This window comes from Pyrus communis, chromosome 17 (assembly GCF_041283825.1).
Source record: "Pyrus communis isolate YQ-2024b chromosome 17, ASM4128382v1, whole genome shotgun sequence".
NCBI lineage: Eukaryota > Viridiplantae > Streptophyta > Magnoliopsida > Rosales > Rosaceae > Pyrus > Pyrus communis.
In genome coordinates this window covers 8,145,929-8,286,525 of record NC_142581.1, presented here as the reverse complement: position 1 = coordinate 8,286,525, position 140,597 = coordinate 8,145,929, and the positions used below count along the sequence as shown (strand labels likewise).

Sequence of the window (140,597 nt, the reverse complement as noted above, 5' to 3'; positions counted from 1 at the left end):
AAGATAAAAAGTAAAGCATGCGTGATCACCTCCATTAATGTACGCAGTGATGACTTCGGTTCATGGGTACCTTTCAACAGGTTAACTTGCAGTTGCAGACGAGGATTCTATCATTTTCTAATCTATCTTATCTTTCTTATCTACCTACATGATATATTATATTGATATTTTATAAAAATAATAAGATAAAAAGTAAAGTATGAGAGAAAGAAGGGAAATGAAATGAAAATAGGAGGAGAGAGAATCGTACTTGTTCGTGCCAAAATTTGTACTAATTCAATATACCATGATTAACCTAAACGAGAAATTTTTTTAGTATGACAGGTATACAGGGTGGTACATCATGTGTTACTACAAAAAAGTTAATAACTTAAAAAATAAAATTTTCCATCATTTACATAAAAACACGTAGTATATTACTCATATTCTCGTCATAATGAAATATTTCTCAAGATGATCCCAGAAGGAAGGAAGTAGATACCATTATCAATGGAAAGAGATCATCTCCAGATCTTTTTTACTAAGGTCACTAGATTAAGTGATCCAAACCTTTGAAATTTTATCCAACGGATTATCTGTTTTGATCCCTTAAAAGCTATAATAATTTTTTATTATTGGATAAAATTTCAAAGGTTCAGATCACTTGATTCGGTAATCTTAGTGGAAGAGATCCGGAAATGACCACTTTTCATTATTAATTTGTAATTTTCTCTTATTTCCAACTTGTTTGACCTTTTCAACTTTTTTTTTAATAAACAACAAAGTCAAATTATATATACTAAAACGCAATGAGAAAAACACTGTTTCTAAGCACAGTTCAACAGGTTCACTTGCAGACGATGATTCTCTCATTTTCTAATTTATCTTATCTTTCCTATATTCCTACATGATATCTTATATTGATATTTTATATAAACAATATGACAAAAAGCAAAGTATGAGAGAAAGAAAGGGAATGAAATGACAATAGGAGGAGAGAAAATATTACTTCTTCGTGCCAAAATTTGTACTAATTCAATATGTTGTGATTGACCTGAACGAGAGATTTTTTAGTATGATCGGTATACGGGGTGGTACACCATGTGTTACTATAAAAAAGTTAATAACTTAAAAAATAAAAATTTCCATCATTTACATAAAAACACGTAGTGTATCACCCATATTCTCGTCACAATGAAAAACTTCTCAACCTGAACACATCACTATCCATAGATGATCCCAGAAGGAAGGAAGTAGATACCATTATTAATGGAAGGAGATCATCTCCAGATCTTTTCCACCAAGGCCACTAGATCAAGTGATCTGAGCCTTTGAAATTTTATCTAACGGCTCATCTGTTTTGATCTCTTAAAAGTTATAATAATTTTTTACTATTGGATAAAATTTCAAAGGTTTGAATCACTTGATTTAGTAGTCTTAGTGGAAGATATTTCCATTATTAATTTGTAATTTCCTCTTATTTCCAACTTGTTTGACCTTTTCAACTTTTTTTTTTAATAAACAACAAAGTCAAATTATATATACAAATGAGAAGAACATTGTTCCTAAGCACAGTGTAAATACTAAGATACCTCCATTCAATTTGTCTTTTCCTTCCTATACTTCATGCTGCTACAGTAAAAAGACGAAAAGCCATGTTGCACACGTGGTGTGCTAGCGAGATTTCTCTCCCCCACCGCTTCCTTCCTCTGCAGTCTGCATCGCTTGCTTTTTACTCCAATTCAAATCGAAACCGAAAAAGCTCATCTAAACGTTCACACCATCAAGACAAGAAATTTCACCGTCATATTTCTCTAGATCCTTCCAAACCCAAATCCCTATTTGCTCATCCAGATCAATTCACCACCAAATTCCTCCACATCATTTCAATCTTCAGCAAACCCAAAACTCACTCACTCACTCACTTTGTCAGTTATGCTATCACTCTGTCAACATGTTTTGTGGCCATTAGAAGCCGCAAAACCCCTTGACCGGAACTCAGTTTGCCCATCCAGAAGCTACGGGAGGAAGAATGGAATTTTTTTTTTTTTAACACCCTAAGCCTAAACGACGATGTCTTGCTCCCTTGCCCTGCTGTTATTTCCTTATGTCGTCTCTTCCACAATAATAGTATTTTCATAGTTATACTATCCTGAAATTTTATGATCTAAGTCGACATTTTAGGTATGAAATTGAGAAGATTTGAAAAACATTTGTGTTTGAGAAAGAAGCTGCAAAGAAATTGACCAACAGAAAGGGGAAAAAAAATTAGAAAGCATTGATCATAAAAAGTGATAACAATAAGTCGCGTAGGGTATTGATTTAAATTTGGTTTAATTATGAAGTATAGTAGTATGTTCTAATTTTTAAGGGTATATGTTCTACAAAATATGTTGGCAAGTCTTGCATGTTGCCCACCCAAGATAAAATTTATGGAACCGCCATGTATATATTTGCTATTAGTGCTCAGATTTTCACTTGATCTTTCTTCTTTTTTATTATTAATTTGTGGACCAATTTTAGTTGCTAATCATTGTTATAAACCCGTTGCATCGCGCGGGTTTTTTTTCTTGTTCATTCTAACATGCTATTATGGAAAGACATGCATAAATTTATTAAAAAGAATAAAAGTACAAACAAAGAGTGGAAGGGCAAGTACCTTACCCCTCAAAGAAAGCCAAACGTCAAGCACCAAAACTAGCAAAACCTAAAATTAGGCTTGGGGAACTTAGTTGTGTGTCAATCAACACATAACAAGAAATTTTGATAGAATTATGATGTGGCCACATTGATTTGCGACATTAATCGATCTTCAATTTCAATAACCATTTGTGTTAACAGCCCTTTTATTTATTTTTGTCATGTTTTGTTTGTGTAATTGTAAACAAAATTTATTTCAACCAGCTGCATACTTGAATTTACAAAATGACTTGCATGAAACAAGTGCATAGTTGCGTTCTGCACAAGCTATGTGACATTGTTATTGGAGATATGTCCTAAAAGTCATTCTCAAAACTAAGCCTTTCAGAATAATGTTTCAATGTTGAATTATGTCTAATGTAACAAATTGGGTAAAGTCACTTATTAAGACTATCTCAATTAAACGATATACATAAATGAATATATGAAAAATGAAATAATCCAAAAGAAGTTAGACTACATATACTTTCTTCATTGGCGATCACAATTCATGGCCTGCCCTTGGGTCGTCCCTGATCCCATTCTAATTAAATGGTAAAGGGTTTCATGTTCCAACAGCCTCATAGGCATGAAACTTTTTCCAAGCATTTTCCATTCTCAAAGCCCTCTTTTCACTATCTGTTCACTGAGAAGATTTTGTTGAGTCCATAAACACCCAAGATTCTTATTTTCATCTTTAAAAGTCGGGAATTTTATCATATATGATGTCATGTACCAAATTTTTGAAAATTTATTCACTAACTTACTATAAATATATATACACACAATTTATTAAGTTCTAATTTGGGACTACTTAACTTTTTTTGTAAGTAGGGGTAAAAAAAGTTAGACTCCAATTTGTGTTTGGTAACTCGAGCAAACTTTGTTTTTTTATTTTTTTTATATTTTATTTTTTATTTTTTTAAATCATGACACTTCAAAGCAGAAATCAGAAGCAGTAAAAAAATAGTTTTTGGACAAACACCGCCGAATAGTAGCCGTTTATGAATTTTCAATATGCCTATCCTATTCTCCCTCTTCATCGTTCATTTTTGCGCATCAAACATTTTTTTCATCTCTTAGTTTGATCTATCACTCTTTTCTCTTCCACACAAAAGTTCTGGATTCAACTTAACTATTAGTTCTAAAACAACAAAAACAACTACATTTCGAGTCGAATCGTGCAAAGCATGAGCAACATATATATATATATATATATATATATATATATATATATATATATATATTACATTTACATGACAATCGAGGAGACCTTTTTTTCCAGTCAATCAAGTTGTGTGCTATACAGTGCTTGTTAGTTGATACTTATTAAATTTAACGTGATCATTTTGCAATTTGCCAGCATCCTTAAACAGATTCACGAGCAATTTTTCGGTTTACCATAAACACGGTCACGTGACATTACTATTTGACTCAAATTATAACATATTTATGGATGCAAATTTCCGCCATCTATTCCTTTGACGAAAATGCACCTGCAAAATAATAACACATTTGATTAAGGCCAAAAGCCTCATGCACCCATGATGAATGGGGAGGCTTTGGCCAAATAATCTCCAATGCCAAAGTTAGAATTATGAAAAGAATGTGTTTAGGAGTTTTTGGGTAGTAAATGACTTAGCATTTTAGTAGGATAAGAGGGGTATTTATAGGAGAATGGCCAGCCCTTTGGGTGGAGATTGTGGTATAATATCTCGCAATTAATATAGCAATTACTCCTAATTTAAACAAGAAGTATTGAGAGTTACCTTTTGAATAAAATCAATATGGGATTGATGAGGAGTGATAAGAGGAATATGAAATAAAGTCCATATTGATCACCTTTTACTCTTCCTTGATTGAGCCGTTATTATCCATTGCATTAGCGTGGGAATTCTAGTGTGCCAAGGGTAATCTCGTCCTTATTGTCCAAAAATCCACGTGTCACTTCCATGATTTTTAGGACTATTTTTGGCTCTACAAATGCTCCCACACATGCTAGGCTGCTCGCAGGAAATGGCAGTAGGTGTAGAGATCCCCAACTTTGATGTAGATTCCCACTTGGACTTGGAATTAGATTCTTCTAGGAAAAGGAAATAAATCGTTACCAAAGCTTATGTAAGCCTACCTTAAGTAGGGGATTAAATCAACTTCAGAGGGCAATCATTTATCCCTACAAGAAAGTGAGAAAACTAGAAGATATTTGTGAGTATTAAAAGTGTTAACATACCAATAATCAAGCTCATGGGACTTAATTTAACTTCGGTTGGTGCCCCAACCAAGACTAGAACACCAGCAGTCTTCAGCAGAGACATATACAAATCAAATGGATGATCACCAGATGCTGTGTCGATGATGAAGTCAAGCGACTTAGCCAGGGCCTGCATAAACAGCAAAAATTGTCGATATAACAAAATCAGATGAATAAAAATTCGTATGCTAAGTGTCGCGAAAGACTGGAATGGGAAACAAAACAGAATGTACACACAAAACTAAATTGCACGAATAATTTGCCGTAAACAATTATATCAACTTGAGAAATTTTACCGTCATTTCCTCTTGGTTGGATGAGACAACGAAATTGTCTGCACCAAGCAGACTTAGAGCTTCCTCCTTCTTTGATAAGCTTGTGCTGAAAACTGTCACGTTTAGTCCAAAAGCCTTCCCAAATTTCACTGCCAAGTGTCCGAGACCACCAAGGCCAATCACACCTAGTGATTTACCGTCCTGGTTCATTTTATGGCGGATCATTGGAGAGTAAACAGTAATGGGCACAAAGCAGAGGTGCTGCAGAAGCCAAGGGGTAGCCCTCTGGTATCTTGAAGCAGTACCTATAATAATTTCAAGAACAAACTTAACGTCCTCATCTATGACAGTTTCGTACTATTTCCGAATTTCTTAAGCATTAAGCAATTAATTATGTAGACACTATAAATCTAGGCACTCGCATTGCAGTTATTGCAAATACGCAGGGTCGACACTCGACAGTCACAAAATCTAAAACCATAAATTTAACATATCATACTGTTTCTGGATAGATTCGTACTGTTTCTGGATTTCTTGAGCATTAAGACACAATAAGTCTAGGCACTCGCATTACATATTGCAAATACGCAGGGTCGATGGTCACAAAATCTAAAACCATAAACTAAACATATCCTAATAGATGATGATACAGAAGTACAGGTTGACACATTACATTTGACATGGAGAATACTAACCTTTCATGGGCAACAATGTAACTGGAAAACCCTCCTTTTGTAATCGTGCCATCAGCATCAACATGGTTATAAGTCAAAATTGCTCCCTTTCCACAGCAACTCTCTATGCCATCTCTACAATAGTCGCAATCTCTACAAGAATTAACAAAAGTTCCCACTCCAACATGATCACCAACTTTGAAGCCGTGAACATTTGGACCAACCTCTTCAACAATGCCAGCAATCTCATGTCTGTTGTACAATCAATCATAGACAAAATAGGTCAGTTCAAGGAAATATATGTAATAACAATCATATATGTAACATAATAAATCATTCGACCTACCCAGGCACCATTGGATACATGGCGTTGCCATGCTTGTTCCTTGGAAAAACCACATCAGCATAACAAATTCCGCAGTGCGTAATTCTTATCGAAACATCATCGTTTTGAAGATTCCTGAATACATTAACTCAACCTTCGTTTAATTAAAACTATCAATATTACATATATAGCATGTAAATTCAATATAGTAGTCATTTAGTGTACTTTAGATAATTGTATCCGGATTTCAATTCGTGATCTAGCTGCATCGAACTTTATTAGGCCTAAGGTTTATTTCTTAATTATTTTCCATCAATATTTTATATTAGTTCAAAGATTACATTGCCACTAACTTTGGGGAAGATATCACAAGCTGCATATCAGTATAACAAATTAAGGGCGTTGTGTTTATAAAAAGGAATGGCACTATACTTCTTTCTACTTCTAGCAGATCACTTCAAAGGAGTGAATGCCACTAAAGTTTTGGTATCAACCAGGTGAAATCAAGCAAAGAAAAAAAAAAAAATATATATATATATATATATATATGTAGATACACACTCCTACTAGTCGTTGACATAATGGTAGTTGTCTCTAGTTAATACAAGAACAATATGTATTTTATGTGAGTTGTATGCCTAATTATGGCTAGTCTTGCAAGTTATGCTTATCTAGCCATCCAATAACGTACATATATAACTCAGTTCACAGCAAAAAAAAAAAAAAAAACAATACATATATATATATATATATATATGTATGTTGATACACACTCCTACTAGTCATTGACGTAATGGTAGTTGTGTCTAACTAACAAGAACAATATGTATTTTATGTGAGTTGTATGTCTAATTATGGCTAGTCTTGCAAGTTACGCTTATCTAGCCATCCAATAACGTACATATATAACTCAGTTCACAGTCACTTAATATTACAGTCTGATGGTATTTCTCTTCACTAGGAAGTGAGAAATCTTAAGTTCGAATCTCATAGATAATGAATTCAATACCAAATTAAGCTACCCACTTTGTGGCTTAGGCCAAACTTCCCCTATTCTTAGTTCTTAGTGTAAAAATATCGATATACTTCACAAAAAAATAAAAATAAAAAATAAAAAATCCAGTTCATATTTTTCCGTTTCTGTTTTGTTAAAACTGATACAAATTTAGTTACCTTCGGGTAAACTTGTACGGCGAGAGAACTCCAGATTCATCAGTTGCAGCCCATCCCAAGCAGTTTCCATTGACACTACTCGTCTGTGAGCTCATGCTTAATAATTGGGACCCTTAATAATTTGTTGTAAATATGGAGAGGGCTCCCCACAAATTGGGAAGAAATTAAAGAGATTGTTGAGAAAAAAGTCGTTTTGCTCTAGGTTTTTGGGTTTTTTATCTTGGTGAACAGTTGAAGTTTTTGGGTTTTGGTTGTCATAGGAGATGCTATTTCACTATTTATAGACTTACGTGCAGGTTTTTGGGTGACGCAAGAGCATGCGTGATCACCTCCATTAACGTACGCAGTGATGACTTCGGTACCTGGGTACCTGGGTACATGTTCACTTGGGGACGGGGATTCTTTCATTTTCTAATCTATCTTATCTTTCCTATTTTTCTACATGATATTTTATATTGATATTCTATATTAATATTTTATAGAAATAATAAGGCAAAAAAACAAAGTATGAGAGAAAGAAAGGGAAGGAAATGAAAATAGAAGTAGAGAGAATCTTACTTCTTCATGCCAAAATTTGTACTAATTCAATATGCCGTGATTGACCTGAACGAGAGATTTTTTAGTATGACCGGTATACGGGGTGGTACACCATGTGTTACTATAAAAAAGTTAATAACTTAAAAAATAAAATTTTTCATCATTTGGATAAAAACATGTATTGTATCACCTATATTCTCGTTATAATGAAAAATTTCTCAACTTGAACACATCATTATCCATAGATGATCCTAGAAGGAAGCAAGTAGATACCATTATTAATGGAAAGAGATCCTCTCCAAATCTTTTCTACCAAGACTACCAGATCAAGTGATCCGAATCTTTGAAATTTTATCTAACGACTCACCTGTTTTGATCACTTAAAAGCTATAATAATTATTTACTGTTAGATAAAATTTCAAATGTTCAGATCACTTGATCCGGTAGTCTTAGTGAAAGAAATCCAGTAAGGATCTCTTTCCATTGTTAATTTGTAATTTCCTCTTATTTCCAACTTGTTTGACCTTTTCAACTTTTTTTTTAATAAACAACAAAGTCAAATTATATATACTAAAGCGCAATGAGAAAAACACTGTTCCTAAGCACAATTCAACAGGTTCACTTGCGGACGAGGATTCTCTCATTTTCTAATCTATCTTATCTTTCCTATCTTCCTACATGATATCTTATATTGATATTTTATATTGATATTTTATAGAAACAATGAGACAAAAAGCAAAGTATGAGAGGCAGAAAGGGAAGAAAATGAAAATTGAAGAAGAGAAAATCTTACTTCTTCATGCCAAAATTTGTACTAATTCAATATGCCTTGATTGACCTGAACAAGAGATTTTTCAATATGATCGGTATACGGGGTGGTACACCACGTGTTACTATAAAAAAGTTAACAACTTAAAAAATAAAATTTCTTATCATTTACATAAAAACACATAATGTACTATTCATATTCTCGTTACAATGAAAAATTTCTCAACCTGAACACATCACTATCCATAGATGACCCCATAAGGAAGGAAGTAGATATCATTATTAATGGAAAGAGATCATCTCCAGATGTTTTCCACTAAAGCCACCAGATCAAGTGATCCAAACCTTTGAAATTTTATCTAACAGTTCACCTGTTTTGATTCCTTAAAAGCTATAATAATTTTTTATCGTTGGATAAAATTTTAAAGATCCAAATCACTTGATCTGGTAGTCTTAGTGGAAGAGATCCAAATAGAATCTGTTTCCATTATTAATTTGTAATTTCCTCTTATTTCCAATTTGTTTGACCTTTTCAACTTTTTTTTTTTAATAAACAACAAAGTCAAATTCATTCTAACATGCTATAATGGAAAGACGGGAATAAATTTATTAAATAGAATAAAAGTACAAACAAAGAGTGAAAGGGCAAGTACCTTACCCCTGAAAGAAAGCAAAACGACAAGCACCAAAACTAGCAAAACCTAAAATTAGGCTTGTTGGTACTTAGTTATGTGTCAAATCAGCACATAACTAAAAAAGTTTGATAGAATTATGACGTGACCACATTGATTTGCGACATTAATCGATCTTCAATTTCAATGACCATTTGTGTTAACAACCCTTTTATTTATTTTTCTCATGTTTTGTTTGTGTAATTGTAAACAAAATTTATATCAACCAGCTGCATACTTGAATCTACAAAATGACTTGCATGAAACAAGTGCATAGTTGTGTTCCGCAGAAGCTATATGACATTGTTATTGGAGATATGTCCTAAAAGTCAATCTTGAAAATAAGCCTTTCAGGATAATGACACATCCCAACCGAAAATCAAGGCGTGTTGGCCGTCAAGTGAAGGTGACGTAGCCATGTGCACAGTGGAAAAACAAAAGATAATAATAAAAGTACGAATAAATAAAAACCAAACTACTAAATAAACTAATTAAAGTAATACACTAGTGTGAGGCTAAGTGTGATAAACATAATCAGAGCATAGAAAACCTAAGTGCAGTCCAAAAGAACGAATACTAAATACATAACACCCAAAGGTGATCCTACATTTGTGATGTTCTATCAGAACCACCGTCAAGTTCTCGTGTACCACCAAAGCTACTTCTAACCAGAACCTGGAAGGGTGCAAAATAGAAAGTGTGAGTGGGCAAAAACAAAGCTTTTCAAAATCATTTCATTATCAAAAATTCTAACCCCTCGCCGTAAAACCTGTATAGTTTCCTAGAAAATAGAATATACACATATATCAAAAACATGTTTAGAAATATGCCAAGTCGAATGCCTCCACATAAAATGTAAGTAACCCAGGTAATTTTAATCAATGCAAGTAATATGTCAGCCGGAGTTACCTAACGTGACCTGTACGGTTGAATCTAGAGCTCAAATCCCCAACTCACTAACTATACCTACACACGAGTCGGAACCACCTAAAGTGGTATGTACGACAGGATTGGGTGTAAATAAATACGCTCAAGTTCTACGATCACGTGAAGACTGGGCGAATAATCACGGGTCACCTACAAGTCGGAACCACCTATAGTGGTCTGTACGATAGGACTGTGCACCTAACTTGGATCCAAGATGAGCGTGTGGTGCAGGAGGTGAACATCACGTGAAAGACTGTGCCTTACTCTGGACGAGAACACTAACACTGGGGGTGCAGGTTATGAGCTCTCAATGCATCTCACATAACCACTAATTCACAATCATAAACCATAAACTTACCTGGCACTTACCTGTGCGTCCGCAGCACTAAACATACATATATGCAACTACTAATGCATAAATAAATAGGCAAACGCTATGCATGGCATTTAAAACATATAAATATTCCATTTCATTTTCTGGGAAAAACCATAAGTATGTAGGTATTTAAGGAAAACCAAAAGCCCACTCGTATGTGGAAGGGTCGTAGCCCCCAAGGCTTGAGTAACTGCGCTCGTCCTCAGGATAGATCTCAACTATATGCGAAACAACTATAAAATCGTCAATTTAAAGCACATAACCAAAACTAGGTAATAACTTCTCATACAATGCTCAAATGGGATGTTTGGATACACCAACATGATCTACTCAACCTCACGAACATCCCCATATTTTTAAAATAATTTTTCGAGGCTCCACGAGTCGCAAGGGCACAGCCCTATGCACCCCCACGCACGGCCAAAACTGACGGATTCCCTAACCGCCGTTAGGGAATATTCCGTGAAAACTAACAGATTTTGTTAAAACTAACCTGACGCCATTAAGAATATTCTGTTAACTTAACGGAATATTCCCTTGTCTTCTCCGGCACCCTTTCGGTACCGTTGTCGTCGTCGGAAAACTGGAAAATTTTCAAATCTTAATATCTTACTCGTTTTTCAACTAAATTTCAAGAAACCAGTATCAAATTGAAGCTCTTAACTTGTAGAACATTTCCTTACCTATTTAAAGCCCCAAAGATCACGAGATGTCGTCAGAGAAATTCAAGAAAAATCGGCCAAACTTACAACTCACGATCCCGATGTCCAATTCCACCAAACGAACCACCCCGAGCTTTCTAAGGACCTCACTAAGCTTCCTAAAAGCTTCAAATTCCCTAAAAGTCAATAATTCACGTGTGCATGAACAGTGACCAAATCGAAGATTCCTGGTTCGACGTGAAATCGAAGGATTCCTTACCTGAAATTGGTATGGTTAAACTTGTATGATCCTCACGAACACAAGGTACCATTTTCCACCTTGATCCATCACGTTTGCAAGGGTTTTGAGTCTCGTCCGTACAAGTGAGAAGGAGAGAGAGAGAGGGAGAGTTCGAGACATAAAGAGATACACGGGGGAAGGAGATGATGTGGATGTGGGTGAGTGTGTGGTCCAGATGCAACCAACAAAACCACAAAACAATCACCCTAAAATGACAAATAACTACCAAGGGCAGAATCATCATTTCACACCTACGGTACAAATAATTTGGGACGGGCTGTCACAATAATGTTTCAATGTTTAATTATGTCTAATATAACAAATTAGGTAAAGTTACTTATTAGGACTATCTCAATTAAACGATATACGTACATGAATATATGAAAAATGAAATAATGGAAGAAATAATCTGAAAGAAGTTAGACTACATATACCTTTTTCATTGCCGGTCGCAATTCGTGGCCTGGCCTTGGGCTGTCCCAGATCCCATTTTAATTAAATGGTAGAGGGTTTCATTTTCCAACAACCTCATAGCCATGAAACTTTTTCCAAGCATTTTCCATTCTCAAAGCCCTCTTTTCACTGTCTATTCACTGAGAAGAGAAGTTTTGTTGAGTCCATAAACACCCAAGCTTCTTATTTTCATCTTTAAAAGTCGGAAATTTTATCATATATGATGTCATGTATGAAATCAAATCTCGAGGTCGATATAAAAGTGATTAAAAAATAGAAAGCTCAAATATAAGAACGAATGTGATACATGAGTATATTATTGGCATGACCGTTGCACGTGATGGTACTAATTCATTCAATGAACAAGAATTTATCATGATATATGATTTAACTCATTATTTATTTTTATTAGATTCCCTGAAGTTCAAACTCACTCACATACTATTAAAAATCATATATATAGGAAGACATTAAGGGAAGAGATCTCCATTTAAAAAAAAAAATAGGGACACCCTCTTGACCGTTAGATTTGACTTAATGAAATTCTGTGGTTGATATTATGTGGCCTGTGATTTAACCACAACCCTTCTTAGCAAAAACAGAAACTGAAAATTAACCACAACCCTGTTACACACCTTCTTCATCCTCGTATCAATTCTCAATGAATTCGAAGCGAAATATCAATTTATGTCGATGATGAAGTCAAGTGACTTAGCCAGGGCCTGCATAATTAAATAGTAAAAACCCTATATATAACAATATCAGATGAACAAAAGTTCGTATGCTAAGCACAATTTTGTATACACGAAACTAAATTCCACGAAACATTTTGTCGTAAAGAGTTGTATCAGCTTTGTGAAATTTTACCGTCTTTTTCTCTTGGTTGGATGAGACAACGAAATTGTCTGCACCAAGCAGAGTTAGAGCTTCCTCTTTCTTTGATAAGCTTGTGCTGAAAACTCTCACGTTTAGTCCGAACGCCTTCCCAAATTTCACTGCCAAGTGTCCGAGACCACCAAGGCCAATCACACCCAGTGAATTTCCGGCCTGGTTCATTTTATGGCGGATCATTGGAGCATAAACAGTAATGCCGGCGCAAAGCAGAGGTGCTGCAGAAGCCAAGGGGTAGCTCTCTGGTATCTTGAAGCAGTACCTATAATAATTTCAAGAACAAAGTTAACATCCTCATTTGTGATAGATTCGTACTGTTTCCGGATTTCTTGAGCATTAAGACACTGTAAGTCTAGGCACTCGCGTTGCAGTTATTGCAAATACGCAGGGTGGATGGTCACAAAATCTAAAACAATAAACTAAACATATCCTAATAGATGATGATACAGAAGTACGGGTTGACACATTACATTTGACATGGAGAATACTAAGGTTGGGTTTGGTAATTCCCGTGTCTCTTCCCAGGAGTTGAGAAATGTAAGATTCTTTACCCGCCTTTGGTAATTACCCGTACCATTTTCTTTTTTTTCCCATATTTCGTATGTGTAAATTGAAAACAAAATTTGTTTCATTTCCAGTTGCATACTTGAATTTACAAAATGACTTGCTTGAAACAAGTGCAGTGTTATCGTGAAGCCCCGCACAAGCAATGTAACATTGTATGATTAGTTCATGACACCATGATATCGGTCTACCCATTCACACAAAAGCCCAAATTTCAAATTCTAAATATGCAATTAATAGGGGCATTGATCATAAGAAAAACGTAGTTATTGTTTGCCATCCCATCTAGGGCTGGTTATGGCTAATTAAGGATCCTAGGGCGAAAGCTAAGTTAGGCCCTTGGCAATACAAAATTTTCATAAATACTCAAATGTGACGCAATCATTGCCAATTACTACTACGGTCTAGCAGTATTTCCCTTCACTTGTAAGTGAAAGGTCATAGTTTCGATTCTTGCCAAAAGGGAATTTGAACCACATTATTATAACTAACCCCAGTGTGAGGAGTAGCCCACTACCCCACTCCCGTAGCATATTATTATTTGTTCAAAAAAAAAATGTGATGCAGCCATTATTTCAGTCTGTCCTTTTTTTGTCTACCCTCTCACCTTCACACCTGAAGATGGTTATTTTCCAACCACCAGGCTGATGCACAATCATGCAATAGAAGAGAAAATTGAGGCTATTGTTATCTAATATGATTGGATCATTGATTACTCATATTTCTCAACGCATACATGTTTGGGCCTTAAATATTAGGTTTGGGCAAAAGAGAGATGACTGGGTTAAAAGGTTGTGGTTCTCTGCCCAATATTGATTTCTCAAGTCAGGTGATGTTCAGCCATGGAAGGAATGATTCAATCGAGTTCTAATTAAATTGAAATTGCTAAGGATCATGGTAGATATTGATAAGATTCGAATTATTACAAGAGTCAAGACTTGTGACTGATCAAATAACAAGTGAATTTAATCCAGAACACGGCTAGGTTCAGAATCCTAGTTCAAGTCGAAGTGGCCGAGACCATGTGTGGATTGGTTTTGTTTAGTGAAGGGATAATATCATAGATATCTAGAAAAGCACCGAAGAAATATAGTTCTATTAGGATTCTACTTCAGCTAGCTTGGTCACCACGAAATCCTACCTTATAAATAGAAGTGGTTCTTCAACTCAACACACAAATGCCATGCGCAAAACCTCGCTCTATGCTAATCCTTCTCGTACTCTGAGATGTCACTAACTCACCTAACTCCTTCGTCAACTTCAGGTTGGAGTAACAACACTATGTTGACAACTGACAACATCTTCAATTTGGATTAACAACGTTGGAGCTGTAGAATCAGGGGACTGAGAAATTCCTTCAGTTTAGATTAATAGCACTACTTTGAGTTTGGCTAGTTACTTATCCAAGTCTCTGCCATCGAGGAGCCATTGGTTTTCTTAGTGAAAGAGATCATCTCACTACCCTCTTGGTGATGAGGTGTTACCAGATTTCTCAGTGTTCAGCACATTTAAAGTTGAACCTTATTGAACTTCACAGTGACTAGCAACCTTGTATTTAGGTTCTAAAACCCAAGGCCAAGACATGTTCCTTCCTCGCCCATGATCGCTTGAATACAAAAGTCAGCGACGCATTCGACACCACCACCACATATATTCTACTCACTTGATCGAACTCAGTCTCAAGTTGACACCCCCACATCCACTAAAAAAATGTAGTTAGCTCTTCATTATTCGGTCTACATGACAATTTGATAGTTTAAAGCCAATTGTCAAGCTTTAAATAATTAGAGGGCTAAGGAAGAATTGAAAGTCAAACAAAAAGAAAATTGTATGAGGCATATTTATAATTTCAACTTTGGCGCTTAGTTACAAACAGGAGGATTACAGGACATATCAGCCCAAATGCCCGTTTTCCTAACATGGACTGCTTATCCTCTACTTGAAGAACAGTTGCTTAATTGGGCTTCTGAAATTTCCTCTAATTAATCCATGGACCGAAAGCAAAATGAAATCAAATCTCAAGGTAAATTTTAAAGTGATAAAAAAAATGGAAAACTCAATGTAATACATGAGTACGTTGTTGGCGTGGGCGATACACGTAGTGGTGCCAATCTATTCAAGCTAAAAACAAGAATTTATTGTGATTTATGGCTAAACTCATTTATTTATTTCATATAATTCTTTAAAGTTCTAACTCACTTACATCACATGTTACTTAAAAATTGAGTACAAACACTTCCACGTATAACAAATATCAAAGTAGGACAACATTCGCTTCTTAGCAAAAAAAAAAAAAAAAAAAAAAACTGAAAAATTTAACCGCAACCCTGTTGCATACCAACTTCTTCATCCTCATACCAAGTTCTCAATGAATTCAAAGAGAAATATCGATTCCTCATCATTTTAGGGAGTTTTCCACATCTATAACAAAACGGTACTTCACATCCCTCTTGATCAGCCTCTCAAGAGCTTCATTCACATACTGAATTGGAACTATTTCTATGTTTGGATAAATTTTGTGAGCAGCACAAAAGTCTAACATTTCCTGCGTCTGTTTTGTACCTCCCGTTGCGCTACCAGAAATTGACTTCATACCTGACAAATAGTCAATATATTTTGTAAAACGATCTATAATTCTTGTCTTAAAAAAGAAAGTTGTGAGTATTAAAAGTGTTAACATACCAATAATCAAGCTCATGGGACTTAATTTAACTTCGGTTGGTGCCCCAACCAAGACTAGAACACCAGCAGTCTTCAGCAGAGACATGTACAAATCAAATGGATGATCACCAGATGCTGTGTCGATGATGAAGTCAAGCGACTTAGCCAGGGCCTGCATAAACAGTAAAAATCGTCGATATAACAAAATCAGATGAATAAAAATTCGTATGCTAAGTGTCGCGAAAGACTGGAATGGGAAACAAAACGGAATGTACACACAAAACTAAATTGCACGAATCAATTTGCCGTAAACAATTATATCAACTTGTGAAATTTTACCGTCATTTCCTCTTGGTTGGATGAGACAACGAAATTGTCTGCACCAAGCAGACTTAGAGCTTCCTCCTTCTTTGATAAGCTTGTGCTGAAAACTGTCACGTTTAGTCCAAAAGCCTTCCCAAATTTCACTGCCAAGTGTCCGAGACCACCAAGGCCAATCACACCTAGTGATTTACCGTCCTGGTTCATTTTATGGCGGATCATTGGAGAGTAAACAGTAATGCCGGCACAAAGCAGAGGTGCTGCAGAAGCCAAGGGGTAGCCCTCTGGTATCTTGAAGCAGTACCTATAATAATTTCAAGAACAAAGTTAACGTCCTCATCTATGACAGAGTCGTACTATTTCCGAATTTCTTAAGCATTAAGCAATTAATTATGTAGACACTATAAATATAGGCACTTGCATTGCAGTTATTGCAAATACGCAGGGTCGACACTCGACAGTCAAAAAATCTAAAACCATAAATTTAACATATCATACTGTTTCCGGATAGATTCGTACTGTTTCCGGATTTCTTGAGCATTAAGACACTATAAGTCTAGGCAGTCGCATTGCAGTTATTGCAAATACGCAGGGTCGATGGTCACAAAATCTAAAACCATAAACTGAACATATCCTAATAGATGATGATACAGAAGTACAGGTTGACACATTACATTTGACATGGAGAATACTAACCTTTCATGAGCAACAATGTAACTGGAAAACCCTCCTTTTGTAATCGTGCCGTCAGCATCAACATGGTTATAAGTTAAAATTGCTCCCTTTTCACAGGAAATCTCTAGGCCATCTCTACAATAGTCGCAATCTCTACATGAATTAACAAAAGTTCCCACTCCAACATGATCACCAACTTTGAAGCCGTGAACGTTTGGACCAACCTCTTGAACAATGCCAGCAATCTCATGTCTGTTGTACAATCAATCATAGACAAAATAGGTCAGTTCAAGGAAATATATGTAATAACAGTCATATATGTAACATAATAAATCAAGACATACCCAGGCACCATTGGATACATGGCGTTGCCAGCCTTGTTCCTTGGAAAACCCACATCAGCATAACAAATTCCGCAGTGCGTAATTCTTATCGAAACATCATCGTTTTGAAGATTCCTGAATACATTAACTCAACCTTCGTTTAATTAAAACTATCAATATTACATATATAGCATGTAAATTCAATATAGTAGTCATTTAGTGTACTTTAGATAATTGTATCCGGATTTCAATTCGTGATCTAGCTGCATCGAACTTTATTAGGCCTAAGGTGTATTTCTTAATTATTTTCCATCAATATTTTATATTAGTTCAAAGACTGCATTGCCACTAACTTTGGGGAAGATATCACAAGCTGCATATCAGTATAACAAATTAAGGGCGTTGTGTTTATAAAAAGGAATGGCACTATACTTCTTTCTACTTCTAGCAGATCACTTCAAAGGAGTGAATGCCACTAAAGTTTTGGTATCAACCAGGTGAAATCAAGCAAAGAAAAAAAAATATATATATATATATATGTAGATACACACTTCTACTAGTCGTTGACGTAATGGTAGTTGTCTCTAGTTAATACAAGAACAATATGTATTTTATGTGAGTTGTATGCCTAATTATGGCTAGTCTTGCAAGTTATGCTTATCTAGCCGTCCAATAACGTACATATATAACTCAGTTCCCCGCAAAAAAAATAAAAAAAATACATACATATATATATATATATGTAGATACACACTCCTACTAGTCATTGACGTAATGGTAGTTGTCTCTAGTTAATACAAGAACAATATGTATTTTATGTGAGTTGTATGCCTAATTATGGCTAGTCTTGCAAGTTACGCTTATCTAGCCATCCAATAACGTACATATATAACTCAGTTCACAGCCATTTAGTATTACAGTTGGTATTTCTCTTCACTAGAAAGTGAGAGATCTTAAGTTCGAATTTCGTAAATAATGAATTCAATACCAAATTAAGCTACCCACTTTGTGGCTTAGGCCAAACTTCCCATCTTCTTAGTTCTTAGTGTAAAAATATCGATGTACTTCACAAAAAATAAAAATAAAAAATAAAAAATCCAGTTCACATTTTTCCGTTTCTGTTTTGTTAAAACTGATACAAATTTAGTTACCTTCGGGTAAACTTGTACGGCGAGAGAACTCCAGATTCATCAGTTGCAGCCCATCCCAAGCAGTTTCCATTGACACTACTCGTCTGTGAGCTCATGCTTAATAATTGGGACCCTTAATAATTTGTTGTAAATATGCAGAGGGCTCCCCAGAAATTGGGAAGAAATTAAAGAGATTGTTGAGAAAAAAGTCGTTTTGCTCTAGGTTTTTGGGTTTTTTATCTTGGTGAACAGTTGAAGCTTTTGGGTTTTGGTTGTCATAGGAGATGCTATTTCACTATTTATAGACTTACGTGCAGGTTTTTGGGTGACGCAAGAGCATGCGTGATCACCTCCAGTAACGTACGCAGTGATGACTTCGGTACCCGGGTACCTGGGTACCTGGGTACATGTTCACTTGGGGACAAGGATTCTTTCATTTTCTAATCTATCTTATCTTTCCTATCTTCCTGCATGATATTTTATATTGATATTCTATATTAATATTTTATAAAACTAATACGACAAAAAACAAAATATGAGAGAAAGAAAGAGAAAGAAATGAAAATAGGAGTAGAGAGAATCTTACTTCTTCATGCCAAAATTTGTACTAATTCAATATGCCGTGATTAACCTGAACGAGAGATTTTTTAGTATAACCAGTATACGGGGTGATATACCATGTGTTACTATAAAAAAGTTAATAACTTAAAAAATAAAAATTTTCATCATTTGGATAAAAACACGTAGTGTATCACCTATATTCTCGTCACAATGAAAATTTTCTCAACCTCAACACATCATTATCCATAGATGATCCTAGAAGGAAGGAAGTAGATACCATTATTAATGGAAAGAGATCCTCTCCAAATCTTTTCAACCAAGACCACCAGATCAAGTGATCTGAACATTTGAAATTTTATCTAATAGCTCACCTGTTTTGATCCTTTAAAAGCTATAATAATTTTTTACTGTTAGATAAAATTTCAAATGTTCAGATCACTTGATCCGGTAGTCTTAGTGAAAGAAATCTGGTAAGGATCTCTTTCCATTGCTAATTTGTAATTTCCTCTTATTTCCAACTTGTTTGACTTTTTCAACTTTTTTTTTAATAAACAACAAAGTCAAATTATATATACTAAAGCGCAATGAGAAAAACACTGTTCCTAAGCACAGTTCAACAGGTTCACTTGCGGACGAGGATTCTCTCATTTTCTAATCTATCTTATCTTTCCTGAACACATCACTATCCATAGATGTCCCCATAAGGAAGGAAGTAGATATCATTATTAATGGAAAGAGATCATCTCCAGATGTTTTCCACTAAAGCCACCAGATCAAGTGATCCAAACCTTTGAAATTTTATCTAACAGTTCACCTGTTTTGATTCCTTAAAAGCTATAATAATTTTTTATCGTTGGATAAAATTTTAAAGATCCAAATCACTTGATCTGGTAGTCTTAGTGGAAGAGATCCAAATAGAATCTGTTTCCATTATTAATTTGTAATTTCCTCTTATTTCCAATTTGTTTGACCTTTTCAACTTTTTTTTTTTAATAAACAACAAAGTCAAATTCATTCTAACATGCTATAATGGAAAGACGGGAATAAATTTATTAAATAGAATAAAAGTACAAACAAAGAGTGAAAGGGCAAGTACCTTACCCCTGAAAGAAAGCAAAACGACAAGCACCAAAACTAGCAAAACCTAAAATTAGGCTTGTTGGTACTTAGTTATGTGTCAAATCAGCACATAACTAAAAAAGTTTGATAGAATTATGACGTGACCACATTGATTTGCGACATTAATCGATCTTCAATTTCAATGACCATTTGTGTTAACAACCCTTTTATTTATTTTTCTCATGTTTTGTTTGTGTAATTGTAAACAAAATTTATATCAACCAGCTGCATACTTGAATCTACAAAATGACTTGCATGAAACAAGTGCATAGTTGTGTTCCGCAGAAGCTATATGACATTGTTATTGGAGATATGTCCTAAAAGTCAATCTTGAAAATAAGCCTTTCAGGATAATGACACACCCCAACCGAAAATCAAGGCGTGCTGGCCGTCAAGTGAAGGTGACGTAGCCATATGCACAGTGGAAAAACAAAAGATAATAATAAAAGTACGAATAAATAAAAACCAAACTACTAAATAAACTAATTAAAGTAATACACTAGTGTGAGACTAAGTGTGATAAACATAATCAGAGCATAGAAAACCTAAGTGCAGTCCAGAAGAACGAATACTAAATACACAACACCCAAAGGTGATCCTACATTTGTGATGTTCTGTCAGAACCACCGTCAAGTTCTTGTGAACCACCAAAGCTGCTTCTAACTAGAACCTGGAAGGGCGCAAAACAGAAAGTGTGAGTGGGCAAAAACAAAGCTTTTGAAAATCATTTCATTATAAAAAATTCTAACCCCTCGCCGTAAAACCTGTATAGTTTCCTAGAAAATAGAATATACACATATATCAAAAACATGTTTAGAAATATGCCAAGTCGAATGCCTCCACATAAAATGTAAGTAACCCAGGTAATGTTAATCAATGCAAGTAATATGTCAGCCGGAGTTACCTAACGTGACCTGTACGGTTGAATCTAGAGCTCAAATCCCCAACTCACTAACTATACCTGCACACGAGTCAGAACCACCTAAAGTGGTATGTACGACAGGACTGGGTGTAAATAAATACGCTCAAGTGCTACGATCACGTGAAGACTGGGCGAATAATCGCGGGTCACCTACAAGTCAGAACCACCTATAGTGGTCTGTACGATAGGACTGTGCACCTAACTTGGATCCAAGATGAGCGTGTGGTGTGGGAGGTGAACATCACGTGAAGGACTGTGTCTTACTCTGGGCGGGAGCACTAACACTGGGGGTGCAAGTTATGAGCTCTCAATGCATCTCACATAACCACTAATTCACAATCATAAACCATAAACTTACCTGGCACTTACATGTGCGTCCGCAGCACTAAACATACATATATGCAACTACTAATGCATAAATAAATAGGCAAACGCTATGCATGGCATTTAAAACATATAAATATTCCATTTCATTTTCTGGGAAAAACCACAAGTATATAGGTATTTAAGGAAAACCAAAAGCCCACTCGTATGTGGAAGGGTCGTAGCCCCCAAGGCTCGAGTAATTGCGCTTGTCCTCAGGATAGGTCTCAACTATATGCGAAACAACTATAAAATCGTCAATTTAAAGCACATAACCAAAACTAGGTAATAACTTCTCATACAATGCTCAAATGGGATGTTTGGATACACTAACATGATCGACTCAACCTCACAAACATCCCCATATTTTTAAAATAATTTTTCGAGGCTCCACGCATCGCGAGGGCACGGCCCTACGCACCCCCACGCACGGCCAAAACTGACGGATTCCCTAACCGCCATTAGGGAATATTCCGTGAAAACTAACAGATTCTGTTAAAACTAACCTGACACCGTTAAGAATATTCTGTTAACTTAACGGAATATTCCCTTGTCTTCTTCGGCACCCTTCCGGTACCGTTGTCGTCGCCGGAAAACTGGAAAATTTTCAAATCTTAATATCTTGCTCGTTTTTCAACCAAATTTCAAGAAACCAGTACCAAATTGAAGCTCTTAACTTGTAGAACATTTCCTTACCTGTTTAAAGCCCCAAAGATCACGAGATGTCGTCAGAGAAATTCAAGAAAAATCGGCCAAACTTGCAACTCACGATCCCAATGTCCAATTCCACTAAACGAACCACCCCAAACTTCCTAAGGACCTCACTAAGCTTCCTAAAAGCTTCAAATTCCCTGAAAGTCAATAATTCACGTGTGCATGAACAGTGACCAAATCGGAGATTCCTGGTTCGACGTGAAATCGAAGGATTCCTTACCTGAAATTGGTATGGTTAAACTCGTATGATCCTCACGAACACAAGGCACGATTTTCCACCTTGATCCATCACGTTTGCAAGGGTTTTGAGTCTCGTCCGTACAAGTGAGAAGGAGAGAGAGAGAAAGATACACAGGGGGAAGGAGATGATGTGGATGTGGGTGAGTGTGTGGTCTAGATGCAACCAACAAAACCACAAAACAATCACCCCAAAATGACAAATAACTACCAAGGGCAAAATCGTCATTTCACACATACGGTACAAATAATTCAGGACGGGCTGTCACAATAATGTTTCAATGTTTAATTATGTCTAATATAACAAATTGGGTAATGTCACTTATTAGGACTATCTCAATTAAACGATATACGTACATGAATATATGAAAAATGAAATAATGGAAGAAATAATCTGAAAGAAGTTAGACTACATATACCTTCTTCATTGGCGGTCGCAATTCGTGGCCTGCCCTTAGGCTATCCCTGATCCCATTTTAATTAAATGGTAAAGGGTTTCATTTTCCAACAGCCTCATAGCCATGAAACTTTTTCCAAGCATTTTCCGTTCTCAAAGCCCTTTTTTCACTGTCTATTCACTTAGAAGAGAAGTTTTGTTGAGTCCATAAACACCCAAGCTTCTTATTTTCATCTTTAAAAGTCGGAAATTTTATCATATATGATGTCATGTACCAAATTTTGAAAATTTATTCACTAACTTACTATAAAAAAAAATATAAAACTTATTAAGTACTGATTTGGGACTGCTTAACTTTTTTTGTAAGTAAGGGTAAAAAAAAGTTAACTCCAATTTGTGTTTGGTAACTCGAGCAAACTTTTTGTGTGTGTGTGTGTGTGTGTTTTTTTTTAATTTAAATCATGACAATTCAAAGCAGAAATTGGAAGCAGTAAAAAAAAATAGCTTTTGCACAAACACCGCCGAACAATAGTCGTTAATGAATTTTCAATATGACTATCCTATCCTCCCTCTTCATCGTTCCTTTTTGCGTATCAAACATTTTTTCCATCTCTTAGTTTGATCTCTCCCTCTCTTGTCTTCCACACATAAGTTCTGGATTCAACTTAACTATTAGTTCTAAAACAACAAAAACAACTACATTTCGAGTCGAATCGTGCAAAGCATGAGCAACATATATATTACATTTACATAACAATATAGGAGACCTTTTTTTCCAGTCAATCAAGTTGTGTGCTACACAATGCTTGTTAGTTGATACTTATTAAATTTAACGTGATCATTTTGCAATTTGCCAGCATCCTTAAACAGATTCACGAGCAATTTTTCAGTTTACCATAAACACAGTCACATGACATTACCATTTGACTCAAATTAGAACATATTTGTGGATGTAAATTTCTGTCATCTATTCCTTTGACGAAAATGCACCTGCAAAATAATAACACATTTGATTAAGGCCAAAAGCCTCACGCACCCATGATGAATTTTGGGGGGAGGGGGGTGAGGGGGGTTTGGCCAAAGAATCTCCGATGCCAAAGTTAGAATTATGAAAAGAATGTGTTTAGGAGTTTTCGGGTAGTAAATGACTTAGCATTTTAGTGGGATAAGAGGGGTATTATTAGGAGAATGGTTGGCCCTTTGGGTGGAGAGTGTAGTATAATATCTTGCAATTAACATAGCAATTACTCCTAATTTAAACAAGAAGTATTGGGAGTTACCTTTTGAATAAAATCAATATGGGATTGATGAGGAGTGATGAGAGGAATATGAAATAAATTCCATATTGATCACCTTTTACTTTTCCTTGATTGAGCCGTTATTATCCATTGCATGCGCATGGGAATTCTGGTGTGCCAAAGGTAATTTCGTCATTCTTGTCCAAAAATTCCACGTGTCACTTCCACTATTTTTGGGATTATTTTTGGCTCTACAAATGCCCCCACACATGCTAGGTTGCTCGCAGGAAAGGGCAGTAGGTGTAAAGATCCCCAACTTTGATGCATATACTTGGACTTGGAATTAGATGTTTCTAGGAAAGGGAAATAAATCGTCACCAAAGCCTATTTAAGCCTACCTCAAGTAGGGGATTAAATCAACTTCAGAGGGCAATCATTTATCACTACAAGAAAGAGAGAAAGCTAGAGGATATTTGTTCCCCCTCCCCTAGTATTTTTCTTCGCTTGCCCATGTAAAGAACCGTCTTCTGTTGATTTCTTTGTCTTCTCTGTGTCGCACCAAGGTAAGAAAAACTTAATTTTCTTTGTCTTCTTCTTGGGTGGTGCTGTCGCGGGGCAACCTTTGAGGTGGTGCTGTCGCGGGGCAACCTTTGAGGTGGTGCTGTCGCGGGGTAACCTTTGGGATGGTGCGGCACGTTGGCTGGCAGGGGCAAAGAGTCAGCTCGGCGTGGGCCAATGAGGTGGTGTGGCAAGGGCCACAGATTGGCTGGAGCCAAGGGATGGCTCAGCATGGGTCGAGGAAGTAGCATGGCACGAGCCACGGTTTAAGCTGCTCAGCTTGGTTGAAGTGTCTTACAAAACTTTTAGCCATAAAACCGTCTATTGGGCACGCTGCTTCAAAAAAGGCTAATGAACCCACAAAGTCACTATGGTCGTGAATTTTGGCTTCTTGGGGCATTGAGATGTTGAGTTCGTCATCGGCTGCTACCCCCCTGACCATTTGCTGCTTAGCTGGTATTCGAGTATTTGATCATTTGAGCTGTGTCGCCTACATCACAACATGATAAAGATCTGTGGAATATGAAAATCGTTAACTAATCACATCAAAATAAGTAGTAGTGTGGGAATTCATGGCCAGTTTGTCCCTTTCTAGTGAAGAGTAGACCTAGGTGGGTGTCGGAGAATTAGTTTATCCTTTTACACCGGAGAGCTTACCCAGATGGGTGTTAGGGAATTGGTTTACCCTCTTGCACTGGAGAGCTTACCCAGATGGGTATTGAGGAACTGGTTTATCCTCTCGCACTGGAGAGCAGACTCAGTTGGGTGTTGGGGAATTGGTTTATCCTCTCGTTCTGGAGAGCAGACCCAGATGGTTATTAGAGAATTAGTTTACCCTCTTGCACTGAAGAGTTTACCCAGATGGATGTCTAATTAGTTTACCCTCTCGCGCTTAAGAGCAATTAGTTAACCCTTTTGCACTAGAGAGCTTACCTAGATAGGTGTCGGGGGGATTGGCTTACCATCTCTCACTGGAGAGCTTACCCAAATGGGTGTTGAGGAATTAGTTTACCCTCTTGCACTGGGAGCAATTAGTTTACCCTTTCGCACTGAAGAGTTTACCCATATAGGTGTCGAGGGATTGGTTTACCCTTTCGCAATGAAGAGCAACTAGTTTACCCTCTTGCGCTGAAAAGCTTACCCAGATGGGTGTCGGGGAATTAATTTACCCTCTCGCGTTTGAGAGCAATTAGTTTACCCTATTGCACTGTAGAGCATATAAGTCATTGTTGTGAGCACAGCTGAGGAAAACTGGACCGCTAGACAACTGAAATAATCCTCAGCCTATGAGATCTTGTTCGGCGATCTATTTTCTGCCCAAATTATGTTTTTCACAGGATCATTATTGTGTTTATAGATAATATATCAATAAGAATATACTACAAACATTACGAATTACACTTCATGTTGTTTATGGCCCATATGCTCATGTATAAGTAGTCAACCATCGTTACATCCAATAGCACCTTGTTTTGACTCTATTTGATGAGGTCCCGAGTTCAAATTAATTTGTTGACGAAAGTTGTTGAATGGAAAATAATTCATCTATAAAATTAACTGGAAACTGGCCAAAGTAACAAATAGACTAATTTCATGTCCTTGTAGTCTTGAATTATGCACCTCACCCTTATAAGAGAGATGCGATCAACAATGTAGTGATGACAAAATTATATTAATGAAAATTGGATGGTCCATTGTAGAAAAGTCCTATTAGATTGAATCATGAATTTAATATGTGTCATACCTTCCATCTCCAAGGATCAAACTCAAGAGCACTTGCATGAAGAGAAGGGTCTAAATGAGCTCCACAAAAATGGTAAAACTTTCCAGCCAGATGGAATTAAATAATCTGCAGAAAGTTGCACAAAAAAACCACATATTTTTTTGTTTAATTAATTAACAGATCGATCGTCACACACTGCAAATGACCTGCAAATGACATACATGTAAATGCTTGCATTCTTCAATTGGGGGTGGACTCATTCTCCCACTTACTTATAACATATTTTTACTATAAAAGTTTTCTAACCGGGACAGTTCACTCTTCTAATCGTCATTTGAAAATTATCTCTACAAAAATTATAAATCAACGGTTTCTTCATGAATATGCTACTTGGTACCTACACCGTTAATTTATTTGATACATTTAGATGAGTGAACGATATCCAATTCGCATGATTTTTTTATAGAGATGATCTTCAAATGAAGGTTAAGAGATTTAACATGCCAATTATGAAATTTCAACTATAAAGATACATTATTTGTAAGTGGGGAATGAGATCATCCCCTGTGAGAGGGATGCAAGTATTATAAAAAAAAAAAATTGTGCAAATTAAATCTCTGACAAAGAATAAAGCTTGAACAATTATATAATAAAATACTAAAAAAATTAATGAGATTTTTTGTCTTACATTTTGGGTGAATTCCATTTTTTTTATAGTCTTCCCAGGTCAGATACTCATCTTTCTGCTTCACTCTTCTAATGTTCTGATCCTCTACCTGTATATCAAAAAATAAAATATTAAAAAATTAATATCATTTTGTCTAAGCCAAAAACGAGAAATTAATTATAAATAATTGATATATTAAAGAAAGTTAATCAAATGTAACTTAGTAATTAAGCTTTGTATGAAAGAGGAGATAAGTGTTTTGGGTAATTAATTACCTTTAATCGTTGTAAAGCAGATGGTGATTGGGCTAGAAAATAAACTACCATGGCCATCAAGAGAGAGGTGGTTTCATAGCCACCCAATGGAGAATCCAAGACAAAACTCACTTTCTCATCTTCAGATAAGGTCTCAACTTCCAGAAGTATCTCAAGGAAATAACTTCTTTTAGTACAATAATTAGTGCTCCCATCTGCATTTCTTCTTCTTTCCTCTATGATTGCTTTCACAGTTGAAGATATCCTCCTTCTAGCCTGTAAAGAGAAATAATAATTGTCACACTACATGCCTAGCTACTTTTTTGTAATCAACAAGAAGAGAGCCCATACACGTAGCTGGTTTTGTATTAAAAAGATATAGAGATTTTTATCTTGGAGGAAAATGTTCTCTTGTCAGACTATCTAACAATATATATAAACATACTTACAATCATTAATTATGTTGATTTTTATTTAAATTTATGATTCTGATTCACAGTTTGGCAAAATAAACATTGTTTTGCAAAACAAGTTTGCGTAAAACATTATTCGTATATTAGGTACCTTAACAGCTCTTGCATATGGAGTTCCAGGAATATAGAGAGGAAGAGAAATGAGCCCTCTCATGAAAGTCAGGAAATCTTCAAGAATTTGTGTAGTCTGTGGCCCATCTGGGGTTAAGCCTAGCACTTGCTTCACTGTTACATTAAATGTGAACTGCATGCACGTGGAACCAAAAATAATTAATATTTGTGTAATTAAACCATATGATCAACATAAAAGAAAGAGAGAAAAATATATACTAATCCATGATAATATATAACTCAAAAATACCTTTCTGGCTTCCTCACAGAAGATGACTTGTGATTTATCTTTCCAAGAGTGAAGTATGCCAATGGCTGTGGCTTCAATGTCACTAAGAAACTCAGGCTTGGTCTTGGTGATGGTGACCAAGGAGACAGCCACATTTCTGAGCCTCTTGTGAGTGTCACCCACAGCCACAAGCATGGAGGATTTTCCAAGGATGCCAAGGATAGGCTTTGGATAGCTGCATTCAAATAACTTACCTTCATTCTGAAGTATGATGTAGTTCAGCTCTTGCACATGACACAATTGTGGGAGACAAGAACAAATGGGATTTGAAAACTTTCCCATACCTGAATTAAAACATAACTAACCATATTTAACTCTAACCCTTTAATTAGTTATGTGTATAAACTAAACAAATAATTTTTAAACATATATGAATTAAAGAATATTGATGTTCGATTACCTAGAACAATGGTGTTTAAGGAAGGCACCAAGAGAATTAGAAGGATGAGGCTTCAAGAAGCTAAGAGTTTCTCCCAACAGAGGCCCCACCCAAAAGAGCCCCTAGGTGGACCAGTACCATTAAGCCTTAACAACGTTAAGGGCAAGAACTGGTTTAGAATTAGACCCAAAAGAAAGCCAAAAAAGCCAATTAGAAGAACAAGCCGAAAAGTGCTTCCTGCCATGAACAAAGTTGTAAGCTCGAGCGACTGGGGTTTGATTCTTGTTCAGTATACAGTGAACTAAGATGGTGATGGGTGTCCAACTCTACACTACGCGGATAATATATATGGAGAGGAAAGAGAGAGGGTATTATATACTACATATGTTACACGTCTATATACCATAGATTATTACTGTCGGTTGAATCAACTTTGTCAGAGAGGTAAGCTGGTCTAGGATCTAGACCCACAGTCTAGGGATACAGAGGAGAGGAGAGAAGAGGGAGAGATTGTAATCCCATCAACTTTGTTACAACAACGATTATTGTATTAATAAGGTAAAAAGGAATTAGAGCATTTCGCAATTTATATTCTTATATTTGCGTTTTAAAAAGGTCGTCGCTTTTGGTTTTCATCTCCAATTCAAAATCTTATATTTAGTTATATGTTTTTAATGCATTATTATCTGACGAGTGTATATAGTTATGTGAATATATATACATATATATATATATATACATATATATATATATATATATATATTTGATACAATGGTCATTTTATTATCGAGATAGTGATTATAAAAAATATATATAATATTTATAAGGCAATATCCAATTTTAGACCTATTCTTATATTTTGAGTTCTAAATTTCAGTTTTAACCATTTGGGTATGCACATTTGAAATGGTTGGAATCAAAATTCAATCTTATTTCGCTAGAAATTCAAATATGAGTCCTAACTTTTAAGTATTCCGTGCATTGGAGATGTTTTACTTTATATTTGGAGTTCTAAATCTCCAATACATTAGAGATGCTTTTATGATTATGGGTTCAAGCATATGTTAAGGAAAGTAATTTCAGCACATAATTTATTTTCCTTTTACACATATTTGTTTATTCTTGATTTTTAAATTGAATAAACAAAAAAGTTAAGGGACATAAATAAATATGTGCAAAAAGAAGAAATTGAGTGCATATATCATTTTCTTATGTTAGAGGTCTAGTTCGATTTTCCATGGATTTGAAATCTGACAAAACGTTGCACACTTGTTCTTCAAAAAAAAAAAAAAAAAAAACGTTGCACACTTTAATACATAAAAGAGAATGCCAACTAGAGACTCAAAAGTCACTTCACAATTTAACATTAATTTTTGTGTCCATCTTACAAATATTTATAAGGCAGTATCCAATTTTAGACCTATTCTTATATTTTGAGTTCTAAATTTCAGTTTTAACCATTTGGGTATGCACATTTGAAGTGGTTGGAATCAAAATTCAATCTTATTTCGCTAGAAATTCAAATATGAGTCCTAACTTTTAAGTATTCCGTGCATTGGAGATGTTTTACTTTATATTTGGAGTTCTAAATCTCCAATACATTAGAGATGCTTTTATGATTATGGGTTCAAGCATATGTTAAGGAAAGTAATTTCAGCACATAATTTATTTTCCTTTTACACATATTTGTTTATTCTTGATTTTTAAATTGAATAAACAAAAAAGTTAAGGGACATAAATAAATATGTGCAAAAAGAAGACATTGAGTGCATATATCATTTTCTTATGTTAGAGGTCTAGTTCGATTTTCCATGGATTTGAAATCTGACAAAACGTTGCACACTTGTTCTTCAAAAAAAAAAAAAAAAAACGTTGCACACTTTAATACATAAAAGAGAATGCCAACTAGAGACTCAAAAGTCATTTCACAATTTAACATTAATTTTTGTGTCCATCTAACAAATATTTTGATAAAAAAATATGAAATTACAGAGAGTCGAGAATCCAATTTTTAAAAGAACCTTATTAACAATTCTCTACATAAAATTAAAAAGTTTACTTAACTGCCAAATCAATGTTCCCGACATACATGCTTACGCATGCTCTCTGTTACATTTTTTTTTCATAGTTACATACAAACACCAGTCACACCACCCAAATTTCTGTCACACAAAAGCTTCGAGTCTTTGTTTGCGATGTAAAATTTTTCGAAGTGTTAGATATTTAAGCAGGTACTTCACGTATCATAAAATAAATGAAGGAACAAAAAAATATATTATTTTTTTCACGTGTATTATAACATGTGAAATAATGTTTAAACACTCAATGCTTAAATCTATGATTTTCTCCACAAGTATTATAACATGTAGAAGGTGCTTAAATCTCTCGTCTGCGACATACCTACCCACCTGCTGGGCAGGAGAGAAGGAGCTTCGCATATTTAATAGGGCGACAATTAGGCTTATACCTAAGCACATAAAGAAAGCTATATTAATCAAAGTCATTGCATGATAACACAAGTCACAGTATCTTTCAAGGATCAAGGTCGGCTAATCCACGTTTCTACTTTGACTTATCATATTGTATCAAGGATCAAGGTCGACTAAAATTCAAAGCCCCCGTAGATTATTTGTGAAGTTTGTTAGCTACACTGATTAAGAGCATATGCTTATTTTATATATTTAGTACTTATAAAAATGCCTAATTACAAACACATGGATGTAAAAAGACAAACAGATCTTCATATAACGTCAGTTTAGCATTCCAAACAAAAGCACTGGGGAGGAGAAGAGCTAATCATCATATATATATATATATATATATATATATATATATATATATATATATATATATATATATATATATATGGTTGGTAATTGCATTAGCATCTATCTAATCTGTTCATTGCTATTCACATACTTGTATCTTATCTGCATTTCTTAATCGTCGGTCCTCAGTTCTTCTTTCTTCCAGCCAAACAGTAAGACGTGGTCCAAACAATAAGTCCCAGGAGAGGCATGAGCGGAGCGCATGAGCGGGGGAAGAGTCTAGACATACGAGGAAGGTGAATCTTTTAAGTCTTGCATATAGTATACTTGTTTTGTGCATTTCATGAGTAGATTATTTAGATCTAGTTCAATGGCCAGCACTAGCTCTAGATCCACCTTAGGAACTATACCTGACATTGTCAATGAAGAACAAAAACTGGATTTTCAAACAGACGAAAGTATTGATTTTTCCGACTGGAACATTCCAAAAGTTTCAACCCAAAATATTTACAAGAAAAAATGGTCTTTGACCTCTTTTAAATCCGAACATCACGTCAAAACAGTTGAGAAGGCTTATGCTCTTAGCAAAGAACATGAGACTTGTCAATTATTTTCTCCAGAACAAATCAAAGCGCATCGCAAAAACGGTCATAACTATCTTCACATTGGTTTAGTTCAAATCGCTGTTAAACCTTTAACACGAAAAGGTCTTAATACGTCTATTCTTTTATGTCTTCGTGACGCCCGATTTACTGATTTTAACGATAGTATTCTTGGAATGATTGAATCAAGTCTTTATAACGGACCTATCCATTTTGATTGTTTTCCAGATCTCACAATAAGTCTTTCAGACCCACATGTTTTGAAAGCTCTTACTCTTAATATCAAAACCTCCGGGTACCAAGTCCTGGAAGGAACACAACCTTTGGCACTTATTTTTAGAGTTTATTACAAAGTCACTGGCACAAACATGAATTTTCAAGCTTTGAACAAAAGTCCTCGCGACCACACTCTTTTAATCCAAACAACCCAAGAAAGCGCAAACATTAGAGTACCAAGAACCATTAGGTGGTCAGACATCAGTCTCCCCTCAGATTGGTGTTTAATTAATGAAAGTAAGCCGGTTTCCGTCCAAAACAGCCTCGTTAATCTTGACAACATTGAACAATATTTTGATGGCACAGTTAAAATCAATTTTGATCGTCCAGCAAGAAAATCTTGTGAATCAGTTTTGTCACACAAATCTTTTACTCCTAGCAGACAGTCTTTTTCTGGATCCACGTCAACCGATAGACTGGGTCGAGATCAAGATTTGATCAAATCTTTAGTAAACAAAAAGTTAAAAGAGCAGGAAGCTGCACAACAAGATCTAGTCAATGATTTACTCAAATTAAAGTCTGTCGACACTTCTTCACAAGTTGCACATCCTGTTTATCATCCTCCAAACCATGAAGAACCCACTTCTCCAACTCCTTCTGATTTTGAAACAACATCGGTGAATCACCAATTACTTGTTTTAAACAAACCACATAAAATCCGATGGAGGAAGCTTAAAGCTGACATCGCTTCTGAGGAAAATATTCCCAGAAGAAATATTTTTAGAGAAAAGTATTGTGATGAAGAAAAGCTAGCCATATATGCCGAATGGAAAGCTTTTGTAGAACAATACCAATTTGAAATATCTTTCTTTGATTTTATTGAAAAACATTTTGAAACAAAAAATAAAGTTACGGTTGTTACCAAAGAAAATTGGGTTAAGGAAGACAAAACTTTGATTTCCTCCAGTCATCCTCCCAAAGAAACTATTTTGATTTCCACTGGTAATACCAACATCCCCGCAACCCCTTTCAAAATTCCAAAAGAAGATTCTGGTTTTAAACCTGTCATTGAACAGAACAATTTTACAAACCAAAGTCTTCATACTATTGGAAAACAGTTAGACAAAATCGAAACCAAAATCGACAAATTGTCTCAACCAATTTCTTCTCCAAAAGAAAAACCTTTAGTAAATTTTACTGATACTGCTTCAAGTTCCACTGCTTTAAAATCCATGACTACTTTACAAAAAATTGATCATATGCTCACTGAGCTCAAAAAAGAGAAAGTTGTTAATGTTTTGCAAAACAATGATGTTTCTGTCGAAGAAGAAAATACTTCTGATTCTTCTCAGGACACGGAAACTAGTTCTGCTATCCAAAATATTGAAAATATTTTTCAAAACATTGATCTTCAACCAACTTTTGATTTAAAACGTATTCGTACTCATCCGGTCAACCCTACTTCTCTCACAAAAAACTGGTATCCCAGGCCAACTCCTCCTGACCTTCAATTTGAAGAACGAAATATTCAAAATCAATTTTCAGTTTCAGCCGACAAACTTTATGAGTGGAACATAGATGGCTTATCCGAACAAGAACTTTTGAACAAACTTCAACACATGTCCATGGTTGCTAATAGCTACATTTCAAATCACAATTTTACACAAACACAAATCGTTGATCTTCTCGTCACTGGTTTCACTGGAATGCTTCATTCTTGGTGGGAGAAGCACTTAACTTCTCAGTCCAGAGATGAAATACGCTTTGCGGTCAAAAAAGATGAGGAAGGATTTCCCATTTTTGACGAAACGATAGGACAGGGAATACCCGACGGAGTAAATACTTTACTTTATACGATTATAGAACACTTTATAGGAACACCCAGCAACGTTACTACGCGTATTCACGACCAACTGAGTAATTTAAGGTGTCCAACCTTAAGTGATTTCAGATGGTATAAAGATGTTTTCATATCCAGAGTTATGCTTCGGGAAGATAGTAATCAACCTTTTTGGAAAGAAAAATTTATCAATGGTTTACCCAATCTTTTTGCTCACAAAATTCGAAATGTTTTAGTAAATGAAGAAGGTGTCATACCTTATCATACCCTTACTTATGGTAACATAGTTAATGTTATTCAAAAGGAAGGATTGAAAATGTGTATCGACATGAAGATTTCAAAACAAGTTCATAAAGATAAATCTATTGCTAAATACGAACTTGGAACATTTTGTGAACAATACGGTTTACCTCCAATCGCTCCTTCGAGTAAAAAGAAAAAAGCCCAACAAACCAGCAAGTTTTCTAAACATCAATCCAGATTTTATAAAAACAAAAGACCTTCCAACAAACCTTTTCAGACAAATAAATTTTATGAAAAACCATCTTCAAACAAAAAACCTTTTAGAAAGTCTAAAAAGGATTTTCAAAATAAAAAGGGAAAGTGTTACAAGTGTGGTAAATTTGGTCATTATGCAAATGAATGCAAGGTTAAAAATGTTATTAACCAGCTACAAATCTCTGAAGAAGAGAAGGTTCAACTTATTCAGGCTTTAGAAATTAGAAATACCGACTCTAGTCAATCTGACAAAAATCCCGATTTTTCCGTCTCCGATTCTAGCAGTTCTAGCGACGTCTCCTCGCCAAACATTAAGTTTGGATGCACGGACACTTGTTGTAACAAAATTTCAGTGCTTAATAAGCAAGAAGAACAAGAAGAGTTTTTAATGGAATTAATTAGTAAAGTCGATGATCCTGATTTAAAATCTTTTTATTTGAAAAAACTCAAAAATTTGATTTCTTCTCATGAACCTGGCACTAGTCAAATTTCTTCTCAAAAGATTTCTCTCAGTACCACTTTGGAACGTTTTAATAAATCCAAAAAGGAGATCACCCTCAAAGATTTGCAAAAAGAAGTTAATCAAATCAAATCGGAAATTAAGTTTTTAAAATCCGAAAATACCGACATTCGTTCACAACTCAGTAGAGTACGTACGCAAGAACTCGTCCAAGAACAAAATGGTTCTTCCTCAAATTCCGATTCCGACGCTCACTCGACTAAATCTTCTTCTTCAAAAGAACTTGTTTTAAGTCTTTTAGATAAAATAAGAATTCGAAAATGGTATTCTAAAGTTACGATAGTAATCGAAGATTTTCATTTAGAAACCATCGCTTTAATTGATTCAGGTGCAGATTTAAATTGCATTCAAGAAGGATTAATACCTACTAAATATTTTCACAAGTCTACGGAAATACTTAGCGCTGCAAATCAATCCCCGATGAAATTAAAATATGAAATTCCCAAAGCCCATGTTTGTCAACAAAATATTTGTTTTAAAACTCCATTTGTTTTAATCAAAAATATTTCTGATCCAGTTATTTTGGGACTCCCTTTCATTGCATTAATTTATCCTTTCAAAGTTCATCATAACTGTATTTCTACCAAGGTTTTTGGCCAAAAAATTACTTTTGAATTTTGCATGGAAACAGATCTTAAAAAGTTAAAACAACTTCAAAAAGATAATGTTTCGAAAACTCTCAACCAGATTACTGCAAAATCCCAACAAATTGCTTTTTTACAGGAAGAAATTCTTCACAAAAGAATTGAAGAACAATTAACAAACAAATCTTTATTAGATTCTATTCGCCAGTTTTCCGATAAGCTTACTAAAGAAATTTGTTCCGATCTTCCAAATGCTTTTTGGCACAGAAAACAACATATTGTTAAACTACCTTATGTTAAAGATTTTATTGAGTCAAAAATCCCCACAAAAGCACGACCAATTCAAATGAATCAAGAAGTTTTAGAGTTTTGTAAAACTGAAATTAATCAACTTTTAGAAAAAGGAATTATCCGTAAAAGCAAATCTCCATGGTCATGCCCTGCTTTTTATGTCCAGAAAAACGCAGAATTAGAACGCGGTGCTCCACGACTGGTTATCAACTACAAACCATTGAATGATGTTTTAGAATGGATCCGATATCCAATTCCTAACAAAAGAGACTTGATAAAGAGACTTTCTCAGGCAACTGTTTTTTCTAAATTTGATATGAAATCAGGTTTTTGGCAAATTCAAATTCATGAATCTGATAAATACAAAACTGCTTTTGTAACTCCTTTCGGACATTACGAGTGGAATGTAATGCCTTTCGGCTTGAAAAATGCACCAAGTGAATTTCAAAATATCATGAATGAAATTTTTAATCAATACAGCCATTTTTCAATTGTTTATATTGATGATGTATTAATTTTCTCAAAATCAATAGAAGAGCATTGGAAGCATTTGCATGCATTTGTTAGGATCATTAGGTCCAATGGGTTAGTTGTTTCGGCATCTAAGATTAAGTTATTTCAAACCAAAGTTAGATTTTTAGGTTACCATATTTACAGGTCTACCATTCAACCAATAGATCGAGTCATCCAGTTTGCTGATAAATTTCCAGATCAAATTATTGATAAAACCCAGCTTCAAAGATTCCTTGGATCTCTCAATTATGTTTCAGAATTTTATCCTCATCTGCGTCAACAATGTAAGCCCTTGTTTGATCGTCTCAAGGAAAATCCTCCATCATGGTCACAAAATCATACTTCCATTGTTAAACAGATCAAAAATCATGTCAAGACTTTGCCTTGCCTTGGCATTCCAACTCCCGGCTCTCTCAAAATAGTCGAAACCGACGCATCTGAAATCGGTTATGGAGGTATCCTTAAACAAAAAATTTCTTCCGAAGCTCCTGAACAAATTGTTCGTTTCCATTCAGGAGTTTGGAATTCTGCTCAAGCTAATTATAGTACTATTAAAAAAGAAATTTTATCTATTGTATTATGTATTAGCAAATTCCAAGATGATTTATTAAATCAAAAATTTTTAGTTCGTGTTGATTGCAAATCTGCAAAACATGTTTTACAAAAAGATGTTCAAAATATTGCATCAAAACAAATTTTTGCACGCTGGCAAGCCATATTAAGTATTTTTGATTTTGATATTGAATACATTAAAGGCAGCCAGAATTGCATCCCAGATTTTCTAACCAGAGAATTTTTGCAGGGGAAGAATGGGTACTAATCCTACTCAGCAACGAAGGCTCCCAGCCACCCTTACCCAAACCCCAGCACCAGTAAAACAAGAGTCTATTCCCGACTCTTCATCGGCCCTCGCCATTACAAACAGATTTACTCCCTTAGGATCAACAGTAGGAAATATCTGACCAAATTACCAAACGGCCTTAGCCACCCCTTATGATCCTTACTCATCAGTTCGTTCTCCAGCTCCCTCACAACCAAAAACACCTAGCTATGCTAAAACATCACCATATGTCCAGAACCCTCATTCTGAAAAGCTTTTTAACATTCATCTTCATATTGACAAAAACCAACCCCCAGAGCGCATTGCCAAATTACTCCTTCCACCAAATTTTCATTTCTTACCAACTGAATCCTATAAAAGCCTAAAATATTACCAGGCTATCCTTTCAGAAACAGAAAGCATTGCTATTAAGCCAATTTACAGTACCACTCACCAAAACAAAATATTGTATCATTCACTCCATATTGGAAAATTCCTTACCGAACTCGAATGGGGAATTCCCCTTTTTCACACAAAACCCCTTCATACTCAGCATGTTCTCATCCCAAACAATCATTACAATTACTATGATTATATCCAAGCATGGACCAACATTTTTCTCCACCAGACAGAAGACTTTAGTCATTCATGGTTCATAACTTTTGATAAGAATTTCAGATTGCGGTTTCCTGCATGGTTTCCAGATTGGTGGGCTTCCCATGGCCCAAGCTCTTCCATCATTCCAGATGACCTTCGTCATGTTCTCACAAACAACTTCCAGCCCAGTTTCGACAGAAGTCGTTTCGACAACAGAGTTACTATTTTTTCACTGCTCATGGCCAAGTACAAGATCCCATGGATTCTCAAATGGAACTTTGAAATGGACACCGGTGGTATTTACAGAACCAGATGGGTAAAATGGTGGGATAAATTCAACCACCAAAAAATTATTGATCTTGTGAAAGTGGAATTTCCCCAGGCATCTTTTCAGGCACTGCCAATCAAAGTTTCATCTTCGTCCTCACAAGCTTTGCCAGTTCATCAGCAATTTCCTGAATTACCAAAAGCTCAGGAACCAGTTCAGTCCTTATCAGACATTAGTCCATCTTCCTCTCTCAAAGGAATTTCCAAGTCAGCCAAGTCCTCCAGTTCAAAGAAAGAAAAAACTACCCAACTGCTGGATATGGCTCATCTGCTAATGGCGGAAGCAGCATTGCTGCAAAAGAAAAAAGGTTCAGACTCAGATTCAGATAATTCTGATGCCTCGTCTCAGCTTCCCGCCAAATGGGCTGATCAAGCAGATTTTCAAGATGCCCAGGACCCATTTGATATCTGAAAAGCAATATTTGCCCATGTGATTATGTCAGCCCAGCAACATCATCAGCAGTAGCTGCTTTCATATCTTCCGCAAAAACCAAAGCATTATTCTCCAATAGTGAAAAACAAAAAAGTCACTATTCACAATAGTGAAAACAAAAATGTCACTATTCACAATAGTGAAAAACAAAAAGGTCACTATTCATTTAACTTTTGTAAAAGAATCAAAGCATCTTCACTATTCTTTTACCCAGCTTTAGCAGACAGCGGGATTCCCGGATCATTTGGACAAGTCTTTCACCCTCGCTCTATATAATGAGGATTCATCTTCAGAAGAAGGATATAAGTTTTTAACTTCAAAAGCTCAGTTCAATATTATCTCTCTGAGATTATTCAAACACTTGTAATACAAATATATTATTCAGGATGCCTGCGAGCTCCATCTATTTGTTTACTTGTTTCATCTGCCATTAGGCAATACCTGTTTGTTATCTGCATTGCAGTAAGTTTTCAATAAAACTTATTTTCCAAATATACTTGCATCATTACGTTTAATTCATTATTTTGATATGCTACTCTGTCTTAATATGTTTTATTTCTGCACTTTAAATTATATGGACGGCTATGCCTCCTGCTGCTATTTTATGATTTACTTCCGCACTTTATATTCTATGGCTGGCTTTGCCGCCTGTTGTTAGATATATATATATATATATATATATATATATATATATATATATATATTCTTGCAAAAACGAAGAATTAAATTGAAACTTGAAATCTGATACCAGTATTTTTAGGGCACTGCTATTTCCACTCCCAAAAAGCTTCTTGCCCTTCTCTGAAAAGTGTTAAAAAACATATTATTTATACGTATACTACTTCCAAAGAGGCATGAAGTTTTCTGAAAATTGCAAATAACGCTCCCCTTTAATCTGATATAGTCATCTCTTTTCTTTTTTGCCTCCTTTTGCTGCACATGACCGGGAAGGGAGAGATTCACATGTATCATATATGTTAGTGCGGCGTTTAGGCCCTAATACAAAAGTCTTTAACATATGCATGTGATTAGAATTAAGCCACATCAACGATGTTTAATTATAAAACGTTATCTTTAATTGTTGTTCAATGTGTTTATAATTAAATGGGTGTGGATTTGTGGTACTATTTTTTTACACAATTTTTGAAACATTTTTGTGGGGTCACTGTTGCGTAATGTATTTCAACGATCTGAATCGTCCATCTTTTGGAGCATTGTTCATAGATCATCATTGCTAAAAATTAGACAAATCTCAAATTATGAAGATATTCATTTGTAGTGAAGAAAATTGACGAATACGATTCTACAAAGAAACCCTAAACTCTTAATTCAACGGTCATATAGTTTCAAATTTGGATGATTTTTTGTGCACTAGTAAAAAAACATGTTTGCGCGACCGAATTTTGCGCGACGGATCAACTTTCGTCGCGCAAAGTATGTTTGCGCGACCAAAAACACACAACGTCGCGCAAAAGGACTTTGCGCGACGGAATTTTGCGCGACCAAGGATGGCGTCGCTCAAAAGAGCTTTGCGCGACGCATCAGATCCTGCGTCGCGCAAAGGTGTTTTGCGCAGCGCCATATGTAGTCGCGCAAAGGTTCGTCGCGCAAAGTCCTTTTTTTTTTCTTTTTTGGCCTTTTCCTTTTCTTTTGGTTTTCTTGCATTGCCTTTTTCTTTTGTAGTATCCACTTGTGTAAATGTTTTAAATTGACGATCGAATCAGTTCATTGTATTCATATAGGGTTAAACAGTGCAGCTGTAAAAAATCATCAAAATCGGAGTTAATATAACCGTTAAATCGTAATTTTTCGTTTATAGCCGTCGAAAATGTTTGTCCCGTTGTTTAATCTCTACACGCTTGTTTTTTACAATTTTTGGCGTATGCGATCTCAAAGCATATACAAACAAGTTTGACGGTTGGATCGTTGAAACTAGTTTTGTACAATGCGTATCCCATCAAAACATTAGATTCACTAACACTTGGAATTTATTTAAACTTTCATTAAGTATAACATAATATTTTGTTGTATCCACTTGTGTAAATATTTTAAATGGACGATCGAATCAGTTTATTGTATTCATATAGAGTCAATGATTGTAGCTGTAAAAAATCAACAAAATCGGAGCTAATATAACCGTTAAATCATGATTTTTCATTTATAGCCGTCGAAAAGGTTTGTCCCGTTGTTTGATCTCTACATGTTTGTTTTTTACAATTTTTGGCGTATGGGATCTCAAAGCATATATAAACAAATTTGACGGTTGGATCGTTGAAACTAGTTTCGTACAATGCGTATCCCATGAAAACATTAGATTCACTAACACTTGGAGTTTATTTATACTTTCATTAAGTATAACATAATATTTTGTAGTATCCACTTTTGCAAATATTTTAAATTGAAGATCGAATCAATTTGTTGTATTCATATAGGGTCAATGAGTGTAGTTGTAAAAAATCATCAAAATCGGAGTTAATATAACCGTTAAATCGTGATTTTTCATTTATAGCCGTCGAAATGGTTTGTCCCGTTGTTTGATCTCTACACTTTTGTTTATTACAATTTTTGGTGTATACGATCTCAAAGCATATACAAACAAGTTTGACGGTTGGATTGTTGAAACTAGTTTTGTACAATGCGTATCCCATGAAAACATTAGATTCACTAACACTTGGAGTTTATTTATACTTTCATTAAGTATAACATAATATTTTGTAGTATCCACTTTTGTAAATATTTTAAATTGAAGATCGAATCAGTTTGTTGTATTTATACAGAATCAATGAGTGTTGTTGTAAAACATCATCAAAATCAGAGTTAATATAACCGTTAAATCGTGATTTTTTGTTTATAGTCGTCGAAAAGGTTTGTCCTGTTACTTAATCTCTGCATGTTTTTTTTTTTTGATTTTTGGCGTATGGGATCTCCAAGTATATACAAACAAGTTTGACGGTTGGATTTTTGAAATTAGTTTGGTACAATGAATTTCCTATCAAATTCAATGGTATATGTATTTACTAAGTAGATTTTAATTAATTTATTTTGTACTCATAAGCAAAACGGGTAAAAAAAAAAAAAAAAACAGAGGACTTTGCGCGACGTAGGTACAACTGCGTCGCGCAAAATAGGCTTGCGCGCGTAATTGTACCTACGTCGCGCAAAGTCCTCTGTTTTTTTTTTTTTGCCTTTTCCTTTTCTTTTGGGGTTCTTGCATTGCCTTTTTCTTTTGTGGTATCCACTTGTGTAAATGTTTTAAATTGACGATCGAATCAGTTCATTATATTCATATAGGGTTAAACAATGTAGCTATAAAAAATCATCAAAATCGGAGTTAATATAACCGTTAAATCATAATTTTTCGTTTATAGCCGTCGAAAAGGTTTGTCCCGTTGTTTAATCTCTACACGTTTGTTTTTTACAATTTTTGGCGTATGAGATCTCAAAGCATATACAAACAAGTTTGACGGTTGGATCGTTGAAACTAGTTTTGTACAATGTGTATCCCATCAAAACATTAGATTCACTAACACTTGGAATTTATTTAAACTTTCATTAAGTATAACATAATATTTTGTGGTATCCACTTGTGTAAATATTTTAAATGGACGATCGAATCAGTTTATTGTATTCATATAGGGTCAATGATTGTAGTTGTAAAAAATCATCAAAATCGGAGTTAATATAACCGTTAAATCGTGATTTTTCATTTATAGCCGTCGAAAAGGTTTGTCCCGTTGTTTGATCTCTACATGTTTGTTTTTTACAATTTTTGGCGTATGGGATCTCAAAGCATATATAAACAAATTTGACGGTTGGATCGTTGAAACTAATTTCGTACAATGCGTATCCCATGAAAACATTAGATTCACTAACACTTGGAGTTTATTTATAGTTTCATTAAGTATAACATAATATTTTGTAGTATCCACTTTTGCAAATATTTTAAATTGAAGAACGAATCAATTTGTTGTATTCATATAGGGTCAATGAGTGTAGTTGTAAAAAATCATCAAAATCGGAGTTAATATAACCGTTAAATCGTGATTTTTCATTTATAGCCGTCGAAATGGTTTGTCCCGTTGTTTGATCTCTACACGTTTGTTTATTACAATTTTTGGCGTATACGATCTCAAAGCATATACAAACAAGTTTGACGGTTTGATTGTTGAAACTAGTTTTGTACAATGCGTATCCCATGAAAACATTAGATTCACTAACACTTGGAGTTTATTTATACTTACATTAAGTATAACATAATATTTTGTAGTATCCACTTTTGTAAATATTTTAAATTGAAGATCGAATCAGTTTGTTGTATTTATACAGAATCAATGAGTGTTGTTGTAAAACATCATCAAAATCAGAGTTAATATAACCGTTAAATCGTGATTTTTTGTTTATAGCCGTCGAAAAGGTTTGTCCTATTACTTAATCTCTGCATGTTTTTTTTTTTTGATTTTTGGCGTATGGGATCTCCAAGTATATACAAACAAGTTTGACGGTTGGATTTTTGAAATTAGTTTGGTACAATGAATTTCCTATCAAATTCAATGGTATATGTATTTACTAAGTAGATTTTAATTAATTTATTTTGTACTCATAAGCAAAACGGGTAAAAAAAAAAAAAAAAAACAGAGGACTTTGCGCGACGTAGGTACAACTGCGTCGCGCAAAATAGGCTTGCGCGACGTAATTGTACCTACGTCGCGCAAAGTCCTCTGTTTTTTTTTTTTGCCTTTTCCTTTTCTTTTGGGGTTCTTGCATTGCCTTTTTCTTTTGTGGTATCCACTTGTGTAAATGTTTTAAATTGACGATCGAATCAGTTCATTATATTCATGTAGGGTTAAACAATGTAGCTATAAAAAATCATCAAAATCGGAGTTAATATAACCGTTAAATCATAATTTTTCGTTTATAGCCGTCGAAAAGGTTTGTCCCGTTGTTTAATCTCTACATGTTTGTTTTTTACAATTTTTGGCGTATACGATCTCAAAGCATATACAAACAAGTTTGACGGTTGGATCGTTGAAACTAGTTTCGTACAATGCGTATCCCATGAAAACATTAGATTCACTAACACTTGGAGTTTATTTATACTTTCATTAAGTATAACATAATATTTTGTAGTATCCACTTTTGCAAATATTTTAAATTGAAGATCGAATCAATTTGTTGTATTCATATAGGATCAATGAGTGTAGTTGTAAAAAATCATCAAAATCGGAGTTAATATAACCGTTAAATCGTGATTTTTCATTTATAGCCGTCGAAATGGTTTGTCCCGTTGTTTGATCTCTACACGTTTGTTTATTACAATTTTTGGCGTATACGATCTCAAAGCATATACAAACAAGTTTGACGGTTGGATTGTTGAAACTAGTTTTGTACAATGCGTATCCCATGAAAACATTAGATTCACTAACACTTGGAGTTTTTTTTTTTTGCCTTTTCCTTTTCTTTTGGGGTTCTTGCATTGCCTTTTTCTTTTGTGGTATCCACTTGTATAAATGTTTTAAATTGACGATCGAATCAGTTCATTATATTCATATAGGGTTAAACAATGTAGCTGTAAAAAATCATCAAAATCGGAGTTAATATAACCGTTAAATCATAATTTTTCGTTTATAGCCGTCGAAAAGGTTTGTCCCGTTGTTTAATCTCTACACGTTTGTTTTTTACAATTTTTGGCGTATGCGATCTCAAAGTATATACAAACAAGTTTGACGGTTGGATCGTTGAAACTAGTTTCGTACAATGCGTATCCCATCAAAACATTAGATTCACTAACACTTGGAGTTTATTTATACTTTCATTAAGTATAACATAATATTTTGTAGTATCCACTTTTGTAAATATTTTAAATTGAAGATCGAATCAGTTTGTTGTATTCATATAGGGTCAATGAGTGTAGTTGTAAAAAATCATCAAAATCGGAGTTAATATAACCGTTAAATCGTGATTTTGTGTTTATAGCCGTCGAAAAGGTTTGTCTCATTACTTAATCTCTGCATGTTTGTTTTTTGTGATATTTGGCGTATGGGATCTCCAAGTATATACAAACAAGTTTGACGATTGGATCATTGAAACTAATTTCGGATAATGTGTTTCCTATCAAATTCAATGGTATATGTATTTACTAAGTAGATTTTAATTTATTTATTTTGTACTTATAAGCAAAACGGTAAAAAAAAAAAAAAAAAAAGGGACTTTGCGCGACCTAGGTTTAAGTGCGTCGCGCAAACCTGTTTTACGCGACGTAGGTATGCGTCGCGCAAGATTTGCCGCCAAACTATGGAGGTTTTACCGCTTTTTTCCAACTTTGCGCGACGCAGGTTCACTACGTCGCGCAAAGTGAACACGAAAATGTCCCTTTTTGTCTTTCTTTCCAGTGTTCTAACTCAAGTCAAAAGATCCATAGCTGCCTTCCCCTCTTCCTCACCTGCAGACCTCCGTAGCCACCTGATCACACTCAGGTGATTTAAAAACATCTATGTTATTCATCCATTTTTTTTTATATATATGATTGTATTGAAATTTTTGTTAATATTACCAAATATATTGAAAATTTTGATCTTTTTTGTTCTTACCATGCATATATGATTGAGGGTAAATACTCAGTTTGGTAAATTCCCAATATATTGAAAATTTTGATCTCCTATTGATGATGGCAGTGTAGCACAAGGGCAATGCAAAAGAAAGCAAAAGGAAGAGGAAAAAAAAAAAAAAAAAAAAAAGACCGCTTTGCGCGACGTGAAATTGTATATCTACGTCACGCAAAAAAGGATAATTTTGGCGGTACCATAACAAAAAATAGGCGCTTGTTTTAAAATTTTCAAGAGTTTCCCGTAAACCTCACATCCCTATTTCCACCCTCTTTCCCGTACAACTCTCAATTCCCATAGATGACCTCTCTATTTCCCATATATCTCTCTTCCCTCTCACAAGCTTTCCCGTAGATAACCTCTCACTTCCCTATTTCCCATAGACCTTTCTTCCCTCTTGCGTGCTCATCTCTCCCTCTCCATTTCCCGTAGATCTCTCTTCCTTCTCACAAGCTTTTGTCTTCACAATCTCGAATCCAACGCGAATCTCGAAGCCGACGCGAATCAAGTCCCAAAATCAAGGTAAGGGTTTCTGATTTTCAATGGGTTTTTGTTATTTAGGCTCAAATTGCATGCTATTTAGGATTTCTGATAAAATTAGATGTTGGTTCTAGTTTGCAGAGGGGTTGATGGGTTGCAGGTAGAGAGAGGGATCTACGGGAGGGAAGAGAAGTCTTGCAGCTTCATCGTAGGCTCGGGCGGCGGCCTCCGCCGTGTCAAATGTGCCAAGCCAGACTCTTGCAGCTTTGTGTGGATCGCGTTTTTCAGCTGCCCATTTTCCCCACGGCCTCTGTCTAACTCCCCTGTATCTTCTCTTCCTCTCACCAGTTTCTTCAAATGAAACAGATTCTGTACTTGATGGTGTGGTTGGTACCGCTGTGGTGACCGAGACGGTGGACCTCATTTTGTGCGCGCTAATTTGCCCTCGTAGGTCGCTGGACCAATCTGGGTCGGAGTTATCTAATCGAGAGGTATTAATTTGGAATGGGTATTTTCCATTTGTGTAATTAATTAAGAATTAGTTAATCTTCTTGTTTGCATAATAATTATGCGTAAATGCGTAGTTGGTTAAATTAGGTGGGTTTTTGTTTGTTTGTTTGTTTAGGACTTTGATGGGTTTGTCAAGAAGGGCGATCTTCCCGGTTATGCTGTAAGTCTCTTAATACTGCCATCTTTCTATTTGGTGTCACATTGCATAAACCTGCAATTTTCGACTTCTAGAATTAACGTAGCGGGGTGGTTGTGGACCTTGTGGTGTTGGTGCGGCTGTTAAATTTGTTATGCAGGAAAGTTTATCAATAAACTTCTTTTCTCGGAATGTATCTGGGTTGGGAAAATTTAACAATTAGGATTGCTGCACCCGGTTTCCTTCGGTGTTATTTCATTCCTGGTCTCTCTGCTGATGTTTTATTTTTAGAGTGTAAGTCACCTATCTGCTTTTCCACAATTGTAGTTATTCACTTTCTTTCTTCTCCCCCTTCCCTGTGTATTTTGTAGATTCTAAATACACCAAAAGGTCCGATCACAGTGGAACTTTTCAAGGATGGTTCTCCAGAGGTTGTGGATAGATTTATTGACTTATGGTGAGTATTCGACATCACATGTATCTTGCATACATACTTGCTGTAGTAATATTAAATCATGTCTATTTGAAGCTATTTCTCTACAGGGTAAGAGAATAAAGTTAAAATTATGGGACGGGGTGACTTTGTACATAGCTGTTAGTAAAATTGCTCGCATCCAAGGGGTGTATTATTTAATATTTTTATCATCTTATAAGCCAAGGGGTATATTTTGTCGTAACTCCTTTGTAAATTATCAAATACACAACAACAGGTTAAAGGTTCATATAGCCTTGGTGATATGGATGCCTAGTTGACTTATATCGAGGCTAAATGTAAATAAAATTAGAACTTGGACGATTAGAAATCATTTCAATATTCTGAGTAGCAGTAGCATCCAGAAGTAGACTTGCTTGGTTTTTGTTGGTTGTAAGGGCAATAGTGTGTTATGCCCTCATGGCACTTCTAAGGCATTAGTTTTGCAGTCAAAAGGGACACTTCAAGGGGATGTCGTTCAGTCACGTGATCAAGCACTATATAACCAAAGGGGGTGGTTCCCAAGGACTTGGAGCAGCTGAAGATTGGATATCAAAAGGGAAGCTTCGTAGTCAACTTGTTACGAGGTTTGTTTCATAGATAAAACTTTTATATTGGTTGTGTGGCCTGTTGGTCCTGTGTTGCAAAGCTGATAGCTTATTCTTGCCTGTGTGAACCTGTAGTTCGAAGCATGAAGCTTTTATGCTTGGAACTACGAAGGCTAGACCAGACAACAAAGAATTTGAGCTTGTTATCACAACTGCACCAATACCAGATTTAAATGATAAGCTAATTGTATTCGGACGGGTCATCAAAGGAGAGGAAGTGGTACATGTATAAAATTTTGTGCAGTTTGGGTAACTTATTATCATGCCTAGACTTGGATAATACCTGATGTATAATGCTTTGCATACGGTCTTCCATTCAGGCAACTAAATCCTAAAAATAGTCCCAGTTTTCCATTAGTTTACGAATTCAATGAAGATATGTTAGGGCTGCATGCTTTTGTGTCATTCTCAAGCACAACCACTTCAACAGATTTCCCTTTACTTCTTTAACCCATTCGATCATTTTTTGAGTTATGTACCTGTCCTTTTGTAAAAAAAATTCCCACCTCCGTACAGAGTAAATTTGGAGAAGCACAAGCCAAAAAGCAAAGCAGTGCTGCATATAAATCCAAATTTGATAGAAGTAGGAGACAGAGTTATCACCAAAGAAAAACCAAAGGATCCAATTCCAGAAATCAAGTGGGGGTAAGTAGATTGCCTTTTCATTTGTTGTGGCATGTGTCTAGTTGAATGACTTGTATGAAGTAAATTGTTTTTGTACGGTACTTTGATCATTTAGTCTAATGAAGTTTTGATACCTTTGATTGATTACAATGTTTGGTAATCCTAGTGTCATATTACCCTTTTTTTTTTGTTTCACTTGATGCACTTTTTTTTTGTTGGCTATGAAAATGGATAAGTAGTTTCCTCATGTTTTGAAATTAAGAATGTTGGTAACCTACTTACTTACTACTTTGGCTGCTAATTGATTAGTTTCAAATGCAAGAAAGGATTAGTTTCTAATGTTATAATTTTATGGTTCAAAAAGTGTATAGATGTCGCGGTTGATCACTCGTCGTTAGAGTGTGACCAATGAGCCTCCTGCATTATCAACATCTACTGCTCCAGGCGTGAGTGCTCCATTGATTGAACAAATGAGGGCCCGGGACGAGCAGATTAAGGCCCAGGGCGAGCAGGTGAAGGCCTATGCCGGACAGATGAGAGACCTTGTACGAGCCATACAGATGTCTGGCCTCCAAATCTCACTACCAGTACTTGATCTTCCTACACCTTCGACTTCTGAGCCACTTTGCCCTACCGATACCTAGTAGCTTGATGTATAAAACCTAAAAGACTACTTGCAGTTTTTTCTTATTTTTTTGTTTGGACATTTTGTATGTATATTTTCATATATTTATAACTAAATACTTTTTGTTGGTTAATTAATTATCGTTTAGAGTTTAATTAAGATATTTATTAAAAATTAAAAAAATATTTTTTTTACCAAAACAAAAAAAAAGAGGTTTGCGCGACGTAGGTAGAATCTTCGTCGCGCCAACCTCTTTGCGCGACACAAGACTCTACGTCACGCAAAGTGGCTTTGCGCGACGCACGACCCTAGGTCGCGCAAAGCCGCGCAACGTAAAATCGTGCGTCGCGCAAAGAGGTTGGCGCGACGTAGGTAGAATCTTCGTCACACAAAGTGTTTGCGCGACGTATAGAACGTCGCGCGAAGCCACTTTGAGCGACGCATCCCTACGTCGCGCAAAGCCATTTCGCGCGACGCATCCCATACGTCGCGCAAAGCCACTTTGCGCGACGTAGGGAGAATCTTCGTCGCGCAAACCCCTTCTGTCACTGCCTTGCCGCGACGGTTAGTGCGCGACGAAGGTGCGTTGAGCTAAGTTTTGCGCGACGGTTTTCGACTTTGCGCGACGAAGGACCTGCGTCGCGCAAAGTGTTTTTTGTACTAGTGGTGATATTTGAGCGAAGACCTAAAAGATAGACGATTCGAACCATTAAAATACATTACAAAGTAGAGCCCACAAAACTAAATATAAAAATTTGTGTAAAAAAATAGTGTTACAGATCCGCCATAATATATAAATTACTACTTATCATCGAGGTCACAGACGTGCAAACCCAACCTTTATATTTGGTGCTCTTTCATTTATTTCTTCTTCTTTTCTTTTCTTTTCTTTTTATAACCAATACATGGATGAACCTAGCTAGCTAGATTGAGCAGCACATGGACACCCTATTGGAAGAACCTGTATTGATGTTGCAAGTTCTAAGTTTTATCCTTTTTCAACCAAAAACAAAATAAAATTAAAAGTTTTACCTTTTGTAATAAATTATATATTAAGATGCAATTATTGTGATGTTAACAAAAACAAAATGTACAAGTAGAAAAATTAATCCTATATATTCCTAGCCACAAAAGTACAACAATTAACAAAGTAAAATATGATGGATTGTCTTTGATTTCTTCTTCCTAAGTCTGTTGGGATTAGAGTAGTACATAAAAAGTCATCCACAACACTAGAAAAGATTGTGTAGTATTGTGGAAGAAGCTGATCTTTAGTATATTTGTAACTTTTTTGCCTACCAAACAATTTTTATATTTTACTTTTGGAGGAAAAAAAAAAAGTATTCGTTCACGTACCAAAAGCTCTATCTTATTTGCACGTAACTATAAATGCACCAACAAAATTAAAAGTTTCAATTTAGTTATGGAAATGAAGTCTATGCCAACAAGCAAGATGGCATTTAAGTTTCAGCTCAAACCATGTCGATAATGCACTGGCTCAAATTCAGGGATTTTTATCAAGATTGGTCCCTGAAATTAAAAATAAAAAATTTATCAATTTCATTTGTAAGCTCTCACAAATCAATTTGGTATTTTTGTTAACTTGCTATTAATTTTTTTCGCTAGTGTATTGATGTGGCACACAAGCAAGGACCGATCTACTTGGGACAAGGTGGGTCAGCTGACCCTGCCCCCCCCCCCCCCCCCCCCCCCCCCCCCCCCCCCTTTCCCCCAACTTAGAAATTCTGGATAGAAGAGTTGGGTGTTGCCTTTGAGAATCTGAGATGCCCTTGAAAGTTGCCCACTACCTGCTCGGCGAACTGCCTTTATGGGCATTGGGTAGGGTAGGGTAGTTGCAAACCTCATGCTTTTGTATGCATTGCTATCACATCTTTCAATAGGCTCACTGGCATGTGTTGGCATTTTTCGACATGCTCTCTCAAAAACTATTGACATCAGTCGACATGCTTGTTCGAAAGTTGTTGGCATATGTCGTCAAGCCTACAGTATGACTTAGCAAATGACCTCAACCTACCAAAACTCAATGAAATGCTATTTTGTCCAATAAAAATTTGTGTGATGTGCGCCCTTGTCTGATTGACCAAATATATCCTGGATCCGGCATTGCCTCACATCTAAAGCTTGGTGGGTTTAGGCGCTGAACCAGCGGAGATCACCTGTGTCATCGTGATAGTCTTGGGGCTGAGGAAGCTGAGGGTGTGAGACAACGGCTGAGAAACTTGCTGCTAGTGGTAGTTTTCCCAGGGGAATTGGGGTTCTTGTGATTGGATCTGAATGCGGGGTTGCTGACTTGCTGGTGGTGTTTTCTTGTTTTTGTTTTCAGTTTTTTATTTTTGTTTTGTGTATTTTAGTTTTAAAATATTAATAAAATTGATTTTTATGATTAATTAATGTGGTGTCATATGATTGGTTACTTGAAATTTATTTGGTTGCCACATTACCATACTAATAGAAAATTTAAAGATTATTTTGATTGAAAGGTACAATTTTAGAGATCAAATGTAATAAAATATATATTTGAGTTTTCACTCTAATATTTTCTTCTTAATGACATATAAACTTCAATTTGCCCCAAACACAAGAACAAAACTAAAAACCTGCGTCCGCTACGTACTTAGTTGCTGTGATACATATGGGATTCGAGCATTGCATACAAATGCAGTAAACTAACACAAGGTACGTAATAAAAAAATTAAAAAAATAAACTAGTTGCAGAAGAAGGAATTTACTTCGATTGTGTAGGAAAAGTTTCAAATAAAATAGTGGACCACGTACGCAAGCCGTGGCTCAACTTGCTTTTGGCATGCAATTGGCATGGATCCAAAGAGGAAAGAAACAATTTCAGGCCAAAGAACAAGAAGATTTTTAATCTTTTTTTTTTTGTTCAAAGATTTGTAATCTAGTTTGTAGTATTGTTGGGGTGATTCCACTGAGTCAAAGCACAGATTGCAATATATGCTTCTTGGGTTCCTCAATTGTATTATTTCTTATATACAGGGACCATTTTCGATGTTTCTTTCTACATCATTTAACTCGTGGGCACCAAAAGATCTGAGGCATAATCCCCAAATAATGTTCGACTGTTTTCCCAGAGATGGCATTGCACAGATTAATGATATTGATGACGTCCTCTTAATTTTCATTTATTTTCTTGTCAAATTACGTACATTAATATAGGTAGGTTAACAAACAAAATTAAATTTGAATCATCTTCTAATGATACTGGATAAATCCTTGATGTGATTCCAAATTTGTCTAGAACAAAGTCGTTTTTATTAAATTTGATATTTTTATATTGATCACTGTTCCATAAGCATTATACGCATTACTTTTTGGAAAGTCATTTTTGTACAGTTTCTTTTTTATGTTCTACGTATTACCTCTTCAATCTTGATTGTATCATTTAGCTATCTTTTGTTTTGTTCAATCTAATGATGTAAAATATTGAACTGAGTACATTCATAGAATAAATTCCTTTACAAGCCTTGGCTTTTAATGATTAGTATTTCTGTAACTCACTAATACTATTGTTTAGAAAAGAAAAAAACAACTAATTTACATTCAATTAGCATACTTGTGAAACAAGAAATCCTCACAAGGATTTAATTCATCAATATTATGCTTGAAAAACACATGCAAATCGATTAAGTAGAGAGCTTTTTTAATTTTCACATATATTTGTAATTGCCATCTTCTCTCTCTCTCTCTCTCTCTCTCTCTCTCCACGATACTCGAGATGGCACGAAGGCATTTCAGTTGAACCAAGGATCATCAAGTGCAGAAGCATCATGAAGTATGCACTTGTTTTCATCTTTTCTTGTTTGTTTGAAATATTTTGACTCCATTCTACTTGTGTTGTGCCCACGTCTGCCTTCCTTTCTGTCTGATTCTTGACTCTTGACTAGAAAAGATGGAAAGAATTTTGCACGTAGAGCCAACATTAATCCGGAAAATGAGTCACGGTTAGTGACTAAAACCAATTGGCAACTAGTGAAAAAAATCAACGATTTTTTGTTTATCAGACGGCCTACATGGTTGGACCATTGATTCAACCAGCGGTTCAAATTCAATTTTTTTAGAAAAATCAAATTTATCAATGATGGAGATTGAATATTAGCAAATCTAATAGTAAAGAAAAGATCTAATAACCCAAAGTTAAGTTCAATGGCAAAAACAATTAAAAACATTATATAAATCATAAATCACTCAGAAACTCTATAAATACCTATGTATTTGTTCAAACATCCACACAAAATTCACTTTCGTCAAACAATTCTTCTTCTTTTTCTTTCTACCCACCTATGTATTTGTGTTTAAGAATGGGTAGGTTGTGTATTTGTCCATGTTATTTCATGTGGCAAATAACATGGACAAATGTGAAAGAATGAGGTAGGTTTAGTGATTTTTTATTATTTATTATAATCTAAATATTTTTGGGACAAAATGTCTATAAAAATAAATTAGGATAATCTACATAAATTTTATTTTTAAAAAAGTTACAAAAAAGGATAAAAATCATCCTTTAATAACTTCGGATTCTTATTTAAATAATAAAAAAAATTTAAAAAAAAACTGTTTCTAAGCTACAATCTAAATTTTTTAGGCTAAAAATTTAAATTTTTACTTCAATCATTGGAGTTGGTCTTATAGATAATATGTATATGTATGTCTTATACACTAACAAGTAACACCAACATCATCTTTTCATTCAAACTTTAGATTATCTTGCCCCATCTGTTCCTGATGAAATAAAGCTACAGATGATCAAATTTTATATAGAGGAGATAAAAATCTCTCTCACGCGTACATCAAATCAATATCATGTCATAGATATCTATACAGCATTATCCTCCTTGCAATCTTGTGATTGTGACTATATAACTCAAAGAATCCAATCATATATTAATAAGAAGTTATCCCTTTCCCTACTAAGACAGAGTACAAAATTGTCATACAATTGTCTTGTGGAATCTGCCTCTTTATGAGAGACTTTCATATGTTACCCGAAGATAAATTCCAAACTACGGGTAAATATTTTTCACTTTTTTCTGATTTTCAGACAAGTACATTGATTGATTAAACACTTCGTACATCAAAATAACCTTTGTTACATGAAGTTCAAAAGCCTGGAGGTGACATTTAAATATTTAGGTAACCCTAATTGGTGTAGCTTCTTATTCTCTACCTCAATAAACCCTAATTAAAAGAGTCGAAACCACATTTAGGATTTATGTGCCAGCACTGGAAGTACTTAGGACCATATGCATGCATACTACTAGAACCTGCTAAACCATGTATGTGCTCCCCAAGCTAAGGTGTTAGCAGATACTTCCCCCATGCATGTACCATATTGAAGAAAATAAATGCTAATAAATCTCAAGTTAACTTCAAGGTGCGCCCTTCAAGGAATGGAGCTTTGATGTCTCATCCAGATAATATATGTCTTGATATCATATTTAGTCCCACTATTGAACGACTGTCAATATTAATACCATCAATTATGTTTTGATATCAAATATATGTCTTGATATCATATTTGACAACAAACTTGCCAACATGTTCGATAATTTCTGATAATGTTAACATAGATAGTTTAGGGCTTGTTTAATAACTATTTTGTTTATATTTTTTATTTGCATCTTCTATGTGTTGAAAAATGTTAATTAGTTAGCAATTTAGTTTATTGTAGTGTAAGGGAATTTTCGTTTTCAAATCTTAGGGTTTTTTTGTGACCCATAAGTATTTGTATTTCTTGTCTATTAAACTTTAGGGTTAGTTTTTTACAAATGAATATTTGTGACTTAAGTTTAACAAAATGTAGTTTATTTGGGTTATGTAACATTATTGGTAATGTTTTAGTGTTCTTTTTGTTGGAAAGTGCTATTCACACGCATGTTTTTACCTTTCACACATCCTTGTTAATTTTTTACCATTGATCTTTTTCAATTCATTCGATCTCATGGCCAGATTTTAAGAGAGGTGTGAGAGGAGTAAAAATGGGTGTATGGATATGACTACTCTTTTTGTTTTGTTTTGGTAAAGTTAGTAGCATTAAAGTTTTTCATTTAATTGCTAAGGGAAGAAGTATTAAGAAAGAATGAAAACAAAACTTAAAAAGTGAAAACAACTTTAAAATTGTTTTTGAGTTTCTTTAATAGAGGAGGTATTGCACAACATATTAGTGTTGGACTAATCTCTCGATACCATATGAGTCGACATCATATTTTTATCCTCTGGCTCAAACGGTACGCCGCCAAAGCAAAGTCAGTGGCACCAAAGAATGCATCCCTAGAGTTTGAACTTGAGTTAGAAGTTCTAACCTATAGTCGCTTTTCACTATATCAACCCCTTGACTTTTTTTCTATCCAATTTGTGTAATGCTAGGGAGACCAAATTTCTAAACCAAATTTTGTAAACCAAATAATGTGGATGTTGATGATTGGATTGTTACTTAAATGTCGATTAACGTGCTTATTTCTTATTGGTGACATGTGATTTGGTTTGCAAATTTGATTTAAAAATTTAGTTTCCCTAACATTATCCTTTTTTTTTTTTCAAATATTTCATCTATCATTAGCTAGCACAAAGATTAAAAACGAAAAATAAGAAACAAAATAATTATCGATTGAACACTTACACTATGTTTGGATGAAGAAATTTAAGATTACTAAGGTATTTTAAAATGAGAGAAATTGAAATGACGAGATTTTATTTTCTAGAATTTGTGAATTTTCTTATTTGGTTAACCTAAAAGAACAATGAATTGAATACGAAATTTGGTATTTTAAACTCTCAGTCATAAAAATTGAGAAATGACGCCTATTTACATATAATTTAAACTTGGAAATTGGAGGTTCCAAACTCCAAGTTTTTTTTCCACGCTGAAATTCTAAATTTCTATGTTTATGAATCCAGACAAGGGAATTGATGCATGTCAATTTATAAATTCTAACTTTTACTCAAATTCTAAGTTTATTTCCCTCATTCAAACATAATATTAATTTGTGACAGCGACTAGAAGTAATGAAGTCAGTGATTGCACGTGCAATCCTTGTGGTCCCAGAAAGATGAGAGAATCATTACCCGTGGGCAAAACTACTATAAAGGAAATTTTATGCAGGTCACACCCGTGCGTGTATGGTGGACAATGGTCTTTATCCAGGGGTTGCCAGGATGGGGTTGAACAACAAAAAGAGATAAGGGGTTGGGGTTGGGGTTGGATTGAAATCAAAATAGGCAGAAGCTGGTACCCTATACTTCTAAACAAAATAGTTTCGAATTATTTTCTGCTTTAAAAGGGAAAAGTTTAGGGATGCAACATGACCTTGAATCTTCAGATTTGTTCTCTCTACTTTCAATTTGGTTATGACAATTACTAATCTTTTAGAATGTGCCAATTTGCTTTATACTGCTAAATTTTTTTCATCAAATTAAGAGTTATTTTTGTTCATTCAAGTGGAGAGAACAAATAAAAAATATGATAGTGGTTTGGGGCCAATCGGTACGCGTTAAATAATTAGAGGGCTAAGCACGAAATGAAAGTCGAACAAGCAAATCGAAAGAAAATTGTAAGTTCATGAAGCATTTCTAATTTCAACTTTCTTAAATAAGTAATGTGTGGAGGGCTTCAGATACAAGTAGGAGGATTATAGGACACATCACCCCAAATGCCTATTTCCCAAACATGGACTGCTTATCCTCTACCTTATGAACCATTGCTGAACTGGGCTTCTGAAATTTCATGTAATTAATTCCTGGACCGAAGCCGAAAATGAAATCAAATCTCGAGGTCGATATAAAAATGATTAAAAAATGGAAAGCTCAAATATAAGAACGAATCTGATACATGAGTATATTATTAGCATGATTGTTACACGTGGCGTTACTAATTTATTCAATGAACAAGAATTTATCGTGATATACGACTAAACACATTATTTATTTTTATTAGATTCTCTGAAGTTCTAACTCACTCACATACTATTAAAAATCATATATATATATATATATATATATATATATAAGTACGGCGACACTCCCTTCTTATCAAAAACAGAAACTGAAAATTAACCACAACCCTGTTACACACCTTCAACCTCGTATCAATTCTCAATGAATTTGAAGCGAAATATCGATTTCCTCATCACTTAAGGGAGTTTTCAACATCTATAACAAACCGATACCTCACATCCCTCTTGATCAGCCTCTCAAGAGCTTCATTGACATACTGAATTGGAACTATTTCTATGTTTGGATATATTTTGTGAGCAGCACAGAAGTCTAGCATTTCCTGCGTCTGTTTTGTACCTCCTGTTGCGCTACCAGAAATCGACTTCATACCTGACAAATAGTCAATATATTTTGTACAAACGATCTATAATTCTTGTCTTAAAAAAGAAAGTTGTGAGTATTAAAAGTGTTAACATACCAATAATCAAGCTCAAGGGACTTAATTTAACTTCACTTGGTACCCCAACCAAGACTAGAACACCAGCAGTCTTCAGCAGAGACATATATGAATCGACTGGATGATCACCAGATGCTGTGTCGATGATGAAGTCAAGTGACTTAGCCAGGGCCTGCATAAATAGTAAAAACCTTAGATATAACAATATCAGATGAACAAAAGTTCGTATGCTAAGAACAATTTTGTATACACGAAACTAAATTCCACGAAACATTTTGTCGTAAAGAGTTGTATCAGCTTTGTGAAATTTTACCGTCATTTTCTCTTGGTTGGATGAGACAACGAAATTGTCTGCACCTATCAGAGTTAGAGCTTCCTCTTTCTTTGATAAGCTTGTGCTGAAAACTGTCACGGTTAGTCCGAACGCCTTCCCAAATTTCACTGCCAAGTGACCGAGACCACCAAGGCCAATCACACCCAGTGATTTTCGGGCCTGGTTCATTTTATGGCGGATCATTGGAGCATAAACAGTAATGCCGGCGCAAAGCAGAGGTGCTGCAGAAGCCAAGGGGTAGCCCTCTGGTATCTTGAAGCAGTACCTATAATAATTTCAAGAACAAAGTTAACATCCTCATTTGTGATAGATTCGTACTGTTTCCGGATTTCTTGAGCATTAAGACACTAAAAGTCTAGGCACTCGCGTTGCAGTTATTGCAAATACGCAGGGTCGATGGTCACAAAATCTAAAACCATAAACTAAACATATCCTAATAGATGATGATACAGAAGTACAGGTTGACACATTACATTTGACATGGAGAATACTAACCTTTCATGAGCAACAATGTAACTGGAAAACCCTCCTTTTGTAATCATGCCATCGGTATCAACACGGTTATAACTGCCAACAGTTCCCTTTTCACAGGAAATCTCTTGGCCATCTCTACAATAGTCGCAATCTCTGCAAGAATTAACAAAAGTTCCCACTCCAACATGATCACCAACTTTGAAGCCGTGAACATTTGGACCAACCTCTTGAACAATGCCAGCGATCTCGTGTCTGTTGTACAAACAATCATAGACAGAATAGGTCAGTTTAAGGAAATATATATATATGTGTAAGAACAATCATATATACATGACATGATAACATACCCAGGCACCATTGGATACTTGGCGTTGCCAAGCTCGTTCCTTGGAAAAACCACATCAGCATAACAAATTCCGCAGTGCGTAATCCTTATCGACACATCATCGTTTCGAAGATCCCTGGATACATTGATTAAACCTATGTTTAATTAGAACTGTCAATACATACATAGCATGTAAATTCAATGTTTTATATTCAATTATACAAGTCATTTGGTGCACTTTGGATCATTTTCTCCAGATTTCAACTCGTCATGATCTAGCTGCATTATCGGACTTTGTTAGGCCTAAGGATGAAAGATTTATTTCTTAATTATTTCCAATCAAAATTTAATATTTATTTCAGACTGCAAAATAAATTTGCCCCTAACTTTGTGGAAGATATCACAAGCTGCATATCAGTATAACTTTGTGGAAGATATCACAAGCTACATATATTACTCAGTTCACATGTTTCCATTTCTGTTTTCTGAATTAAAAACACAGTAAACTGATACAAATTTAGTTACCTTCGGGTAAACTTGTACGGCGATAGAACTCCCGATTCGTCTGTTGCGGCCCATCCCAAGCAGTTTCCATTTTCACTACTCGTCTGTGAGTTCATGATTGATAACTTGTTGCAAATATGCAGAGGGATCCCCAGAAGTTGGGAAGAAATTAAAGAGATATTTTACTTTGCGAGAGTAATAATATCTTGAAGGAAAATACCGAAGATTGTTGAAAAATGTCGTTTTGCTCGTTTTTGGGTTTTGGTTTCTAAGAAAAACGCCTATTAATTTTAAGGAAAACTAATGAAAAAGATTTGAAAACTTTGAATTTTAATGATAAGGACAAAATAAAGAGTAAAGTAAATAGTATCAGAATTGACTTTTTAATGTAAAAATGTGATTTTGCATTAAAATAAACAGTACCCCGCGAGCTTTTCGTTAAAACTCTCCTAATTTTACCGTTTATATACAGCTACGTACAGTGAGTATAGAAAAACGGTGACGAGAGAGCATGCGCGATCACCTCCATTAACGGACGTACGCAGTGACGACTCCTCCTTACTATCCCACTACATAGGTAATCAATCAATAATATTTGTTACATAACACCTCCACTAGCGTAATTCTTCTCATGAATTATTTGTCATTTTTAACGGGTGTGTAGGACCCTAGTAATTGCATGTACGCATAGGTTACCCATCAGCGATTGCACTAAGAAAAATAAAATATAGTAATTATAATTTTTGACTTTTAAGACTTTGTAAACCTCCTTTTCATTTTTCGTCATTGAACTGTATGTGTCTGTGTGAATTAAAAACAAGGCACGAAAGGAAGAAAGTTCAGTGTTCCACTTAAAAATGCATGGACACATATTAAGTGACGCGAAGCACATAAAAGTTAGGTTTTATACATGGATGTAACCTTACGTGTAAACACTTAAGTCAAACAAGTGGACAACACTTATTAAATGATGAGAGCATGTAGAGTTGTTGGGCTTCTTACAGAGACTAACATACTCTGATACTATACAAAAAGTTATGTGTTCACTCTAAATCAATTGACGATAGAGTGAGTAATCTAATTGCTTAGAAGAACATGCAATATCCCTTTTTAACTTTTTGATGTGTGACAACACCCTAATCTTCATAGAAGCAAAAAATATAGATATATGCGTAAGAACAAAAACGATAAGGTTGGGTTTGTTTTTTGTCAAATAGAAAATTTATTGCCAACACATCATAATTATAAAAGAAGAGGCCCAATTGCATGAAAGGCACGCAAAAAGATATGGACCCCAGAACAAAGCACAAAACAAAGTTTCGAGCCCAGAAACGGAAAAATCCTACAATCCTACCTGAGCTGCCGTCGCGGAAGCATCGTCCAGAAATAGAGGTTCAGCCAAATCCGCATAAATGATGGAATCGACGACTCCAACAACTTTCAGAAAACACCAATAGAAGAGGACAGCAATCACAAACAAAAGAAAGCTAGTGAGATATGAACCACCGGCAACAAGGTCACAGAAGGGAATAAAAGCCACTGAGGACAAATCAAGGGGAGGTGGTGGTGTGAACACCTGCGTAGGAGCTCTACGCACTTCCCTAGAGAATCGCATCAAAACGCGTTGAAGGAGAGTGACCGCAGATTCGTACATTTGTGGGGTGGAACAAAGCCGGAGCCAGATGGGAAGGATAGGAAAGGGAAGGAGTAAAATTATGGAGATAGAGGATGGGAAAGGGGAATTGAAATTGATGATAAAGATTTGGATTGATGGGAAAGGAAAACAGAGAATGGGGAAGGGGAATCAAATTTGATGGCTGAGGTTTCGAAATTCAAAGCACAGGGGAGATTGCCAGCGGAAAAACACAGGGAAAGAAGCTAACAACTAGAAAAAGAAAAGGAAACAGGGGAAAAAGAGAGCCACCAACCCTAGCCTTAACTAGGGCCAGCAGCTGAGGAGGATGGAGGACTGGGAAACTACTGCACACACATGTGCGAAGGAACGAAGAGCCAGCAGCTGAGGAGGATGAAGGACTAGGAAACTACTGCGCACACAGGCGAGAAGGAACTCTCACAGGAAATGAGAGAATATCGAATTTTTGTCGAGTTTCGTGCCTCGCTATAAGGTTGGGTTTGGTACGAGTAAAAAGGAATTCCCGTGTCTCTTCCCAGGAGTTGAGAAATGTAAGATTCTTTACCTGCCCTTGGTAATTACCCGTATCATTTTCTTTTCTTTCCCATATTTCGTATGTGTAAATTGAAAACAAAATTTGTTTCATTTCCAGATGCATACTTGAATTTACAAAATGACTTGCTTGAAACAAGTGCTTTGTTATCGTGACGTCCCGCATAAGCTATGTGACATTGTATGATTAGTTCATAACACCATGGTATAGATCTACCCATTCACACAAAAGCCCAATTTTCAAATTCTAAATAAGTGTTTGCCATCCCATCTAGGGCTGGTTGTGGCTAATTAAGGATCCTAGGGCAAAAACTAAGTTAGGCCCTTGGCAATACAAAATTTTCATAAACACTCAAATGTGACGCAGTCATTGCCAGTTACTACTACAGTCTAGTGGTATTTACCTTCACTTGTAAGTGAAAGGTCTTAGTTTCAATTCTTGCCAAAAATCAAATTTGAACCATATTATTATGACTAGCCCCAATGTGAGGATTAGCCCACTCCCTCACTCCCATAGCATATTATCGTTTGTTAAAAATAAAAATAAAAGATATGATGCAACCATTATTTCAGTCTATCCTTTTTTTGTCTCCGCTCTCACCTTCACACCTAAAGATGGTTATTTTCCAACCACCAGGCTGATGCACTATCATGCAATAGAAGAGAAAAATGAGGCTATTGTTATATAATATGATTGGATCATAGATTATTCATATTTCTCGGCGCATACCTGTTTGGGCCTTAAATATTAGGTTTGGACAAAAGAGAGATGACTGGGTTAAAAGGTTGTGGTTCTCGGCCCAATACTGATTTCTCAAGTCAGGTGATGTTCAGCCATGGAAGGAATGATTCGATCGAGTTCTAATTAAATTGAAATTGCTAAGGATCATCGTAGATATTGATAAGATTCGAATTATTACAAGAATCAAGACTTGTGACTGATCAAATAACAAGTGAATTTAATGCATAAGACGGCTAGGTTCAGAATCCTAGTTCAAGTCGAATTGGCAGAGATCATGTGTAGATTGGTTTTGTTTAGTGAAAGGATAATATCATAGATATCTAGAAAAGAACCGAAGAAATATAGTTCTATTAGGATTCTACTTCAGCTAGCTTGGTCACCACAAAATCCTACCTTATAAATAGAAGTGATTCTTCAACTCAACACACAAACGCCATGCGCAAAACCTCGCTCTACGCTAATCCTTCTCATCCTCTGAGAAGTCACTAACTCACCTAACTCCTTCGTCAACTTCAAGTTGGAGTAACAGCACTATGTTGACAACTGACGACATCTTCAATTTGGATTAACAACACTAGAGTCGTAGAATCAGGCGACTGAGAAATTCCTTCAGTTTAGATTAATAGCACTACTTTGAGTTTGGCTAGTTACTTATCCAAGTCTCTGCCATCAAGGAGCCATTGGTTTTCTTAGTGAAAGAGATCATCTCAAAACCCTCTTGGTGATGAGGTGTTACTAGATTTCTCAGTGTTCGGCACATTTAAAGTTGAACCTTATTTGAACTTCACAGCGACTAGCAACCTTGTATTCAGGTTCTAAAACCCAAGGCTAAGACATGCTCCTTCCTCGCCCGTGATCGCTTGAGTACAAAAGTCAGCAACGCATTCGACACCACCACCACATCTATTCTACTCACTCGACCAAACTCAGTCTCAAGTTGACATGCCCGCATTCACTAAAAAAACGTAGTTAGCTCTTCATTATTCGATCTGCATGACAATTTGATGGTTTAAAGCCAATTGTCACACTTTAAATAATTAGAGGGCTAAGGAAGAATTGAAAGTCGAACAAAAAGAAAATTGTATGAGGCATATTTATAATTTCAACTATGGCGCTCAGTTACAAACAGAAGGATTACACGACATATCTGCCCAAATGTCCGTTTCCCCAACATGGACTGCTTATCCTCTACTCGAAGAACAGTTGCTTAACTGGGCTTCTAAAATTTCCTCTAATTAATCTATGGACCGAAAGCAAAATGAAATCAAATCTCAAGGTAGATTTTGAAGTGATAAAAAATGGAAAGCTCAAATATAAGAATGAATGTGATACATGAGTACATTTGTTGGCGTGGGTGATACACGTAGTGGTGCCAATCTATTCAAGCTAAAAACAAGAATTTATTGTGATATATGACTAAACTTATTTATTTATGGGAGTTTTAATGAAAAGTCCGCGATAATGTTCACTTTAACAAAAAACCAAATTTTTACACTAAAAAGTCAAACCTGATACTATTCACTCTACCTTTTATTTTATCCTTATCGTTAAAACTTAAAACTTTAAATTTTCAAGCCCTTTTCATTAGTTTTCTTTTTATTTATTTCATATAATCCTTTAAAGTTCTAACTCACTCACATGGTACTTAAAAATCGTGTACAAACACTTCCACTTCTAACAAATATCAAAGTAGGGCAACATTCCCTTCTTAGGAACCAAAAAAAAAAAAAAAAAAAAACTGTAAAATTAACCGCAACCCTGTTACATACCAACTTCTTCATCCTCATACCAAGTTCTCAATGAATTCAAAGAGAAATATCGATTCCTCATCATTTTAGGGAGTTTTCGATATCTATAACAAAACGGTACTTCACATCCCTCTTGATCATCCTCTCAAGAGCTTCATTCACATACTGAATTGGAACTATTTCTATGTTTGGATATATTTTGTGAGCAGCACAAAAGTCTAACATTTCCTGCGTCTGTTTTGTACCTCCCGCTGCGCTACCAGAAATTGACTTCATACCTGACAAATAGTCAATATATGTTGTAAAAAAATCTATAATTCTTGTCTTAAAAGTGAAAACTGTGAGTATTAAAAGTGTTAAAATACCACTAATCAAGCTCATGGGACTTAATTTAACTTCGGTTGGTGCCCCAACCAAGACTAGAACACCAGCAGTCTTCAGCAGAGACATATACAAATCAAATGGATGATCACCAGATGCTGTGTCGATGATGAAGTCAAGCGACTTAGCCAGGGCCTGCATAAACAGTAAATATTGTCGATATAACAAAATCAGATGAATAAAAGTTCGTATGCTAAGTGTCGCGAAAGACTGGAATGGGAAACTTAACGGAATGTACACACAAAACTAAATTGCACGAATCATTTTGCCGTAAACAATTATATCAACTTGTGAAATTTTACCGTCATTTCCTCTTGGTTGGATGAGACAACGAAATTGTCTGCACCAAGCAGACTTAGAGCTTCCTCCTTCTTTGATAAGCTTGTGCTGAAAACTGTCACGTTTAGTCCAAAAGCCTTCCCAAATTTCACTGCCAAGTGTCCGAGACCACCAAGGCCAATCACACCTAGTGATTTACCGTCCTGGTTCATTTTATGGCGGATCATTGGAGAGTAAACAGTAATGCCGGCACAAAGCAGAGGTGCTGCAGAAGCCAAGGGGTAGCCCTCTGGTATCTTGAAGCAGTACCTATAACAATTTCAAGAACAAAGTTAACGTCCTCATCTATGACAGATTCGTACTATTTCTGAATTTCTTAAGCATTAAGCAATTAATTATGTAGACACTATAAATCTAGGCACTCGCATTGCAGTTATTGCAAATACGCAGGGTCAACACTCGACAGTCACAAAATCTAAAACCATAAATTTAACATATCATACTGTTTCCGGATAGATTCGTACTGTTTCCGGATTTCTTGAGCATTAAGACACTATAAGTCTAGGCACTCACATTGCAGTTATTGCAAATACGCAGGGTCGATGGTCACAAAATCTAAAACCATAAACTAAACATATCCTAATAGATGATGATACAGAAGTACAGGTTGACACATTACATTTGACATGGAGAATACTAACCTTTCATGAGCAACAATGTAACTGGAAAACCCTCCTTTTGTAATCGTGCCATCGGTATCAACACGGTTATAACTGCCAACAGTTCCCTTTTCACAGGAAATCTCTTGGCCATCTCTACAATAGTCGCAATCTCTGCAAGAATTAACAAAAGTTCCCACTCCAACATGATCACCAACTTTGAAGCCGTGAACATTTGGACCAACCTCTTGAACAATGCCAGCAATCTCATGTCTGTTGTACAATCAGTCATAGACAAAATAGGTCAGTTCAAGGAAATATATGTAATAACAATCATATATGTAACATAATAAATCATTCGACATACCCAGGCACCATTGGATACATGGCGTTGCCATGCTTGTTCCTTGGAAAAACCACTTCAGCATAACAAATTCCGCAGTGCGTAATTCTTATTGAAACATCATCGTTCTGAAGATTCCTGAATACATTAACTCAACCTTTGTTTAATTAAAACTATCAATATTACATATATAGCATGTAAATTCAATATACTAGTCATTTAGTGTACTTTAGATAATTGTATCCGGATTTCAATTCGTGATCTAGCTGCATCGAACTTTATTAGGCCTAAGGATGAGAGATTTATTTCTTAATTATTTTCCATCAAAATTTTATATTATTTCAAAGACTGCATTGCCACTAACTTCGGGGAAGATATCACAAGCTGCATATTAGTATAACAAATTAAGGGCGTTGTGTTTATAAAAAGGAATGGCAGAATACTTCTTTCTACTTCTAGCAGATCACTTCAAAGGAGTGGATACCACTAAAGTTTTGGTATCAACCAGGTGAAATCAAGCAATATATATGTATGGATGTATGTATGTATGCATGTATGTATGTATAGACACACATGCCTACTAGTCGTTGACGTAATGGTAGTTGTCTCTAGTTAATACAAGAACAATATGTATTTTATGTGAGTTGTATGCCTAATTATGGCTAGTCTTGCAAGTTACGCTTATCTAGCCATCCAATAACGTACATATATAACTCAGTTTACAACTATTTGGTATTACAATTTGATGGTATTTTTCTTCATTCAGAAGTAAAAGGTCTTAAGTTCGAATCTCGTAAATGGTAGTGGCGAAGCTAGGAATTGTTGGGTGGAGGGGCGAAATTTTCCAAATCCTTACCTCCAATTAGTAAACCGTTTCTCAGTGAAGACATCACTTCCATCATTTCTCATTTTATCAAAATCACATTTCAAAAGTCGCAATAATGGCAAAATGCTACATCTTTTGTTATACTATATTTCAATCACTCAAAATTATCAAACTAACGGGTGATAAAACATCGATTGTCCTTCCCCATAACTTATAGTATCATTCCATTACCTAAATGTATAATGGAAAGAAAAAAAGTCATTTAATCCTTGAGTAGAGTCTACTACGAGTAATAACTAATTAGACCAACAATTCAGTTAATTAATATTAATAATTATATAAAATTCTTAATAGTTAACAATTAATTTAATAAAAAATCAACAATTCAATTAATCAATAATCAACAGTTAAATTCATCAATAACCATACAATTCATATCAATTAAACAAAATTTTATATTAAACTCTCAATTAGGGATAATTAAATTTAAAAAAAAAATCAAAAAAAAAAAAACACATTAGATCTTTACATTAAAAGTGGCTATGGAAGTTGGCTTGGAAGATGTTGGCTTCGAGGCTTCGAGGCTCCTTGGAATGGAAGGTGGAAGCCGCTGGCTAAGGCTTGAAGCTGGAATGGAAGGGGACACGGACGAATGGAAGGTGGTCCCCTCCCCTTATCTTTTTAACTTTCAATGATCACACGGCGCCGTTTTTAGCTTCTTACTATTCTTTTAGTACGCCGAAACGATGCCGTTCTGCTTAAGGTTTCTTTTTCATAAACCCAGGTCCAAAAGAACAGACCCGCAGCGCAGCAGCGGGAAGGAAAAGGGATGGTTTGCGGGTTTTCAGACGATCTAAAGGGGGCAGCAAGTTGCTGCTGGGCATCATTTCCGGCGAGAGGAGGGGTGACCGCCCCTCCTTGCGCCTATGTAGCTTAATATCGACATATTCAAAAAAAAAAAAAAAAAAAAAACTCAGTTCACATGTTTCCGTTTCTGTTTTGTTAAAAACACATTAAACTGATACAAATTTAGTTACCTTCGGGTAAACTTGTACGGCGAGAGAACTCCAGATTCATCAGTTGCAGCCCATCCCAAGCAGTTTCCATTGACACTACTCGTCTGTGAGCTCATGCTTAATAATTGGGACCTTAATAATTTGTTGTAAATATGCAGAGGGCTCCCCAGAAATTGGGAAGAAATTAAAGAGATTGTTGAGAAAAAGAGTCGTTTTGCTCTAGGTTTTTGGGTTTTTTATCTTGGTGAACAGTTTTAAGTTTTTGGGTTTTGGTTGTCACGGGAGATGCTATTTTACTATTTATAGACTTATGTGCAGGTTTTTGGGTGACGCAAGAGCATGCGTGATCACCTCCATTAATGGACGCGGTGATGACTTCGGTACATGGGTACCTTTCAATATGTTGACTTGATCGATCTTATCCTTCTTATCTTCTTACATGATATATTATATTGATATTTTATATGCATAATGAGACAAAAAGCAAAGTATAAGAGAAAGAAAGGAAATGAAATGAAAATAAGAGGAGAGAAAATCTTACTTCTTTATGCCAAAATTTGTACTAATTCAATATGCCATGATTGACTTGAATGAGAGATTTTTTAGTATGACCGGTATACGGGGTGATACACCATGTGTTACTATAAAAAAGTTAATAACATACATAAAAACATGTAGTATATTACTCATATTCTCGTTACAATGAAAAATTTCTCAACCACTATCCATAGATGATCCCAGAAGGAAGGAAGTAGATACCATTATTAATGGAAAGAGATTATCTCCAGATCTTTTTTACCAAGACCATTAAATCAAGTGATTCAAACCTTTGAAATTTTATATAACGGATCACCTGTTTTGATCCCTTAAAAGCTATAATAATTTTTTACTATTAGATAAAATTTCAAAGGTTCAGATCACTTGATCCGGTAGTCTTAGTGGAAGAGATCCGGAAATGATCACCTTCCATTATTAATTTGTAATTTCCTCTTATTTCCAACTTGTTTGACCTTTTCAACACTTTTTTTACAAAACTTTAAAGTCAAATTATATATATTAAAGCGCAATGAGAAAAACATTGTTCCTAAGCATAGTTCAACAGGTTCACTTGCTGATGAGGATTAACTTATTTTCTAATCTATTTTATCTTTCCTATATTCCTACATGATATCTTATATTGATATTTTATATAAACAATATGACAAAAAGCAAAGTATGAGAGAAAGAAAGGGAAGGAAATGAGAGAAAGAAAGGGAAGGAAATGAAAATAGGAGGAGAGAAAATCTTACTTCTTCATGCCAAAATTTGTACTAATTCAATATGCCGTGATTGACCTGAACGAGAGATTTTTTAGTATGATCGGTACACGGGGTGGAACACCATGTGTTACTATAAAAAAGTTAATAACTTAAAAAATAAAATTTTCCATCATTTACATAAAAACACGTAGTGTATCATTCATATTCTCGTCACAATGAAAAACTTCTCAACCTGAACACATCACTATTCATAGATGATTCCAGAAGGAAGGAAGTAGATACCATTATTAATGGAAGGAGATCATCTCTAGATCTTTTCCACTAAGGCCACTAGATCAAGTGATCTGAACCTTTGAAATTTTATCTAACGGCTCACCTGTTTTGATCTCTTAAAAGCTATAATAATTTTTTACTATTGGATAAAATTTCAAAGGTTTGGATCACTTGATTTGGTAGTCTTAGTGGAAGAGATCCGGAAAGGATCTCTTTCCATTATTAATTTGTAATTTCCTAAGCACAGTGTAAAGACAAAAATACCCCCATTCAATTTGTCTTTTCCTTCCTATACTTCATGCTGCTACAGTTGCACACGTGGTGTGCTAGCAAGATTTCTCTCCCCCACCGCTTCCTTCCTCTGCAATCTGCATCGCTTGCTTTTTACTCCAATTCGAATCAAAACCGAAAAATGCTCATCTAAACGTTCACACCATCAAGACAAGAAATTTCACCGTCATATTTCTCCAGATCCTTCCAAACCCAAATCCCTATCTGCTCATCCAGATCAATTCACCACCAAATTCCTCCACATCGTTTCAATCTTCAGCAAACCCAAAACTCACTCACTGACTTTGTCAGTTATGCTATCACTATGTCAACATGTTTTGTGGCCATTAGAAGCCGGAAAACCCCTTGACCGGAACTCAGTTTGCCCATCCAGAAGCTACGGGAGGAAGAATGGAATTTTTTTTTTAAACACCCTAAGCCTAAACGATGATGCCTTGCTCCCTTGCCCTGCTATTATTTCCTTATGTCGTCTTTTCCACAGTAATAGTCATAGTTATCCTATCCTGAAATTTTATGATCTAACTCGACATTTTAGGTATGAAACTGAGAAGATTTGAAAAACGTTTGTGTTTGAGAAAGAAGCTGCAAAGAAATTGACCAACAGAAAGGGAAAAAAAAAATAAAAAGCATTGATCATAAAAAGTGATAACAATAAGTCGCGTAGGGTATTGATTTAAATTTGGTTTAATTATGAAGTATGGTAGTATGTTCTAATTTTTAAGGGTATATGTTCTGCAAAATATGTTGGCAAGTTTTGCATGTTGCCCACCCAAGATAAAATTTATGGAACCGCCATGTATATATTTGCTATTAGTGTTCAGATTTTCATTGATCTTTCTTTTTTTTTAATTAATTTGTGGACCAATTTTAGTTGCTAATCATTGTTCTAAACCCGCTGCATCGCGCGGGTTTTATTTCTTGTTCATTCTAACATGCTATAATGGAAAGACGTGCATAAATTTATTAAAAAGAATAAAAGTACAAACAAAGAGTGGAAGGACAAGTACCTTACCCCTCAAAGAAAGCCAAACGTCAAGCACCAAAACTAGCAAAACCTAAAATTAGCCTTGTGGAACTTAGTTATGTGTCAAATCAGCACATAACAAGAAATTTTGATAGAATTATGATGTGGTCACATTGATTTGCAACATTAATCGATCTTCAATTTCAATAACCATTTGTGTTAACAACCCTTTTATTTATTTTTGTCATGTTTTGTTTGTGTAATTGTAAACAAAATTTATTTCAACCAGCTGCATACTTGAATTTACAAAATGACTTGCATGAAACAAGTGCATAGTTGCGTTCCGCACAAGCTATGTGACATTGTTATTGGAGATATGTCCTAAAAGTCATTCTCAAAAATAAGCCTTTCAGAATAATGTTTCAATGTTTAATTATGTCTAATATAACAAATTGGGTACAGTCACTTATTAAGACTATCTCAATTAAACGATATACATAAATGAATATATGAAAAATGAAATAATGGAAGAAATAATCTAAAAGAAGTTAGACTACATATACTTTCTTCATTGGCGATCGCAATTCATGGCCAGCCCTTGGGTCGTCCTTGATCCTATTCTAATTAAATGGTAGAGGGTTTCATTTTCCAATAGCCACATAGGCATGAAACTTTTTCCAAGCATTTTCCATTCTCAAAGCCCTCTTTTCACTATCTGTTCACTGAGAAGAGAAGTTTTGTTAAGTCCATAAACACCCAAGATTCTTATTTTCATCTTTAAAAGTCGGCAATTTTATCATATATGATGTCATGTACCAAATTTTTGAAAATTTATTCACTAACTTACTATAAAAAAATATATATACAATTTATTAAGTACTAATGTGGGACTGCTTAACTTTTTTTGTAAGTAGGGGTAAAAAAAGTTAGACTCCAATTTGTGTTTGGTAACTCGAGCAAACTTTGTTTTTTTTTTTTTTTTTTTTTTAAAATCATGACAATTCAAAGCAGAAATCGGAAGCAGTAAAAAAATAGTTTTTGCACAAACACCGCCGAATAGTAACCGTTTATGAATTTTCAATATGACTATCCTATCCTCCCTCTTCATCGTTCATTTTTGCGCATCAAACTTTTTTTTATCTCTTAGTTTGATCTATCACTCTTTTCTCTTCCACACATAAGTTCTGGATTCAACTTAACTATTAGTTCTAAAACAACAAAAACAACTACATTTCGAGTCGAATCATGCAAAGCATGAGCAACATATATATTACATTTACATAACAATCTAGGAGACCTTTTTTTCCAGTCAATCAAGTTGTGTGCTATACAGTGCTTGTTAGTTGATACTTATTAAATTTAGCGTGATCATTTTGCAATTTGCCAGCATCCTTAAACAGATTCACGAGCAATTTTTCGGTTTACCATAAACACAGTCACGTGACATTACTATTTGACTCAAATTATAACATATTTATGGATGCAAATTTCTGCCATCTATTCCTTTGACGAAAATGCACCTGGAAAATAATAACACATTTGCTTAAGGCCAAAAGCCTCATGCACCCATGATGAAAAGAATCTCCAATGCCAAAGTTAAAATTATGAAAAGAATGTGTTTAGGAGTTTTTGGGTAGTAAATGACTTAGCATTTTAGTAGGATAAGAGGGGTATTTATAGGAGAATGGCTGGCCCTTTGGGTGGATAATGTGGTATAATATCTTGCAATTAATATAGCAATTACTCCTAATTTAAACAAGAAGTATTAAGAGTTACCTTTTGAATAAAATCAATATGGGATTGATGAGGAGTGATAAGAGGAATATGAAATAAAGTCCATATTGATCACCTTTTACTCTTCCTTGATTAAGCCGTTATTATCCATTACATGAGCGTGGGAATTCTAGTGTGCCAAGGGTAATCTCGTCTTTCTTGTCCAAAAATCCACGTGTCACTTCCATGATTTTTGGGATTATTTTTGGCTCTACAAATGCTCCCACACATGCTAGGCTGCTCGCAGGAAATGGCAGTAGGTGTAGAGATCCCCAACTTTGATGTAGATTCCCACTTGGACTTGGAATTAGATTGTTCTAGGAAAGGGAAATAATCACCAAAGCTTATTTAAGCCTACATTAAGTAGGGGATTAAATCAACTTCCAAGGGCAATCATTTATCCCTACAAGAAAAAGAGAAAACTAGAGGATATTTGTTCTCACTCCCCTAGTATTTTTCTTCGCTTGCTCGTGCAAAGAATCGTCTTCCGTTGATTTCTTTGTCTTCTCTGTGTCTCACCAAGGCAAGAAAAACTTAATTTTCTTTATCTTCTTTTTGTGTGGTACTATCGTGAGGCAACCTTTGGGGTGGTGCGGCACGTTTGTTGGCAGGGGCCAAGAGTCAGCTCGACGTGGGCCGATGAGGTGGTGTGGCAAGGGCCACAGATTGGCTGGAGCCAAGGGATGGCTCAGCATGGGTCGAGGAAGTAGCGTGTCAGGGGCCACGGTTTAGGCTGCTCAGCTTGGTTGAAGTGTCTTGCAAAACTTTTAGCCATAAAATCGTCTGTTGGGCACGCTGCTTCAAAAAAGGCTGATGAACCCACAGAGTCACTATGGCCGTGAGTTTTGGCTTCTTAGGGCGTCGAGATGTTGAGTTCGTCATCGGCTGCTACCTCCTGACCATTTGCTGCTTATCTGATATTCAAGTATTTAGTCATTTAAGCTGTGTCGCCTACATCACAACATGATAAAGATCTGTGGAATATGAAAATCGTTAACTAATCACATCAAAATGAGTAGTTGTGTGGAAATTCATGGGCAGTTTGCCCATTTCCGGTGAAGAGTAGACCTAGATTGGTGTCAGAGAATTAGTTTATCCTTTTGCACCAGAGAGCTTACCTAGATGGGTGTTGGGGAATTGGTTTACCCTCTCGTACTGGAGAGCTTACCCAGATGGGTATCGAGGAACTGGTTTATCCTCTCACACTAGAGAGCAGACCCAGTTGGGTGTCGGGGAATTGGTTTATTCTCTCGTTTTGAAGTGCAGACCCAGATGGTTGCGGGGAATTAGTTTACCCTCTTGCGCTAGAGAGCAATTAGTTTACCCTCTCACATTGGAAAGTTTACCTAGATGGATGTTGGAGAATTAGTTTACCCTCTCGCGCTTAAAAGCAATTAGTTTACCCTTTTGCACTGGAGAGCTTACCTAGATAGGTGTCGGGGGATTGGTTTACCCTCTCGCACTAGAGAGCTTACCCAGATGGGTGTCGAGGAATTAGTTTACCCTCTCGCATTGGGAGCAATTAGTTTACCCTTTCGCACTGAAGAGCTTACCCATATGGGTGTCGAGGGATTGGTTTTACCTTCTTGTACTGAAGAGCAATTAGTTTACCCTCTTGCACTAAAAAGCTTACCCAAATAGGTGTCAAGGAATTAGCTTACCCTTTCGGACTTGAGAGCAATTAGTTTACCCTATCGCACTGGAGAGCATAGAAGTCCTTGTTATGAGCACAGCTGAGGAAAATTGGACTGCTAGACAACTGAAATAATCCTAAGCCTGTGAGGTCTTGTTCAGTGATCTACTTAAGACTTCGAACTGCTTGTGGAACCCGCGTAAGGGTGTAAGTAGGAAGTGCAGTGAGCTGCTCCCAGACCTTTTCCAAGTATTGCACTATCCTTAGATGTTTCATCGTGTGATCTTTTGAGGCTTGGTTAGTGGTCAACTGAGAATCTGAATGGATTGGAAGTTTCTTCACCGCTAAGTCTTTCGCTAGAAGGGGCTACTAGTAGAGCCTCATATTCTACTTTGTCATTGAATGCTTTGAAGTTTGAAGTACCATGAGCTTGATTGATGCGATTAGGAGCTGCGTGGCAAGATCGGCACGGCTGTGAGCTGTGGTGCAAGATTGGCACGACTGTGAGCCATGGTGATAGATTGAGGGTGGTCGGGAGTCGTGAAACAGGTAGGCACGACTGTAAACGTGGAGCCGGGGCCAACTTGTGTGCAGCAAGAGGAATTGGACCATTAGGTCTGCGGTGCTCGACTACTAGTGATGTGCTGCTCCAGTATTGAATAATCTGGAGTCATGAAAATAAAACCTCCCCCTGGTTCTTAGTGGTTGGGTTGATGTGTCATTCTGGTACCCGTTTGCCTCCAGCGCGCCATTAGGTTAAGTTGATGCATTTGTCGAAATAGAAGTAATCTTTGCATCTGCCAGTGTATGTGGGATTGTTCCATCTGCTCAATCTTGTCGATGAAAGGTGACCTGATTATGTTAGTCATGTCTCGTCGGAGCGTTCTGTTAGTTGCTTTGTTGCGTTGGAAATCACGCAATCATTCGGTTAGAAGCTTTTCAACTTCTTCTTGAATTTTCCACTGCTGAGGCAGCAGAGCCTCAGGTTGCCCCCAATTGTGAGCTGTTGGTCTAGGTTGTTATTCCCTGTGCTCGGCTAATCAATGTTGTGACTATGGTGTATGTGGTACATTCCTAGCAAGCGAGCGGGTTACTCGCTGGTTGCCGGTTGAACTTCAGTTGGATTAAGTAACTACTTCTCTCATTCCGATGTGTTGCCTACTCCATTGTGAGGTGGATGATGCTCATTGTGGGCTTTTACGCGAATAAACACTTCACTTGGAAGGTTGTCCATGTTGATTATTGGAGTGTTACCCCAAGGTCGTCTACTGCGCGAGGACGCTTATCAACTTTATGACTTGTTGAGACAATTGTTGTTCGCCATACAGGATGGAAGAACTTGGATGATAAGTTTCTTCATAGGTGATAGAAGTGTAGTGGACTTTAGGTGCAATATTTGAGCTTGGATAAGTCAAATCCTCAGAAACTCGAGGTGAAAATGACCCCAGTTCAATTGTCGGTCCAGAAATCTGAAACCGAGATGGTTGAACTTGTCTTGGACCAGTCGGGATCACCAAGTAGGCCATAGGAGTAGATTGGACCGCGAAAGTGGTATGGTGCTGGGAGTGCTTTGGATTTGCGTTGTTGGGGCAGTGTTTTAGGCCAGCTTGCCTGGGCCTGGCTCGGCTACCTTACGGTGTGGGCTGTAGAGAATTGGGCAGCCTCCTAGGTTGCTTACACAGCTGCTGCCAGCACTTGGGCCTGGGCTTGGTCCTGGGTTTAGGTTGTTGTGGTGGCAAATCATATGGCCATGGTTTGTTGCCATGGAGCTAGCCCACTCCCCATTGCCACAGAGGTTCATGTGGCCGCCATGGTGATGGTGCTCCGTGGTGGCAAAGTTACTCATCTTGCCATCGTGTTGAGCCTCATTGATCGTTGTGGTAGAGCTATGTCACAAACTCCATCATTTGATCTGGATCTTTGAAAGTAAGAAGTTTTGTTCGTCGTGGTTTCCGAATTTCCTGCCATTGTATTTTTCTTCTATGTCTATTCAAAGAATAAAAAAAATTCTAGGAATAAGAACGTATGAAAAATTTACTTATGAACGAGAAATGAGAAACTTTGAATGCGAGAGTCTTCTTCGAGTATGTGAATCAAACTCTCAATGAAAACACCAATTTGTAGTTGCAAATTTCCGTCATCTCTTCCTTTGATGAAAATGCACTTGCAAAATAATAACACCTTTGATTAAGGTAAAAAGCCTTATGCACCCATGATGAATTGGGGGGCCTTTGACTGAAGAATCTCATATGCTAAAATAATGTGTTTAAGAGTTTTCGGGTAGCAAATGGCTTAGCATTTTAGCTGGATAAGAGGAGTATTTATATGAGAGTGGCCAACCATATATGGTGTAATTGGGTGAATAATTGCAAGGTATTATGTGGAATAATATCTTGCAATTAACATGACAATTATTCCTAATTTAAATAGGAAGTTTTGGGAGTTACCTTTTGAATAAAATCAATAAGGGATTAAGGAGGAGTGATGAGAGGAATATGAAATAAATTCCATATTGATCACATTTGACTCTTCCTTGATTGAGTCGTTATTGTCTGTTGCATGCCCGTGAGAATTCTAGTGTGCCTCTAGGGTAATCTCGTCATTCTTATCCAAAAATCCACGTGTCATTTCCTCTCTTTTTGGGATTATTTTTTACTGCATAACATTATTTTTTTTTTTTATAGGACATATAAGTTATATCATTCACCCTTACTATAATACTGAGGCATGACATTGCGTGGTTTGTGTTCCTAGCACAGATAAAAATCAGAAGGGTATGTGAAAAGTAAAAAAAGATGTGTGGATATCACACCTATTTCTGTATTCTAAACAAATGAGAGAGGGGAAAGAGAATTGAAATGGTGGGTTGGTTTCTTTGAGAAATCATATTTAATCAACTAAACCATAGTGCGATTGGAAAATAAGCCCACATTAGTAAAATAAAAAAATAAAGAAGAAACTAAAGGAGCCAACCACCAAACCATACCATTTCATTTAATGGAAAAAAGTTATAACTAATAGCACAAAACAAAGTAAACGATGTTGTCTGGTTTTAAGTCGTCTTCTTCCCTTGAAAACATTAAAACCCATCAACGCAATGCACCAACCCCAAATGCCAACGGGTTCAGAAGATCGAAGGGGCATAATCTTCACTCTTAATGGCGATTTCCAATGAATGGAGGGGGCGGGCGCCCCTCTTTGCTCCTACGTAGCTTTGTCACTGGCTCGAATTATATTCATTTCAAGTCTAAAAATAACGTTTTCTAATACACAAACTATCTTTCCCTTCAGTCGATGCTCTTATAGGAGGTTCCCACCATTTTCTTTAGGCTTTCAGTGATCATCCCCTGCCCTAAAACAACCTTGAGTCTTCCTAACTTTGCATTTAATGCACCACCTACGCAGACTAACACTTACATCTTTTCACTTATCAATCAGACATTTGACAGTGGAAGTGTCATGTGTTCAGTCGAGATGGTGCGTCTTTTTAGAGTGATATGGGCCAAGCATCTAGCTCGGCCTTTAGTCCAACGTCATCCCTTCGATCTTTGTTCTAAGCACCTTTACGTCCCATTTTAGGTTTCTGAGCCGTCACGTGGCCTGATTGACGTCTAGCGCCTATTCCTGGTAACTTGTGGCATAACATTGTCAGTGTGCTCCTGGCGGTCAAAAAGCTTTTTTACATGTTCTGGTCGAGTTAAGCTCAAAGGCAGTTGGCTTTAGTGCTAGGTAGTATTCTCTTCTAAGCCCCTTGGACCTTGAGCTTCTTGATCTTTCTTGAACTTCTCGATCTCGCTTGAGTTTTTCGTGACTTCTTTTCTGATTAACACAAGTGTAACCCAATAATTTATCACATTAATATGACCAATTGATTGGTATTCAAATTAGTCAACTGACTTGTTTGTAAATATGAGACCATGACCTTCTAGCCTAAACTAGACCTCTTTGGCCATAACCACAAGTTAGGTAACGAAGTCTAACGGTTTTTTGTTAACATAATTTTAGAGATAAATTACATTTTCACCCTTAAGTTTAAGGATAATTACAACCTCATCCAACATTTTAAAAACATTTCAATCACATATATTTATTTTTATTTCATTTCAATTTCATACCATCATTAGAAAATTTGTTAAGTTAATGGTTAGGTGATGATGTGGCAAATATGAGGATGGTAGCCAATTTTGCACCATGTGAATAAAAAAGAAATAAATATTAATTAATAAAAAACAGTTTTTTGTATAATTGAAATTTTGGAAAATATAAAAATAAAATAACATTCTTTTCTATCTCTCGTCCAAATCCCGCCGTCCTTCATCCCTCGTCCTGCGATTGCCACCTTCATATCAGTACCCAGAACATCATCTACATAGTTGAAACCCATTTCGAAACCTATCTCGAACATTCACAAACCCATCTCGAAACTCATCTCATAAATCCCTTCCCTCACAATCTAGATCCGATGAGACACCGTTCACAATCCCCAACTCCAGCAACCTTAGATCCAATCTAGAATCCAAAACCCAAAACCCAAAACCCTTCGTCTCTCTCGGCATCTCTGCCATAGCAACCAATGGAGTCATACATCCTCCAAACCGCACCACCGCTATTCTTTTACCACAGCACTGACCCACCGTTATTCTTCCACATCATTACTCCTTAGATTGTCAAATACCAAAATCCCCTTTTGATTTCGTTGCTGGCTGCGTCTCATTGGTTCGATCGACGCCAATTTGAGGTTAGAATGAGAGAAAGAGATGGAAGAGGTTGCTGGAAATAGGTGGGAGAGCGGCATAGGGGACAATAGGTTCCGACCTTTCCTCTATTTTTTTTCTGGGTAATCTATTTTAGAACACACACACACACATATATTTTTTGGTTGATACAAATCTGGGTTTTTTGGTTGATCACAAATAATCTGGGTTTTTTGGGGTTTTGGGTTGGGGGGTTGCAGGGGAGGTGGGGTTCGGGGGTTTAGGTTGCAGGGGAGGGGTTGGTTGAGGGGGGTGTTTTTGGGTTGCGGGTTTTTTGGGTGGGTGGGGGGTTTGGTTGCGGTGAGGGGAAGGAGGTTGAAGATGAATAGTAATGGTGGTGGGGCCCATTACATATGTTTTAAAAAATATTAGCATAAAAAGTTATTTATTATTTTTAATAATTTTTTTTCTTATGTGGCATGTTAGTGACATCCACGTTAGCAAAAATGTAGTGGCATGCCATCACTTAATGGTTAAATTGACAATTTGACTAACGGATGTATGAAATTGTAATAAAATTAAAGTTGTAGTGAAATTTTAATGTTTTAAAGATAATGTATGAAGTTGCAATTGCATCCAAACCTAAATGGGCAAAATATAATTTACTGTAATTTTAGTAAGAACAAAAAATATATATTTTAAGAGTTGGTTTTGAGTTTGTGAATAATAATGTATAAAATGAGCTTATCTAATACTATTTTTTCCTAAAAATTGTCAGTAACTGCATATTATAGACAAGATTTCTTTCTTTCTTGTTTGCCTCTTGGATTACACAAGATTTCTTTCTTTTCTTGTTGCCTCTTTGATTGCATGTGCCTTAAATTTCAAAGAAGAACATGTAACTAAGATGTAAGTGTGATGTTATCTAAAAAACTATGTGATGTCAACTGGGGAAATTAAAAATACCTAGAGGCATGTGATTGGCCTAATATAATGTCGTCGTAACATCTCAATTGCATGTAAATTTTTTACTTGAGTTAAGACTCAATAAATCAATGGACGAATTGAACGAATTGCAATCTGGGTACTTGCGTTCATGGTCATTTTACACAATCACAACACTTTTACATAAAAGTTTATCAAACATTCTTACACTACTTTTTTTGTTAAAAGTACCTTTACAAGTACATTTTATCAAACACTTAATTATTTTATTTTAAAACGGTTTATTTGATAAAAAAAAAAAAACTAGTTTTTAATCCCTAAATAAGATGAAGTTTAGAAAAATGTCTTATACAAGATTAAAAATTGATTTTAGTCCCTAGACTCTATTTAATGTCAGCATATGAATTCAATGTCATTTTTATTTATTTATAATTTTATGAATTTAAATTTTATGAAAATATTATAAATTTTAATTCTCATTATGGTAAGCATCTTATATAAGAAAATATTTTCGTAGAGATTTTTCGGTACACTTTTGTTTTTGCATATTTTCTTATCTGCCGGTAATTCATTGTAATATATTTAGATACGAACATTTCGGTACACTGGGTTAGTATAATATGTTTAGGTACAGACATTTCGGTACACTAGTTTAGTATGATATATTTAGATACCGACATTTCGGTACACTAGTTTAACATCATATAGTTAGGTACGGAATTTTCGGTACACTTATGTTTTTACGTATTTTCTTATGTGTCACTAATTCACTAAATAAATTTAGGTACAGGCATTTCGGTACACTAATTTAGTAAAATATATTATGATACAGACGTTTAGGTACACTAATTAGAGAAAGTTAAATAAATTTAATGAATTAAAATGTATATAATAATAAATTTAATGTAATAACATTAAATAAGTTATCTATTAAATACAAAAACAAAAATATAATATGAATTTGAATTAAGTACACATTAAGGGATTAAAATCAATATTCAATCTTATACTAGGTTTTTATTAAATTTTAATCTTCTTGAAGGATTAAAGTTCAAAAACCCTTTTATTCTAATATCACAACAGAAACAATTTTTTAAAAGCACCAAACTACCGAACTAGCCCTAACACACAAGGCAGGAGATGAATTCAAACACTTCCATTAAAAGTAAGACAACCACACCCAACAAAAAAAAAAAAAAAAAAAAAACCACAACCCTATTAGATAAATTCTCTGCAAATCTTTTGCATATATATATGCCTTCTCATCGATTCTTTGGTAGAAATCTGAGTTTTCCTCGTTCAATATTTCAGGGAGTTCTCAATATCCACCACAAACCGGTACTTCACATCCTTCTTTATAAGCCTCTCAATTGCTTCATTCACATACTGAATCGGAACTATTTCTATGTTGGGATATATTTTCTGAGCAGCACAGAAGTCTAGCATTTCTTGCATCACTTTCGTACCACCCGCCACGCTACCAGATATCGATTTCATACCTGTGAAAAAAAAAAAAATTTAAAGATCAATGCATCTTGTTCAGCTAATCAGTAAACCACCGCATTGTTTAATGTAGCATAAAATCACTAATTTTCTAAATTTTAAAAGCACCAAAACTTTGAGCAATGAAAATGTTGCAGTACCCAGAATTAGGCTCATAGGACTCAGTTTAACTTCATTTGGTGCCCCAACCATGACAAGAACGCCGGCAGTCTTCAGAAGCGACATGTACATATCAAATGAGTGATCAGCAGATACCGTATCGATGATGAAGTCGAGGGATTTAGCCATGGCCTGCATAAAATGAAGGTTAATACAATCATTACATACAAATATACAACAACTCATAACATAGTGCAAATAATGACCAAATTTGGAAGGCTTGTGCATTTCTACCTTCATCTGTTCTTGGTCGGATGAGACCACGAAATTGTCTGCACCAAGCAGAGTTAGAGACTCCTCTTTCTTTGATGTGCTTGTGCTGAAAACTGTTACATTCAGTCCGAAAGCCTTACCAAATTTCACGGCTAAGTGACCAAGACCGCCGAGGCCAATCACGCCTAGTGATTTACCGGGTTGGTTCATCTTATGGCGTATCATTGGAGAATAGACAGTAATGCCGGCGCAAAGAAGAGGTGCTGCTGAAGCCAATGGATAGGATTCTGCTATCCTGAAGCAGTACCTGTATAAATTCAAATACATAACCAACAATGTCATTGATTTCTCAGGGAATTGAAAAACCTGCCTTATAATTCCTTGAGCATTAGGCAATTAGGTTATATGATGCTGACATAACATGAAATATCAACCACCCCGTTAATGCTTATTTTAACACGTTGATTAGTAACGCTACGTGGCAATGCGACTGTTATCAAACTAAAAGATTTCTGATGAGAGGACACAAACGACACCAACCTTTCGCGGACAACAATGTAAGTGGAAAATCCACCTTTCGTCATGGTACCATCGACGTCAAGACGATTGTAAGTGTAAACAACTCCTTTTTCACAGTAAACTTCAAGACCATCATTACAGTAATCACAATTTCTGCATGAATTAATATAAGTTCCCACTCCAACATGATCACCAACTTTGAATCCGCGAACATTTGAACCGACCTCTTGCACAATGCCGGCGATCTCATGTCTGTAATTTGTACATTAAGCAGTAGTTAACTAAGAATTAATCATATGATAAAAATAAAATCATGAGTTAATGGATGCACATATATACGTACCCAGGCACTAAAGGATAGGTGGCATCTCCATGTTTGTTCCTTGTCCAAACCACTTCAGCATAGCAAACTCCACAGTGTGTGATCTTTATGGAAACATCGTCACTCCCAACAGCCCTGCAGATTCATTAACAAACTCATTGTTAATTAAGCAGTACGTTTAGCATGCAAATTATTAATTAATTAATTGAAATCGAGCGTACCGGCGGGCAAATTTGTAAGGGGAAAGAACCCCAGACTCATCTCTTGCAGCCCATCCCAGGCAATCCTCCCCCTTATTTGCATTTTCTGAGTTCATGTTGCTTGCATATATATATGTAAGAGATCGAACGAGATCGACAAGTAGTTGTGGGTTTGTTGATATATAGTAAAACGAGACCTATTTATATACTTGCGATAGGGTATAAGGAGGATGTAACGATGACGCAAGGGCATGCGCATATATCACTTCATCATAACTATTTGAGAAAGAAATTAACAAGGAAAAAGGTGGTCACGACTCTTATCTCTTATGTTCATGGAAGTGGACCTATTTTTAAACCGTATTAACTAATTAAAATAATGTTTATGGAATATTGGATCCTAATTAAGTGTCCTAATTGACTATGTTTGAGGATTAATGTCCTTGGCCGACTCTATATACAGTAACTTAAAGGTGGAGAGAGAAAATTGAGCTGAGAATCCTATGATTGGCGGATGTATTGAACCTCGACCGAAAAAGCCTCTGACCCAACCGAAGATCGAGTAGGAGAGAGGAGATGATCGCCTTCTCTCAGTGTGTGGTTTCACTGCAAAAAGTAACTAAGTAGCTCGAACATTTTCTTTTTCTTCTTAAATTGGTATGACATAACCTGAAAAAAAAACTTACTAAAAATACCACTAAAGCATAATAATATGACGTCTATAGTGGAGTTTAGAGAATGAAATAGGCATTGTAATATTAATTGTTAATAACTTAGAGATAATAACCATACTTTGATACAAATTGTTAGCATCACGAATGAGTGCCCTAAATCAGCACCTAAACTAAAATTTAAATTCAGACAGGAACGAATCAAACGAAACGACTAGTCGTAGATGATGAGACATTTTTAAACCATCAAAATAATTTCCCTCCACACACACACTCTCTCTCTGTCCCGCTGCGCAGTCCCACAATGACTGACACACAGCGCACTGCTCCGTCCTAATTCAAACTGCAAACCCTAATCTCCCCAATTCCCTTCTCCGATTCTTCCATTTCCAATGTCCTCCAACGGCCCCGATGAGCCCTGCAACTCCGAGACCGAACCGGAAACAATAGCCCTAAGAATCAAGCAGAAGCGCTCCCGCCGCGTGAGCTTCGCCGACACCGAGATCACCTCCGTCCACATATTCAACCGCGACGAGGAGTACGACACACCTCCCGACCCCAAGCCCCGACCCAGCTCTCAAAACGACGTCGCACAGGCCGAGAACCCGGTGATAGGGTTTTTTAGGGACTTGGGCGGTGACAGCGACGATTTTAGGGATTCCGAGGACGATGACCAAAACGACGACGGGAGGAAGTCGTTTTTCAGGCCAAATGGATCGCCCTCTCCTGGGAGTAGTGTTCCGGGCTCTGCTACCTCCAACGACGGTAAGCTATAAATTTTATCTTATTTTTTTATTAATTAGTAATTAATACACAATTAGGAAAGTAAAGGAAGATTCTTTAGAGGATGTTAGCACTTAATGGCTTATGTAATTGGTGCTTTATATTACCAGCTTACGTTATAATCGACTTTAAATTACTTGTATAGGCTGCAGATAATTGAATTTTTAACTACATAGATTCTTGTTTGTCTAGGTAGTAATTCCACTGAGTAAAATATTCAAGTGTCTTGGTCGAAAATTATAGTGTTTTTTATGATTTATTTTTGCAGAAGACAATTTCTTTGGCCCTGTATCGGCCAATTTCATTAGACCAGGACGGTTATCTGATTCCGCGGCCTCAGATGACATTCATGAAGCTACATTGGATACTACAGCATTTTCAATGCATTACCGCAGTCTTGCAAGGTCAGACTCCGGAGGAGATCTCAAGACCCCAACGGCAGTGCGCCTTGCCTTTGAAGAGAGGACGCCAATCCATAATACCAGTGTTACTGATTCTGGAAGTCTCATGTCTCTAACAAAACCGAAGATGCTTACTCCTCAGTCTTCGGTCCCTGCTGATAAGGTTAGAAGTGGCGAAGATTCGAATGACATGAGTATTATAGAAGAAAACCCACGTAAGTACGAATATGGAAGACTATCTCCCTCATTAGATGCACTTTTGGCAGCAGGCAGCAAGGATCTGCATGCTGACTCTGTTGCTGTCCCTGCCAGTTCAATGTCACCAAAGGGGGATGAGGTATCTGCATCAGATGAAAATGAGATTGGCCACATGAGGAATGGTAGAACTACTGAAATGGGCAATTTTGGCACTAATGACACGCCTAATGAGGCAGAATCAGTTTCTTGTATCAAGTTGAGTGAGGCAAATGGTGGTTCTTTTCATCAAACTGCTTATGATGCCTCATCTAACAGAGGTCGTAATCCAGCTGCTGGTGACTTCGTTGATGGCCAAATCCAGACTCTGAATCAATTAAACAATGTAAGGATGTCTTTTGCAATCAGGATTTGATAGACCCATTAGCAGTTTGGTTTGATCTCATCCATTTGGTATTTTAAATTAGTAGATTTGATGATGCATGTCTTAGACTCTTTGTTGTTGTTGTGAGGATTGTGGTTGTGGTGTTGTTGGAAGGGTGAAATTTCATGCACTTGAACCAAAAAGGTCCTGCCAGTGCATATGATTTTATGTACTTCGAAAACAAGTTTTAATAATGGTTCAAACAGAGAGTGCCAGTAGCTGATTTGGAAATTTGGAGTGTAGCCATCTTATAGCTTTTGTTGTTTGATAAAATGGATTGTGACTGTTTTGTGGGCGTGGGAAATAAATACTGGACTTTTCTATGGTTGGGTTTTGTTCAAAATAATGTGTGAGAAACCCCCTGTTTACCAAAAAAAAAAAAAAAATTGTGTGTGAGAATGAAGGTAATGTAGTAGCTTTTTATGTGAGATTAAGTTGTTGGAGGTTGATGAAATTTGGCTGTTCAAACATGAAGGGTTTCAGTAGAAAAATTTGGAAGTTGGATATTTGGATTGGACAACAGAAGCTGATAGTTTAGTTTTCAGCTGGAGTAAATGGCCTCAGTTGCCAAAGATTTTGTCTAGTAGTCTAGTTGCTGTGATGGATGATGATTTATCATTTTAAAGTACATTTTTAATTTTGATTGTCATCATGTTATTATTGTAGTTGCATGTCCATAATCAACTTGTTCTATACTGAAATACACATTTTACCATTATTCCATTCAGTCTACACCAAAAAGAAACTAAATATCTGTTGTTATCTTATTAATAGCATCATCTTAGAGTTATCATGCTTGACAATTCAGGACTGGTCCTATTCCTGTCAACTTTAGCTTGCATAATTGATGCATTATTAGTGCTTGCATTCTAGTTAACTATTCATTCTATTATATTATATGTTTACATTACCAGTGAAGAAAACGGGAAGTGTTAAAAAATTAGATAAATGTGAGTTTTTGTATTGGTGAACTGATGCACAGGTTTCTTTGCAGGTGAATAAGGAATTCACTGAAGTTGGATCTCCAAGGGATATGAAAAAATTGGAGTTAACTGCTGTTAATGGCAAAGTCCTACCAGAATTCAATAGTGAAGCACTTCAGTTTAATGTGTTTGTCCAGCATGAACCTGCTTATCAACATTCAAGTCAAGGCATGGTTCAAGAATATTCTCTTAAGGAGAAAACATATAATAGAGATCAACATTTGGACCAACAATATAGATCACCGATGGAGGGGTCCATATTATTGTTATCTGCTAGACATCAGCAATCGGTTTGGAATACTCCTAATTTGGCAAGACACTCAAGGATAGTGACTCCATCCTCGAAACAACCAGGTTCCTTTTTAAGTGCGGAACACACAAAACATAATGAGTGGGTTTCATCAATTCAGAAAAGTATTTCTAGATTCACACTTCCTGAGCCTTCTCCTTGTGCTTCTAGTCTCAAAGATGGAATTGAAAAATTAAAATATAGATTATCAAGTTACTCATCTGTGAATTCTCCCATAAAGAATGTTATGGCTGACATTAGCAAAGATCTCCAATGCAAATTTTCTAATTCTCCTACTGCTTGTTTAGAGAAGCTAACAGCTATGCCTGATCTCAACAGTGGACAGAAAAGCTTATGTAACACGAATAGAAATGGGAATGAGAACCCAATAAACATCAGTATGTTGAGCCAGGTTAACGAGACCACAGACCTTGATAAAGATGAAGAGCCTCAGCATAGCATGGTTACAGACACTCCTTTGAAGGATACATTTGGCACACCAAGAAAAGCAGTGGCTTCACCCTCTCAGCTGTCATTATCAGGAAGCAAAATGACACAGCACCTCTTGATGTTAGAAATTCCCACTGAAGGATTATTGGTTTCTGCTGGAACTGCTCCCATATTGGCAGGTGAACGAGAAGATAATCCTCCCCATCTGCAAATTGAATCTGAAAAGAACTTCCAATCACCTTCAAGAGGTGCAGTCATTCTAAACTGCCCAGATAAAAGCATTCCAGGTGGAGCAGAAACACTGCATTCTAAACCATATGTCTGCCGCAGCACGACTGAACAATACCTTCAGGTCTGTATATTTGCTAAATTTTAAAGGGACATGGACACAGGGCCTATGTTTCATACCACACAGATTTGTTCGGCTTTGCATTCCATGCTCATTCTATACACAGTAGGCTGGGTGTTGGGCTAATATTTACTCAAATTTGAAAACAGCTTTATATAGTTTCCCATGCTTTAGTTGGCTGCTGTTAAATACTAGGCTGTTCTATTTAGAGATATCATTACTTGTTCTGTGTTGCTTAAGGGTTTGACATTTTGTTCGGCAAATGGTCAATGCAGAGCCCTTCCAGTAAAGAGTCAGCTGAGAACCCCTCCACGAAAGGGCGAACTCAGGGTCCACCCCGGGAGAATCCAACCCTGAATTCTACCGGGAGAAAGGTAACTCAGAGTCCCCACAGCAAAGAATCAACTCCGAGTCCTCCCACAAAAGAACTTACTCTGAGTCCTGGAAGAGAACCAATTCGAAGTCCCTTTGTGAAAGAGCTAACTCGAAGTCCTATCGTGAGAGACCCAATTCAAAGTCCTATTGTGAGAGAGCCAATTCGTAGTCCCTTCATAAAAGATATGAATTGGAGTCCCTCAAGAAAAGAGTCAACAGATAGCCCCTCCAGGCTGGATTCATCTTATGCAGCTGACACTGAGAATATGCAACCCTTTGCTGGGAAAGACCTAGTATCTCACGAGTCCAATTCAAATAGTCATCCTAGTAGTGATGACTGTTATCAGGGAGTGTATAATTCACATAGTCCATTTACAGGGCAAGATTCAGAAAAATCTGTTGGACGGAAACGACGAAACCTAGGAATAATTTCTGAGGATGGATACTGTACAGATATGATCCCCAGAATCCAGAAAAGCCCGAAAGTTCCCAGAAGTGAGAACTGCAATCCAGAGTTCATGCTGCATCAGTCAAATAAAGGTTACGATGGCAGAGTGAAGTGTGGGGGCGATACAATATGGAAGTGCTGGACTGATGTGTGTGTACTATTTCCTGTTTTGTGATAATCTACTTGAATAGCCAGGTTCTCTGGCAGATATGATAAGTATTTTATTTTCATACCTTTTCTTACTTCAGTTTTCCCTCTTGCAGATTTTAGTAAAATTCTCAGGAGATACGGAACAACTGCTCTCTCCATTGGCAAGAAAACTAAATTTAAGAGCGGTATATTCCTTTTTTTAATTACTTCCTCCCAAGTAAAATCTAATCTGGGTGATAGAATTAACCATCTTATGGTTAGGCTTGTTATCTGTATCTGTTAGTTGACATTGCTGTTTTATCATGATCATGTAGATCGGTGTGCTGGATGATATGCTGGTCCACCTATTGAAGGCTAAAAAATATGGGACATTGTGTTCTGAGGTCCAGTCTCAGGTTTGCTGAATTAAATGGTCAATCAGGGTCTGTTATGGACATGTTTACATATTATAGTCGGACCAGATAGTATTCTTTAAATCTAATAGAACTTCTACACTTTCAATTTTTATGCTAATAATGGTATTTACTGTGTACAGAAGTTCGACTGCATCAATGTTGGGCATAAAAGGTGGTGTCTTTCATCATGCCTTTTTTTGTTTTTTTTTGAATTCTTACCTGTCCAGGAATGTGGATTAGCTTAATAAGCATTGACATTAACCTTGCAGAGTAGCTGAAGCAAGATTGCTGCTTTATAAAATAGTGTATGAAAAGGCAAAATTGCAGTTAATGCAAGTGAAGCGCGATAAATTACAGGTTTGCATTTTTTTAAAATATTAATTAAGGTTGGCTCTCTTATGTTTTTCATTTCTAGATATGCATACAGTTTGTCACCTGGACTTATACTTGCCTGCAGAGTAGAGTACAGCTCTTACGCTCTGCAATTCAGAAGTCTCAGATGCTGAAATTGAATTACATTCGTTGTCAGTCTGAACCTAGTGAATGGCAGACTCATGTTGATGATAGTCATCATCAGTCCTCTCTAGTTAATTCTGAGGGTGAACAAGAGGTAATCATGAACTCTAAGATTGGGGATCTATTTACCATTTTCTTTGTCCCTGTAATCGTAGCTTCAGTAATTGTTCTTGGCAATTTATCTGTCCGGTGTTTCTCTAATTTTTAACAGAAGGATTTTAAACACTTACGAAAACTGTTGCAAAGATTATAAACCAGAGAAACCTTTTGTAACTACAAAGCAAGGTGAATGATTTTTTTTGCTTTTTTTATTTTAAAAAAGCCATTACATGAGAATGTATATTTGCAATAGAAATGCGATTTTATTAATTTCTAGGTAGACCCTACTTTATTGGGAATATATTAATCAGAGTTAAGTACTATTCTTTAAAGTTTTCCTGTGAACCAAATTCCAAGGAAGATGCAGTAAATAAAATTATTAGTAGAATTTGAAAACAGGTGACAGGTTTCTGTTATAAAACGTTCCAGAAAATTAAATAAGATGAATACAGCATAAGAAAGCCGTTCTTATTCCTTTGTCTTTCTCAAACAACCAGTTCAGCTTATAGATATTACAAAAAATAATTATGTGAAGATAATGAAGTTTCAGGTCATGAGTTTTGTTTATATAAACCTTTTATTGTCAGGCTTCCTATGATAATGTAAGCACAATGAGGCAGGAGCTTAAAGCTTTAGACAGAGATGTAAAAAACTTAAGCAATTTCTTTCACGTCCACTGCAAGTTGAAAGGAGAACCAAGTTGCGCCGATACTATTTCATTAGTTCAACATCAACTGAAGACAAGAGCATGTTGCAGGATTATATGTCAAGATTTACAGGTATTTTTTACATGATATGACTTTTTTCAGACACGAAATAAATGTCTTATTTTTCTAAGAGACACCTGTGATTTCAACAGCTCTGGAATATTGATCATTTTGAGATTAAGAATGGCCATTACAACATTCTTCTCAGCTATCATGGTTACGTCTTGCAAAGGTTTTTTCTCTCTCTTTGGATGTTCTTTTGGCTAAGTCATGGACATTTTCTTTCTTGTTACAAAATTCAAGTATGACATGTGATTTCATGTTGATGATATATACAGGTTTATGGGTACTGTGGGCCCAACATCAAACATAGCCATCTCACACAATATGAATGATATAAAAATCACAAAGGTACTGAGGTCATTAGGTTGTTTATTTTACTATTCTTTTTCTAAATGGTTATTTTTTTGGACATCAGGAATTCCCAAACATGGATGTTCAAGTTGCATTTGGTTTTGTGCTAAATGCTGAGGTCACCAAAAAAAGTTCTGAGTTGAGATGTTTGCCTTTGGCACAAGAAACACAAGTATGTTACTATTTAAGTGAATGGAATATTACGTGCATTAGTTATAGTAATTGTGATACTGGGTTTCAATTCCCATAGGGTCAAAGTGGATAATGTGTTTCTAACTCCACATTCTATACTGCTTTTTCACTTTGGTCTATATATAATGCAGGTAACCCGTTCACTGCTAAGAAATCTGCTAGACGTGGTTGAGGAAGTGCACCTGGCTCGGTTTGAGATTGTAAATTTGATTCAAACAAATTTTCAAACTCCATCTGGTAACAAAATCTACTCCTCTAAATGTGATAACCAATTTGTTTATCTGAACTTTCACCATCATTCACTGAATAAATTTTTGGCTCACCTTCACATATAAAGTTATTTTTGTACTAAATTGTTGGTTATATGTTCTTGTTTATAGCTGAGCAGCTTGATCTGAAGATTTGTTTCCTTAACTTTAAGAGTGGTAGACAAGTGGCACTGACTCTCGACGTGACCTGTTTGAAAAGGTACAATCCTATCCAATTTCCTTGACTATCTCGTTGCTTATTTAATTTGGAAATATTAATTGGCTTCATATGGTTGAACGAGTCACATATAATCAGTATTAAAGTATTCTGTCACTGCTGTAAATTCCTGTTGCAGTTTTAGGTTTTGTGCCCATTTATCCGTTCTTTGTACCCGTATACATTTAATCATGTTACTTGGCCCAACAAATACATTCAGATTCCTAAACAATACTACACTCTTCTGTTTTTATTTAGGTTCTTACGTGATGACTCGTGGGTATCATGATCATCATGTGTGGTTTAACAATGCAATAATAATAATAATGCACTTCAAAACTGCCCTCCTTGTCTTTACCACCTTAAAGCTCTCCGAAATGCTATATGGACTACTTGTGATTACATGCAAATGTTCGTTGTCCGTCTGTCAGTATCCTCTATGCCTTTCATACCTCAATGTGCTTTATACGCACATATACCTTAGTGCTTTTGAATAAATAGTGACTTGTTTGTTGCGCATATACCTAGTGCTTTGAATAAATAGTGACTTGTTTGTTGGTTTCTGGACAGTGGGATTTATCCCTCGGAGATCCTTCCACATCAGATACAGGCTTCCGAATCTGCAGTAGAAAAGCCGCTGCCTGAGTCACTTTTAGCTGAAATACGAGCTGCAGCTGAGAGTCTTGATTCTGGATATACGAGAATAATGAGGCTCTGCAAGTGTATCTCCAACGTGGTGTAACTTCACGCACAGAGTATTTCCAAGGGAGGTCAAACGCGTTGGAATTTACCTTAGGTCACCCTAGTTGCATATTTAGCTAAAGATAGTTCGATAACTCGGGTTTTTCACCCAAATCCTATAGGGCAGACTCTTGTAATCGAGTTCTATCGCTCGAACCGTGCAGGGTCTCTAACATATTGAACTTGGCGAGGTTGAGCAGACATTCTTATCTTTTGTTGTAAGTTCCAACATTTACGATCAGCAATGTCTTCGTATTTTTGCTATTGACGACCAAAAGAAAGAACAAATTGTTAGTAGGGTTTTGGAAGGGGACAAATTTATTTATTTATTTTTCAGACCAAAAGAAAAGTGGAAAAGGAATATTTTGTTGCTGCAATGTCGACTAGTACTTGGATCTAACAGAGAACATGATAGAGGTATAGGGTTGAAGGGGTAGAGGAAGACCTAGGAAAACTTTGGAAGAGACTCTAAGAAAAGACTTAGAGCACTTGGATTTAACGGATGATATGACACAGAATCAAGCATAATGACATTTTAGGATTCATATAGTCGATCCTATTTAGTGAAAAAATGTGTTTTTGTTGTTGTTGCAACGTCGACTAGATATTTTCTGAAAAATTGGAATCTCCAATTTAAATGGACAGGTGGATCTGTCTTTGTGGCCTACCAAAATCTATTTTTGGCTTGTAGGGTAGAAGATATTTGTCCCAAAAAAATAAAAAAGTGCAAGATATTTTCTTGATCTTTTTAATCCTGGAAAAAATCTGAGTTGAATGGTCAATTGGCACCCAACCTGTTTCATACGGGTAGTAGCCTCGGTGGACTTTTATCCATATTTGTTACGAAATATACTAAAATTGTATCTGGGCGTAGATTTTTAAGGGACAAGTTGAGATTTTCACTTGGGCAAAATGGTAATGTGCAAGAGTTTGTCCAATGGATAACTCATGAGTCATAGCTGATTGACGTGCCCTATGCTGAGTTTGAGGGTTGCTACTGATAATTGTCTTTCAACACTCATTAACGGTTTTGATAGTCATTCGCCCGAGCAAAATAGTAATAGGCAAGAGTTTGTCCAATGAATAACTCAGCTGTTGGCGTGCCCTGTTTTGAGTTTGAGAAACGCCATTGATAATTGTTTTTAAACATGTATTAACGGTTGACAGTCACTCACACTCGTGAGCACGCTTGAGTTTGAAAAAATGCTACATAATTTACCTTTACAACCACAAACAGTTGATAGCCACTCACGCGTAATGAATTTTCTCACCTCCAGTTTGAAAATGATTATGACAATCTAACGCTCTTGACGTTGATGGATTTGTGGGTCCCACAAGCACATGCTAATTGTCCCTACGCACGAGTTTTCCTTACTATTGTTCATGTGTGACTTCTATATATATCTTCTTTTTTTTTTTTTTTTTTTTTTAGTACAACGATATATATTTACATTAAGGGGGGAGAGGAGTTCGGCTAAGCCACACAATAAGCAACCTAATTTGGTATCAAATTCACCATCCCTCGTTAACGTAAACATGCTGAAAGAGATATTAATAGATTGATACGCATTTGATAGCATAGCGTTACAAAAACAATCCTCTAAATCTGAAGTTTGATTTTTGTGTGAAAGATTAGCTTATATTTAATAATTAATATATTATAAATTAAGGATGTTCTGGTTTATAGATTTAGGTCAACTTCTTAATTTTCTTCCTTTTTTGGTGGACTTAAATGATATGCTAATTGCCAATTGCTAATATAATACACGTTAATGGTCTCTTTTAGCCTTTATCAATGGCATGGGGAGCCGCTGCCACTGGTAAGTCTGGAAGACTGGTAGTAGTAGTCCAGCAGATATTCCAGTCCAGGGAGGACCAGCAGATGGTCCAGCCCAGGGAGGACCGAGAGGATAGGATATTATGTAGGCACCGTAGCATGATGTGAGAGACACAAATTGTTCACAAGAAGGTTAGTTTGGTAAATACACACAAAAATTTGACAGATGGCCAAAAGGGTAGCACTTTTTGTGAGAGTGGCGTTTGTGAGTTGGGACGGATCCTTTTTCTGAGGATCAGGGAGATCCATGATCATGTTCGTTCATCGTATATTATAAGATCATAAATAATTTGAAGTTTAAAATTTAAAATCAAATATAAATAGTACCTAACGAAAACTGACCGTACAATGTAAGATGAACAGTCACGATCACAGGATCCTTCAGATACCCAAGAAAATGATTCGGCGATGATCATTTTCCTGTAAGTTGAATCTCACATGTCTTTTCTTTGGCCTGCCTTATCTCTTATTACAATTAGCTGAGCACTAATCACAATACATAATACACTGTTTACCTTAATACATTTGATTAAGCTCATCTAATATACTTAGCTTCCTATCACCTCCCACCTTTTCTTGTTGCTTCCAACTTCTTTGGGGTTTTGGCCATTTGTAAGAATTTTGTATGATAAACAAGAGAGTTGATACATGGATAACTACCCTAGCTTTTAGGACGTAAAATTACTTGCATTTGGTTGTATATTCATTTGTCTTTATTACTCTTGTTACACAACGAGTCACGTAGCTTTGCCAGGAGAAAATAGAGATAAATGAATATGGCAAGTCTAGGGCTTGTTTCCTTTTGATGTACCACAAAAAAATGATAGTTAATCTTAACTTTGGATAACAACTTACATGCAACACGTTAACTTTTTCCTTTGTATTTGATTGTCTTGTTCCATGATGCATCATGTGTTGGCCTGAGATGGTTGAATGACCAAAACACAAAACCTTGTGAGTAACGGCTGACCTGAGGCTCTAGCAGCCATTGAAGCCGATGTGAAGAGTTTGAAGTATGCGGAAGCAACTTTGAACGCCTATGGTCTTCTACAAATCATAAGAAGTCTATATGTTGTGTTGTAGGGTTTGCATGGACTGCTAGGATTATATAGCTGTTAGGTTATGACTTCTGTCTATTCAAACCCCTCCACACCCCCATATAATATGATATCAGTTTTGGTGAATAATATCAAGACGTTAATGACAGTAACTTGCCCTTTAAGACAAAACGATGGACAAGCTAATTATATGTGATTTCATGTAATCATGATATTAGACTCCAATTACATTCCTATTGATTTGTAGGATCATTTTAAGGTTAATTTATGTTGGAATTCAAATCCAACGTTAATGTTAGAATTCAAATCCAACATCATGTAGTCACGTGAGGAGAGTACAAACACAAATGAATATACACCTCGTTGAGTGTAAAATTTTTTCCTGATTAGATTAACTCAATGCTATATTAGATATACAAAATTGTCATTTAAAACCACGAAGACAAGTGAATATACACCTAAATTTATTTCCTAATTAACTCCAATGCTATAAATGGCATAGAATCTGTCATTTTTAGAAAGGTAAGAAAAGGTATATTCACACACACCAACCTCAATAAATTATGGTTATCCTATTCAATCGTGTAGAGTATAAGGTGAGGTGCATGCACCATAGTTATGATAGGACTTAGGTGTGAAAAGTGCAAATATAGGCTGTAGTGGGATCATATATTATGTCATGGAGTTATGACTCATTAGAGCACGATTATCATTATTGGCCTATTATTGTTGAATGTCAAATTAATAATTGTATATGGAGACTTTGCCTTCACTTTTTGGGGTGTCTTTGTGTTGTTGATATCAAGTTGCCTCATCAACACTCATATGAAGGTTTCTAGAGCTTTAAGGATTGGATTTAGGGGATGTAGTAGCAAATTAAGAGAGTGCAAAAGAAAAATACCCCAAGATTGGATTGGATGGCCGTCTAGGACATCAAAATCAAACGAAAACTCAAATCAAATATCGAAACGGATGTGAATTAGTCAGTGGACGAAGATGATGTGTCCGTCTTTTTTCATAGGAATTCAGATATCCTACCTTGTTAATAAGAATATTATTTTGTCATCAGTCGAAAAAAGGAGACATGTGTAAGTTAAGTCGGTTGTCAAATCCATTGTGTTTATCCACTTAGATCTGAAGTCAAATCTTTGTTCATACAAACTAGATTAGAGTTTTTTTTTTGTCAAGTGTAAGAATTTTATTTAAATTCTAATTAAAACTTTACATCAACCGTTAAGATATTAAAAGGTCAAATTAGCTCTATATAATCCTATCTAGATTAGCTTGGAACGTTACTTTGCAAGAAAATAAACCAAAAAAAAGAAAAGAACCACAAACAAAAACAAAAGATCATAAAAAAAAAAAAAAAAGTAAAAAAATCAGACCAAGGGGAAAAAGAAAAACAAATAAACGGAAAATCTAGGGACAGATGTAAGATAAGTGATTAGGACACATGACATGCCAAATCATGTGGGATTAGGCCATATAGATTAGATTAAGGACCATGTGGAAGCACTTTTGACAACTTTTACACCTTATTTCCATATACCAAAAAGGAAAATAAAAAATTCCCAAAAAATCCCAAAGAAAAAACAGAGAATCAGAGAGATATTAAGAGGGAGTTAGCTTGAAAATTAAATATCAGTTTTATACGATGGAGGGACCTAGAAAAGTGAAGGGCCTAACTTTTTCCCTGCACTAGGAAAATGACAGGGACCCACACAAGTAATGCACTTTTTATCAACTTTGCTGAAGTCACCATCTTTTGGAGCCCCTCTGACACCAAAACAATAACATTAAGCTTATGCTCACACCCACCCCTCCTCCCCAACCCAATCTTTCTATCTTTTCCATCTCCACATAAGAAAGAACAACAAATTTGGGAGAAAAAACCCCAAAAAGTTCATATCTTTAGGAGTCCTTCAGGAATATCAAAAGCTGTTTGTCTACAGATCTTATCCTCCTCTCCCTTTCTCTTGGTAAAGTTTCCCGAATGCTCTCTCTGTCTGTTGGTTTTTTGTTTTCTGTTACTATTTTTCAGGCTTATTTATACTTCAAAGTTTTATTGGGTGTTTGTAATGGATTTACTTTGATATTTCCTCTGTTGGTGGGTCTGATAATTCTTATCTGAAAAATCAGATGGTGAAGAAATAATATATAGGGCCTAATTGAACCACCCTTTTATTCATTTTTTTGTTTTGAAGAGAAATTTGAAGCCAAAATCTTTGCTGCAAAACTTGTTTAATCTGTTAAATTCACCCAAAATATTCTACCTTTTGTGTTTTTGGTGATGCAAGTTTGTTAAAGGCTTTTGCTTTTTCAACTTTCTGATTATATTTTCTTGTCCAAATACATCTGCAAATTTGGTTTTTGTATGAATTTTTCTGGTTTTTTTTTTTTTTTTTTTTTTTTTTAACAAAATAAACATGTTTGTGAAGCTCTTGTTTGAAGGGATGTTTTAGATATTTAGATCCATTTTTTTAACCAATTTTTCAGATTAGTAATCATAGCATCTCCTATAATTGACATAGTAACTTCCCTGTTTCAATAGGCAAAAAACGAACCTTTTTGTTGTTCTTGTTTCGAATTTGTTCTCTACGAAAACTTGTTCGTGTTCTTGTAAGATGTTTTTACAGCAGTAATACTGATTTTGTGTTAATGATGTTGTTTGAAGGTTGTAGTGAGATACACTCGGCAGAATTGTGGTCTTTCTGAGAAGCTAGTTTCGGTTGGATTCGCATTCAATTTGGATAAATTGGAGAAGATTTGATTAGAAGAGGAGAGAAAAAAGTTGAAACATGGGTTACCTGTGTGACTACTGCCAGGTTCAAAGGTCCATGGTGCACTGCCGGTCTGATGCGGCATGCTTGTGTTTATCGTGTGACAGAAATGTCCACTCCGCAAATGCCCTTTCTAGGCGTCACTTGAGAACACTTATTTGCGAAAGATGCAATTCACAACCTGCATCAGTTAGATGTACAGAAGAGAGAGTGTCTCTTTGTCAGAATTGTGATTGGATGGGTCACCAAGCATCGACTTCAGCATCTGGACATAAGAGGCAAACCCTCAATTGTTACTCCGGCTGCCCATCATCTGCCGAACTGTCGTCTATCTGGTCATTCGTATCAGATTTACCTTCTAACGGAGAATCTACTTGCGAGCAGGAAATGGGATTGATGAGCATCGCTGATAACGGCACCAGAAGTGATTGGAGCCAAGCTGAAAGTAACACTAGGCAAAGTGCATCTGGTGCGGATGAAGTGAATGCTGCGCATTCAATGGAGAAGTCTGGTATTCTGGTTGGTTCCTCTTCGGTGCCTGAACGTAGTCATGCTCGTCATGTTGTTGGCCAGCTGTCCGGATCTGTAAATGCTTCATTGCCTAAGGTAATTTTTATTCCAAAATTATGATCTTAATACAGTGTTGGGTACAGTCATGTGTATGATTTTGTTCTAAGTTTGAAGTTTCTTCATCAATGACCTTTGGAATTTCGTGTTATGATCATACAGCTGTACTCTCATGGGGGCAAAGGTACTGGACTCCCCGAAGACGATGACCTTTATGATGATTTAGATATGGATGAAATGGAATTGAATCTTGAAAATTATGAAGAACTGTTTGGTGTATCTCTCAATCACTCTGAAGAGCTTTTCAAGAATGGCGGGATTGATAGCTTGTTTGGGGCAAAGAACGTGTCCAGGGATTGTCAAGATGCGGTTGCTGCTGAGGTAATTTTGTCTCCTTATTTTCGTGTTTTATGATGCTCGGACTTTCGACTGTTTTTGTTCATTGGCTGGGTCCTTGTCTTAGACTAGACTACTGTATAACTAAAAATTGCTTTCTTTATCTTACAAGTAGCCGTTCAGAACTTTTTGGGTTTTTCTTTTGAATATTTCTTAATGTAGTTGGTAAAGTATGTCCAGATTTGAGTTTATAAAATGTATTTGTAGTTAACTATTAGTGCTTTTTTCCAGGGGTCTTCAATTGGACTGGGAAATGCTCCACAGCCAGCGTGCAGTAACGAGGCATCTGCTGATTCTGTAATGAGTACGAAAACTGATCCAGTTATCTGCTTTCCAGCAAAACAAGCACATTCAAACCTTTCGTTTTCGGGCGTCACTGGAGAGAGTAGTGCTGGTGATTGTCAAGATTGTGGAGCGTCCTCAAAGCTTCTCATGGGAGAGCCGCCATGGTGTCATCCTTGCCCTGAGAGTTCCATGCAGTCAGCTAACCGTAGTAATGCTGTTATGCGTTACAAGGAAAAGAAGAAGGCTCGCAAGTAAGTGTACTCCAAAAAGTAAATATATTAGCAAGCGTGCACACACAGACCACTATTTGTTCTTCATTCATTTATTAAGCCAGCAATCGTTTTCTAGTTTCTTCGCCACTTTGTTTGATCACTTCTTGGAGTAGTCTTATGTTTGTTTCTTATTATTCGCCGTTTATAGAGATTTAACCATGTAGGGTACCTTGATTTCTTTCTCTACTTTCCTCTGGATGAAGTGGTTACACTTTCACGGAAGTCTTATTTGGTTATGAAATTTCATGCTATCTATTGAACATCTATATTTTCTGTTGTCCTTTCGATAGGTTTGAGAAAAGGGTGAGGTATGCTTCTCGCAAAGCACGGGCTGATGTAAGAAAGCGTGTCAAGGGCCGCTTCATTAAAGCTGGTGAAGCTTATGACTATGACCCTTTGAACCAGGCCAGAACCAGAAGCTACTGAGTACAATTTTTAACAATGTTATATAATATAAAAGACGATTTGATCCTTATTACGCAATGGTAGATGAAGTTGATGCATCTTTTCCTTGTGCAGTGAAAAGCTGTATGATTGTATCACAGGGCCTTGGTTTCATTGAAAGAGAAGGGTTGATGCAAACGGCCAGGTTCTGATGCTTCACTAATAAAGTGGAGGAGCAGATTTCTGATTCTAATCACCATGACAGATTGACTGATCGTGACATTATTCAGAGCGTTCGTTTCCCTTTTATGTTTCTCTGGCCGAAGTTCATCTGTTCAATTATTCTCCCTGGAGGATTCACATTGGTCTTCCAAACCATTACTATGCTTGATGCCTTGATTATCCCTGTTATTATATTTTGTCCTCCTGCTCCGATGACTCCTATAAAAAGCGGCTGCCATGGCGTCTTTGCAGCTGAACTTGTAGTTTCCGGTCATTAGGTTAGCCTTGGATTGCTATTTTCCCCCTTTTTTCTGTTCATTTGACATGCACATGATCTATACGTATGCCGTTGAGTGTTATGAGCTCTGACCTAAGAGTTAAAACTCGGACTTGTAAATTTCTCTTTCATTTTTGTTGGCCTGGGTAGACAAGAACGGGATGGTTTACATATGCAGTTTAGGGAGATTAGTTTGTAGTTTCTTTATACCGGTAAGAGGAGGGGGATGTTAATTCGCTGCCGTTGCCGTAAGATGTAGTATCTTAATTGGAATACAGTTCACCTTGTAATTCTAGTGTGTAGCATCACATGTACTGTCAATAAATTTTGCACCGTTCTTTCGGTTGCAGGACAAAACGTAGTTTCTTTCGGATTTCAGTTTACGCCTTCTGGATGCTAAGAAAGTCCGGTGTTTTGTTGCACATCTTTGTACTATACGCAAAAATATATTCCGCTTCGCTTGCAAATGTAAACTGCGAGTTTATCCATTGTTTCTGTGAGCTGCTTCCCCAAAATCTTCTGAAGGTAAAAGAAAATTTTGCACAAAATGAGCGAGAAAAACAGGATATTTTCGCTAATTGTATCAGAAAGCACTCGTTTATAACATTAATAGAAATCGAAAACAAAATTCCTCCTGTGCAGTAGCAACAAGGATACCACGGTAGTGATTACAAAAAAGTATGCCTAGGACACAGTCAGCACATAGCCGTTTGTGCAGTTTCACAGCATCAATCATCATCGGAACTATCTCCAGCCGTTCGTGCAGTTCCACAGCATCAATCGTCATCGGAACTATCTCCAGCGACCCTTCCAATGTCATCTTCCACAACGGTGTCCTGTACGCAAATTACAGCAATATGTCACCAGAATACATAATAGCGACTAGAAGTGCACTGCGTATGCGCGCACGTGTTTAAGTGAGAGCACGCGAGTGTCTTTAACAAGATGTGATTAAAGATCCTTACCGGCATCTTATCCCAGTCTTTCAATTTGGGATTTGTGAGCATGTAATTATCTCTTAAGGGAGCCCAGGCTGGCCCTTCACCATCCACTGCGCCTTTAGACGCATGAGCCTGCATGTTAAATCATTCTCACATATAAAGCCCACAAAAGAATAATTAAGAACATATACTTTAGCAATTTGGCACTACCAAACAATTTAATGGAACCAGGTGGTTGGAAGATAAATATATTTCAGAAAAGGACCTTCAACATCAGATCCTCCAAACAGAATTGGAGCAATGGTCTATTTGATTGTTCAAATCGTTGAAAATAAGAAACAAGAATGTCTACAACCATACCTTCCCCAGTAAGGAAGATCAAGATGGTAAAAATGATGTGGGAGAATGCAAGGAACTTAAAAAAAAAAAAAAAAAAACGTAGCTGACCTTCGAAGACGTTTTGCCCAACTCTGAAAAGAATGCTTCTTTCCTCCGCTTTTTTATCACTGGAAACATTTGGACAATGATAGAGGGAGGTTAAACACAATCAGAACAGAGATTTACACATTTAAACTCAAAATTTGCAACTGCCAGCAGAGAAATATGTGTTCCATGTGTCTCACCGACAAATATAGGAGTAATTAATAGACCAAAATGATTAGTTAGATTTGTGTAAACTGAATTTCAATAAGCATAAATAACTTGCCAGAATACACTTTGTTTACAGGGTTTGAATGCTAATGGTGAATTTGTGTTCAAAAGGCATTCATGATTCAAACCAAGGTTTTAAAAGGCAATCAAAATATGTGAAAAATAGGATACCTCAAGAAAACGTTAAAAAACTGGCACGATACACGGTCTATGAGAAAAATATAAATCATAAGATGACAGCATTCCTTTTTTCGGTTCATTAGAGAATGTGCGAGGCTGCTTGGAGGACAATTGATGGGTAAGAGACAAAGAGTCCCCTCAAAAGGCCTCGCCACAAAACACTGAATTAATATCTGCCTCCTAACTAAGCCATGTATGAAATCCAAATCAATCCATACGGCTACTCAGAGAGGCAGGAATAAACATAGAATCACAAAACAGTTCAACACTATCTGTGATATGATGAAAACGTATTGCTTTCCCTATCAGTTTAAAATTCAAAACTAACTCAACCACATAGTTGATACCTGAAACTCAACAAAATAAATTGGCAAAACAGAGGGCCTCAGCAAAACTGAAGGTCTCAAATTGTAGCTGCAGTACTAAGAAGTCAGAACACACCTTTGGCATCTTTAAACTTGGATGGATTCAGTCCTTTCTGAGCATTTTGTGCCTTGTTGACCTGCATTAGACACGAACACAAGCTCATGACTCAATGCGGCGCAACAGAAACAATCTTACAAAACTTAAAACTTTTAAACTCCCAATTCGAAAACAAGCAAACAATTAGATTCACATAAAGCAACTTACAGCATTGAACAACTTCACCACTGAACATCCAGCATTGCACATGGTAAATGTGAGCTAAGTCAGTATGAGAAAGAAATTTGATAACTCCCATAAGACAAATAACACTTGATCAAATATATCTTAACCAAAGGGAAAAAAATTCCGGTACCCCCTTTAGTAGCAACACCGATTAGAAACTTTTCATGCGTGTCCAAATAATTGGCCGGCATCACATGCCCCTTTTCTATCACCTATCAAATCAAAACGATCTAAACAAATAAGCATTAAACCTCTCAAGCATAATGTTGATACATACACATTACAATTGAAAACAAATCGAAGATATGAACTACCGTATGCTTTTCCTTCTTAGCCTCACCCTTGGCCTTGCGCTCCGTCTGCTCCTCGGCAAGCTTTTCTGCAACAAGCTTCTTGTGCGCCGACATCACCGGTCCCTGTAAAGCAATCAAATTTTGTTATTGAAGAGTCAAGACACAAAAACTAAACAATTAGACATAGCAGCTCAACTCTATATAACTCACCACTGCATTCAGAGAAACTGACTTCTTGATTATACTCTTGAATGCCAACCTAAACGCATTGCAACCCTCCGAAAACTTCATGATTCCGGGCAGAATCTCGCCGTGCTCCTCGTCATCTGAAACTCCATCACCCCTATTGCGACCACCACCTTCCTCCGACTCTTCTCCTGAAGACGACGCGGCACCGCCACTCGGCTCCTCCTCATTGTTTCCCAACGGTTTCGGTTTCACATCTTCCTGTTTGGACTCCTCCTCCGACTCCGAATTGTAGTCCTTAGCTCGTTTCAGAAACAGTTTCTTCATTTTATTGTTAAACTTCTTCGGCTTCATGGCTCTGATTTCCTCTGACGAATGTAACATCTTCGCCTTCTTCTTTGCCTTGGAGCCTTTCTTCTTCCCTATTTTCCGCTTCCTTGGCTCTGTTGCTGCTTCTGGCAGATGGGTTTCTTCGGCCATGGCGTCCTATGCTCCAAATCAAATCAAGGTTGAATCTTTGCCTGCTGCTGCTGCTGCTTCCGCCGATAACTGGCTGGGCTATTTGTGAAAAAGAAAAATTACCAGCAGAGAAGAAACTATAAACCGGCGGCACAAAAGAAGATAGTTTGCCCTATTTTTGTTTCTATAATTTGCTAGACGATGGCGTTTTATTAAGAAATAATGATATTTACATATTCATTTTTATCTCTATACATCTTTTCTAATTTTTGATTATTGATATTCTTTGTATTTGATTTGATGGCCGAAAATTAAAATAATATGTGAGAAGTAAAAATGAATATGTGGTAGCACTACCATTTATTAAAGGATTTCTTTTTTCTTTTTTTAATTTTTTATAAGAAGATAGTTTGTCTTTACATGTGGCCTAATATCCTAATAAATAAAGTGTTAGTTTTCTATCCATGCACTTTTGATAGGGTAGCTGCCAATATACCAATGGTGATTCAGGCTCATATGTCCTGCCATTAAGCCGTACGCGACCTAATGCGCTCAACTCCTCTCATAATGGGCTAGCAGTAATGTCGTTCAAATTCGTCATTGGCTAGAATCGAAGTTTAGACCGCTAACTTACCAATGAAGAGGAATACCACTAGACCGTACGTAAAACTAAGTGGCACCTAAACCTCAAATTTAAGGTTTATACTGTAAAAACTCTTCCATTAGACGCAATATTCTTTCATAGACACAGATTTCTTTTAGATTTCTAAATAAATCTTCAAAAAAGTGGTGGGAGTCCCGAAGTAAGAATTCCCATTGAAAATGCTCTTCCCATTGAAAATTCTATCAATCTAATGGCTGTTAACATTGCAACTCATGATGAAGAGTTGTGACCAAAATTAAGAGAAATAAGTAATTAAAGTGGTGTAATACCTCCTTGAAGAGACATGTGGACCTGGGTGCATACGGGCATATTGAAGACCACCAATTCTCTCTTTATTCCGTGTATAATTCAAAACCTCCTCCATTGTTATATTATTTTCTTATACAAAAGCTCTAGTAACTAATATCTGCAAATTAGTTTCTAGTTTAATCTTGAGCGTTCTTATCTCTTTGAGTGTTTGGGATTTGTCTTAAGAGTGCAAAATTTTGACAAACAATGAACGGAAGGCCAGGTTTCATTGTATCCACAAGGCTTATTCGTATATTCTCTTTACACATTGGATATGGGGCGAATAGAGTCCAGAAGATAGCATAAATACGTGCCTTACTGCAATCTTTTATCCTTCATCATAAGTTCATAACCATAACTCACATGTTTACAAAATTTTCCCCAACAGTTTTCAGACTCTATTTCTAGCCTTTGGTTATGGACTCTGAGGGAAGATTGCTTGGTTCGATAATATATCATATATTCTGTGGATGCATTGAATTGGTGGAGGCAACAATGGAGACAACGATTTGGTGGAGGCAATGCAAGAGGGGCAAAGTAATATGATTTCAAATTTATGCAAGACAATTTCAAGGCTTATACATAACTGGTACAAAATTTTATAAACGAAATTCTAAATGTTTGATTGGTTTAGTTATGAGAATTACAAATACGCATATGCTTGAATTATGTAGATCACTTGGTATATGTTTACTTAAGACATAAAGTGGATTGGATATCATCGTTCCATTTCATGTTGCTTCTTATTGTATATATGTCGTGCGCAGTCTTCTTTTCTTTGAAAATGTTTAATTTTATACTAATGAGGAAATTGCAGTGATAGATATTGGAACGGTATGGATTACTTATATGGCATGAGGTTGTTAGGACCTGTGACTTAAAAGTGGCAACTGCCTTACAACAGCAAACTGTCCTGTCTAATGCAAAAGGACTTGTATCTTTTGCGATTGCTGCTGTTATGTGTTGTTGTGTTCTTGTTACTGAAAGCATGTTTGAAGCGGTGCATGCGCTTACTTTACCCCATAGACGTGCTTTTGTTAATACATGAATAAACTTAAAGGCCAAACTGGAAAAGTGATTTGAAATTAGTGCTTTTGTTGACATTCAAAACTATAATATCATGCTGTTGGTGATTCATATATCTTTTGGTAGGCTGATAATTTGCTGATGCATATCTTGATATTGTGATGTATTTCTTTTTGTAAAATTTTGATATATATTATGCATGACAGTACGTAAATTATCCAAATAAGAAGGTTAATGGGATCTTAATTAGCATACTACAATTGACTAGTGCAATGTGCGCGCTAAATGAATTTAGTTTTCTTGTTAAATCAAAGATTAGCCTCTAGTGAAGGTCATGTATTGCAATGAACAAACTATGATTTTGGACAAAGTTGGATCTCAGTAATTGATCATGAGGTTTGCAAGGAGTAGAGGTAGGTTTACATGAACCCATACCTGCCATGTGAACTAAATCCTTAATATATACTAGGATTGATTCCCAAGAATGTCATCATTTGTCTTGTATGTGATCTGCACCCCAAGGAAATAGGTGAATTTACCCAAATCCTTTAAATAAAAATCTTCAGACGGTTCTTGAAATAAGTGAGCTCACCCTTAACATGCAATCAAAGCATGTTAAGAGTTGCAGAAGTACATTATATGAAGGCGATTGCAAGCACTAAGTGATTTTCATATAATGAAAACACTACTATTTAATTTTTCCATCCAAAGGTAACAGTAAGCCACAACACTACATCTATCATGGCTAATTGACCACAGACGTATAAAGTTCGTTATAAAAAAGTCAAATTTAACCACGGACATTCGAAGTTCGTGGTAAATAATTATTATAACAACTGGCATAAACAAAACCATGGTTGAAATGGTTAAAATAACAACGCACGTTTAAAGCCCGTTGTAATTTAGCTAAATATCAAAGTTCTAAAATACACTAGGCCGCTGGTCGGACGGTGGACTAAGGCTTAGGCGGGGTCTAGGCAGGCGTCTAGGCGGACTAGGCAGATTTAATTAAATCTATTATATTTCGTGTAAATAAGTATCTATTTATACTTAAAATATATATAATTTCATCATAAACTACAAAACAGAATGACATATATATATATATATATATATTATGAGTTATTGTAATATAATGAATACATGGGAAACGAGCATATAATGTGTCTTCATTTAAGTATTCAATAAGTTTCTTACAATTTTATTGAAAAAAATAAAATGCAAAATGTAAGTTATCTATTTTCTGTGTAAGTGAGTCGCAACATATGCGAGTGCCTAGGTGGGTCTTGGCGGGCTAGGCAGGTGCCTAAGCGGTCTAGGCGGGCAACTCAGTAGGTCTAGGTGCTCTTTCTTAATTTCTAAACGCCTAGGCATTAATCAGGGCGTTGACTAGCCACCTAGCGCCTAGGCAGAGATTTTTAGAATAGTCCACAAGAAAGGTCGTGGTTGCAAAAAGTTTTAACAACAGTGGCTTTTTAATTTTCGATGGACTGTAATTGTTATCTTTGTTGTAACATCCCGTCCCGAAACTAACGAAACGTACGTGTGAATTTACGATTTTACCCCCTAGTTCGTTACTTTACGTGTAGTTTTGTGTTGTGTGGTGTTGTAGGACCACATACACTCACACACTCTCTTTCCCTCCTGGGATTCCCTCATTTCCTGTCTCTTCTATGTCTCTCTCTCTCCCTCCCCGAGTTCTTCTTCTTCTTTCTTCTACATACGGACACACACACAAACATACTCAAACCTTCACAAATCAAGAAACCAAGACCACCCTCGTGCTCATGGGGCTGAGAGGAGTCCAGTGGTGCCATTTTCAGGTAAGAACTTTGACGTTTTCACGTCGATATCGCCATGGCCGATTTGAGCACTATTCATGCAAACCTAATCTAGCAGGTTTTTGGACTTTTTAAGTTTATAGTTGTGTTTGTGAGGTTCCCAGGAGCTTGGGAGTAGCTCGTTGGGTGGATTTGGACGTCGGGAAAGCTTGGTGCGAGGTTGGCCGAACTTGGATCGTTGTTGCAGGTATAATTCCTTAATTTTTAGGCCTTAAAAGTAGTCTAACGTGATTCTACTAGTCCTAAGCTTCATTTTGGTATAAAGATCGTGAAAAATGGTTGAAAAACGAAGGAGAATAGTGAGTTTGAAGTTTCCTCGGTTTTTCGGTGACCGGAGTCCGGCGAGGGTAGATCGGAGAAGAAAGGAGAATATTCCGTTAAGTTTTAACGGAATATTTCTAACGGCAGTGACGGCGTCAGTTAAGTTTAACGGAATATTCCGTCAGTTTAACGGAATATTCCTGACGCCGTCAGTGTGCATGGCACGTGGCCGCGCGTGGGGGGCGCGTAGGTCCGTGCCTATTCAGGCGCGTGCGGGGTCCAAAAATTATTTTAAAAATATGGTGGTGATCATGAGGTTGTATAGAGCACGTTGGTATATTTAATTGTCCATTTTGAGCAATGTATAAGAAGTTATTACGAGAAGTTGGTTATGTGCTTTTAAATTAACGTTTTCGTAGCTTTTTCGCGTATAGGTGATTCGTATTCCGAGGACGAGCGTACACACTCGAGGCAGGGGGCTACGACCCTTCCACTTATCAGTGAGTGGGCTTTTGTTTTCTGTATATACCTATATACATTTATATTCCCAGAAATAGATTAAAAAGGGTTAATTGGTTTATGCCATGCACTTTATTATTATCGTTTATGTATCATCACACGCATTAGTAGCGGCATACATTTATATATGTGTATTTGGTGCTGTGGACGCACAGGTAAGTGCCAGATAAGTGGTATTCATGTTGTTATGCAGTAGTAGTTTGAAATGCTTAGAGAGCTCATAATCTGCACCCCCGGTGTTAGTGCTCCCGCCCGTGGCCAGGGTACAGTCCTTCACGTGATGTTCACCCGCACCACACGCTCAGCTTGGATCCAAGTTAGGTGCATAGTCTTGTCGTACAGACCACATTAGGTGGTTCCGACTCGTAGGTGACCCGCGATTATTCGCACAGTCTTCACGTGATCGTAGCACTAGAGCGTATATATGATACACCCAGTCTTGTCGTACAGACCACGTTAGGTGGTTCCGACTCATGTGCAGATTCAGTTATTGAGTTGAGATTGGAGCTCTATATGCAGCCGTACAAGTCACGTTAGGTGACTCCCGGCTGCCAGATTATATGTTATTGATGTGAATTACGCTTGAGCATTTACATTTGATTATGAGATTCCGTTGTGGCATATTCTCGAGCATGAATGGCATATTTTGGAGCATGATTGGCATATCTATACATACGTATATATGTTCATTTTCTGGGAAGTATACAGGTTTTACGGCGAGGGGTTAGAATGTATTTTGCTAAAGAGTTTTCAAAGAGCTTTGTTTTTGCCCACTCACGCTTTTGTTTTTGCGCCCTTCCAGGTTCTAGTGGTCTAGCAGGTTCGGTGGTTTTTCCCAGAGGGCGTCCCGGCATTTCTGACAGATACTCACCATTGTAGGGTCACCTTCGGGTGTAATTATGTCGCATCTTTCCTTTTTGACTGCTGTAGACTTGCTCTGAAATTGTGTCTCACATACGCTAGCACTTGTTTTAGTGCTTTGTATGCTAGTTTTTAATTATTCGTACTTTTATATTACTATCTTCATAGCTTCCGCACGCGCACATGGCTACGTTACCTTCGTGTGACGGCCAGCACGCCTTGATCTCGGTCTGGGTGTGTCAGTTTGGTATCAGAGCCTAGGTTTGGCAGTCCTGTGTCTTTGTGAGTATTCTAATAGTTGGTGTCTTCTGTCAGAATCTAACCGCCTCGTCGGGAACCACGTCGTTCTTCTGAGTCTAGTTTCCCCGATGTTGCTCAGTTGGGGGAAGTTATTGCTACAGCCATTCAGTCAGTGATGCGCCCTCCCCAGAGGACTCCTCTGGAGACTATGTATAATCTGAAGTTGGATAAGTTTAAAGGTAGTGAGGGTCACGAAGGCGCAGAGCGTTGGTTGGAACACATAGAGAAGATTTTCCGTGTGTTGCATAACCAGGGGAACCTTCCTATGGAGAGGTGGGTCGAGACAACCTCATGGTTTCTGGAGATGGAGTCTGCGGCCTGGTGGGAACAGGAGCTTCGTAGGTTGACTCCAGCTCAGAGGACTGATTGGAATGTTTTCAAGGATGTGTTTCAGAGGAGGTTTGTAACCCCTGAGTATATTGATCGTAAGAAACAGGAATTCACCAAGTTGAAACAGCGAAAGATGACGGCTAACGAGTATTATCGTAAGTTCACTGATCTGTCTCGTTACTATCCTGACGTTGCTGGTAATCCGGCGGAGATGCTTCGTCGTTTTCGCTTAGGCACTAGGAAGAGATGGCGTTCTATGACGACTACTACTCACTGTGAGTCCTACCAAGATTTCTATGAAATATTGTTGAGGATAGAGGACTCTGAGAATATGTCGAGTGACAGTGATGAAAAGAAAGATGACAAAGGGAAAGGTCAAATGTCGCTTGGGCCTCGCCAGACTCAGAACTTCAAGAGGGGTGGTATTAGTTCAAGTTCGTCTAGTGGTGGTTTCAGTACCTCTGGACAGGGACGAGGAGGTAGGTTTTATGGAGGCGCTCGAGGCCAGAGACAAGGTGATGGTGGTCGAAACCGAGTTCCATTTTGCCGTAGATGTAATAACCGACATTTCGGCGAGTGCAGGCATGGCAGCGATGGTTGTTTCACGTGTGGACAGGTGGGACATAGAGCGGTGAATTGTCCCCAGGGTCAGCAGCAGAAGCCGCAGCAGACCTTTATGCCGCCACCTGCACCGATTCTGCAAATTCAGGGTCCGAGTAATTATGGTCAAGCAGGTAGAGGTGGTGCCTACCACTATCAGGGTGATGCTGTTCCCTATGCGCCGGGACAATATCAGTACCCCCAGGACCCGTATTCACATGGTGGTTATCCCTCGTATCCTGGCAGTTACATGCCGTATCCTCCAGCTCCAACGGGTGGTTCTCAGTGGTACCAAGGAGGACAGTATCAGCAGGGTGAGATTGCCACTAGTAGTGCAGGGTCTTCGAGACAGATGGGTCAGTCCAGCCAGGGGCGTGGAGCTCAAGGCCGCGGTGTTCAAGCGAGCAGAGGTCGCGGCGGACGACAGCAGGGCCAGGGGCGTATTCACAATATTTCCCTGCAGGATGCTCAGAACAACCCGGACTTGATTATGGGTACGTTAAACATTCTTGGTTATTTTGCTAGAGTCTTAATTGATTGTGGAGCTACACATTCCGTTATTTCTCATACATTTGCTCAAGTAACGCAACCTCGCCCCACACCTCTAGGGTACAATTTAGAGTTCGCTATGCCTAGAGGAGAGAGATGTGTTGTAGATTGTATGTACCCAGGATGTCCAGTGATAGTAGAGGGTGTTGTTATGCCCGCTGATCTTATCCCGTTAGATATTGTCGATTTTGATGTGATTTTGGACACAGATTGGTTGCACTTCTATCGTGCCAACATTGATTGTTACGGGAAAGTAGTTACATTTCACCGTCCTGGATTACTTGAGGTTACTTTTGTGGGTGAGCAGAGTGGGGTAAGACACGGCATTATTTCGGCTTTGCGAGCGAAGAAGTTGTTGTCTAAAGGTTGTCAGGGGTATCTAGCTCATGTGGTGCTAGAGGAGACTGTTCCTAGCAGAATTGAGGATATGAGAGTGGTTAGACACTTCCCTGATGTTTTTCCTGAGGATTTACCTAGTTTACCCCCAGATCGAGATGTGGAGTTCACTATTGAGTTACTTCCAGGTACTAATCCTATTTCATTAACTCCTTATCGTATGGCTCCCGCTGAGTTAAGGGAATTGAAAGTGCAGTTACAGGAATTAGTGGATAAGGGATTTATTCAGCCTAGTACTTCGCCTTGGGGCGCTCCAGTGTTGTTTGTGAAAAAGAAAGATGGGACTTTGAGGCTATGTATCGACTACAGACAATTGAATCGGGTGACGATTAAAAACCGTTATCCATTGCCTCGTATCGACAATTTGTTTGATCAACTGAGAGGTGCTTGTGTAATTTCTAAGATAGACTTGAGGTCTGGGTACTACCAGCTGAAGATTAGTAGGGATGATGTTCCTAAGACGGCGTTCAGGACTCGTTACGGTCATTACGAGTTTCTGGTTATGCCGTTTGGGTTGACGAATGCACCAGCAGCTTTTATGGATTTAATGAACCAGGTATTCCAGCCTTACTTGGATAGATTTGTTATTGTCTTCATTGACGATATTCTGGTGTATTCTAAGTCCAAAGCGGAGCATGTTCGACATCTTACTTTGGTATTGAAGAGGTTGAGGGAACACCAATTGTATGCTAAGTTTAACAAGTGCCAGTTCTGGTTAGATCAAGTCGCGTTTTGGGGCACATCATTTCTGCTCAAGGTATTTTGGTAGACCCTCAGAAGGTTGCAGCTGTGGAGAGTTGGGAGCAACCACGAACCGTCACTGAGGTGAGAAGTTTCATTGGTTTGGTGGGATATTATCGGAGATTCGTTAAGGATTTTTCGGTAATTGCCTTGCCACTGACGAGGTTAACAAGGAAAGACGTTAAGTTTGAGTGGAGTGATAAGTGTGAGCAGAGTTTCCAGCAGTTGAAGCATTGTCTTACTAATGCACTTGTTTTGACACTCCCGGACGATAGTGGTGATTTCGAGGTTTATAGCGATGCTTCCTTGAATGGTCTGGGATGTGTATTGATGCAGCATGGTAGGGTGATTGCTTATGCTTCACGGCAGTTGAAACCCCATGAGATGAATTACCCTACACATGATTTGGAGTTGGCTGCTATCATCTTTGCGTTAAAGTTGTGGAGACATTATCTGTACGGAGAGAAGTGTAGGATCTTTACAGATCACAAGAGTCTTCAGTATCTCTTTACCCAGAAGGAACTTAATCTTCGTCAACGGAGGTGGTTGGAGTTGCTCAGCGATTACGATTGCACGATTGATTATCACCCTGGTCGTGCGAACGTAGTGGCCGATGCACTTAGCAGGAAGTCACAGGGCCGTATCAATGCGTTGTACGCTAGTCGTATTCCTCTTTTGGTGGACTTGCGTGCTACGGGAGTAAGGTTAGAAGCAGAAGATCAAGAAGTGGCGTTACTTGCTAATTTTCAAGTTAGGCCAATCTTGGTTGATCGGGTGCTTGAAGCTCAAGTAGCTGATGAGCAGACTCAAGAACTAATTCGAGCTCGAGATCAAGGAAGGAGGCGAGATCTCAAAGTTCGTGATTCTGATGGCATGTTGATGTTAGAGGGTAGAATGTTCGTGCCTAGTAATGCGGATTTGAAGAAGGAAATTCTAGATGAAGCACATATCTCGGCTTATGCCATACACCCAGGGGCAACCAAAATGTATCATACCATTCGACCATTTTATTATTGGCCGGGTATAAAAAGGGAGATAGCCGAGTATGTGAGCAATTGTACTGTTTGTCAGCAGGTTAAAGCAGAAAGAAAGAAGCCGTTTGGATTGTTGCAGCCGCTTCCCGTTCCAGAGTGGAAATGGGAAAATATCACTATGGATTTTGTGTACAAGTTGCCGCGTACACATAATGGCTTGATGGCATTTGGGTGATCGTTGATCGGCTCACTAAGTCGGCACATTTTATTCCAGTGAGAGAGAATTACTCTTTGAGCCGGTTAGCAGAGTTGTTTATCTCAAAGGTTGTGAAGTACCATGGTGTCCCTGTGAGTATTGTCTCAGATCGTGACCCGCGATTTACATCGAAGTTTTGGGTAGCTTTTCAGGAAGCTTTGGGTACGAGACTACTTTACAGTACGGCATATCATCCACAGACGGACGGACAGTCCGAGAGAACTATTCAGACCTTGGAAGATATGCTGCGAGCTTCGGTGTTACAGTTCAGTGATGTTTGGCACCAGCGGTTAGATTTGATGGAATTTGCTTACAACAACAGTTTCCATTCGAGCATTGGCATGGCGCCATTTGAAGCCTTGTATGGTAGATCTTGTCGCACTCCGTTATGTTGGTCAGAGGTTGGCGAAAGAGTCTTAGTAGGTCCGGAGATTGTCGAGGAGACTACTCAAAATGTTCAGGTAATTAGGTCTAACCTGAAAGCAGCTCAGGACAGGCAGAAAAGTTTAGCAGATCGGCATGCTACGGACAGAGTGTATGAGGTCGGAGATTGGGTATTTCTAAAGCTTTCACCGTGGAGAGGTGTTGTGCGGTTTGGAAAGAAGGGGAAGTTGAGTCCCAGGTACATTGGACCATACATGGTCACAGAAAGAGTTGGTGAGGTAGCTTACAGATTGGAGTTGCCTCCGGAGTTGGCTAAAGTGCATAACGTTTTTCACGTGTCTATGCTCCGACATTATGTTGCTGATTCGTCGCATGTGATACCTCCTCAACCATTGGAGATTAATCCAGATTTGACGTATGACGAGGAACCGTTAACGATCTTAGATTGGAAAGAGAAGGTTCTGAGGAACAAGATGGTGAATTTAGTGAAAGTTCTGTGGAGGAATCATTCAGTCGAGGAAACGACATGGGAAACAGAAAATAGGATGAGGGATTTGTATCCTAGATTGTTCTTTGACCATTAGGGGTGTATTTAGTTATTTTGAATTTCGGGACGAAATTCTATTAAGGTGGGTAGGTTGTAACATCCCGTCCCGAAACTAACGAAACGTACGTGTGAATTTACGATTTTACCCTCTAGTTCGTTACTTTACGTGTAGTTTTGTGTTGTGTGGTGTTGTAGGACCACATACACTCACACACTCTCTTTCCCTCCCGGGATTCCCTCATTTCCTATCTCTTCTCTGTCTCTCTCTCTCTCTCCCCGAGTTCTTCTTCTTCTTTCTTCTACATACGGACACACACACAAACATACTCAAACCTTCACAAATCAAGAAACCAAGACCACCCTCGTGCTCGTGGGGCTGAGAGGAGTCCAGTGGTGTCATTTTCAGGTAAGAACTTTGACGTTTTCACGTCGATATCGCCATGGCCGATTTGAGCACTATTCATGCAAACCTAATCTAGCAGGTTTTTGGACTTTTTAAGTTTATAGTTGTGTTTGTGAGGTTCCCAGGAGCTTGGGAGTAGCTCGTTGGGTGGATTTGGACGTCGGGAAAGCTTGGTGCGAGGTTGGCTGAACTTGGATCGTTGTTGCAGGTATAATTCCTTAATTTTTAGGCCTTAAAAGTAGTCTAACGTGATTCTACTAGTCCTAAGCTTCATTTTGGTATAAAGATCGTGAAAAATGGTTGAAAAACGAAGGAGAATAGTGAGTTTAAAGTTTCCTCGGTTTTCCGGTGACTGGAGTCCGGCGAGGGTAGATCGGAGAAGAAAGGAGAATATTCCGTTAAGTTTTAACGGAATATTCCTAACGGCAGTGACGGCGTCAGTTAAGTTTAACGGAATATTCCGTCAGTTTAACGGAATATTCCTAACGGCGTCAGTTGACGCCGTCAGTGTGCATGGCACGTGGCGGTGCGTGGGGGGCGCGTAGGTCCGTGCCTATTCAGGCGCGTGCGGGGTCCAAAAAATATTTTAAAAATATGGTGGTGATCCTGAGGTTGTGTAAAGCACGTTGGTATATTCAATTGTCCATTTTGAGCAATGTATAAAAAGTTATTACGAGAAGTTGGTTATGTGCTTTTAAATTAACGTTTTTGTAGCTTTTTCGCGTATAGGTGATTCGTATTCCGAGGACGAGCGTACACACTCGAGGCAGGGGGGCTACGACCCTTCCACTTATCAGTGAGTGGGCTTTTGTTTTCCGTATATACCTATATACATTTATATTCCCAGAAATAGATTAAAAAGGGTTAATTGGTTTATGCCATGCACTTTATTATTATCGTTTATGCATCATCACACGCATTAGTAGCGGCATACATTTATATATGTGTATTTGGTGCTGTGGACGCACAGGTAAGTGCCAGGTAAGTGGTATTCATGTTGTTATGCAGTAGTAGTTTGAAATGCTTAGAGAGCTCATAATCTGCACCCCCGGTGTTAGTGCTCCCGCCCGTGGCCAGGGTACAGTCCTTCACGTGATGTTCACCCGCACCACACGCTCAGCTTGGATCCAAGTTAGGTGCATAGTCTTGTCGTACAGACCACATTAGGTGGTTCCGACTCGTAGGTGACCCGCGATTATTCGCACAGTCTTCACGTGATCGTAGCACTAGAGCGTATATATGATACACCTAGTCTTGTCGTACAGACCATGTTAGGTGGTTCCGACTCGTGTGCAGATTCAGTTATTGAGTTGAGATTGGAGCTCTATATGCAGCCGTACAGGTCACGTTAGGTGACTCCCGGCTGCCAGATTATATGTTATTGATGTGAATTACGCTTGAGCATTTACATTTGATTATGAGATTCCGTTTTGGCATATTCTCGAGCATGAATGGCATATTTTGGAGCATGATTGGCATATCTATACATACGTATATATGTTCATTTTCTGGGAAGTATACAGGTTTTACGGCGAGGGGTTAGAATGTATTTTGCTAAAGAGTTTTCAAAGAGCTTTGTTTTTGCCCACTCACGCTTTTGTTTTTGCGCCCCTCCAGGTTCTAGTGGTCTAGCAGGTTCGGTGGTTTTTCCCAGAGGGCGTCCCGGCATTTCTGACAGACACTCACCATTGTAGGGTCACCTTCGGGTGTAATTATGTCGCATCTTTCCTTTTTGACTGCTGTAGACTTGCTCTGAAATTGTGTCTCACATACGCTAGCACTTGTTTTAGTGCTTTGTATGCTAGTTTTTAATTATTCGTACTTTTATATTACTATCTTCATAGCTTCCGCACGCGCACATGGCTACGTCACCTTCGTGTGACGGCCAGCACGCCTTGATCTCGGTCGGGGTGTGTCATTTGTAATTTATATTTTTTATTTTTTAATCAACTAGTATCTCTAATCTCCAATATTAGAAAGCCAGAAGTCAAGTTTGGTGTCTCAAGGCTTCACCAAAAACTATTGGACCAAAATAACCCTGAAACAAAACAACGCATTAATTGAAACGAAATTATTACTAAGGGTAGTTTTGTAAGAAAAAAAATAACAATTAAAAGAGATAAACAGAATAAAATAAACGTGCAAAAAAGAAATCTGATCGTGGAGGACTCGAACTAAACTGCCACAAACTGAGATAAAATAGAAAGAAAAAAGAAAAGAAATTGAATGTGCAGAAAGGAAACCTAATTGTGGAAGACTCAAGAAATTGAACATGCAAAAAGGAAAGCTGATCGTGGAGGACTCGAGAGTAAACTGCCGCAAACTGACTGAAAAGATGAATAAACTACCAAGAACTCACAAATCCACATTCAGTGATTTACAAATCCAACATTAGAGAATGAGGGAAGAAGCTTCATTATTGCTGCTACTTCGAATGGTTTGAGTAAATTTTTGTTTTCAATTTTATTCTACGACGCTGCCAACAATTACTAGAATCCAGCAAAAACACAAATTGTGCATTGTGAAGCTCATCGTTCCTCTTCTATTTTTGAGTCGGTCACAATTTAAGACCGACAGATTGTTTTTATTCTACTTTGTTCAGTTTTTCTATTTCTATGTTCTGCATCTATATACATAATGATTGGATTCTATCAAGCACTTTTGTTAGTTGTTTGTGCTTCGCCTACTTTTTCATGATGTTCATGGTTACATTCTGCAATCTACATGGAGCACATCCTAGTATTGCAACTCTCGTTTCTACTTAATTATACATACACATAGAGGCTCTCTCTTGTAGAAGTTTTAATCTACAAACATGACAAACCTCGCTATGTAGACGTGTAAACGAATGAGGGAAAATGCAAACGTGTGAGAAAACAGTTTCGCGGAAGCGGAGAAATAAAATTGATTGCTCCATTGTGAAAATCAAAAGCAAGCTCTTCTCCACTGATACCCAAAGGTTTTTATGTGAGTTTTAGTTTTGCTTAAGTTTGGTTTACTTAACCATTCTCCTCTGCTTATATTACTTGATTATCCCTTGAGGCACTTCTCACACAGGAGTGGTCTTCTGTCCTTTTGACTATTATTTTTCATGTCACCCTACTCTTCTAGTAAGAAACTCAATCTATGGCCTGGTGGTTTGAAATAAAAAAAGAGAGCCATGAATTATAGCAATAAATTTTTTTAGTATTCACTTGCATCAAGATTGCTTGCTTTTTGTGTAATTGACTTTGTGGATTTGAATTTTTCAATATATGGGCCTTGAGTGGTGAGTTTTGATTTCTAAGCTTTATATTTTTCCTTGTTTGTCTCATAGGTGGTTGGTGGTTCTAATTCATGAGGGTTTATAACTCAAATATGAACTACATTTACAGCCACTTGCAAATTTAAAGTGTGATTGGCTTGCAGGAGCGTGTCTTCTTGAAGAAACGATTGCAAAGAAGACAAATATCATTGGAGGACCAAGGTTGGAACTAGGACTCGAGTTTTGTTTTAGAGAGTGAAGCAAAGCCTCTGCATATTTTGGTGATTTGGTATATTTCTTAATATAACTACTCATTTTGTTGTTAATTTTAGTGGAATATTTGAATATATGAATTTTAATAAAGTTAAATTTGCAATTTTGTATATAACTATCTATATAAATTATTTTTATTAAACATTTTTTTTTTTTTACTTTTTTGGAATTTTTTTTATAACGAGCATTAGCTGTGATCAATTTGTAATCCACAATAGCCATAGCACGTAGTGTTAGATCTCAATCTATTACGAGCATAATCCGTTACATTTGACAACATGTATGGTCCATGGTAGAAACAAAGACTTTCTATCACATTCAGAATACTAATGGGCACAATGTCCATGATAGATTGCAATTTATCACGGACATCCACCGTGGTAGATGAACTTTTTTCTTCTAGTGAGTGACTGATCCTGTAATGTATGGGGCTGTTGAGCAATGACTCCTAATACGCATTGACTACTTAAAATACTACAGTTACAGGGAACTGCATGCTTACCTATATGAGTGGGGAGGTGGTGCCACCTTCTCTAGGCGACTTGGGGTAAGTCTCTAGAGCACTTACGAAGGTGGATATAGACACAAGGCCAATCCGCATGTCCGTTTTTAGAAACACTCGTAAGGGGTTCAAAAGTAGATGTGTCTGGTTAGGTCATATAGTGGGATCGCAAGTTCAAAGCATAGCTACTTCTCCATCTCGATTTAACTTAGATGTGTCTTTACTAAGCTAAGGTTGAAGTTCATAAGACACCTTAGTTATGCACTAGGCTTTCAAGAAAACTGCTCAAGAAAATTTTACAAAATGTTTTTAGTATTGTATTATCATTTTGAAAGGGTTTTTTAGCCAAAATGATCCTTGAGATTTGCAATAACATATCACTTTGGTCCCTGAGATTGAAAATCAATAGAAATGGTCACTGAGATTGTCCACCATCCATTATTTTGGTCATTCCGTTAAATGTCCTGGAGCTCTTGGCCGAAAGTTTGGGCAATTTTTCAAAACTTCGTAACTAAATCGTTTCTTAACCAAATTCGACCCATAATATATCAAAATGAAGATAGGAAAGTGTAGAACAAGATTATACCTATTTGAAAGCCCAATGGTTGCCAGAGATAGCTGAAAAATAGCCTGAAAGGTGACTAGTCTGCGGGAAAACTGGAAAACTTGTCGGAAATTGGGTAAACTTTTAATGTTCATAACGTCTTCAATACTTAATGCAATCAAGTGATTCAAAAATGAAAATCATACTTCTCGACGAGACGAAGAGAATGGTACCTTTCTTGATAGCTAAGGCCGGAAAATGGCTCCAAAGTGGCTGTCTTGGTCTTGAGTTAGCCACTTTCGAGTCGTTTTCCGGCCAAACCACGACGAATTAGCTACCTTCTCTTCGTCTCGTTAACAAGTATGATTTTTTTTTTTTTTTTTTTTTTTTTGAATCACTCGATTTTGTTGAGTATTGCAGAAGTTATGAACGTTTAAAGTTTACCCAGTTTTCGGTAAGTTTTTCAGTTTTCCCGTAAACTAGTCACCTTTCAGGATATTTTCCGGCCATCTCCGGCAACGATTGGGCTTCCAAATAGGTATAATCTTGTTCTATACTTTCCTATCTTCATTTTGATATATTATGGGTCGAATTTGGTTAAGAAACGATTGAGTTACTTGGAGGCAAATAGAATATGAAAGAAAGCATTTTATATGTGCTTTGAAGCAATCTTCCATCCTCCATCATAACCATATCCCACATGTTTACAAAAAAATTCAAGCATCACTCACGATGTTGATTTCTTCCATACATTTGGATGTCTAAAAGATATCCAATTCAAATGATTTTTGCATGAGTGATCTTCAAATGAATATCAAGAAAATGAACGGTTTCAATTCTGAAAATAATAAAAATTCACAAAAAGTGAGATATGTGCTTCTGGAATGCAAAAATTATCCTTTAACCTTTCACACCCTGAAAAATAACTCAATCAAAAATAAAGGTTAGAATTAAAAATGAATGTAAGAAAAGCTAAAATAAATGTGCTGTCATTTTCCTTTACAATTATCCCATCCTTAACGCCCATCGAGGGTTTGGCAAAATAATCTAAATAACTTGCATTGAGTGAACTCATCAATTTGTGCAAGAAAAAGGACAAATAATGTGAGAGAGAAGAGAAAATAAAAAATTGGTCAATGGGCAGCACGCACCCAAGATGGTAACAAGAGGTAGGGTTTGCAAATGGTAATGGACAAGAAATAAATAAGAGATGGGCAGCACGTGAAATCCACCTGATACCATATCATTATCAGGCTTTTCCTATCAGAGTTACCTAAAGTTCAACGAACTTTCATCGCACTCCACGGCTCTCTTACCTTTCAAAAGATTATATATATGTATAGTCCTTTTTATGAAACCACTCTTAAATTCTTAATCTTACAATCCTTTAAAATAAACAAATAATAGCGCATGCAAACATGAACGTATCCATATTAATTAATGAAAATACATACGGCGTCATGTACTCAAATTATAGATTGAAACTTTTTTTTCGCAATTTAGATTTGTTGAACGTAGTTATATAAAACAAATGAAGTTTTTACTACAAAACAATAGCATGCATAGTTAAACGGAAGGATATGATAATGTTGGTATACGGTGTTTCGAGTTTAGGGTTTGGGGTTTAAGATGCGGATTGGCCGTACGTATGCTAATTTGTGAAGAGATTTGGAGAGTTTTAATTTTTTTTAAGATTAGGAGATTGTTTGGAGGAGGAGAATGAGACGCCCAGAATCTCTGGTTTCCACTCCTTTATTCATGACATGGAGACAAAACTTATCGATTTAAATATATATACATATATTATATATATTTCACCATCAAATCTGTGCTTAATGCCTGTCGGATCTGTATTATTGCATCCAGAAGCATTTGAACTTGTCACGCATAATATACTTTTCCAGATTATAGTACGAACGGTGCATGTGCAGGTCCATGTCCATTGTGTGTACACCAGCTAACGGCCATTAAATGGAGTCACCAACAATGGTGTCTGGCAATGTCATATGTCATTTCCTGAAGAGGTATTTCTCAATTTCCTTAGTTCTTCCTTTCAACTTGATAAGGAGTTGTCAAATTTTTCTATGATTTAATTTTAGCCATCTCTAAACATTTTAATTAGCTAATTTTTCTTTTTAAATTTTAATTTTAGTCGATTATTCGTGTCCTGAAATTTTTTATTGCTCAATTTTCTCCTTGAACTTTAAATTTCTAATTGCAAAAAAATTATTTTATCCCTAATGTGGACAACATATTGTTTTCTTGTTCTTCTTCTCCTCAACTAGTTCACTTCCTACACTTATTTGTTTGAATTTTAGAATTTAGGGGGGAAATTAGAGTTCTCAGTGGGGGAACTGGCCAATTATAAAAATTCAGAGAAATAATCGGCTAAAATTAAAATTAAGGAGATAAATTAGCCAATTATAAAAGTTCAACGGAAAAACTAATAGCGCCTTACAAGTTTACGCGGGAGAAATCAATCAATACCTCTTTCTTGAAATGTAAAATAAGTGAAGAATTCACGCTATAACCGAGTACATGGATAAATACTGTTAATAAATAAGAGATTTACAAACTCTTTGCTCACCTATCAATCACTAAAATGTCCTATTGTTTGACTAAAGAACAATACCAAGCTAGTTATTACAAATATATCATCATCAATCATCATTTGCAAAGTTGGCATTTCCAAAGATGAAGTTATCTACGTAATCTTATGATGAAAGTTTGGAAGAGTTAGATATGTTTTAATATTTATACTCAATCACAAAGCAGCATTTAGATCACTAATCCAACATCAATCCAATCAAGTTGGGTAAGCAATCTTTAACTTAATAGTACAAATGGTGCTTATTATATATATACACATAGCAAAAGTCCTTTTCTTTTGGTAGAAACCTTCAACGCGTTAGAATATTTCTTTCAACCCCGTACAAAAGTCAAATAATGTATAAAGTTGTAAGAGGGCGTAGCTGTAGTCGGTAGAATATTTTACACTCATGCACAGTGGGAAATCAACTTTTCAACACTACCAATAACTTATTATAATATTAGAACTTAACACGTCATATTTGACATGAAAGACACGGCAATTTTAGTACATATTGCGAATAGGCGTGATATCAAATCAAAATAAATGCTAAAATAATAGATATAACCTCAAATAACAAGAGGGCAAACGTAGACAAAACATAGTTTTGATGTGGCCAGTGACTATACATTTGTACAGTTTTGGTCCTTCCTTTGCGTGCATGCATGAGCCACTCCCATGGTTCAATTATTTACCAAACCAAAAGGACATTTTGGCATGTTTTTATGGGATCAGTTCAGATTCCAGGAAAGATGTGTCTGTCAACCTAAACACACAAAATATAACTTGCAGGACACTCCCTCTGCTTTTTCTTTTGGCTATGAAATTGGCAAAAGAGAATCTGTAAGATGTGAAAGTTCCTTGAAGAAAAAGGTTAAAACCCTAAAAAGGAGGTTTATCTTCATCCTTATGGACCATGCATGGCTAGTGGTAGATGACTTTGTTTGGCCATTTGCCGCGTGGCAAATGGTGCTGATGATTGGAGTGCTCGGCTCCCATTGGCCCACTACCATGTCGTTTTTCTAGTGCTCCTTTGGAGAAACGACACGTAGGCAAGGGTTACTTTCCAAGAAAAGCGTAGTCCACAAACAAAACCTTACCTAGAAATGTAGACACATATGCACCGATGTGCAGATAGACATTGTAGCAATGGGACACATTGGCATGCGACAATTGGTGAAAAATGACATGTAATCAGACATCCCATGACACATGTCTATCGGAGGCGAAATCTTAGAAAGTAGGAACAATCTTACCTATATTTTGGCCACTCGATAACATGATATGATGAGTCTATAGAATTATAAAACTTTGTGTTTTTTTTCTGTAGAGAAACACTAACAATTGTCTTAAATTGAGATTTTTAATGGATTTTTTGGCATTTTATGTTTTTGACATTATGTTTTATAATATTAGTATGGAATGTTAAAAAGATGTGATGGAGAGAGTCCATGAAGAATTTTATTTTTGAGAAAGTCTCTTTAATATTTATATTTTCTTTATTACACGATAAACGAAATAAATACGTTTATACAACTGACTATATACACAAAATGACTCAAGTTGCACGAGCCTTTGATGTGTTAAAAACTGTGAGTTCAGTTGTGAAACTCTTGTTACAAATGTAAATTCATCCGATGATACTAGCATTCCATATTTGTTGGGAATGTTTGGAGGGAGGGTGAGAGCTGCTTGAGGTTAGGACCAAGGCCCTAGCAGACTTATGCAGGGCCGTGCTCCTAGACTCGGAAGATGTAATTAAGGAGAGAAGTGCAAAAGAAGAGAATAAAAGCGTGAAAAAGCACACCAAATCAGAAATTAAGACATTCTAACATTAAAAAAAATAGTATTTCGAGTCTTAAACTATAAAAGAAGGTATATAGTAAGGCTCGTAATAAAATCACACCATTTGCCATGTAAATTTTCCATGACATCATCTTTGCAGATAAATCTTGTCATGCTATACCAGGTAGGTAGGTAAATCGAACACAAAGCTCCATGAAGATAAAATTGGCAAGTAAAAGAAGAGAATGTTTTACCAAAACAAGACATGAAAGCTGAGACATGACAATGGGAAGAAAAGCAGGTTAAAAAGCCTGTAAACAGAGCACGATGTTGATATAAAGTAACCATGGTTAACAGAAGATGGAGTCCGCAAAAGACGGAAGCCTAACCATGGTTAGAGAACTTGGGTTAAGTTGCCGGTAATCTTTGGTGTGGAGTGTTCCTCTTGCTATATATACATAGTGAGGAACGGACAGTGCGGAGCAGCCATTGTCAAACAAAATATATATTTATATGCTGATTGTGTGTGTGTGACTGCTGCCTAAAATCCCTTGAATCCCTTCTTCTTCTTCTTCCTTCAGCTCCTCTGGTCGGTACTCTGTTTTTATAAGGACTGAAAAAGCTTAAAAGCTCCAAAAGTCTCACTCTGTAAGTCTAAATTCTCAACCATTTTTTGAAGTTGCGGACTTTATTTTCTGCTTGTTTCTTCATTTTTCTTTTCTGGGTTTGATCAAAATTGTTCCTTTTTTCTGTTAGTAATCAAAAGAAAGCATTTTTAATGGTTTTTTGAGGGATTAATTCGAAGAATTCTAGATCTTATGATACATTTGTTGCTGGGTGTGCTGGGTTTAGGAAATTGGATTGTGGGGTGGGATCAAGTTGCTTGCTTTATCTGTTTTGTCTTTAATTTGGTAATGATCTTGTGATTTTAACTGGTTTAGGCTTCATGATGGTCAAATTTTTGCTAGATCTTGATGGTGGTAGAAGCTTTCTCAATGGTTTTTCCTTCCCCTTCCATCCAATCTTGCCATTTGGGTTCTCAAGATTTGGATCCATTGTTGTTGTTGTTTCTACATGCTTATTTTTTGCTTCAAATTTTTAATATCTCTGCTGGGTTTGAGGTAATAATTTGTTCTGCTCTTTTTAAAGTCCGGGGTATAAAGCATGGTTATTTCAGTTATATTTTTGAACGTTTCATTGACATTAGGGGGAAAGGGGGTGTTTCAAGAAGAAAAGGTGTTGAATTTTCAATTCTTCTGCGGGTCATGCACTTTTCATGTCCCTATATTTTGTGGATTTGCTGGATCGGTTTTGTTATTCTGTTTATTTGCGTATTCATGATCTCCATATCTTTTCGATTTGATCAAATAATCTTTGCGCTTGATACGAATTCCGCTGTGAAAGTTTAAGCTTTTAATGCTCAAGGGTCTCCTTGTGATCAATTTTTATGATTCGATCTTGTTTATATGAAACGTTTCTAATACTTTCCTTTATTGCATTGCAGGTTGGATAACACCAAGATATCGGTGACATTTCAACTTCGTTTGAATTAATCTGTCTCCCGTTTCGTGTCTTTGCCAGTTCATTCTGGTTTCACTGCCCCTCAACAATCTTTTACCGATTTTAGCTTGAGTTTGGATATTCCGGTGTTTACCATACATTTATATTCACAAATCCGAACCCCTCTAACATCGGTTTTTGTTCAAATGGGTCTCTCAAGTCTACCAGCTCCATCAGAAGGAGTTCTATGTGTGCTTTTAGTAAACACAGCTCTATCAGTCTCCATTATCAAGGGGATAATCCGATCAGTCCTGCAAGTAGTTGGTATCCGTCTCACATCAGCCTCCTCATCTTCTTTCCCATCAGAAGACTCTGCTGAAAACCTCTCAGAATCATTTGAGTTCCATGTCAATCCTTCGGCTAGTTACATTGAGGACATCAGGAGCCATATCCCAGCAATTCGGTTTGACGCTGTGTGTAGCTTCAAGCAGCAGAAACACGAATGCTCTGTCTGCCTAACCGAGTTTGAACCCGAATCAGAGATCAACCGCTTGTCTTGTGGCCATATTTTCCATCAACATTGCTTAGAGAAGTGGTTGAATTACTCGAACGTTACATGCCCTCTTTGTAGGACTCCGTTTATGCCCGGGGAGGACGCACCCTGCTTCTGGTAAAGGGTTTGCAAAGCATGAAAATCGCGAAGAACTTCACGTACAGTGTTTAGTGTACAGGTATTTTACAAGAACGCATCGCCGGGCCATAGTGTTGTTATACCTATGTTATGTGCGAGTTAAAACTTCGATAGTATGTCGATCGGTCTCACATACCAACATTTTTACGATTGTACATATTATGGAGTTACCGAAATTTACATATCTACGTTTGTCTTTGGGTTATGTTTATCGAATCTTCGAGTTTTACTTGTGTCATGGTTTACTGTGATATTCCCTTTCCTACTACTTCCAATCATACTTATGCAGCCATATATTGTATAGTCATGCTTAAGCTGTGATTTGAAAAAAAACTGTTTTTACTGTACTGTAGTAATAAGCTCATTTTTGTTGTTTCACGTTTTCAGCTTTTTTTCATCCAAAACTGTGAAAATAAGCTGTTTTTAAGTGTTTATCAAACATTTTTTTGAGCTCAACTTTTTTTTTTATACTAACTTTTTATAAAAGTATTTCAGTACTAAACCAGTACTCAATGGGATGAGCAGCATATATTGTATGAAATTTACATATCCGTGAGCCCAATACCAGAGTTCTGGTTATATGTTGAACGAAAAACATGAAGTTTTCAACTCACAAGGGTCAATGTGGTTTTGGTTTGTAAAGTCCGAATGGTTCTTAGACCATCTCTAATTATTAGGTTAAAACTTAAAATTTAGGTTTTAAACCTTCTAATACTTGCTCCAGGCAAATACCAGTCAAAATCTAGACCTGGGTTAGTGAGGCTGGCCCACGGTGTGCTTGGACGCGCTTAGGAAAATGGGTAACTGCAACAAGGCAACAAGGCCAACTCGTTGAACGCGCGAGGCGCTGACAGCAAGGGGCCCCACCTTGATGTGATTGTCAACCACCCAAAACGAGCCCAACGGCTCTATTCTGATCTGACGGCATGAGTTATTAAATTGTTGGTTGATCAAGCGGTCTTTATTCAAAATAATTAATTTTAAACATTAAATTTATAAATACATTAAATCAGTGACTAAGATCGAATATGGTAAAATCTATAGTTAATAAAAAAAAAAATTCAACGGCCCAAAAATTATATCCAACAGCTAAAACAATTTAAAAATAATTCATCGGCTAAACACATGTTTCATGGGGTCGGTTTAATGATTTTAATATTTATCAGAACCTAAATATTTTTTGGTTAAAATGTTCATAAAAATAAATTGGATAATCTACTTAATTTATTTTTAAGAAAATTACTTTAAAAAACATTTAGCTTAAATTCATTCTTTAATAATTTCAGGTTAAAATTTTAATCCAGAATTATTTTGGAGAAGAAAAAAATGTTAGGGTAAAAATTTTTAGGTGATATTAGGTCTTACTAAATGTATACAACTAGTGATCGAATTTCTCGAGATGTTACTAGTTGTATACATATGGTTCTGTATAATGGTGAAACGTCCAATTTTCTTGTGAAATATAGGGTGGAGTTTGCTTCCTTCTTAATGAAGGTGTTATGAATCTATGGATGGAGTTTTCATTTTCTTAAGTTAACATCAAGGAAAGTGATACTAGGAGGAGGCTTTCAAGGACCATTTCTTAATGGTTTGAGAAAATGGAACAAACCCTAAGAATTGAAGCATCAATTGAACACTTGAAACAACTGTTTGGAGGAAAAAATAGCTACAAAACAATAAACCCTAAGATCAAATAACGTTATAATGGTGGTCCTTTTTTTCTTTGTAGCTTAGTAAATTGTGTTTTCTTCTACGGTAGTGTTATCCACACACTCATTTTTATTTCTCACACACTCCTTTTAGTTTTCAACCGTTGGATTGAATGATTGAAGAAGATCATGACAAAAAATTAACAACGGTGTGTGGGATGTAAAAATGGGTGGGTGAATAGTACTATCCTTTGTTTTACTTTCTAAGGCAAATGAAGAAGAAATTCTTGAGTGCACACAACCGGAGGTGGTTGAACCGCACACACACTCCATCCCCGTATATTTTGGTACCACTAACTTTAGCCTCATGTTTTGTATCTAGGGTTTGCATCCGGACGAAAGAGTTTCTCCACCGATGAAAATTGTAATAAAGTCATTTGTTTTCAAGCACCTTATAGTGCAGTGCATTCTGTCATCACAAGCCAAAAAACTTGATGGGGATGAAAGAGACCTTGCAGAGGGATTAATAGGGAATAATGTGGGCAGACTCAAAGCTAAATTCTTGAACCTTGGTTTAACATGAACCTGTTGATTAATCTAAAATTTTGTTTTTTCACGTATTTAATTACATATTGTATTCTGGGAGCCGAATATATTTTGGAATTTGAAATAATTCTAATACGTTACGTGTCAGTAAACATATGAAAAGTTGTAATGAAGTAATATCAGTACATTTTCTAAATAAGTAACATGCTCTTAAGTATAATTTTTTTTTTTAACAAACGATATTATCTCCGTTAATAAAGTAGAGAGTGGATTAAGCCTCACAATGGGAGCTAGCAATAATGTGGTTCAAATTTACCTTCGACGATAATCGAACCTAAGATCTCTCATTTATAAATAAAGAAAAATATCATTATACTATAATATTAAATGACTGCTCTTAAGTACAATTTTAGAAGAGAACTGTTATTAGCACTCTCAAAATCTCATTCTACACTCCTCACAAGTGTATTTTTCATTCTAATTATAAAAAGTTTAAAATGCAAAATAAAAATTTTAAAGTATCAATAATAATTATTAAAAAAAAAAAAAAAAAAAAAAAAAAAAAAAGGTGCCAACTTCTGCTATTTGTGGAAGACATAAAAGCTGCCAAGCATATTTTGGGGTGCCATGTTGTCATGCTTTTGGCAAACTTTTAATAAAGCGATTAGGTGTGTCCATATGGGCAGTTGCAACTAGAATATGGGAACCATCATTAGACATGATCTCTCCCTTTCTCTCTCTCTCCCTCTCTCCCTCTCTCTTTCAAGTGAAGTAGCCATATTTGACTATAATTTTAACTTTGGGACTTGCCTCTCAAGTAATTTTATCTTCCTTGTTTCCACCTATTTTGGTGTATTTAGGGCTCGTTTACTTATTCGTAATCAAATTGAGAGGAATTGAATTGATGTGGAATCAGAATCTGATTTTTGTTGAAGTTGTTTACTAAAACTGTCTGGAATCGAAGTATGAATGATGTTGAGTTTATATAAGTTGTTTACTAATTCACTTCAATCAGAATGAAAACTTGGTTGATTACTATATTGCCTTTACATAAATAAATTATTTTCACACTAATTAATTGTTTACTAATTCACTTCAATCGGAATGAAAACTAGGTTGATTACTAAATTGCCCTTACATAAATAAATTATTTTCATACTAATTAATTGAATTAAATTTATATAATAAAATTCATCTATATAAAAATATATAAATAGGTTTTATTTATTTATTAAAAGATGGCATAATGAGTGTCAAATGAAGGGCAATGTTAGGATAATTAGAAACAAGTGAGGGCATAATTGGTAAATAAAAGCCATTCCGTATTCCTCAAGTCACAAGGAATTGAAGTACCTCCCTTATGTAGGGAGTCCAATTCCTCCAAAATTAGGAGTTAGATTCCTTAATACGTGTGGACTCCATATGTATTTTGATTTTCCAAGATTACGTAAACAAAGATGTACGCCGTAATTGGAATCCAATTATGTAAATTGATTCCGATTATTGGTACGTAAACGTATTGGGGAAACTACTACTCATTTGAAAAGTGAGCTGCCTTGGCTTTTTTTTTCTATCACTTTTCACCCATGGTATAATCATTTATTTTTATTTTCATGCATTATTCAATTATATATGTATATTCAACTCATAAGGCACAATTTTAATACAGTGATTGAGTTGATCGAACAGTTTTTATGAAACCGCGTGATTGTATTTCGACAAACAAAGAAGAGAATCAAGGCCATGCTGAATTTGAAGGTTTCTGCAGCACCTTTAACATGGGGTAGGCAGTACCCATTACTTGTAAAGATGCTCTATGGAGGTACTGAACGAATTTCCATGACACTATGCCAATAGGATCGAAATAAAATTTTGGTTACGAACCAAAACTGTGATGTAGCTATGTCTAATTCATAGGTGATTAGTTGAAAATGAGCTTTTTGATAAGCTCACTTTGAAGAGAGTTTCAAACTGGTAAAACTGTGAGTTAGTGAAAAACATCTGAAAGGTTAGCAGAAATACCTCTATTGAGAAGTAGTTGATCACCATCGATTGGAAGTTGATATTTAGAAAGTAGGGTTAAACTTGAAACATATTTGACGGTCATTTATCGAGAAAATTTTTATGTTGTCAAACATTCTGATATGCTCTATCGTCAATTTTAATTAATAAACAGAGAGCGATGTATGATTCATAACTTGACAAGGTAACGTTTCATATACCCAATAAGAAATTATTGGTTGTCAAAATTTCGAGAAAGTTATAGCAACGGTCCCTCAATTTGAACTCAATTGGAGCAATTATCTCTCAACTAAATATCTATTACCATTGGTCCCTTAACTCATTAAAACGTGTAAACATGGTCATTTTCGTTAACTCTATCAGAATTAAGTTATGTTGGAATGATCATTGCTACAACTGGGTTAGCGTTGAGGAACCGTTTCTCCAATTGAGTTAAAGTTGAGGGATCATTTCTCTAGTTGGGTTAAAGTTGAGGGACCATATTTGCCCCTCGATTCAGCCTCATATGTGTGACACATAACTCATTTTGACGAAAGTTCTAACAGAGTAGAAGAAAAAGATAATACTTGAATGATCATTATTCCAAGTGAGTAAAAGTTGATGGGCTGTTACTACAATTTCCTCCAAAATTTCTTACATCAATTTGTTTTTAAATTTTCTTCTTCTTCTCATAACTCACTCACAAAGCAAAGCAGCAACAGTTCATTCTATCCAGTTTCTCCAGAGTCCCAAAGCTGAAGCCTTCAAGCTCGGCACCCATCAAATGACGGAACTGCCCCTTCAGCCAGTCCTAATTTACCATCCCAGCACCGCCCATTATGGCTTTTCACTGCCCCTGCTCCACTGAAGCACTGGAGTCGCGGCGTCTCATGGGCGTCCCGGAAGCTCACGCTCGTCCTCGGCGCCAACACCACCTCCTCACGAAGCAGACCCACTTCCGCTCTTCCTCCTCTGGGCTCGTTCGCTCCGTCAGCCTGAGGTTTTTATCACCGTACGTTTCGAATTCAAAATTTTCAAATATTGTTGTTGATTGTGCTTCTGAATTTGTTTGGGTTTTATATGCTTCGAATTATGCACATTGAATTGAGTGTCTTTTGTCGTTATAGAGTATGAAAGCTTGCGTTTTTCGATGTTCTGGAACCGGGTTTTATTTGGGTCTTTTTCGTCTTCAGCATTGCTCTACTCGCAATGTATGTCAGCATACATTTGGGAATCAGAGTCAGTGTCATCTTGATAGGAAATTGTGTTTAAGTTGAAGCGGATTATTATTTCAGTATCCAAGGTAATTATGTTCATGTTTTTGGTTAATCAAATCATAGGAAGCATGAGGCACACCATTAATGGAGTTTGAAATATATTCGCTTGATTACATGTCAAGTGGTAGGCATTGGTTCCAATGAAATTTCCAGCATTTGTAGTTACTCTACCCCTATCCGTGCATGCTATGAAAACATCGTTCAACAGATGAAATGTGGGATTATCAAATTAAATGCCGGTTGCTGTAGTTCCTCTGTCCGTATTTGTGCATACTCAGGAAACTTCAGCATTTGTGTCTCAACACAAGATGAAAAAATTACATAGAAATGCTTTAAAAAAATACTTCTGTTAAGTCTGACTGTCTTCGTACCTTGTATATCTCTGTTTTTACTCTTTTTCTCTCCATGGAAGGATTTATACATTATGGTATCAGAGCAGGTATATATACCATCACATTGTTGAGAGTTGTCCCACATCGGTGAGGGACAAGGTTTGCTATGTGCTTATATGGTCTTGGACTACTCCCCATATTGCCAATTGGTTTTATGGTGGAACCTCAATTTCATCACACATACTCCTCTGAAATGCATTCAGATTCACTCTCTGTATGGCAAAGCATAGTTCTTTCCTGAGTTCTCCTATGACGTCCATGGAGAAAAGTAACGCGACTGTACTGTTTTTGAACATCTTTGATACTGTTTCCTTGTCTGTGTTAGTCTTGCATTAATATATTTAAGCTCATTTCATTGTCTGGTTTGAGAACTTCAACCTACACCCCACCCCCTGGCGGAAAAAGATGCATTTGTAGTAGTAATTTCTCTACTGATAGGACTTATCATCCTCATCTATGTTCAGACAGACAACTACGAGAATGCAAAGAATTAATTTGAGATTGTTCTTTGCATTATGCTTCACTGGTCTGAGTGATAGTGTTGTAATCTGAAGTTTTCCTTTCCACAATGATCATTCTTAGTCTTGTTTCTACCTATGATAAGGAATTCAAGGGAGGAGTCCTTTTATTTGCTTCTCTCCCCATTGGTGCAGTTTGTGTAAAGCTAAGGAGGAGAGTGTTAACCATATTTTTCTTCATTGTTCTTACATGATTCAACTGCTCATTCCAAAGGGTTGTTTCGAGCTTTGAAGCACCAATTTTGAGGCTCTAGGAATTGGGAGGAAAGCTAAAGCTTTGTGGGGTTGTCTGGTGTCGGCAGTTTTTTGGAACATTTGGTTGGAGCGTGACAAAAGAATTTTTGAGGATTATACTGGTGTGGGGGTAGCAGATCTATGGGGAAGAGTAAGATATTGGGCAGCCCTCTGGGCTTCAGTTTCGAATGATTTTAAGAATTACTCTCTTTCTCACATACTGTGGGATATGTTAGCAGTCGTAAAGTGATTTTGGTTGAGGTTTTCCTACTTGTAACAGATCCTCTTGAGAGATTTTGTTGTTCTGTTCTTGGTGGATTTCTTATCCACTTCTGTGTATTTCATTTTTCTTTTTTAATAAATTGTTATAGTTTCTTCTCAAAAAAAAAAAAAAAGGAAATATGTAACCTCCTTTTTTAACTCTTTAAAGAAACGAGGATTATAAGAGAATGCCTCTCTTAGTACTAAAGTAAACTATTATGTCGTTAATGTTACACATCAATGACAGCATCCTTTCAGTAAGTACTTTCCTATAGTTAAAAACGGCTTATGGATCTAGAACACTCTGGTTTCTCAGGAAAGTCAAATGCTGCTTCTAAAGGAATGTGCAAGATAGTCTGGACACTAGAGGCTGATCTAGAAGCTGGCCAGTTTCTATACATAACTGGGGATCCTACTGTTCTTGGCTGCTGGGAGCCGGGGATTGCTATACTACTGTCTCCTACGGAACATACAAACTTATGGAAGGCTGAAGTCAAGGTACTTTTGCCTAGTTGCGCAAAGTAACACGTGATTATGTTAGTTTTGTGAAGCATGAAATGATGCATGAATTACGGTATCTGTCAAATATGAGTTTTATTTATTTGTTATGACTTACACAAATGAAAGCAAACAACAAAATCCATACACATGTTTCTAATATGATAAAATAAGTAGTTATAGATTTCCCGTTAGCATAGAAGTAACTAGAGATGTTTCTCCAGGGAAAAAAACGAAGAGAGAGACAGAGAGGTAGAAATATTTCATTTTTATTTTATTATATGCTGTAAGGTTCGCTTCTTCACCCTTTACTGTTCGGCAGATTAATGGTGGTGTCAATTTCAAGTATAACTATTTCATAAAGACAGAAAGGTGGCCTTCATATGACATCACCTGGAGACCTGGACCTGAATTGTCTATATCTGTACCCTTACCTGTCAAACAAAGTGGAAAAATTATAGTGCGGGACTCATGGATGAGGACCAATACCACAATGTCTCCGATTTGTTCATGGCATTCGTGGATAGAGGAGGCATATCTTCCAATACAACCTTTATTCTCAGCTCCAGCTAGAGGTAAATCTCCCTCATAATGCCTTGGTATATGCAATCTCTTTCCTTGACATGTTTCTGAACACTCAAATGCTTCCAGTGGTTTGACAGATGAATATGAGATTACGAAACACCTTAAAAGTGATATGATTGAATCAAAGCCAGCTTTAAATCTTCCTATGGAGAACGCTGATGGCGAACTTAACAAGGGCTTAATTTCCAGTAGTGAGATTTTAGAGTTGAACCCATTCTTAATTGAACCAATGGAGGATAATGTGTACTCTGATGGCGACCGTATAGCGAATAGCAGTCAGAGGGGCTCAACTTCTATTAGTTGTTCAACTGAAAGACATTATCCTGTTGAGTAACCCTGGTTACTCCAGTCACCTCTTTTCTGTTTTGTGTCCAAGGATAAGATGAGGTCTGATGTGTCCAAAAAGAATGACAGCATAAAAGATGGTGCGGAGAATTTGGAAGATCCAGAAGATTTGTTGCCTGAAGAAAGGAATAACCTAATTTCGAAGGAACCTGTTCCTACAGTTATACTGATTAATTCTTCTGTATGTAGCATGCAAAGGACAGCTCTACTGGAATATGGGAAATTGGTTGAGTTGCTACTGGAACCAGTTAAAAGTAGCGCAGTGTGATAGCATGTATATAGGTGTGGTTTCGAAACTTGTCCCCCATATGGGTGGTGCATTTGTAAATATTGGGAGCTCTAGAACCTCTCTAATGGACAGTAAACTAAACAGAGAACCATTCATATTTCCTCCATTCTGAAGGACAAAGAAAAGTGAAGTCAACAGTAATATGTTGGATGAGCACATGACTGCCTACGAAAATGAAAGTGTCACTTGATTATGAAGCGACTGATGACATCATTGAAATCAGCTCTCAGAACGATTATGTAAAATCGATGCACAATGATGTTGACGATGATGAGCATGATATTGAGGATGAATTTGATGTTTCACATGTTAAGGAAAACATCAATGGTGGTATACTCGATTATGGTGAAGTAGAAGCTGATCTTCTAGAAGGAGAAACTAGTTCTGTACCTGTTGCCATAAATGGATCTAGCAATTCTCAAATGTCTCACCTCCAAAATAAGAAGAGGGATACAAATACTGTGACTAATGAGAATAAGTGGGCCCGAGTTCAGAAAGGCACTAAAGTTATTGTACAGGTTGTAAAAGAGGGGTTGGGTTCAAAAGGTCCCACACTGACTGCATACCCAAAATTAAAAAGCAGATTCTGGGTATGTTTTGATTCAACCTTTGCCTCCTTAATGTTTCCTTATTCTTTATTTTTATGAATATATAACACCTCTGGTCCTTTGGCTTGCAGATATTGTTAACTCTTTGTGATAGAATAGGAATTTCCAATGTACACGATTAAAAGTCATAGCAAAAACTTTGCAGCCTCTGGGTTTTGGTCTGACGGTAAGAACTGTTGCTGCTGGTCATTCTTTAGAGGAACTGCAAAAGGATTTAGAAGGCCTTGTTTCAACTTGGAAAAACATTACAGAACATGCAAAATCTGCAGGTCTTGCAGCAGATGAAGGTGTGGAAGGGGCCATTCCTGTCATTCTCCATCGGGCAATGGGTCAGACGCTCTCAGTTGTCCAGGATTATTTTAATGAGACGGTGTGTTTTATCATTTATATCAATGTGTTTGTACCTTTGTTTGTCATTTCCCGTTATTTTCTTCACTTAAACTTTACAAAAATCGTGCAGTTTTATTCCTATATTGTGGATGCTTCAGGTTGAGAAAATGGTGGTTGACTCTCCCAGGAAATATCATGAGGTGTGGCCTAAATTATCATATATGAATATTTTAGTAGATTAGAAACTGTCATGAATTTTTTGGATTGAGACAAATGTGTGTGATGTGTAGTTGGATCGTAATTGTTTTATGGGTTCATAGATTACTAATAGGAGAAACTGAGAACATGATATTGAAAAAGCATCTTGTGGTTCCAGACTTCAACATGTCTACAATTGACTGTTTCTATATCTTTGATGATTTATCTTTCTCTAATTGCAACAGTGCAATCACTAGGTTTCTGATGATATTTTGCTATGAAATACTAAGGTCAACTTTTACCACGCTTTCCAGGTTAGCAATTACCTTCAGGAGATTGCCCCTGATCTTTGTGATCGAGTAGAGTTATACAATAAAAGAATTCCTCTTTTTGATGAATTTAAGATAGAAGAAGAGATCAACAGCATGCTCAGTAAAAGGTGAGTGGCGGGCAATATTGCTTATGCTCTCAGTTGTCACATTCTCTAACTCTGAAGATGTGTATTGACCCATTTGTTAATTTTTGTTTCATGATCTCTTCACTTCATTGACCCTGTATATTTGGTTTTCTCTTTATTTCTTTGGGGGTGCGGTGAGAAGTATTTTTCAACTATTTTTGTTGATGTTTACATCTCTTGCCTTACAGGGTTCCACTGGCTAATGTAGGGTCTTTAGTGATAGAGCAAACCGAGGCATTAGTCTCTATCGATGTAAATGGAGGACATGGGATGTTTGGTCATGGAAATTCACAGGAGAGAGCTATTTTAGAAGTCAACCTTGCAGCTGCCAAACAGGTATGCTATATGCTGAACTCTAGCTCTCTCTTTACAATTTGTTTGCCTTGCACAGACAAGTAACTTGTATATTTCTTGCCAGGCAACATATTACTCGGTTGTGACTTGTAAGATGGTAACAGAGCATATTACCATGTTTATGCAACTATTACCTGGTTGCCGTCCGATTTCCGAAAGATGTTATATCTTTCTTTCAAGGCTTTAAGTTAGATTCTCGTTTTTTTTTTTTTCATCTGGTTCTTTAAGCATTAAGATACTTGTTTGACAGAGAATAATGTGTTCCAGATTGCAAGGGAGTTACGACTGAGAGATATCGGTGGCATAATTGTGGTAGATTTCATTGACATGGCTGATGAGTGTAAGTCGAAGTCTCCCTCTCTTGTGGGTTTGTGGAAGTGCTATTGACATATTTAGGCATGACCATAAGTTCATAACTGGTTTTGTCCTTAGGATGGATAGAAACTTACAGAACTTCATGTTTTTATGGGGAAAAGGAGGCAGGTTAATAAAAATACATAAAAAGATTTTTAACCGTCATCATTTTTATTTTGGGAAGTTATATTTATTCATGAATTCCTCTTTGGCGCTGCCTTATTTCCAGCAAACAAGAGATTGGTCTATGAAGAAGCTAAGAAGGCTGTTAAGAGAGATAGATCGATGGTTAAAGTCTCCGAACTGTCTAGGCATGGACTTATGGAAATAACAAGAAAGCGAGTGTTGCATTATCACGATTCACAAGCTTTTAGTTTTCAGTAAAATTTTAAACAGAATAATTTTGATGAAGATTTGCAGTTAACGCTGTCCGAACTATTTGTGATTACCCAGATGGTTGCTTGAAATTGCAAATACATATATAGATTATTTAATATTCAGAAATTTATGTCTAAGAGCGGAACATGGAAATCTTCACAAGATTTATATATTAACAAGAGGATCTTCATACAATGCTTGATGAGCTCAGTCAAGGTTAATTGTTTTATGTGATGAATGATGGAATGATGTTGGCAGGTACGGCCTAGTGTGACGTTTATGATTAGTGAACCGTGCGCTTGCTGTCATGCCACTGGGAGAGTAGAAGCATTAGAGACCTCCACCTCCAAAATTGAACAAGAAATTTCTCGATTACTTGTAAGTGAAGTTTTAGACTACTATATGTTGCTTTGTGTGCATATAAATCTGAAAACTTGGGAAGAACTGGCAAATGCAATTGTGCATATGTTAGAAAGAAATGAACTACTCAAGCTCCTTTTATTGACGGAGAACTATTTCTTTCAAGAATTGAAATCCTGCTAGCAGGCTTTACGGCTATTTTAACCTAATACCATATAATTTTAGTTCATTAAATTGTTAATGTGCCTTTTGGAACAGAAAAGTTAATACTTCTTGAAATTTTATCAGGCGATGATGGAAGAGAGACCGGACCCGGGAAACCCCAAATCTTGGCCAAAATTTATTCCGAGAGTTGACCGTCACATGTGTGAGTACCTAACTTCTGGCAAAAGGACTAGACTTGCATTCTTGAGCGGTTCCCTCAAGGTCTGGATTCTACTAAAGGTATGTAAAATCGAGGAATATTCTTGATCCCAATCTTTCAGTTTCTGTTCAAGATTTAGGATGACATGGGACCCGGAAAATGGTTAACTTGAAACTTCAGATGAGAAGTCACATAAAGATCCGCCTCCAGTAACGATCTCAACGTTACGATCTTGGGAAGGCAGAGGTAACAATTCTGGCCACAAGGTGACCTTGTTTCCGGTCAAAAAATGGAAGACCGGGCGAATATGAGACTTGCCCGATCGATGTGTACTTGTTCTGTATACGGACTAGAAAATTTTCTTTCTGATTCTTTCAAATGTTTATTATATGAGAGGAGGATGTAGAGAAAGGAGAAAAGAGAGGATTATATGGCATTTTGTTGATAAAAGCCTGTTAATTTATTGAATCACATTGTAGTAATGCTTGGCCAACAAGTTTTGTTAATAATACCTAGGATTGTTCCTTTCTAAAAAGTTAGCGACTTTCACACCGTATAACTTCTCCGCTCAAAAACCTTTGTATTATTTAGTCAGGTCCTAAAAAACGCTAAAATAGAATTTCATCCTTGTTTCTCTTTCTCTCACGAACTGCTTGTGCGGCCATCTTCTTCTCCAACTAAAAGTATTCCTTGTTCTTCTACTTCTCTCTCTATCGATTGATTTCACAAATTCTCATCACTGCCTTTTGGGTCTTTTAAACTGCAGACTCCTTCAAAGCTCTGATTTTTGGATAAAAAGCTTGCTTCTTTCATGGGTATTTGAGCTTTCTGCCTTTCTGGGTTCTAATTAAAGTCAATCTTCATCTAATTTGATATGGGTTTTCTTTGGTTTTGCCATTTTTGGAGCTTTTGATCTGGGTCTTGGAAGACTCATTGTTGTTGGGAATCCTGATTAGCACTCCAAACTAGTCATTTTGCCCTACATTTTTCTATTTTTGATGACTTTCTTGGAATGCGAGTAACAATTCCCTATTTATTGAAGGGTAATAATGATTAGAGACGAGTAAAAATAATTCTGGAACAACTCCCCAAAAGATCACATGATTCAATACATGGGCATTGACATCAAACAAAACCCAAGTTCAACCGAACACTTATGAAATTCGAAGTGATGAAATATTGAAAGTTGGTTTTTCTACAAGTACAAAACTCATGACAAAAGCTACTTAATTCTAAGACTATCAGTTCAGGCTTACAATTTCTCAAATGCAAATCATAACAATAAGCTAAACAGTACACGTGGATATCGGCAGTGTAGCAAATAACGAAGTCACAAACCTTATTTGCGGGGATCAGCTGGTCGCGGTGCTGCAACTGTTGATACCATCCTTGCAGTCGTTGGTGAGATCATTGAAAGTTTCAATCTGCTTTTTCCCTCTCAGGAACACTTCTGTATCAACCGAGACCCTCATGTAACCGTCAAATTCAACCGGAACTCCATTGTTGAGCTTAGTGGTTTCAGAGTACCACTCGCTGTTTTCATCCCAAAGATCCTTGTACTCGTCAAGGACGTGAGTTGTATACTTGTCTTTCAAAGGATCAAAGAAAGATGTATCCGGCTCATTTGTTGCAATGTAGAGGTTCCGCCCGTCTTCAATTTTGTTAGGTAGGGTTGAGAGCAGTGCATTGGGTGAAGTATCTGCATCAAGGTTAGGCCACAACTCCTTGTTCTGTGCCTTCTCTCCTCTCTCAATGTGCACAGAATCATAATCCCAGTTCAATTTTGATGCAATTGCAGACACTATATCCATTAACCTTCTCGATTTCCACACCAAATGCCATGGTCGTTGAACAACGGACTCTGTCTCCCCTTCACACACCCTGTACCAATAATTGTCTGGCTCCACAGACCCAAACTTTCTCATAATCAAAGTATCCTTGACATCATTAAGTTTCATAGGTGTGACCCTATAATCCTCCACAAGATGCAGACCCAACCCGTCTTTCTTCTGCCATTTTTCCCAATCTGTCCAAAACTGCTTCGCGTCTAACACAGATGCAGATTCTCTTAAATGCTCAAAGTCAAAGTAAAACCTGAAGTCCTTCCCTTCCTCATCTTGATTAGATGAAGTGTAAATCGAAGACAGACAAAGAGTCAATTCCATGACCAAAGTTCGGTTCAGGTACTGAGCTTCACCTAAAGCACACAAGAAACTCCACAAGTAATGGTTCATGCTCTTGCACCTATCTCCACCACCCGTATATAGTAAGTATTTCCCATGACTGAATGAAACTTCAGACTCAACCACCGGTAGGGTATCATTCACAATCTCACCAACAACCGGCATAGAATTCTCCTCAGTCTTCCCTTGCTTATCAAATCCGGCCTTCTTCTTCCTCTTCCTGGCATTTACTCCAGTATGGTACTCTCCAATATCACCCACACTAAGAGTACAATTCTCAGACTTCAAAATGCTAAACCTCCGATAGTCCTTGTAAAAAGAAGCAGTCTTCCCTTCCTTAGGCCTAAACCGCCAAGCCATATCACAACTGTTAACATCCGAACCCCGCACTGGTTTCCCAAACCGGTAAAAATGAATATCCATAAACTTCTCTATGGTGGCCCTCATCATCAAATGGAACACTTCCGGGTCCCTGCAATCAATGGGACCCTCACAACTAGCCGATTCTGCTTCAGAATTCTCAGTAGTCAAGCTATCACCCTCGCTCAGGTTAACAACATCAGTCATATTGATAAAATTTCCAATCTCTGTTTGATTGGGAGCCAAGAAATTCTCACCAGTCCGGACCACAGTGTCATCGGACTTGAAAGTGGCATTGGATTTGGATGTAAGGAATGTGGTGATCTTGGTTGACGGGTGAAACAACGGGTCTTCGGGTTCATAGGTAGCGGCAATGATAGTAAAGATCAACACTCCCAGCACAAAAAGCGTAAAGCAAAGGTTCCCAATCAAGGCAAGGGCATTGGGGCCCAAATTCTCAGGCCTAAAGCCTCCAGTTCTGGCAAATGGGGACCGACCCATCATTTTTCGGAACTAGAAGCTTCTTCTACAACCAACCAAATCCACAATCTACCACAAAACACAACTACCTAAATCACCAAACCACCCAAAAAATCGAAGATTTAGTAAAAAAAAAATGGAGAAAACATAACTATATGGGATTCGAAAAAGATAAGATTTTTATCGATTTGGGTCCTTTAATTTCAGATCTTGGAATAAATTCCAAGTGGGGTTTTGGAGATCTACGAATCGATGCAATGTACGAAGCCAAAAGATTAACAGACGAGCGAAGATTTTTACCTTCTTCTTCTGGTTCTCACGTGGAGAGATGGAGCTAGAACCGTCGGGAAAGCTTTATTTCGTCACCATTTTCGTCGGTTCTGTCGACTTGGCTTCTCCAGTGCGAGTGTGAGCTGTGTGCAGCTGCTGGATTTTCTCTCTCAAAAGTCTCTGACTTTTCGGTGAGGGACGATTGTGACGATTAAACCAGATCACCGACTCCTAGACTGCGCAGGGGTTGTACTGCGCTTATCCGTTAGGATGGTTCCACGTGGAAGAAGCGGCTGCGTGGAAGGAGATGAGTGGTGTGGCGTATTGCGCCACCCGTAATGAATTGCTGAGTTCGGTGTTTATTAATGGGAAGTGTCTACTTCACGGTTTAACAACCACAGACACACCGACAGTGGCAAAAATGTAATTTTACCTTCTATTAATAATGATAGTTCAAGTAATTAATTAATAAATTAATGATGTATTTTAAGCTCCTACGTATCAGCTCTTTTAGTTACAGAGTTAACAATTTTTTTACCTAAAATTGATGTCACATGTTAAGGTTGGTGCCTTAACTAAATAGGTAACTGTCCTTGAGCTAAAGTACAGAATGGAATGGATTCCAGCCTTTTGCCACATGAGCCAGGAGCATGAGAGCGGAGTTGTCTGCAGCGAGAATGTCGTTAGGCAGTTTCCCAAGTTATTCACATTTACATGTGAGAAAGTTAAAACGCATGACAATATGTGATTGGCTTGAGACGACGTTACGTTGACATTCCTATTATATGGGTAATGACACTGAGGTGGTATCCTGAAAGAATCCTGCATGTGAGAAAGCTAAAATGTTTGATAGCACGTGAAAGACTTAAGATATTGCCATAATAACGTTCCTAATATAGATAAATTACCCCATGTAGCACTTCACCTTTTGGGGTTGCTTTAAATACAAGGTATCTTCAGTTATATAATTTTTTTTTTCTTTAGTTTAATGGAGGAGAGGGAGTCGAAAACAAAATCTCCGGTGCAAAGAATCATCTCTGAGCCAACTGAGCTACAAGTCCCTTTCCGATATCCTTAAATTTTGGACATGGATTAC

General features: G+C 36.8%; 10 protein-coding genes, 1 non-coding gene and 3 pseudogenes across 22 annotated transcripts; 5 read left to right on the top strand and 9 right to left on the bottom strand.

The window, feature by feature from the left end:
- Positions 1–4,850: 4,850 nt before the first annotated feature.
- LOC148689363 (putative cinnamyl alcohol dehydrogenase 1) lies at positions 4,851–7,600 on the bottom strand (annotated as a pseudogene). The gene is made up of 5 exons (XR_015958123.1): positions 7,357–7,600; positions 6,205–6,318; positions 5,880–6,110; positions 5,206–5,489; positions 4,851–5,039 (listed from the first exon to the last, which is right to left on the bottom strand). The product of XR_015958123.1 is annotated as a putative cinnamyl alcohol dehydrogenase 1 (transcript).
- An 8,029-nt stretch (positions 7,601–15,629) lies between these two features.
- Positions 15,630–18,865, bottom strand: LOC137707511 (putative cinnamyl alcohol dehydrogenase 1). The gene is made up of 6 exons (XM_088689618.1): positions 18,617–18,865; positions 17,487–17,600; positions 17,164–17,394; positions 16,486–16,771; positions 16,168–16,318; positions 15,630–16,080 (listed from the first exon to the last, which is right to left on the bottom strand). Exons 1-6 carry the CDS (start codon positions 18,709–18,711, stop codon positions 15,884–15,886), a joined length of 1,074 nt encoding a protein of 357 aa, XP_088545744.1. The 5' UTR covers positions 18,712–18,865; the 3' UTR covers positions 15,630–15,883.
- A 7,179-nt stretch (positions 18,866–26,044) lies between these two features.
- On the bottom strand, positions 26,045–28,844 carry LOC137707638 (cytochrome P450 724B1-like; annotated as a pseudogene). The gene is made up of 6 exons (XR_015958122.1): positions 28,622–28,844; positions 28,183–28,505; positions 27,913–28,065; positions 27,370–27,624; positions 27,116–27,203; positions 26,045–26,553 (listed from the first exon to the last, which is right to left on the bottom strand). The product of XR_015958122.1 is annotated as a cytochrome P450 724B1-like (transcript).
- Positions 28,845–40,117: 11,273 nt separating this feature from the next.
- On the top strand, positions 40,118–48,799 carry LOC148689362 (uncharacterized). The gene is made up of 7 exons (XM_088688449.1): positions 40,118–40,207; positions 45,904–46,182; positions 46,709–46,794; positions 47,259–47,396; positions 47,493–47,643; positions 47,934–48,062; positions 48,406–48,799. Exons 1-7 carry the CDS (start codon positions 40,118–40,120, stop codon positions 48,451–48,453), a joined length of 921 nt encoding a protein of 306 aa, XP_088544575.1. The 3' UTR covers positions 48,454–48,799.
- A 7,445-nt stretch (positions 48,800–56,244) lies between these two features.
- LOC137707513 (putative cinnamyl alcohol dehydrogenase 1) lies at positions 56,245–60,849 on the bottom strand. 4 transcript variants are annotated; one of them, XR_015958662.1, is made up of 7 exons: positions 60,086–60,849; positions 58,250–58,363; positions 57,924–58,154; positions 57,408–57,693; positions 57,116–57,266; positions 56,716–57,027; positions 56,245–56,526 (listed from the first exon to the last, which is right to left on the bottom strand). XR_015958662.1 is itself a non-coding variant. In XM_088689620.1 (6 exons), the coding sequence occupies exons 1-6, from the start codon at positions 60,139–60,141 to the stop codon at positions 56,831–56,833; spliced, it is 1,035 nt and encodes a 344-aa protein (XP_088545746.1). In that variant the 5' UTR covers positions 60,142–60,849; the 3' UTR covers positions 56,490–56,830. The 4 variants fall into 4 exon arrangements, 3 of the variants coding, with proteins under 3 accessions (XP_088545746.1, XP_088545745.1, XP_088545747.1); XM_088689620.1 differs by having other exon boundaries at positions 56,490–57,027; XM_088689619.1 differs by lacking the exon at positions 60,086–60,849 and adding an exon at positions 58,753–58,953 and having other exon boundaries at positions 56,490–57,027.
- Positions 60,850–63,219: 2,370 nt separating this feature from the next.
- Positions 63,220–67,185, bottom strand: LOC137708567 (putative cinnamyl alcohol dehydrogenase 1). 2 transcript variants are annotated; one of them, XM_068447674.2, is made up of 6 exons: positions 66,932–67,185; positions 65,093–65,206; positions 64,768–64,998; positions 64,090–64,375; positions 63,772–63,922; positions 63,220–63,684 (listed from the first exon to the last, which is right to left on the bottom strand). In XM_068447674.2, exons 1-6 carry the CDS (start codon positions 67,024–67,026, stop codon positions 63,488–63,490), a joined length of 1,074 nt encoding a protein of 357 aa, XP_068303775.2. In that variant the 5' UTR covers positions 67,027–67,185; the 3' UTR covers positions 63,220–63,487. The 2 variants fall into 2 exon arrangements, with proteins under 2 accessions (XP_068303775.2, XP_068303776.2); XM_068447675.2 differs by having other exon boundaries at positions 66,424–67,183.
- Positions 67,186–79,780: 12,595 nt separating this feature from the next.
- LOC137749150 (putative cinnamyl alcohol dehydrogenase 1) lies at positions 79,781–81,845 on the bottom strand. Its single transcript, XM_068489264.2, has 6 exons — positions 81,680–81,845; positions 81,480–81,593; positions 81,158–81,388; positions 80,639–80,924; positions 80,386–80,536; positions 79,781–80,241 (listed from the first exon to the last, which is right to left on the bottom strand). The coding sequence occupies exons 1-6, from the start codon at positions 81,772–81,774 to the stop codon at positions 80,042–80,044; spliced, it is 1,077 nt and encodes a 358-aa protein (XP_068345365.2). The 5' UTR covers positions 81,775–81,845; the 3' UTR covers positions 79,781–80,041.
- Positions 81,846–82,597: 752 nt separating this feature from the next.
- On the top strand, positions 82,598–90,969 carry LOC137708266 (uncharacterized). 2 transcript variants are annotated; one of them, XM_088689130.1, is made up of 16 exons: positions 82,598–83,094; positions 83,381–84,093; positions 85,127–86,206; positions 86,479–87,174; positions 87,290–87,361; positions 87,491–87,559; positions 87,712–87,743; positions 87,841–87,928; positions 88,029–88,181; positions 88,774–88,965; positions 89,046–89,125; positions 89,232–89,304; positions 89,372–89,479; positions 89,631–89,736; positions 89,880–89,967; positions 90,535–90,969. In XM_088689130.1, exons 1-16 carry the CDS (start codon positions 82,722–82,724, stop codon positions 90,704–90,706), a joined length of 4,095 nt encoding a protein of 1,364 aa, XP_088545256.1. In that variant the 5' UTR covers positions 82,598–82,721; the 3' UTR covers positions 90,707–90,969. The 2 variants fall into 2 exon arrangements, with proteins under 2 accessions (XP_088545256.1, XP_068303409.2); XM_068447308.2 differs by having other exon boundaries at positions 87,491–87,571.
- Positions 90,970–95,357: 4,388 nt separating this feature from the next.
- On the top strand, positions 95,358–99,140 carry LOC137707442 (zinc finger protein CONSTANS-LIKE 9). Of its 3 annotated transcripts, none has more exons than XM_068446309.2 (6): positions 95,358–95,579; positions 96,275–96,986; positions 97,110–97,328; positions 97,575–97,879; positions 98,191–98,326; positions 98,420–99,140. In XM_068446309.2, exons 2-5 carry the CDS (start codon positions 96,399–96,401, stop codon positions 98,324–98,326), a joined length of 1,248 nt encoding a protein of 415 aa, XP_068302410.1. In that variant the 5' UTR covers positions 95,358–95,579; positions 96,275–96,398; the 3' UTR covers positions 98,420–99,140. The 3 variants fall into 3 exon arrangements, with proteins under 3 accessions (XP_068302410.1, XP_068302412.1, XP_068302411.1); XM_068446311.2 differs by having other exon boundaries at positions 95,368–95,579; positions 98,191–98,305; XM_068446310.2 differs by having other exon boundaries at positions 95,368–95,579; positions 98,191–98,537.
- Positions 99,141–99,361: 221 nt separating this feature from the next.
- On the bottom strand, positions 99,362–102,352 carry LOC137707444 (uncharacterized). Its single transcript, XM_068446312.2, has 8 exons — positions 101,707–102,352; positions 101,518–101,619; positions 101,334–101,415; positions 101,186–101,205; positions 100,997–101,057; positions 100,172–100,230; positions 99,749–99,856; positions 99,362–99,619 (listed from the first exon to the last, which is right to left on the bottom strand). Exons 1-8 carry the CDS (start codon positions 102,160–102,162, stop codon positions 99,560–99,562), a joined length of 948 nt encoding a protein of 315 aa, XP_068302413.2. The 5' UTR covers positions 102,163–102,352; the 3' UTR covers positions 99,362–99,559.
- On the bottom strand, positions 100,640–100,750 carry LOC137709621 (small nucleolar RNA U19). Its single transcript, XR_011064908.2, has one exon. It is a non-coding gene; the product is annotated as a small nucleolar RNA U19 (small nucleolar RNA).
- A 21,229-nt stretch (positions 102,353–123,581) lies between the features above and the next one.
- On the top strand, positions 123,582–124,448 carry LOC137707965 (putative E3 ubiquitin-protein ligase XERICO). The gene has a single exon (XM_068446917.2). The coding sequence runs from the start codon at positions 123,726–123,728 to the stop codon at positions 124,191–124,193; it is 468 nt and encodes a 155-aa protein (XP_068303018.2). The 5' UTR covers positions 123,582–123,725; the 3' UTR covers positions 124,194–124,448.
- Positions 124,449–131,421: 6,973 nt separating this feature from the next.
- On the top strand, positions 131,422–136,637 carry LOC137709136 (ribonuclease E/G-like protein, chloroplastic; annotated as a pseudogene). Its single transcript, XR_015958267.1, has 10 exons — positions 131,422–131,586; positions 131,909–132,161; positions 132,249–133,395; positions 133,485–133,783; positions 133,902–133,943; positions 134,256–134,380; positions 134,587–134,734; positions 135,743–135,862; positions 136,133–136,288; positions 136,389–136,637. The product of XR_015958267.1 is annotated as a ribonuclease E/G-like protein, chloroplastic (transcript).
- Positions 136,638–137,349: 712 nt separating this feature from the next.
- Positions 137,350–139,865, bottom strand: LOC137707453 (uncharacterized). Of its 2 annotated transcripts, none has more exons than XM_068446326.2 (2): positions 139,532–139,865; positions 137,350–139,320 (listed from the first exon to the last, which is right to left on the bottom strand). In XM_068446326.2, exon 2 carries the CDS (start codon positions 139,253–139,255, stop codon positions 137,561–137,563), a length of 1,695 nt encoding a protein of 564 aa, XP_068302427.2. In that variant the 5' UTR covers positions 139,256–139,320; positions 139,532–139,865; the 3' UTR covers positions 137,350–137,560. The 2 variants fall into 2 exon arrangements, with proteins under 2 accessions (XP_068302427.2, XP_068302428.2); XM_068446327.2 differs by having other exon boundaries at positions 137,350–139,300; positions 139,532–139,724.
- Between the last annotated feature and the right edge of the window lie 732 nt (positions 139,866–140,597).

Excerpts from the sequence above, each read along its gene's own strand:
- LOC137707513 (XM_088689619.1), bottom strand. The coding sequence starts at position 58,847 with ATGAACTCACAGACGAGTAGTGAAAATGGAAACTGCTTGGGATGGGCC. Across the intron at positions 58,155-58,249 it reads AAGTATCCAATGGTGCCTGG|ACACGAGATCGCTGGCATTG; the intron begins GTATGTTATCAT and ends TTTGTACAACAG. Across the intron at positions 57,028-57,115 it reads TCCCTTGAGCTTGATTATTG|GTATGAAGTCGATTTCTGGT; the intron begins GTATGTTAACAC and ends ACTATTTGTCAG.
- LOC137707511 (XM_088689618.1), bottom strand. The coding sequence starts at position 18,711 with ATGAGCTCACAGACGAGTAGTGTCAATGGAAACTGCTTGGGATGGGCT. Across the intron at positions 17,601-18,616 it reads CCGTACAAGTTTACCCGAAG|GAATCTTCAAAACGATGATG; the intron begins GTAACTAAATTT and ends TAATGTATTCAG. Across the intron at positions 16,081-16,167 it reads TCCCATGAGCTTGATTATTG|GTATGAAGTCAATTTCTGGT; the intron begins GTATGTTAACAC and ends ACTATTTGTCAG.
- LOC137707442 (XM_068446309.2), top strand. The coding sequence starts at position 96,399 with ATGGGTTACCTGTGTGACTACTGCCAGGTTCAAAGGTCCATGGTGCAC. Across the intron at positions 96,987-97,109 it reads TAAATGCTTCATTGCCTAAG|CTGTACTCTCATGGGGGCAA; the intron begins GTAATTTTTATT and ends ATGATCATACAG. Across the intron at positions 97,880-98,190 it reads GAAAAGAAGAAGGCTCGCAA|GTTTGAGAAAAGGGTGAGGT; the intron begins GTAAGTGTACTC and ends TCCTTTCGATAG.
- LOC137708567 (XM_068447674.2), bottom strand. The coding sequence starts at position 67,026 with ATGAGCTCACAGACGAGTAGTGTCAATGGAAACTGCTTGGGATGGGCT. Across the intron at positions 64,376-64,767 it reads TACATTGTTGCTCATGAAAG|GTACTGCTTCAAGATACCAG; the intron begins GTTAGTATTCTC and ends AAATTGTTATAG. Across the intron at positions 63,685-63,771 it reads TCCCATGAGCTTGATTAGTG|GTATGAAGTCAATTTCTGGT; the intron begins GTATTTTAACAC and ends ACTATTTGTCAG.
- LOC137707444 (XM_068446312.2), bottom strand. The coding sequence starts at position 102,162 with ATGGCCGAAGAAACCCATCTGCCAGAAGCAGCAACAGAGCCAAGGAAG. Across the intron at positions 100,231-100,996 it reads CAAGTTTAAAGATGCCAAAG|TGATAAAAAAGCGGAGGAAA; the intron begins GTGTGTTCTGAC and ends AAATGTTTCCAG. Across the intron at positions 99,620-99,748 it reads AAGACTGGGATAAGATGCCG|GACACCGTTGTGGAAGATGA; the intron begins GTAAGGATCTTT and ends ATTTGCGTACAG.
- LOC137708266 (XM_068447308.2), top strand. The coding sequence starts at position 82,722 with ATGTCCTCCAACGGCCCCGATGAGCCCTGCAACTCCGAGACCGAACCG. Across the intron at positions 89,737-89,879 it reads AAATTTTCAAACTCCATCTG|CTGAGCAGCTTGATCTGAAG; the intron begins GTAACAAAATCT and ends TCTTGTTTATAG. Across the intron at positions 89,968-90,534 it reads GACGTGACCTGTTTGAAAAG|TGGGATTTATCCCTCGGAGA; the intron begins GTACAATCCTAT and ends GTTTCTGGACAG.
- LOC137707965 (XM_068446917.2), top strand. The coding sequence starts at position 123,726 with ATGGGTCTCTCAAGTCTACCAGCTCCATCAGAAGGAGTTCTATGTGTG.
- LOC148689362 (XM_088688449.1), top strand. The coding sequence starts at position 40,118 with ATGGCGTCGCTCAAAAGAGCTTTGCGCGACGCATCAGATCCTGCGTCG. Across the intron at positions 46,183-46,708 it reads CGGAGTTATCTAATCGAGAG|ATTCTAAATACACCAAAAGG; the intron begins GTATTAATTTGG and ends TGTATTTTGTAG. Across the intron at positions 47,644-47,933 it reads AAGGAGAGGAAGTGGTACAT|AGTAAATTTGGAGAAGCACA; the intron begins GTATAAAATTTT and ends ACCTCCGTACAG.
- LOC137707453 (XM_068446326.2), bottom strand. The coding sequence starts at position 139,255 with ATGATGGGTCGGTCCCCATTTGCCAGAACTGGAGGCTTTAGGCCTGAG.
- LOC137749150 (XM_068489264.2), bottom strand. The coding sequence starts at position 81,774 with ATGAACTCAGAAAATGCAAATAAGGGGGAGGATTGCCTGGGATGGGCT. Across the intron at positions 81,594-81,679 it reads CCTTACAAATTTGCCCGCCG|GGCTGTTGGGAGTGACGATG; the intron begins GTACGCTCGATT and ends ATGAATCTGCAG. Across the intron at positions 81,389-81,479 it reads ACCTATCCTTTAGTGCCTGG|ACATGAGATCGCCGGCATTG; the intron begins GTACGTATATAT and ends TACAAATTACAG.